This window comes from Papio anubis, chromosome 14 (assembly GCF_008728515.1).
Source record: "Papio anubis isolate 15944 chromosome 14, Panubis1.0, whole genome shotgun sequence".
NCBI classification, from domain to species: domain Eukaryota; kingdom Metazoa; phylum Chordata; class Mammalia; order Primates; family Cercopithecidae; genus Papio; species Papio anubis.
The window spans coordinates 74,109,800-74,212,153 of record NC_044989.1 but is presented as its reverse complement, the minus strand read 5'-3'; the positions used below and the strand labels follow the sequence as shown (position 1 = coordinate 74,212,153).

Below are 102,354 nucleotides of genomic sequence, written 5' to 3'. Positions count from 1 at the left end.
GGTGTGCAGAGTTAAGCAGCTCATAGGCAGGGCAGCAAGCACTGGCTTGAGTGTCAGGACACCTGGGCTATTCCAGCTCTGCTGCTAACTAGCTGTGTCTGCTTGGGAAAAACGTGTCTCACACACTCCCATCCGTACAAACACACCCTTAGTCCTTATTTATTTACTTACCTACACAATGATCTAGCACCATTAAAATCATCATTCTAAACTGAGAAAAGGCAGACAACAGTAGACACCCCACCGGCAAGGTCCTGCCCAAGTACTGGGGAGATTTGTGGAGCTGCAAAAACCAGTTTGAGGCCGGGCTCCGTGGCTCACGCCTGTAATCTCAGCACTTTGGGAGGCCGAGGCGGGTGGATCGCTTAAGGTCAGGAGTATGAGACCAGCCTGACCAATGTGATGAAACCCTGTCTCTACTAAAACTACAAAATTAGCTGGGTGTTGTGGCGCACGCCTGTAATCCCAGCTACTCTGGAGGCTGAGGTGGGAGAATCCCTTGAACCCGAGAGGAGGAGATTGCAGTGAGCCTAGATCGCACCACTGCACTCCAGCCTGGGTGAGAAAGCGAGACTCCATCTCAAAAAAACAAAACAAAACAAAACAAAAAGCCAACAACAACAACCGCCACAAAAAAACCCAGTTTGAGCAGAGAGAAAGTCTCTGCTTTGAAGGAGAAAAAAAGCCAAAGATGAAGCTCACTGCTCCTGGCACTGGAACTGAAGGGAACACGCAGGTCATCTGAGGTCAAGTTCAGGGCATGCAGCCAGCCACCAGGCGGGAAGGAAGCAGAGTGAATGCCTGCCTGGTCTCCCAGCCCTCCACCTTCTGAGCAGAAGTCCCACACTGGCCCCCTTTGCTGGGTCTCCCAAGGGAACCTCAGAGACTCCTTCCAGACCCGGGCATTTGGGCTCTGGCCTCAAAGACACAGCCTACGTAGAAATGCTGAAAGAAACAGGTAAGAGAACAGTGTGAGTGACGGAGGCTTGGCTGGCCTGGCTTGTCTTTGCCAAGCACTCTATTTAAAACATTTGAGCATTTCTTGCCTGCTATTGCCCTCTACTCCAGCCTTGCGGTCTTCATGCCCAACCCCACCCCTCCACAGGCTCTTTTCTTAGCTCCCTGCCTTTGCTTATGGTGTTTACTCCAAATCACCCAGTCTTGCTCTAAAAATCCTACTTCACTTAATGCCCAGATCGAATGCATGTAATCCAAGAAGCTCCTTAGCTGGAAACAGCACTCATTTCGGTTCGCAGTGGTATCACACTTAGGGGCATGCGGTCTGATCCCATCAGGACCTCAACACACCCCACCCTTCACCATCCCATCCTGTGTATCCCTTCCTTTGCCCATGCTGCTCCCCTGCTTGGACCGTCCTTCCCGCCCTACCTGCCCAAATGGTCCTCACCTCACCCTTCAAGGCTCAGCTCAGCTGTACTCTGTGAAGCGCTCTCCAGCTCTTTCTGTCTGTCCACTCACATGCACCTGCCACTTCGATTTACTGAGTGGCTACTCTACCTAGAAGTTTGTCTACAAGAGTTCTAATTCTTGGTACCACTTGAAAAGTAGTTGCAAAATTAGTTTCATTTTGAGATTTAAGGAAAACAGAAGCTCAGAGAGGCAAAGGAACTTGTCCAAGTCGCACTGCTGGTGAGTGGCCCAGCCAGGATTTGAACCCAGATTTGCGTGATGTCTAATCCCAAGTCCTCCATGTACTCCATGCTACTTATTCATTCGTAAGGCAGATATTTTAAGCAGGAGACTGTCAGGACCTTAAAGATTGTCTTGCTTGCTTTCGAAGCAGGAACCTAAAGTATAGAGATGTTCAGTGACTTGCCCAAGGTGATACAGTTTCTCTCAGCCCCCTTCTCTGATTCCTCCCATGTGCTGGCTCTGGTGGCCAGGGAACTACCTATCACTGCAGAGGCTGTCCAGTACCAGGTAACATTTGTCTGGGGTCCCCAGTCATAAGCCATGGGGCACATACCTGCACTGCAAGCAGGGCCCCAAATTAGTCAAGAGAGAATGTTGCAACAAGCTCAGAGCCACAGGATGTATTAGCACAATTGTATACAATGAAAAAATCCTAAACAGTGGCTTCAAAGTTTATAGCTTTCTGACCAGGCATGGTGGTGGCGCACGCCTGTAATCCCAGCTACTTGGGAGGCTGAGGCAGTAGAATTACTTGAACCCAGGAGGCGTAGGTTGCAGTGAGCCAAGATTGCACCATTGCACTCCAGCCTAAGTGACAGAGCAAGATTCTGTCTCAAAACAAAACAAAAGAAAAAAAGTAGTTTACAGCTTTCTCTAGAAGTCTGAGGAGTGAGTCCAGGGCTAATGTTGCAGTTCTACGAAGTCAGGGCCTGAGGCTTCTTCTGTGTTTTGTAATTCACTCTTTATGAGGCACTTCGTGATCCAAAGTGACCCCCAGGATCATGGGGAAGGGGGTGGCTCTGAGGGCAGAATCAAAGGACTCATCATCATCTTTTTCTACCATCCTTTGTAAGGAACTCACAGTCATAATGTAGTCCAGAGTCAGAGAGGCTGCTCAGAGCCCACCTGCAGCTGGCCTGGGACTTAGCTAGTATGTAGCTAAGTATGTTAGCAAGTATGTTGCTGGCAGCATGGAGGGGTAAGGGCATGGAAGGTGTTTAATTGCTTAGTGCCAGGGGTCTTTCTCAGGCTCAGACTGCTTCCCTTTTTCTTCTTTCTTCCTGCTTTCCATTTGTGCAGTATCTATTGAATTACTCACTCCCATGTGCCAGGCACTGGAGATACGAAGTGGGATAAGACATAAGCCATGCTCTAATAAAGAGACAAAGAAAGAGATGATTTTAGGCCGGGCGTGGTGGCTCACGCCGGTATTCCTAGCACTTTGGGAGGCTGAAGCGAGTGGATCACCTGAAGTCAGGAGTTTGAGACTAGCCTGGCCAACATGGCGAAACCCTGTCTCTACTAAAAATACAAAAATTAGCTGGGCATGGTGGTGGGCACCTGTAATCCCAGCTGCTCTAGAGGCTGAGGTAGGAGAATCACTTGAACCCAGGGGGCAGAGGTTGCAGTGAGCCAAGATCACACCACTTCACCACTCCAGCCTGGGCTATAGAGCAAGATGCTGTCTCAAAAAAAAAAAAAAAAAAAAAAGATGATTTTAATGCTACGTGTAAGAGCAACAGTAAGATAAATGCAAAAGGCATCTGACAGGAGCTCGAAGGGAGGCACCTGACACAGCCAGGGTAGAGTCAGCAGAAGCTTCCTGGAGATGACAATTGTGGATGCCAAGGGGCTTAGAGGTGAAGGGTGCTCCAGGGAGAGCACACAGCATGAGCAAAAGCAATGAGAGTGCGGGGAGTGTGGGGCAACCATGAGTTGAATGTAAACACAAACAGAGGAGGGTTTGGAAGGATGTGTGCCTGCTCGGGGCCCCCCCATAGGCACATTCTGGAGGCACCTGGTGGTATTCGAGGCCCTCTGGCTGCTCTGAGTAGGGATTTGGGAGAGCCATAGCAAGAGGCAGAGAGCCTGGGTGGGAGCGCTGGGTTGGAGTGGAGGTGAGAGAGCAGGTAGATCTGAGAAATGTTAGCAGGAAATTGGTAGCACCAGACATTTGCCTGGCTGTTGGAGATAAGTGACAGGGAGAAGTCAGAGGATCTCAGTTTTCTAGCTGGGTGGCTGGAAGGATGATGGGGTCACTGCTGATATAGAGAATACAGGATCTACTGCCATACCATCCTGAATGCGCCTGATCTCTTCTGATCTTGGAAGCTAAGCAGGGTCGGGCCTAGTTAGTATTGGATAGGAGAATAATACAGGGTATTCTCCCAGCAACCTTTCTTGCCTTGGGGAATACTCCCAGCTTCACAGTAGGATATAACCTTTCCTATGTTGCCTTTTGCATAGCTGATCTTAAAGACATGCACATGAGCCCTTTTCTTTCTTTCCTTCCTTCCTTCCCCCCCTTTTTTTTTTTTTTGACGGAGTTTTGCTCTTATTGCCCAGGCTGGAGTGCAGTAGCACGATCTCAGTTCACTGCGACCTCCACCTCCCAGGTTCAAGCGATTCTCCTGCCTCAGCCTCCCAAGTAGCTGGGATTACAGGTGCCTGCCACCACGCCCAGCTAATTCTTTTTGTGTTTTTAGCAGAGATGAGGTTTCACCATGTTGGTCAGGCTGGTCTCAAACTCCTGACCTCAAATGATCCACCTGCCTTGGCCTCCCAAAGTGCCAAGAGATTACAGGCATGAGCTACCATGCACAGCCGGGCCCTTTTCATTGGAAAGATTTTAATTCAAGTGCCCTCAGGAGATGAAGTTCCCTTCACTCTGGTGTAGTGAATGAAATATAGGAACACAGTTTGTACCGTGGAGTCTCCAGGCCAAAGCTGAAGTTTCAGCTTAGGTAACAAATGTTACCTAAGCCCAGTGGTTCCTAGTGGAAGCTTTGGTTCTAGAAAACCCACCTGTAGTAAACATCTGCCCTTCTTTATGGAGAACTAGTAAATCACTCCCTTTCCTGTGTCCAAGGACTTATTCACCTTGTTTGGGGATAGACCCCACCTCTCACAATGAAGATGTGATATCAGATACTGTATTTCTCAGACTCCCTTGCAGCTACTTGGCATGTCAAGGGCATGTGGCCTAGGCTCTGCAAGTCAGATGTACCTGCCAGAGTCTCGGGTCCATGAAGAGCATTCTGTGACAGCAGCAGTAATGACAGGGAAATCACATTCTCATAACAGCCATGGTGGACCCTCCTGGGGACTTGCAAGTGATGTACCCTAAAACCTAAGCTTCCTTAGGTTCACAGTAACTTCCTGCTATTTGCGATTAAGGACTGTGACTAGTTCTTTGGTGGCATATCAATCCAACAGAGTACATGGCTAAGGCAAAAGCAGAGTCTAGGAGAACACAGACATTGTTCAGAGGACAGTCAGTGAAACCATTTAGCAAGAACAGAGGGTTCTTTCACAGGGGCAGGTAAAGATAAGGTTGGAGGGCTCCAAAAGCCCACTTAAGGAGCCTGGTCATCACCTTCTAAGAGGTATCAATATTGCTTTAATGATTTTTGTTTTGGAATAATTTTGTATTCACAGAAAAATTGCAAAGACAACATAGAGTTTCCATGTATCCCTCATCCAGATTCCCCTAATGCTAACATCTCACATGACATGGTACATTTGTGAAAACTGACAAGTTACTATCAGTTAAACTCCAGACTTGATTTGGATTTCACTAGTATTTTCCACTAACGAACTTGGTCTATTCCAGGATACAATTCAGGATACCACTATGCATTTGGATACCAACTTTTTTTTTTTTTTTTTGAGATGGAGTTTCACTTTTGTTGCCCAGGCTGGAGTGCAATGGCGCCATCTTGGCTCACCACAACCTCTGCCTCCTGAGTTCAAACGATTCTCCTGCCTCAGCCTCCCAAGCAGCTGGGATTACAGTCATGTGCCACCACACCCAGCTAATTTTGTATTTTTAGTAGAGACAGGGTTTCTCCATGTTGGTCAGGCTGGTCTCGAACTCCGGACCTCGTGATCTGCCCACCTCGGCCCCGCAAAGTGCTGGGATTACAGGTGTGAACCACCACATCCAGCCACCGACATTTTTAAAGAAGAGTATTAACATGATTAAAGGTTTTTAGGCTGGGTGTGGTGGCTCACAACTGCAGTCCCAGCACTTTGGGAGGCTGAGGTACGTTGATCACTTGAGGTTAGGAGTTTGAGACCAGCCTAGCCAACATGGTGGTGTCTACTAAAAATACACACACACACACACAAAATTAGCCAGGTATGGTAGTGTGCACCTGCAGTCCCAGCTACTTGGGAGGCTGAGGCAGGAGAATCGCTTGAACCCAGGAGGTAGAGGTTGCAGTGAGCCAAGATTGTGCCACTGCACTCCAGCCTGGGCAACAGAGCAACGCTGTCTCAAAAAATAAAAATAAATTTTTAAAAAATAAAGGTGTTTTAAGAAAATCATCTGATAGCAACAAAAAGGGTGAGCTGGGAAGTGGAGTAGAAGGCATCTGTAAAGACATTCCAGAACCTTCACCAAGCTTCCACATACCTTCTAATGTCTGTGCCTGAAGGGCATTTTATGAAGGTGCAGTTGCTGAAAAGAGAAAATCTATCCCCCCAGAAGCATCTCTGTGCCTGTTCAGGGACCCAGGGGCCAAAGGCACAGTGAGGATGCACCTGGTGGCCTCCACCTAGCAGTGCTGGCAAACTAGGTTTTCCTGCCTAGGCTACAAAAGTTGACTGATAAATCCAGATAGGCAGCCAAGGAAATGCATGCTTGCCTCCTTTTTCGAAAGTCTAGTCTTAGCTCCCTTAGGTAATGGTTTGGTGTTATGCAGAGAACAGACTCTGGAGTCAGGATGGACCTAGGTGTGAGTCTCAGTGCTGTCAGTTACTATGGGACTCTAGTTGAGTTATTGAACTTTGAGCTTCAGTTTCCTCACTGGTAAAAACTGGCACCTTAAACCTCCTTCACAGGATTATTGAGAGGATTAAATAACATTTAGAAAGTGCTCAGTAGGGTAGCTGGCACACAGTAGGCATCTGATAATCATCAACTCCTTTGACAAGTTAAGAGTAGAGTCCGGGCCCCAAATTTCTTACATATTCTCAGTACACCAAAGGGACTTCCTCAATTGATGATCATAATATAGAGCTCACAAATAACCCAGGAACCTGAGAAAGGGCAGAGCGTGTCTCCAGTCAATAATTTCTTTATTTAAGAAGTCTATGTTGGGCACTTATGAAACAGCAATAAAGAAATAAAGGCCAGGCATTGTACTAAATGACCAAGACATGGTCTGTGTCAAGAAGGTCAAGGCCAAGGACATTAAAGAGCTGTCTCCAGACAACTTTCATTCAGGTATGACCCATTTGACAGAAGTTTAATAAACAGGGTGCCCAAGGGCACAAAGACTGGCCGTGGTGTGGGGTGAGGGAAGGGCTCCACAGAGAGAGGAATGGTGGGCTTGGGACCGGCAGGATGAGCAGTTCTTCCAGTGTAAAAGCTTGGGGTGGAGGGTGGGGGAGAGAGAGAGAGAGAAACATTTTGTCATGTGGGAAAACACAACGTCTGAAGCTATGGGTGGTCTTGTGGGGTTTATGGTAGGAGTGATGGGAGATAGGATTATAAAAACATGGCAGCTCTCTAGTGGCAGGGGTGGGGCAGGTGACCTGACTTGAAGTTGTGCTTCTGCATAGCAACCACTATTCTTTTTTGTACATCATTTAGTTGATGTGGCTTGGGGAAGAAATGATTACTGGTAGTAGTAACTGGGGGGCAGGGGAGGGGCCATTCCTGCCACTCCTAGGCATAGCCACTGCTACAGAGGGGACCACATGACTGCTATGGAAGAGGAGGAGAGGTGGGATGAATGTTGGGGAGGCAACCACAATTTCCACTACACCTTCAACTAGAGAAACAGAAATGGGTGCAGAGAAGATTTGAAAGATCTTAGAGATGAATAGGGAGAATTTGTTGAGAATGAATATAAGTGGAGGGTCAAAGATAACACCAAGGCTTTTAATGTGGCCAATGGGGTGAACGGAGAAGCAGGGGAAATGGCTTTGCTGGCTGGGGTGCGGTAGGGTTGGTGGTGGGCATGAGGGTGGGGAGGAGAACTGTTTTGTACCCATTGAGCGTAAGGGATCCGTGTTGTGAAATCCATAGTTTGATACAGCTCTAGCTTTAAAAGACATCCTCCTGTTTGGGATTTGCTTCAGAATAATGAAAGTGGGGGTAGGCTGTAGGTGAAACCAGACTGGTTCTGAGTAGATAACTCAAGTTGGTGAGAAAGTCAAAGTTGGCTCATACGAAGAAGGTAAAAAGCTGCCCTGCGACTCAACAGGCTGGGAGGACATTACACAGCTAAAGCCAGTCACAAAAGTTACCATGAAACAGTATTTCTCCCACGGGCACATTGTAGCTGTAAAGTGTCATAACGACCCCTTTCCTTGTGTGACTACTGCCTTCTGACTCATAGAGAAACCTTGTTCTTTAAAATAATGAACTATTAGAAACTTTGCTGTGTGAAATATTAAATGTTATCAGTAAAAATAAAACATTCCTTTTTTTTTTTTTTCTTTTTGGCCAGAAGATTCTAAGTCACTTTGACACAGAGAAGTTGTCTTGGTTTCCAATCCAGGTTCAGAGTTTCACGTAAGGAGCTTCTGAACACAAATTCTATGTTTGTCTTAACTTCGTACTTTCTAGGGAAACAAACCTGGCTTCACTGCACAGTTCAGAACAGACTCCTTTACACATGGTGGACTCCTTTTACACAGTTCTGCTTTGCTTTGCACCTATCCAAACAATACTTCATTCAACTTTACCTAAACTCTAGTTTTCCTTAAAGTCCTGTAACAGTATCTTTTCCTGTTTGGTGAGATGTCCCACAGTTCCTCTGGTATGTGGTCTTCCTTGTTGCAATTTGACCTTCTCAAACTCAAGGTTTGTTTCTGGTGATCTTAGGCTGAGTGGGCTAGAATGTGGGGATGGGGGTACAGGGGTGCTTGATACCATTCCCTCTTCCATATGATTCACATTTTCCATAAAATTTCCAAGTTCATAAGACGTCTTCACCCCATGAGAATAGTAGGAACCATGATAGTGTTTGAGATCGGTAGAAGGCAGAATAATAGCCTCCCTCCCACCCCACAGCTTGGATTTCCCAGAGGAGGCCAGTGTAATCACGTGGGTCCTTAAAAGCAGGGAAGGGTTCCTGGCTGTGGTTAGAGATGCAACATTACTGGCTTTGAAGATGAAGGGGCCACAAGCCAATGAATGTGAGCAGCTTCTAGAAGACAGACAAGGTAAAGAAACAGAATCTCCTCTAGAACCTGCAGAAAGAAAAGCAGCCCTGTTGATAACTCGATTTTGTCCCAGTGAGACCCATGTCAGAGTTCTGACCTCCAGAGCTGTAAGATAATAAATGTGTGCTGCTTTAAGCGATTACATTTGTGGTACTTTGATAATGGCAGTGATAGAAAACAAATCCAAGATCACGCAGAGGGAGTGGACGAAGACAGAAATGAGCCAAGGGTGCCTTGGGGACACCAACACTTTCGAGGAAAAGAGAGAAAGATGTCAGCCCAGGAGGCAGAAGGGGAGGCATCAAATGTAGGGAAGCCAGGGGAGACCCACAAAGGAGAGAGTGGTTTGGAGAATGTAAACTGCTGTTTAAGTGAGGGCTGAAGAAGGTTAAATAGTATTAAAATTTTAAAGTGCATGTTATTTCGTTGCATCACTTCTTCTGTGATTCTGGTATTTGCATATAACAAACAGCCTCTTTTACTTGAAACTATCACCTTCTCTCTCACGTTGAAAGCCTGAGAGTTTGAAAACTTTCACAACCTTGATCCTTGTTATAAACCCATCAAGGTAATATTCAGGTTCCAGAACAGCAGGTTTTACCACATTGTAAACCAGAAAGAAATGCAGCTATTTTTTGTGTGTTAATCCAAATTTTTTGATGCTGGGAGTCGGCCTAAACCAAGAATAACAGCCATCCAGACTGGCCTGACAGTGTAGAGTAGGGACCATTTTAGTGCGACCTCCACTCTCTAGCATTCCCTTTAAAAACCCAAGGTGCCCAAGGTTTCAGCCTGCCTTCCTGCGGTTCTAATCCGCATACTTACAGGCTCCACCCAGACCTACTTGCCCCTCCCCCGCAATTTAAGTTTCAAAATTACTGCTGTTCATTAATATGTTTACTCTCTACAGATGATCTTAGCTACAAATTTGGAAAATGACGAATTATATCACCTAAGTTAGACTGTTGATGGCCCGCATGATCCTAGAAGACATTTACTTTTTTTTTTTTTTTGAGACAGTCTCGCTCTGTCACCCAGGCTAGAGTGCAGTGGTGCAATCTCGGCTCACTGCACCCTCTGCCTCACAGTTCAAGTGATTCTCCTGCCTCAGGCTCCCGAGTAGCTGGGACTACAGGCCTGCACCACCATGCTCAGCTGATTTCTGATTTTTAGTAGAGATGGGGTGTCACCTTGTTGGCCAGGCTGGTCTCGAATTCTTGGCCTCAAGTGATCCGCCCGCCTCAGCCTCCCTAAGTGCTTGGATTACAGGCTTGAGCCACTGTGCGCAGCCAACGTTTAGTTTCTAAAAGGCAATGTTTATCAGTAGAGATGCTGAATTTGTAGACTTTCATACTTTAAAACTAGGTGAAGAGTGTGGTGGCTTACACCTATAATCCCAGTGCTTTGGAAGGCCAAAGCGGGAGAATCACTTGACACCAGAAGTTGGAGACCAGCCTGGGCAACATAGTGAGACAGTCTCTACTAAAAATAAAATAATTAGTGGGCGTGGTGATGTGCACCTGTAGTCTCAACTACTCAGGAGGCTGAAGTAGGAGGATGGCTTGAGCCCAGGAGTTCGAGGCCGCAGTGAGCTGTGATTGCCACCACTGCACTCCAGCCTGGGCAACACAGTGAGACTGTGAGGGGTGAAAAAAAGGAATGAAGTACGTGCTACCACTTGGAAGAACCTTAAAAACATTATGCTCAGTTAAAAAAAAGAACTTACAGAACACAATATATTATGATTCTATTCTTATGAAATTGCAGAATAGGCAAATCTACAGAGACAGAAGTAGACTGGTTGTTGCCTAGGGCTGGGAGTTGGAGGCAGGGGAACTTGGGGGAGATGGGGTATGGGCTTTCTTTTTGGGGTGATGAAAATATTCTGGAATTGTGGTATTGGTCATACAGCCCTGTGACTATTATACTAAAAAACCATTGAATTATATACTTTTTTATTTTTATTATTTTTTTTTGAGATGGAGTTTTGCTCTTGTTGCCCAGGCTGGAGTGCAGTGGTGCGATCTTGGCTCACTGCAACCTCTGCCTCCCGGGTTCAAGCGATCCTTCTGCTTTGCCTCCTGAGTAGCTGGGATTACAGGCACGCACCACCACACGCAGCTAATTTTTTGTATTTTTAGTAGAGATGGGGTTTCACCATGTCGGCCGGGCTGGTCTCAAACTCCTGACCTCAGTTGATCCACCTGCCTTGGCCTCCCAAAGTGCTGGGATTACAGGCGTGAGCCACCACGCCTGGCCTGTACACTTTATTTTTCAGAGATAGGGTCTTGCTCTGTCACCTACAAGTGCAGTGGCAGGATCATAGCTCACTGCAGCCTCCAACTCCTGGGTTCACGTGATCCTCCCACCTCAGCCTCCCAAGTAGCTAGGACTATAGGCTTACTCCACCACACCTGGCTTATTTTTTAAATATTTACTTTTTTGGAGAGCTGGTCTCTCGTTATGTTACCCGGGCTGGTCTTGAACTCCTGACCTCAAGCAATTCTTACTTTGGCCTCCCAAATCTCTGGGATTACTGGTGTGAGCCACTGTGTGTGGCCTGAATTGTACAGTTTAAATGAGTGAATTGTATGGTATGTGAATTATATATCAATAAAGCTATTAAAATGTTTTAAATAAGTAGGATAAGGAAATTGTTGTACTTCTATATTAAAACACAACTTTTTTTTTTTTTTTTTTTTTTGAGATGTAGTTTCGTTCTTGTCACCCAGACTGGAGTGCAGTGGTGTGATCTTGGCCCACTGCAACATCCACCTCCTGGGTTCAAGTGATTCTGCTGCCTCAGCCTCTCAAGTAGCTGGGATTACAGACATGCACCACCATGCCCGGATAATTTTTGTATTTTTGGTAGAGACGGGGTTTCGCCATGTTTGCCAGGCTGGTCTTGAACTCCTGACCTCAGGTGATCCACCCACCTTGGTCTCCCAAAGTGTTGGGATTATAGCCGTGAGGCACCTTGCCTGGCCTACGTATTTGTTAGAAACCAATCTCACATTAATTTCCCCTAGGCATAAAGGTCAGAAACACAGCTTTCTGTCTTCTGGGACACTCTTACGTCCCCAGATCATTCATCTTCCTGTGTACCTGCAGAACTGTCAAGGGTTCAGTGCAGGAGGTCCGCTCCTGTGAATCACGGACCTGCAGGCTTCTGGCAATGGAGCACTTGAATCCTATAGAGCCATGTCTTTTTCTTCCCTTAAGAATAAATTCTATTTGAAGGTTAAAGAGCACAACAAAAAATTATTTTCTTTTTTTTTCCTGCACGGAGAGATCCACTCCATTAACGTTATGTGAAACTCAGTGGGTAAGGTATTTAGACAAAGCTAGAGTGCCGGGCTGGCCAATCTTAAATGTCAGATGCTTAACTTTTGGGTTCTTGCTTTTTCTCCCTTGCTTTTAGCCAGGTTCTTTAGCTCTAGGACAAGGGATTAAGTTCCCCACACCTGTCCCCCATATCAAGAGTGGCAGATGGTAAGAGATAAAGAAGCTTCCTAGAGTTCAAGCTCCATTTCCTGCTCTTGGGGCTCACATTTAAGATCCCACCCACTCTTGAGCCACTTTTCCCTTCTTGATGCATGGCAGGTAGGGCTTGGGGGAGAGTTCTGGGAGCAATTTGAAAATTGCTAGTTGATATGGTTAGGCTTTGTGTCCCCAACCAAATCTCATCTTGAATTGTAATCCCCAGGTGTCAAGGGAGAGACCCGGTGGGAGGTGACTGTATCACCGGGGCAGTCTCCCCCATGCTGTTCTCATGACAGTGAGTTCTCATGACATCTAATGGTTTTATAAGGCAGTTTTCCCTGCTCTTTTTGCACTCGCTCATTCACCTGCCACCATGTAAGATGTGCCTGTTTCCCCTCTGCCATGACTGTAAATTTCCTGAGGCCTCCCCCACCATGTGAAACTGTGAATCAATTAAACCTCTTTCCTTTAGAAATTACCCAGCCTCAGGTAGTTATCTTTATAGCAGTGTGAAAACGGACTAATACACTAGTCTAGAGGTGAATTCAGAGCAAGCACCAAGAAACACATGCTGAAATAAATGAGCAACTGAATTAGAAAAACAAGCAAAACTTAAACTTTATTTTCAAAATGCTTCAGATACAAAAGAAAACAATGGTAAAGTCTAACAATAATTAACAAACCAGCCCTCGAGCGGCAGAGTGCTCCAGGGATGAGAGGGGCTGGGAATGGAAAGGTGGTTGAGAGACACAACATTTTTCTAGCTTCAGAAAGTCAGGGAGCCCAGATCACAGCCTGAACATCATGGTATCAGTTACAGATTCTTTATAAAGGTGTTTACCTGTGGGAAGGAGAAAATCAAAAGTTTAATTTCACATTTTTAACAGAATTTTCAATAGTCTACCCCCAATGCATATGCGGTCAAGCCCATGAGGTTTTTGTGAGGAAAGGAAAATAGGCATGGAGAAGAAATGTGAGAAGCCCAGGGTCGTATAGCATCAAGGGGCAGAGCTGGGAATAGAATCCAGTAGTCTTGTTTCCCTAGTTTTAGGATGCCTTAGAGAGGAAAGTCAGCTGGCAAGCACATGTTACAAGTCAATTATTTAACAATTATTAGTCCAGCATACTTTAGAGAATAGGGATATATTTGTAATTTGCACAAGATCCCATAGGCCTTGGAGTGTGAAATGCAACGTGAGATGCAAAGCACAAGACCCATGATATTGAACTTTGAAGCAAAAGCCAGAAAGATAAAAGTACAACAAAGGAAGCCACTAGAAAGCAGAAGTTAAAGTCCTTCCCACCTCTCTCATGAGGTCTTCTTGTTTGGTTACTTCCTCAGAAAAATCATCATTGACATCCAACACCAGCACTGGAATGTTCATCAGAGCCTCAAAGTGGAGCCTATAAGAAGCGTGAACGTTTGGGGGACAGAAAAAAAGAAAAGTAATTTGAGTCAAGTTTCACATACTTGCCAAGTCTTTCTTACTCAGAGAACAGATCTAAATTCAACATGACTTTTCAATGAAACTGCGTGTAAACTGCATTTAAAAAAACAAATTCAATAAAGTTGGCTGGAAACAGAAAGGTTGAGGTTTCTCTTCATTCTTGAGAGTGATACTAACGGTCAGAGCACCAAACATTTTAAGTGGACAACAAACCAAGCCAAAGGGAGGACAGGCAGAAACTAGGAATGTCAACTTAGTAATACTGACAATTTCTCTAACATTTTCAGCCCTTCATGCTGAGCCAACTATCACCATCGATCACAATGTTCAATCTAGGGAAATGTTAAGAAACAAAGAAAAAGCTGGAGAAATAGAATCTAATAAAAAGGCCCTTGGAATGTAAAGATTACACTCAATATTAAACTTCTTCTGGGCGTCTCACTCTGTCGCCGAGGCTGGAGTGCAGTGGTGCGATCTTGGCTCACTGCAACCCTTCCTCCCAGGTTCAAGCAATTCTCCTGCCTCAGCCTCCCGAGTAGCTGGGATTACAGGCACCCGACACCACACCTGGCTAATTTTTGTATTTTTAGTAGAGATGGGGTTTCACCATGTTGGCCAGGCTGGTCTTGAACTCCTGACCTCAGGTGATCCACCGCCTCAGTCTCCCAAAGTGCTGGGATTACAGGCGTAAGCCACGGCATCCAGCAATATTAAACTTCTGAGTTGGAAAATGCTTGACATTTCCAACCATTTCCAGTATATTCTGAACCTTCCTATAGGGGGCTGCATGCTGAACTTGTTTTTAATAACTGGCTGTTGGGAGCCAGGTCTGTCTGATACATTCTTTTCTCCACTTACTTCGTGGTCTTGTGAAGAAGCCAGGCTTCGTGTTGGCCATGCAGCTGCTCTAGATAGGCCAGCTCAATTCCTTTCTCTTCCTCCCTGGCCCTCCGGTACAGTCTCTTCAAACAAACCTAAAAGACAGTCCCCAGGCCCTGATGAGCTCATTTGCTGTTTTGGCTGCTACAATGCAGTCTTAGGGGGCTCTGAGGCCCATCCATAATGTCTATCTTGGGCATTACAAGCCATACCTTTACTTCTGCTGTCTTGTTTTCTTATGCAATCAGAGGATCTACATCATTCTTTTCCCATCTCCATCTTAAACTTGCCCTTCCTCTGGAGTATCCTAAATTGGTTAATGGCAAACATCATCCATCCAGTCATCCAAGCCATGGACCTGGAATTTTCCTTGTTCTTCCTTCTCCCTACTATATCTGGAAAGTCACTCAATTCTCTTTCATCTCACTAGATGGTTCTCTCCTTGCCTCTCTTCTCACCTCTGCCCTTGTCGGGTCCTCATTACCTCTCACCTGGATTAAGGCAGAAGCCTTCTGATTTTGCCTCCCAGAGGCAGGGAAGTATATGGACAGAGTACAGGCCTTAAGGTCAGAAAGTCCAGGAGTAAATTCCTGCCTTCATCAGGTACCAGCAGTGCAATCTTTGTGGGCTTCTATTTCCTCACTGTCTACCCATCCACAGGTAACTAAGGTAAGTCGTATTGAGCTCCTGGCAAAAGCTGTTCCTTTTTTCCAGTTTATACCCTTCACTCCACCCTTTGGTAGTACAGCAATATAATGACATGACTTTCCTTGCTGAAAATACTTCACAGGCTCTTTACCACCTACAGCCATAGTCCCAGGGTTCAAAGCAGTATGTATGAGTAGCACTGCATTTATAAAATGTTAGTTCATTTGAAATAGCTTTCATATCATACCAAACATTCACTCAGGAATAGAATGTAAAATCTGCACAGGTCAAAGATAAAACAAAGAAGTAGAAAAACAAGTGAGGCTTGAGACTAACTCTCCTCCCCCACTGCTCTGCAGAGTGTGCATACTTCTATTTTGCATTCATCTGGTAGTGAAGTTTGATGCACACTGGTTCCGAAAATGACATCTTCCTTACCTGTCACACAGAGCTACCCCTCCTACTTCTCAACTGCCTTAGCTCTTCCCCTGGACTCACTGCTTTAGCCAGATTTGACCTCTTTCCTGGGGAACAGGCCAGGTTCTTTTACATCTCAAAATTTTTGCTCCAAGTGTTTGTTTTGACTGAATTATTTTTGGGCTTCTCTCTGCTTGACAAACATTTCATTATTCAATATCATCTGTCCTGGAAGAATAGATGGATTAACCCACTGATTTAGAACTTCCCTCTTATTTTATTTTTTTGAGACAGAGTCTCGTTCTGTTGCCAGGCTGGAGTGCAGTGGCGCGATCTCAGCTTATTGCAACCTCCGCCTCCTAGGTTCAAGCGATTCTCTTGCCTCAGCCTCTTGAGTAGCTGGGACTACAGGTGGGCGCCACCACGCCCAACTAATTTTTTGTATTTTTAGTAGAGATGAGGTTTCACCATGTTGGCCAGGATGGTCTCGATCTCTTGACCTCGTGATCTGCCTGCCTTGGCCTCCCAAAGTGCTGCGATTACAGGCGTGAGCCACCGTGCCCGGGCCAGGACTTCCCTCTTTCAATAACTTAAGAAATGAAAACTTAATTTCCAAATGTAGTACACAATAATCCCAAAGACTTGGGAGTCTTTGCTGTTTCTCTCTTACCTTTTCTCTAAGGAAATAAAATTATAGAAACAAATTTCGGCCGGGCGCGGTGGCTCAAGCCTGTAATTCCAGCACTTTGGGAGGCCGAGACGGGCGGATCATAAGGTCAGGAGATCGAGACCATCCTGGCTAACATGGTGAACCCCGGCCTCTACTAAAATACAAAAACTAGTCATGAGGTAGTGGGCTACCGTAGTCTCCAGCTACTCGGGAGGCTGGGAGGCAGGAGAATGGCGCAAACCTGGGAGGTGGGAGCTTGCAGTGAGCTGAGATCCCGCCACTGCACTCCAGCCTGGGTTTACAGAGCCGAGACTCCGCCTCAAAAAAACAAATTTCATTAATGATCAAAAGGTATATGCATTTGCAATTATATACTGCCAGACTGCCTCCTTAGAGGTTAACCAATTTATTTATTTATTTTTGAGGCGGAGTCTTGCTCTGTCGCCCAGGCTGGAGTGCAGTGTCCGGATCTCAGCTCACTGCAAGCTCCGCCTCCCGGGTTTACGCCATTCTCCTGCCTCAGCCTCCTGAGTAGCTGGAACTACAGGCGCTCGCCACTTCGCCCGGCTAGTTTTTTGTATTTTTTGTAGAGACGGGGTTTCACTGAGTTAGCCAGGATGGTCTCGATCTCCTGACCTCGTGATCCGCCCGTCTCGGCCTCCCAAAGTGCTGGGATTACAGGCTTGAGCCACCGCGCCCGGCCGCTGTAGGATTTCTAAGCATAGCAAAGCTATCTAATTTTCCTTTCTGAGAAAAAAAATGTCTGATTCATGAAAACAATTTTATTTTTAAATATGGCTTTATGCTTCCAAGTACACACAGAAAGGCAGAACAATTCTTTTTAGGAAAGCTAATTATTCATTCACTGCTTGCAGACAAACACTGACACTAACATTGATCTATTAAAATAGGCTAACATATCTCTATTTACTATTAATTTCCTTAACAGAGCAAATGGATTTCCCTTAGAAGTCTAAGTCTTAACTGGTGGCAGTATTGAGGGGGAAAAAAAAAAAAAGTCGAAGCAAACTCCTACTATGAGCATTTAGCATAACTCTTGCTTTACTGATACGGTTATAACAAATTCTATTTTTAAAAATCCCGTGCAAATAGTGCTTTAATCTGGCCCCTCTTCATCTCAGTCCTCATGAGGAAGACACACCTGCATGTGCACAGGAAAGATAGTGTAGCTACAAGTGGCAGAGGAGAGACCCTGTACTGGTCTTCTTAACCTGCCCCACCCAGGAAGAAGAACTGCTGTTCTGATTGCTTGGAGTCAGAGACAGGAAATGGAAAGTGACTGCTAGTGGGTCTTTTCACTATGCCTCTCAAGCCCAAACCCAGGTGCCATTTGTCCCCATGCACCTCCTGCATGCTATCCCCATGCTGTGCCGGTCCCAGGCAGGGCCTGGCTTTTTGATGTACACTGATCAGCTGCACTCTCTTCTTGATTCCATGGGGCTGGGTAGGAACACTGAGGCCTAGCCATTTCTCTTCTGAGTTTTAAAATTGTTAACTTGCTTTTTTTTTTTTTAATTTTTAGAGGTGGGGTCTCCCTATGTTGACCATGCTGCTCTTGAGCTCCTGGCCTCAAGCAATCCTCCCATCTCAGCCTCCCAAAAGTGCTGGGATTACAGGCATGAGTGAGTCACCATGCCCAGCCTGACTTGCTTTTTTTTTTTTTTTTTTAAAGTTTTGTTTATTTATTTGGGACAAGGTCTTGCTTTGTGGCCTAGGCTGAAATGCAGTGGTGCAATCATGACTCACTGCAGCCTCAATCTCCCAGGCTCAAGTAATATCCCACCTCAGCCTGCTGAGTAGCTGGGAATACAGACACACCACCATGCTTGGCTAATTTTTAAATTTTTCGTAGAGGGCAGGGGGCTCTCACTATGTTACTCAGGTGGGTCTTAAACTCCTGGGCTCAAGCAGTCCTCACACCCTGGTCTCCCAGAGTGCTGGCATTGCAGGCGTGAGCCACTGCACCTGCCTGGTCCGGTCTGGCCTAGCTTGCTTGCTTTTAAGAAGTTAGGGGGCCGGGCGCGGTGGCTCACGCCTGTAATCCCAGTACTTTGGGAGGCCGAGGCGGATGGATTACGAGGTCAGGAGATCGAGACCATCCTGGCTAACATGGTGAAACCCCGTCTCTACTACAAATACACAAAATTAGTTGGGCGTGGTGGCGGGCGCCTGTAGTCCTAGCTACTTGGGAGGCTGAGGCAGGAGAATGGCGTGAACCCAGGAAGGGGAGCTTGCAGTGAGCCGAGATCGTGCCACCGCACTCCAGCCTGGGCGACAGAGCAAGACTCCATCTCAGAAAAAAAGAAGATAGGGAAGAATAGGTAGAAAGGAGCAGAAGGACCTACGAAGTCCATTTGACATGCTCGAAACTCAGTATTTACTAGGGCTCTGAACTAGAAGATTGGGCACCTGCACAGTTTTTTACATAGTGACATGTCAACTTGTATTCTGTTCTTCCCTTGGGCACAGTTACCTCTGAACTTCACAGAAGAGGTCAAGTGTGACTTCAGGGAAGAAATATAGGCATTCCTGCATCTCTAGAACTAATGCCATCAAAACAGCATTAAAATCCCCATCTAATCTCGAAATGGATAAGTTATTTTTCTTTTCTGCCATTAAGTTGCAATAATTCTTCAACTCTTCTCATTCTACTCCAGCTGAAATATTTCAATTAGCCTCTCCAAAAAGGCAGATCTGCCCCCAAGTGATGACGACGATGATGATGAGCATCATCATCATCATTACAAAGTGCTGGGATTACAGGCACGATCATCATCATCATCATCATCATCACCTTTTGCTATGGTTTGAGTGTATCCCCCAGAATTCATGTGTTGGAAATTTGGTCCTTAGTGTGGTAGTGTTGACAGGTGGGGCCTTTAAGAGGTGATTAGGTTGTTAAGACAGATTAATGCCACTCTCTTGGGACTGGGTTAATTCTCGCCAGAGTGCGTTCTCACTCTCGTGGGACTGGACCAGCTGCCATAAGAGCAGGATGTTATAAAGCAAGGCTGCTCCTCCCGTCTTGCCCCTTTTGCACATGCCTGTTCCCTTCCACCTCATCACGTGATGAGGTAGCAGGAGGTCCTCACTGGAAGTTAAGGCTGCACAATTTGGACTTCCCAGTCTCCATAACTGTGAGCCAAAATAAGCCTCTTTATAAATTAACCAGTTTCAGGCATTCTATTACAAGGTCATTCAGAGTGCACAAAGAAGAAAAGCAATTAAGACTTTCTTGTTCTCCCTGCTGGGTCCAACTTCCACTCCCCAGAAACAAGAGCCTCTTCAGCTGGCCCAAGTAGCCCCACTTTACTCCCAGGAATGAGTCACTCCACTTCCTCTCTCACTCCTCCCCAGTGCTGGCTTCAAGGCACTGAGCTGATTGTGCTGAAGTTCTGTTCTCTTGGAAAAGGTTAAGTCTGCATTCTCACTTCTCCTAATGCTCAGCTCCTCAACCTCCTGCTTCTTTCAGTCCAGCCATCCCAAGACTCCCATAGGAAACCTGTCACCTCTTCAAATTCCAACCAGGATCTTTACTCAGTCCAACCTCACAGCACTCTCACTCCTCTTTGGCCCAGGCCACAAACCTTCCTGGGGCTCAGGACTTCTCTCTCAACGTGAACCCTACACTTTGACACTTCAAACTGCCCTCTCTGAGAGGGGACTCGTTTCCCCATAATCGCTGACACTAATCTCTACCCCTAAAGTATAATCCCCTTCTACTCCGGTTCTCAGGCAATGAAGACTACTGAAAGAAGTCACATAAACATGACCCACCTGGCCAACTTGCAATCAATGCATCTAACTTTAGTGTGCTTCTTTCCATGGAAGGTTATTAGCCCTCTGGCCTCACTGAATCTTTAGTTCAGTTTTATTTTATTTTAGAAACAAGTTCTTACTCTGTCACCTGGGCAGAGTATAGTGGCACAATCACAGCTCACTGTAGCCTTGAGCTCCTGGACTTAGGTGACCCTCCTGTCTCACTTCCCCAATAGCTAAAACCACAGGCACACATAACCACACTCGGCTAATTTTTAAACTTTTTTGTGGAGATGGACTCACATTATATTGCCTAGGCTGGTCTTGAACTCCTGGTCTTAAGTGATCCTCCCATGCCAGCCTCCCAAAATACTGGGATGGTAAGCGTGAGCCACTGCACCCAGCCCAGTTTCATTTTAAACTTCAACCCTTATTTCTGTAGAATAAGAGATTCTGTAGAATCTCTTATTCCCTCCTATGATCTAGCTTTTGCCTCAAAATGTCCAAAAACTCTCAACACAAAGATCCCCAATATCTGGTCCCAGTCACATTCAAGGGCCTCTTTTTTCCTGGTTGCCACCTTCTTAAGGCAAGACCCTTCTTTCCAGTCCTCTCCTCGTTGGCTGGTGTAAGGCTCTGTGATGGGAGCTCTCCCACTCATCCTCTGGTTCTGCTCAGTCTGTTCTCAGGCTCCTTTCTGCCCACAAGTCTCAGTTCCATCTCTAAAAAGCACAGCCTCTAGCTTGGAGACAGCTTTCCTTCCTTCTAACAGTATGTGGTCTATCTGGCATTTGACTATATATTGGATGTATGTCTCAAAAGCTGAGAGCGATATATCTCTGAAAAAAAAAAAAACCTCTCACCTTGACTCAGAATCCCACTCCAGAAGAGCCCTTAGAGATCATCTAGATCGAGCCAGTGGATTTTACAGGCAAGGATCTCTCCAGTGGAATGGTCTCCAGGGGCTGCCCAAGGTCACTCCAGTCACCAGAAGCCACAGCTCACTTCAGCCTCCAGAGACTCTGGTGCTCCTGCCATGACATCATCCTACTGCATGCAGGATGGCACCAGCCTGAGAGTCACAGAATGGAACTACTATAGTCCATCTTGCCTTCCCAATGGCATCAGAGTTCAAAAAAGGGCCATAAATTAGGGCAGTATCATGATGAGGTGAGAAAATTCTCCTTCTCTTCCTCCTCACATCTTACTCAGGAAACTATCAAGACTACACACTCTGATGACCCAGTCAGAGTGAAGGAAGAGCTGAGGCAAGTGGCTACAGGTCAGAGCGTCCCACCTGCAAACCCTAAGTGATAAAGATGATGCTCGATTTGCTCTGTTGTTGCTACATCAACAGCGATCCTTTTATGCATAGTCAATGGCTTTAGCACTCTGCTACACAAAGCCAGTGGGGAACAGGGTGCTCAACGCTGGGACAGGAGGGTGTCCCCCACTGCTCTCCGTGCTGCAGGTAATGTCTACGCTCTAATTTCTCCAACCAGAAAATCAGGGGCTTGGAGAATGTTACTTCTTAGGTTTCATATGGCCCTAAAGTCTAAGGTTTTAGGTTCGGTGTTACCTGGGGAGAAGCCTGGAGGTAGATGAAGCCATGTAATGTGAGCCGGCTGGCAAACTCCCACAGGAGAAAAGAATGCCAGTCCTGATAGATATGCCACTCGATGTCACTGAGGGAACCATTTTCAAAAAGATTCTTTGCAAAGATATACCTGGTTGGAAGTGGGATGGGAATGGGGAGGGGAGGAGAATGGGAAATGGAATGAAAGGCACCAGAGAGAGAGAGAAGCAGAAAAATCAATAACCAACTTGTTCCATGTCTGTTCAAACCACTTAACCTTTCGAGCTCCTCATCAATCCTTAAGAAATCTGAATTCTTAACCCATATCTCCCTCCCTGCTCAATAACTAAGATGGGAAATAGGATCTAGACTTTGGAGGCTGAAATCACACCTTTCCAGATGGACTGATTCACTGGAAGAAAAGGGACAGAAGATAGTATCATTGGTCCCTAACAATTTTCTCTGCTAGAAATCAGTCAGAACATACAGCAAATATATGTAAACTTGAATTTTTGAGATTTCCTTATTATTATTACTATAGCAAGGCCCAAAACAAATAAACAAGTGAATCCAGTGTAAATCCACCCACTCAATTTCATACAAGGACTGAGGACTTCTGACTCTCCAGGGTACTGAGCCATCCTTTTGTCTAGCTGAGACATGCAGAACAAATAGTTTTTATGTGGTGTCCTCTATGGAGCAGAAAATGCATTTCCCACTAATTTCAGTATTACCAAGAAAGCAGACTCTCCTGCAAAGTGCATATGAGCTCTTGCTTGCTTGCTTCCTCTGCTGCCGAGCTTCTAGTTCAGGTAAAAGAAAGCTAAAGCTAATAATCAAACCAGCTTTGCCCCCTGCTTATTTCTACAACCAAAAGAGCATCTGGTAAACAGGAAATCAGAGCTAAATACAAACCATGGCTTCAGATAAACCAGGGATCAATTCTGCTTTCAAACCTCAGGCATTTTAATACAAAACACAATTTGCATCCTAAACAAGGTACTCCAGTTTTCAAGGTAATGCTCAGCAAATGGCCACTTCAGCAACTGGCCACCTCGGAGAAAATAAAATTCAGAACCCTTGTATATGATGGCTCAGGAAAGTGCAGACTGCAAGGCTGTGAGTGTCACCATTAAGGGAATACCTCAGAATAACATTCCAGGGTCTGATCCTGGCTGAAACATTCACTAGCTATGTAACCTCAGGCAAGTCACCTAAATCCTCTCAGCCCGTTATTATGATGTCTTGTAATAATCCTCATAAAGTGCTTAGAATAGTGACTGGCACATGGTATTCTAGATATCTTAGTTATTATTATAACTGCTTTTTGTTAGGCTATGAAGAAGCTAACTTAGAAACTCCAAAAGCAAACTTTCCCAGTCTGGAATGGTTTAGCCATAGTCTAGTTGATGAGAACAAAGAAAAGGGTAACATTTTAAACTCAAAATATTTTTGAGTTCTTCACAGATAACTAGAAGATGAAATTAAGATCCTATAAAGTGGCCATGCACTGTGGCTCACACCTGTAATCCCAGCACTTTTGGAGGCTGAGGCGGGCGGATCACCTGAGGCCAGGAGTTTGAGACCAGCCTGGCCAACATGGTGAAACCCCGTCTCTACTAAAAACACAAAAATTAGCCAGTCATGATGGCGTGTCCCTGTAATCCCAGCTACTCAGGAGACTGAGGCACGAGAATTGCTTGAACCCAAGAAACGGAGGTTGTAGTGAGCCGAGATTATACCACTGCATTCCAGCATGGGTGACAGAGCGAGACTCTGTCTTAAAACAAAACAAAAAGGATCCTAAAAAGAGAAATTAAAGATTTGCTAATAAGCCCTATGAAAGGGGTTCTTGGCTTTCTTGAGAAAGAGCACTTCCTTTATTTCTTCAAAGCTCTTGGTGGTGATGCGGTGAGGGGTAGAAGGGTGTGGTGCTGAGTGGGAGGGAAGTACTGCAGACTGAATGCAGGGGCTGTAGGACAGAACAGGGCATAAGGATCTAGGAGTCAGGGTCTCTGCTCCAAAATCATATGCTAATGTTTCCTTTAACTCAAACAGAAAAGACTAAGATTTCCTCCTCCCTATAATCAACTCTCCCAGATAACCTGTGTTCCTCCTTTGGAACAAATACCACACACGTGAGCATGTGTTCAGTCCCTGTTAGGCAGGGACTGGGTCTGCCTTATTCACTGTTGCAGCCCCAGGGCCAGCCTTGGTGCTTCAACACGGGAGGCATCCAATAAATCCAATAAATCTGTGCGAGTGAAGAAAGCCTAAATTACCCTTAGGATTGGAACTTGTAATTAGTTTTCCTTTCTGTCTCAAAAATGCCCTCAGTGAAGATAGCACCTGGAATGTTGTATGCCCACAGTGTAATCAATTCTTACCTCTTCCTTTACAAGCAAAGGTTAAGATCCATGTAGCTTCTTAATGCATTTCTAATTAACAAAGTGTTTCTACTTCTCTATTTTCCTCTGAGGGTCTCACAAGCCTACTTCATGAAGGGACTAGAAATAAAGACTATGTTTCCAAGCAACCCATGTGGTTATATGTAATTCAACTTCTGAGTCCGAGAGGCATGGCTTGGGAGAAAAGAGAGGAAAACAGGCACGTGGCATACCCAACAGCTGAAAAAGAAGTAAAACCTATAGCCCAGCCATATGTAATTCACATATTTAGCTTTTATAAAAAGTAGGCTCTCTCGGGGTACGTAAAGAAGGAATGGATAGCCTATAGAGTTTGTTTTATATATCTTCCAAGATTTTAGGGTAAAGTCAGAAAAATCACTTGTCATTTACAAAAGTACCCTTATTTTTTTCTTCTAGGAGGCTTTCTGGAAGCACTAAGAAATAGAACTAGTTTGTCTAATTCGGAATTAAAAGAGTAACCAACTGAGCGTCTTCAGCAGTGACAATGAAAATGTACCACTTTCCATTTTGATAATTCAAAGAGCCTTAAGAAAGATCATTTTGCTTGAAAGCACCATTTCACACTGACACTTGTCATTCATAGGCTTCAGATAAGAAAAACCCCAGCAGTGTCCAGATCAAGCCATCCTGGCTTTGTCTCTAGGCGGCTTAACCTCAAGTCACAGCCTGGTCTCTGCGGCAGAGCCAGGCATCCTGGAGCCTGCACGGCCTAGCTCTTCTGGAGCAGATGGGCTCACTTCCCAGGGTGCTGCTAGCCTGCATTAAAAGTGACTTCACATCTCACTCCCTCAGGTGGTCAGGATGATGCCCATCCCTGATCTGACACAGGCACTGATGTCCACTAGACTCTGGCCAGCAAGAAGCCCTCTCACAGCAGAAGGGGTCAAAAAGGGCTAAATCTGAGACAGAAGCCAGTTTCACAAAATGTGCTATTTCTGCCTAAGCATCCTTTCTTGAAGAATAAAAAAAAAGGCTGAAAATATCTCTTATATCATTTTTAGGAACACAAATTTTAATTTTGTCTGCTTTTTTTTTAAAGGGGATAACCAACCACTGAATCATTTGATTTCTTAGAATATACACTGCTACTTCAGTGTCTATTCTGTGCCTTTTAGCATGTGATGGTTACATTAGGTGGCTACCAGCTCGCTCCATGCCAGAAAAAAAGGAAACATAAGATAATCAGTAGCAATGTAAGAAATTCAAAGCATTCAGTTGATGAAAAACACAATTTCCTTTCTTGACATAGATGACAATTTGGTACAAGTACAATTCTGGACAAATCTGTATAGTGTTGTCTTTAAAAAAGAAGACAATTTTTCAAAGTATAATTATCAGTGACCAGAGCAGTGCAGGATCTGTGCAAGATCAAACAGGCAGCACTGAGCATGGGGCTTGTGACTGGTGGAGGGCTTGGCATTTTACCTGTCACTGTACACAGACCTCTCAAAGATCTGTACTGGCTTCCTGGCCTGTAAGAGTTTCTCAGGGAAGGGCTCCAGCTGTACTTTCAGGCGGCTCAAAAAGGAAAATGTCTGGAATGTGTAGGACCATCGTGCTGGCTCCCGGTACATCATATCCAGCAAGTTTCCAAGACTTTGGGCAGTGCAGGCCTAGAGGGAGATGAAAAAAAAAAAAAAAGAGAATTTCCTAGAAAGCATATTTACTCCATGGAGTACACCCCTCCACATACACCCCTACCTCCCCAAACAGGTTTAATAATCAACGAAACAAGGAATTATAAAAGTTGTCTTCCACCAAAAAGGTAGAATCAGATCCCCAGTTTAGTCAAAATTTCATAATCATGGATGAGATTTTCCTACCTATTAAACAAGACTCTCGGCCGGGCGCGGTGGCTCAAGCCCGTAGTCCCAGCACTTTGGGAGGCCGAGACGGGCGGATCACAAGGTCAGGAGATCGAGACCATCTTGGCTAACACGGTGAAACCCCGTCTCTACTAAAAAATACAAAAAACTAGCCGGGCGAGGTGGCGGGCGCCTGTAGTCCCAGCTACTCAGGAGGCTGAGGCAGGAGAATGGCGTAAACCCGGGAGGCGGAGCTTGCAGTGAGCTAAGATCCGGCCACTGCACTCCAGCCTGGGCGACAGAGCCAGACTCCGTTTCAAAAAAAAACAAAAAACAAAAAAAAAACAAGACTCTCTAAAGGGAGATGACATGCCACTTCAATATAGCAAAAGCAGAGGAAGAACCATATACAGAATTAACAAGATCACTGATTGAGGGATTTGTGAAGTCTGTCTAGGGAGGAGTTAACAGTCAACAACCATCTAAAATTTAACGTTGAATCAAATCTTTCCACTATAACACTATGTTGCCTCTCTTTTGAGTTCCATCTGTAGCTATTTGTTTATAAAATGTCAAGGCAAACCAGAAAGCAACTGCTTATTTGAAAATCCAACCAATCAACCACCAAATAGAATTCTGTATCTTTCATAAAAGGACTACAATTTGTTTGTTAAAACAAATAAAAACAAAACCCTACTTAATTCTAGAGACTTTATGAAACATAATTAAAACATTTCACTTGCTCAGCATGTGCAAGTGGGCACAAGTGTGGGATGTTCAGCAGCCCCGGATTCTTTTTTTTTTTTTTTTTGAGACAGAGTCTCGCTCTGCCACCCAGGTTGGAGTGCAGTGGCGCAATCTCAGCTCACTGCAACCTCCCAGCTCACTGCAACCTCCCGGCTCACTGCAATCTCCGCCCCCCTCCCCATCCCAGCCGAGTTCAAGTGATTCTCCTACCTCAGCCTCCTGAGTGGCTGGGATCACAAGCGCCCGCCACCATGACAAGCTAATTTTTGTAGTTTTAGTAGAGACGGGGTTTCACCATGTTGGCCAGGCTGGTCTCGAACTCCTGACCTCAGGTGATCCACCCGTTTTGCCCTCCCAAAGTGCTGGAATTACAGGCATGAGCCACCATGCCCGGCCCCAGATTCTTTTCTGGATCTGCCATTGACTCAACAATGCAAAAGTGAGTTTTGTACAAAAGCACTTTGGAGCTATATTTTTCATTCAATCGCCATTAACTGAAGGCCTGTGTGGATGACACTCTACATGGACAGGGTACCGTAAGGGTAGAGAAAAGGAATTAACATTTATTTTAACCTTTACTGTGGTATGTTATCTCATTTAATCTTCAAAACGGCTTCATGAGGTAGGTACTGCTGTAATGCCCCTTTTCCAGAGGGGAAAATCCACTCAGAGGTGAAGTAACTTACTTGTGCAAGGTTTCATGGTGAATAAATGTTGAAGGGATTCAAACCTGGCTTCCTCTAACCTCGTCATTCCAACACCCTCCATCTAAAGGTGAACAAGACAGTTCTTGAACTCAAAGAGCTCACAATGCAAAAAGGAAGAGGGTGATGAGGATATACAAAGCTGGAATGTAAGGCAGAACATGTGATGAAGGGATGATTACTGATGGTGGAAGGAATCTCAGGGAGTTTCTGAAAGAAAGTGGCATTAAGCTGGGAAGTAACTGATGAGTAGAATTCTCACAGATGGAAATGGAGATTAAAAAGACTGCACTTCAGGTAGAGACAACAGTACAGGAGGAGAAAAAAGATTAAACAACAGTAAGTAGTCCAATTTGGCTAAAAAGCACTCTTAGATTCCGAAGAAGGGTCCTAGCCCTTTGAAAGGCTTCAGCAAGAGCAACACATATAGAGCAGAGTGCACCAGAAAAACATTTAACTTGGAAGTATTTTTGGGATTTCCCTCCTTCTGACCCCGCAAACCCACACATACTAGCCTCACACATGGCTCCTGACTAAGAGTTGGGGTAGAAGTAGGAGGACAAATTTGAGTCTCCTAGAGTCTCTGTGGTATCACTAGAGATGGTAGGGAGCAGCCATGGGTCTGCAGCACAATTCACACACTGTATGTAGAAACAGGAGAAAACAAAAGATACTGCCTTGCTGATAAAACAAGAATAGGCTGTCATAAAAAAGGAGGAATAAGAAAAGAACTTTCTGGCCGGGCGCGGTGGCTCAAGCCTGTAATCCCAGCACTTTGGGAGGCCGAGACGGGCGGATCACGAGGTCAGGAGATCGAGACCATCCTGGCTAACACGGTGAAACCCCGTCTCTACTAAAAAATACAAAAAACTAGCCGGGCGAGGTGGCGGGCGCCTGTAGTCCCAGCTACTCGGGAGGCTGAGGCAGGAGAATGGCGTGAACCCGGGAGGCGGAGCTTGCAGTGAGCTGAGATCTGGCCACTGCACTCCAGCCTGGGTGACAGAGCGACACTCTGTCTCAAAAAAAAAAAAAAAAAAAAGAAAGAAAAGAACTTTCTTAGAGTTGAAAAATGCAATTGCCAAAGTAAAACACCCAATGAAGATAATGAAGATGGTAACTAGCAGACTATATAATGCAGTAAACCTAATTAGTGAATTAGAAGATCCTTACAGAGTATCACTTTAAGGGCTAGGTATGGCGGCTCACACCTGTAATCCCAGCACTTTGGGGGGCCAAGGCAGGAGGACCGCTTGAGGCCAAGAGTTCAAGACCAACTTGGGCAACATAGTGAGACTGTCTGTACAAAAAAATTTTTAAATTACCTGGGCATAGTGGTGCATGCCCATAGTCCCAGCTATTCTGCAGGCTGAGGTGGAAGGATTTGCTTGAGCCCAGGAGTTCAATGCTGCAGTGAGCTATACACTTGATCTTAGCCAAAAGGCTGAGAAGCGATGGTGCAGTAAGCTATAATAGGGCCACTGCATTCCAGCCTGGGTGACAAAGTAAGACTCTTTAAAAAAAGAGAAAAGAGTATCAGCTTAAGAAATTCTCCCTAGGGGCCAGACATGGTGGCTCATGCCTGTAATCCCAGCACTTTGGGAGGCCAAAGCAGGCAAATCGCCTGATGTCAGGGGTTCGAGATCAGTCTGGCCAACATGGTGAAAGCCTGTCACTACTAAAAATACAAAATTAGCCGGGCATGGTGGCGCATGCCTGTAATCCCAGCTACTTGGGAGGCTGAGGCAGGAGAATCGCCTGAACCCGGGAGGTGGAGGTTGCAATGAGCCAAGATCGCACCATTGCACTCCAGCCTGGGCAACAGGAGCGAAAACTCCATTTAAAAAAAAAAACCAAAAAAACAAAAAACCCCGTGAATAACTGAGGCAGAACACAGTTGTCCAATAATGATTCCCCTCAAACAGCACTGAATCCATATAATCTTAAGGATGATTTCTATCATACCTTCAAGGAATAGATCATTCCCATGCTAGAAAAGAAGAAAAATTTCTCCATTTATTTTCATAACATTGATGGTAAAACCTGTCACAAACTACACATGGGCCAGGCATCACAGCTCACACCTGTGGTCCCAACACCTTGGGAATCTGAGGTGGAAAGATTGCTTGAGTCCCCAGGAGTTCGAGACCAGCCTGGGCAGCAAAGTGAGACCCTATCTCTACAAAAAAAAATTTTTTTAAGTAGACGGGGACAGTGGTATGCACCTATAGTCCCAACTACCCAAGAGACTGAGGTAGGAAGATACCTGAGTCCAGGACTTCAAGGCTGCAGTGAGCTATGATCATGCCACTGCACTCCAGCCTGGGTGACAGAGGGAGACCCTGCCTAAAAAGAACCCAAAAGGCAAAACAAACAAAAATCACCATACACACAAATAATAATACCAACCAACTGTATAAATAAATATACATGCAAAATTCCAAACAACACATTACCAAATTAATGGAATAGTACCTCATGACAAAAAAAAAAGTTCATTCTAGAAATGTGAGGATGGTACCATTATCAAATCTATGACTAATACTAAGAGATTAAAAAAGAAAAACCCCGGCCGGGCACGGTGGCTCAAGCCTGTAATCCCAGCACTTTGGGAGGCCGAGACGGGCGGATCATGAGGTCAGGAGATCGAGACCATCCTGGCTAACACGGTGAAACCCCGTCTCTACTAAAAAATGCAAAAAAAAAAAACCTAGCCGGGCGAGGTGGCGGGTGCCTGTAGTCCCAGCTACTCAGGAGGCTGAGGAAGGAGAATGGCGGGAACCTGGGAGGCGGAGCTTGCAGTGAGCTGAGATCTGGCCACTGCACTCCAGCCTGGGTGACAGAGCAAGACTCCGTCCCAAAAAAAAAAAAAAAAAAAAAGAAAAACCCCATGTTTATCTCACTAGATGCTAGAGGTTGCTGATGGAAATTCAACATTTCATCATGATAAAAACAGTTACTATTCTAGTAATAGAAGGGTATGTCTACCACACGGTCTATTGAAATGAATAATAAACACCAAACTTAACACTGATATATTAGAGGCAGTTTCATTAATGACAGAACAAGATAAGGAAACTACCCTCACTGCTATTAGTTTATATGGCTCTAGAAGTTCTACCCAATGAAAGAAAACAAGAAAATAGAAATGTGGTACAGATATTAGAAAACTCTTCCAAATGATTACTATTTAGAGACAACTATTATTTTCTAAAACTCCAAATAAAAAAATAATATGAGAAATTAAGTCATATAAGATAAATATAACGATCAACTGTTTTCCATTAAAACAGCAATAACCAGTTTCAGAAGATGACATGGAAAAAAGATCTCAGTCACAATAAAAACAAAATATATGTTCTGCTCAAGAATAAACAAGAATACTACTGGATAAGTAGACAACCATTTGTGAAAAAATTAAAGTCCTATAACTTGTAACGTCACATAAAACATAAAACCACAAAAGCAACAAAAAGAAATAAAGATATTTTCATACTCTTGGGCTACAATCTTAACATCAAAGGTGCTAACTATGAGGAAAAAAGGACAGGTTAGACTACATAAAAACCGAAATGTATAACATTGTAAAAATATATTATATACTAAGATAAAAGAAAAATGACATGGCCGGGCACAGTGGCTCACGTCTGTAATCTCAGCACTTTGGGAGGCCAAGTCAGGCGGATCACCTGAGGTCAGGGGTTCGAGACCAGCCTGGCCAACATGGTGAAACCCCGTTTCTACTAAATATACAATAATTAGTTGGGTGTGGTGGCAGGCACCTGTAATCGCAGCTACTCAGGAGGCAGGGAGAACTGCTTGTACTTGGGAGGTGGAGGTTGCAGTGAGCGGAGATCACACCACCACACTCCAGCCTGGGACACAGGGCAAGACCCCATCTCAAAAAAAAAAAAAAAAAAAAAAAAAGAAAAATGACAAACAAATATATGAGAATTAATATACTTAACATACAATGAGTTTTTATGAAGCCATTACACAAAGATGAAGATTTCAATAGAAAAAAACAAGGCAAGGGGTTTGGACAGGCAATTCATTGAAGAATAAAAAGATAAACAAAACATGGTAAAAAACAAACAGTAAAGCTACAATGATACTCATCATTGCAACACGTTTATAATAAGAAGAAATTAGAAAACTATTCAAAATAGAGGACTGGATAACTAAATAATATTCATATTATGCAGTACACTACAACCATTAAAATGACATCACTGTGAAAGGAAGATCTTGTCTATTAAGTGACATACAGGTGGCAATCACAATTTTTGTTTCAAAAAGCAAATGTATATATATTTTATACATTTATGCAAGTGCATGTAAATCTATACATTTTCTCTGTAGAAAAATGTCCATTTTACCTCTGAATAATGGGATTACAGGATGATTAGTTATCTATTGCTGCCTAACAAATTATGCCAAATTCAGTGGCTTAAACAAAAACGTTCATTATCTCAGTTTCTATGAGGTGAGAATTTGGGAAGGAGCTTAGCTGGGTGGCTGGGACTCAGGGTTTCTCATGAAGTTTCAGTCAAGCTGTTGGCTGAGGCTACAGTTGTCTGAAGGCTGGACTGTGGCTGAAGGATACAATTTCAAAAAGACTCACATACCTGTTCACAGGTGGCCTCAGTTCCTTCCGTGTGGGACCCTTGAAAAGGCTGCTTCCTGACACGGCAGCTGGCTTCCCCCAGAACAAGATGGAAGCTACCGTGTCTCTTATGACCTACCCTAGAAAGGTATTTCTTATTTTTGCTACTTTCTATTTACTGGAAACAAATCACAAAGTCCAGCCACGTTCAAGGCAAGAATTAACGCTCTACTTCTTGAAGGGAGGAATACCAAGTAATTGTGGACATGCAGTCATGTATCCCTTAACAACAGGAATATGTTCTGAGAAATGTGTCATTGGACAATTCTGTCACTGTGTGACCATCAGAGAATGTACTCACACAAACCTAGATGGGATAGCCTGTCACACACTTAGGCTTTAAGGTATACTCTACTGCTCCTAGGCTACAAAGCTGTGTCACATGCTACTGTATTGAATACTGCAGGCAATTATAATACAATGGTATTTTGATCTAAACATAGAAAAGATACAGTAAAAATATGTTGTTATAATCTTACAGGACCACCATTGTACACATTGACAGAAACATCATTATGTGGCCCACAACTTTATTTTGAAATATCAACAGGTGACCTGTGGCATACTCAGAAAAAGATGTAATTTATTCCTGCATAGGAAAGTTAATTTCACAAATACACACACAGGCACACATACAGACATATAAAGAAACAACTTAAGAAGCAAAAATCCTCAATAGGCATGATATGCCAGCCACAAAAGCTAACACAATTCTGGGTTGGAATAAAAAAAAAATGGCACCCAGAACAAGTTCCATGATACTCTGGTCCCACTTAGACTACATCCAGAATGTCCTGTTCACCTCCAAGTAGCAGTCTTAGTAAATTCAAAGTGGAAAGTGAACAAACTAGGACTCATCACTTAGGTAAAGTTACTTCAGAGTAAAGAATAGCCTGGAGGAAAATCGGAGGTGTTTGGCTTGAAAGAGAGAAGACTTGACCAGGCATGGTAACTCATGCCTATAATCCCAGCACTTTGGGGGCCAAGGTGGGTGGATCGCTTGAGCCCAGGAGTTTGAGACCAGCCTGGCCAACATGGCGAAACCCTGTCTCTACTAAAGATACAAAAATTATCCCAGCATGGTGGCATGCACCCATTAGTCCCAGCTCTCAGGAGGCTGAGGCATGAGAATCGCTTGAACCCAGGAGGTGGAGGTTACAGTGGGCTGAGATCACACCATTGCACCCCAGCCTGGGTGACAGAATGAGACTGTCAAAAAAAAAAAAAAAAAGGAAAGAGACTTGAGGGGGAGAAGGAACAGGAAAATCATCACCTTCAACTATATATAGGGTTGTTACGGGGAAAAGTTAAAAGACTTAGGGAGTAGAACTTGAACCAATGAGTCAGAGTCACAGGGGTGCAATGTGGCTCATTAAAAGGCAGAATTGTTTAGCAATTAGAGTTAAGAACCGGAATGTGCCACTCAGTGAATATTCCAGGTGGCGGCAAGAGGAGTTCATGGTGCCTGAGGAGGCATGGTGCTTCTGCTCCCTCTGAGGGTCATGTCCAAACAGGTCCTTCCTTACTCACACTGATGTGGCTGGAAACCAACCCTACGGCCTCTGCCAAAGCCATAGTCTTCACACCACGGCCTAAGCCATGAGGTATAAGTGAAATGTACTTATACCTCATAGTACAGTGCCTGGCACATAGTACGTGCTCATAAATGTTAGCTGCTACCTCTCCAATTGACTCAAAGTGTGACTGGAACCTCTCTAACATCCCTTCCAATTTCTAAGACTTTATTTAAAAAGTTAAAATCACTATAATTAGCTATTAATCCTAGTGGTTAGCTTCAGTAATAATATAAATACTTAAGTGTAGGAATGACAAAATTCATCTTCAAAGTCATCCATGATGGTTGGACATGCTTTGGGAAACCACAAACAACAGAGGCAGTCACTTAGATAGACATATAAAAACCACAAAAATCAAAACTACACATATTCAAACAAGTCATATCCTCTCTGGTGTATGTGGTCTGCTTTCTGGAATGAAGTTATTTTAAAAAGGATACTCAAACTGGGCTACTTTACCCACTCAGAGTAAATTAAATTACGACAATTAGATTATTCACCCATGCCTGCCAACTACCCACCACAACTAAAAACTTACTTTTTGGGTGCCAGCAGCCTGGATATCCTGCCATGTTGCTACAGGTTCTGTAGCGACGTGCCATTCTGGGTAAGTTTTAGCGAGTAACTTCACAAACGTGGACTTTCCCACAGCTGCAATGCAAACAGCATGTATTGGGATGCTTCCCAAATCAGGGCTGAAGGAGAAGGCTGCTACTAAACTCCACCACAAACGCCCAACTCAAGGGAACAAGTATCAGTTTTCTGAATTTCAAACTCAGCAGCCATACCATTGTTAGACTGATAACAGATCAATCCATGCCAACCAGAGCCGCTATAATGAATACAGCCAATAGGGAGGAAAAATTCCTTCAAGACTTAATTTGCAATTTCCATGTCTCAACCTTCCAGAGGCAGAGCATTTAATAACAGTTGAAAATGTAAAAGTAGATGAAATCAGTTCTGTAAGTTCTATCACTTGAGTCACCATTCTATTTGTGCTGTGACAGTGTAAAATTTCTTAGTTTTTCAAGATAAAAAATAAAAATGATTATAATCTCATTCATTCAACAAATCTAAAAAATATTCATGGAGTGCTGACTATGTGCTCAGGACTGTCAGGCACTGTGGGTACAATGGCAAACAAAACACAGAATGGATTTTGCCCTCACAGAGCTTGTATGGGTGACAGATAGTAGACAAACACAAAATTAACTACTAACAAACTGTGTTAGGTGCTAGGAAAAAATGCAGGATGGCACTAATATAGCCCAGGAGGTCAAAGAAGACTCCTTCGAAAAAATGAAAAGATGACAATTCATGCAAAGGGAGTAGCATGCACAAAGACCTGAAAGAGAGAAAGAAGTTGACATACAATACAGAAGTTTGAGGCCCTAGAAGAAGCCATACAGTATGGCTACAGCATGAGTAAGTGATGGAGAAGTGTCTCAAAATGGGTGTCAGAGAGGGAGTCCGGGGCCAGGTCACACAGGGCTCTGTAGTCATGGTAAGAAGACTGAACCCTGGGATACAGGGTATCCCAGACCTCAGGGTATGAACACACCATCCACTCACTGACAGAAGTCCCTCCTCTGCCAAACCTCGGTGGCCACTAAATCCTTCTGCATTTGCTTCTAAATTTTTCATATTTGTCTTTTTCTCTCTATTCCCACCTCCATGCTCAAGACCAGCCTCTTATCATCTCTTGCCTTTCTGATGCTGGCCTTGCTCTCTTCAATCCATGCTCCGTACTGTGGCCAGACTGAACATGAAATAACACTGCTTACAATCTTTTGACAACTCCCTATTGGCTACAGCAAGGGCAAGCGACGGAGGAGTGGCTCAAGATGGACGTGGCCACATGGGCAGTCCAGGGCCAGGTCACATAGGGCCTTGTGGCCATGGTAAGAGGGCTGAATTCTATTCTAAGGGCAATGGGAAGTTAGTGACATCTGAGCTAAGACCTGAACAAGCTTCATGACAAACTCCAAACTCTTTAACATGGTCTGCAAGACACAACAACATCTGATCCCTGTGTATGCCTCTCTGGCCTCGGCTTTCCTTTAGGGAGCCTACACTCCTGCAGGACCAAACTCCAATCATGCCATGTTCTCTTGCAAATATGACTTTGCATATGCTTTCCCATTTCCTGAAGCGCCTCCTCTCCTCTCCTCACCTGACCAACGCCTACTCAATCCTCAAGGTTCTGTTTAGATGTACCTCCTGTGTGAGGCCTTCCTAGATCCTGATACCTCTGAGCTGGATTAGCTAGTCCTCCTTTGTGCTTGGCTTGGTATTCTGGGTGAGACTCCATCACTGCACCTGTCATTGTGTTTCTCCAGCTAGAGGATGGGGCTCCTCCAGGGTAGAAAACAAACTGCAACCTAATGACGTGGCCAAATGAATAAAATACACAGTATATTACTAATTTCAGTTCTCTCTGAAACCTATATTTGTGAAAAATAAAAAATGAATCTTAAGACTGTATCTGGGCCGGGCGCGGTGGCTCACGCCTGTAATCCCAGCACTTTGGGAGGCCGAGGCGGGCGGATCACAAGGTCAGGAGATCGAGATCACGGTGAAACCCCGTCTCTATTAAAAATACAAAAAATTAGCCGGGCGCGGTGGCGGGCGCCTGTAGTCCCAGCTACTCGGGAGGCTGAGGCAGGAGAAGGGCGTGAACCCGGGAGGCGGAGCTTGCAGTGAGCCGAGATTGCGCCACTGCACTCCAGCCTGGGGCACAGAGCGAGACTCTGTCTCCAAAAAAAAAAAAAGACTGTATCTGGACCTCAGTCTCCTCTATCAGAAGTAATCTATCTCAAGGGAAAGAAGGGGGGCATCCTTCCACTTATGGTTACTGATTGGGGTGCTGATGTCTCAGCACAAGAACCCACACATTTTAATAGATGACATTTACTATATGCCACCCCAACTCCTCTCTGAATAGGCAGGATAAGAACAAACAGCATGAATCTGTAGATTTGTACAGTCACGCTCATCTCTCAGTCCCCACCTCCACCTAACTTGTGTGTGCTTCTTCACATCTGTTCAATCCCTGCTCTTCCCACACTCCAATGAATAAATGCCCTCCCCTGCTCTTCCAGGCCTGTGTCTAAATCCTTTCCCCCAGCAAGCCTGAGGTCCCATTTCTTCATTACTTCTCTAGCTCTGAATTCCTACCACACTGGTTAGGTGCCAAGTGGTTGAATGTGTATATTATCAGATACCTGTCTGCCCTGAGTAAGCCCTTGCTTAAAATTTGGCCAGATGGTCAATATTTAGATTGTAGGTTGTTTAACAAGTCTAAAATATGGTCCCTGCTATTTAATAGCTAAAAAGTTATTTTAATGAATATGAAAAGATAAACGTAGCTGATTTGTTAGATGGCTGGGATTGAGTAATTGTTAGAATTACATATATACATACATACACATATATATATATATATAAATTTTTTTTTGTTTTTGAGACGGAGTCTAGCTCCATCACCCAGGCTGGAGTGCAGTGATGTGATCTCAGCTCACTGCAAGCTCCGCCTCCCAGGTTCACGCCATTCTCCTGTCTCAGCCTCCCAAGTAGCTGGGACTACAGGCGCCCGCTACCACGCCTGGCTAATTTTTTGGTATTTTTAGTAGAGACGGGGTTTCACCGTGTTAGCCAGGATGGTCTCAATCTCCTGACCTCGTGATCCACCCACCTCGGCCTCCCAAAGTGCTGGGATTACAGGCGTGAGCCCCCGCACCTGGCCAGAATTACTTATATTTTTTAAAAGTTAAAAACAATTACCTTAAAAAAACTGTTGCAGATGGAAAGGAAGGGCTCTGAGGTCAGACACTATTATTTCATCTAAGAGCAGTCAGGACTCCAAGAAATTGACTCATGCAATTTAAACACATAAATTCTGGAATGCCAACAAATTAGATGTAACAGGAAATACACAGTTCCAATGACTGGAACAATAACATCTAATACCCAGGGTACTCTGTAACCCATTCTCCATTCCAAGGCTTCTGGAAAGCCAGTTTAGTAATCAGAAGGCAGCTTCAGCATACAATGACAGTAAATGGTGGTGAAAGGTCCTAAGAGCTGTGCCATCCATGTTTCTGGGGCTTGGAGAGCCTAAGTAATTCACTACAGGGCAGTATTTCTTAAACTAATTCCACTGGAACTGAGCTGTGCCAGGTACCACCCACAGATGTGGAATAATTACTTTAAAAAATAATTCAAAGTTATATGTTTTTATTAAAGCCAGACACAGTATAACTTTCTCAGTGCTGTGATACCTGTTCATAATATACATTTTTTTCCTTCCTGCTGGGGTGTTTTTTGTCTGTTTTGACAAATGTTTCAAGGTGTTCACAGGGGGTTCGTAAGAGTGGTGGTGTTTGGCTCTCCACTGCTTCAGAGGCCTCCTCCTAGTGATCAGAACACCCCTGTCTAGAGAAAGCCTACTTCTTCAGTCAATCTCTTATGATATCATTATCTCAGACTTACTGCAATTTAGTTAGATCCCAGCTTAGCTGCTACCTTTCCTTTTGAGATGGGGGTCTCTCTCTTATTACCCAGGCTGGAGTGCAGTGGTGCGATCTTGGCTCACAGCAACCTCTGCCTCCCGGGCTCAGGTGATCTTCTCACCTCAGCCTGCTGGGTAGCTGGTCCAGTATGTTTGACCTGCCCAATATACTGTTTGTTTGTTTGTTTATGAGACGGAGTCTAGCTGTCGCCCAGGCTGGAGTGCAGTGGCACAATCTTGGCTCACTGCAACCTCCGCTTCCTGGATTTAAGTGACTCTCCTACCTCAGCCTCTCGAGTAGCTGGGACTATAGGTGTGTGCCACCATGCCCAGCTAATTTTTGTATTTTTGGCAGAGACAGGGTTTCACCATGTTGCCCCGGCTGGTCTCAGACTCCTGAGTTCAAGCGATCCACCTGCCTTGGCCTCCCAAAGTGCTGGGATTACAGGCGTGAGCCACTGCGCCGGGCCACTGCTGTTATCTTTCTTTTCTTTTTTTTTTTTTTTGAGACAGAGTCTTGCTCTGTTGCCCAGGCTGGAGTGCAGTGGGGCTATCTCAGCTCACTGCAACCTCTGACTCCTGAGTTCAACTGATTCTCCAGCCTCTCAGCCTCCCGAGTAACTGGGACTACAGGCACATGCCACCACACCTGACTAATTTTTGTATTTTCAGTAGAGACAGGGTTTCGCCATGTTGGCCAGGGTGGTCTCGAACTCCTGACCTCAGGTGATCTGCCCACCTCAGCCTCCCAAAGTGCTGGGATGACAGGCGTCAGCCACATCGCCCGGCCTATCTTTCAATATACTCTTAGTATTATGAATTTTGGAAGGTATTGGATCTTACAAGCAGCATCAAACCTTCCCTTAGGACCTTGGCCACCGGTGTTCTCTGTTGTTATATTGCCAGGACTTTCAAAAAGGTGGAAGGTACTTTCTTAAGAGTATACTACTTCAACATGTTGATTTTCATTAGCTCCACGATTCTCATTCCACAAGCTGGGCCAGAGAGTTCTGTTGTTACCACTCATCTTTTCCTAAGGCATGGTTTTTTCCCCCCACAAAATTTTCTATAAACTGACAATGCCTACCATAGCTATGTAATGCTAAAATCTAGTAGTAAGATAGCATATGATGTAATACCCAAAATAACAGATCCCATTATTTTACGTCTAATACAGTTGTATTTCACAGTAGCCTATATTTATCACCTCTAGGCATTTTCATCTCCTGAACAAGATGAAAAACAGGAGAAAAAAAATCCAATTCTGAAATCTTTTACCAAAATCCAACAGTCAGAACATATAAAACTGTCTAATGTCTTTTTTAAAAAATCCTTCCAAAAAAAAATTAAACTCTTTATTTCAGATACTGTATTTGATGCTGCATTCATTCACTTACTCATTCATTTAATCAACAAATGTTTATGGAGTAGCTACCAAGTGGTAGGTACTATAACTGAAATGATGATCTAGGCTGAGAGCTTGCCCTCAAGTTATATTCCAACCCCAAGACTGAGTACTCAGGATCACACAGGCTCTAAGCTTAAAAGCATTCTAGGCAAAGTTAATAAAAATCAGTCAGCAGGCTTAAAAAAAACTTAATACATTTTACTTTGGTGCCTTTTTTTCATGAAAAACTGTTTACGAAAAAAAAAAAAAAAGGGCCAAAAAACTTCCTCACACCTTCCTATGATCCAAACTCATCTGTTTAGCACAAAAGACTCTTACTGATCTGGCATCCCCTCCTCCCTGCCTTGCCTACCAGGTGATTCAGCTTTCCACCGCCACCTTCTCTGCGAAGCCTCCTTGAACTCTCTCCAGCTCCACTTCATCTCTAGGCAGAGTTAATTACTGCCTGCTCTGGTTTACCAAAGGATTACACTGTAATTATTTGTTCACTCATCACTCCCTCCAGCTAGACTGGGAGCTCACTTTTAAAGACAGAGACTGAACCTTTGCATCCTAAGTATGAGAACAGTGATAGATGGATGAAAGGAGGTGAGTCACAGGCACAGAGAATCCACTACACAGTATTTGATATAAATAGGCTATTTTTTCCCAAGGATTCTTTGCCCAACCATTTATACTCAAAATAAGTAAAAGACACATATTAGTGATGTGAAGTCACTAATTTTGAATGCTGGAGGAAACATGTTATTAGGGAAGCCCTCTACTGCTTTATGTTTAAGTCTCTTGATTGAAAAGTGCAAAAGAGTTTCCTCTTCTCTGGTTGGGTCTTTGAACATCAAGTAAAAATGCTGAGATGACTCACTGACAGTGAGATTTCATACAGCAATCTTTTCTTCAATTTAGGCTTGTAATCGTAAGATAATCACAAGAAGATGATAATACACTGTAGGGATGAACAGTCTTAGAAGAGAGGCTAAGTGTTTTATGTTTTAGATTTTCAGGGGTTCTAGGTACCAAGCTTTTGACTTTCAATCACACATCTTATAATCTTACATCTTATAATCTTACATCTTCGTAAGTCATGCTAGATGCCATTAGTTGCTACTTCACTGATCAATTTTCCTTACATGCCACTGTCTGCACCTTCAGGATCAGAATAACAGGACTTAGAGCAGAAGGAATACAAGAAAACCCCCTCCAAACATACCTAATTTTGGTTAGGACAGGGGTTCACCTTCCCTGTTCAGGTTTCCTGAATGGGTGCTCTCAATCTGATTTGCTTGAGGATGTTACCTGTGATTACAGAAGATGCTCACTCTTGATTTAAAAAGCAGTTTAGTATATTCCCTGTGTGGGTACCAATGCCTAACTTCCACATGGATATCACAGCACAGGATTCAAGAATCTGGTCAGTACTGAGTACACTGGGTCAAGGCGGGCGTTAGGTGTCAGCAATACAAAGATGAACAGCACACTGAGTGGTCAGAGCCCAAGGAAGGTGGTGAATGTGCAAACAAGCTCAGCAGAACTCAAGTGCTGCAGCAGTTGTGGGTACAAAATGTTATGTCAGCCCACAGAGGAGGCAGTGACTAATTCTGTCTAGGGAGAGTCATCAGGGTGTGTGGGGTGATGAAGAGTAGTGGGAGATGAAAGGAAAAAAGAGTCAGATTAGGTTCCCCCATTCCACTTCGCATCACCCTTTTTTGGGGCAACTGCATTTACTTCCAAGGCTTCAACAACTACGCCCCACCAGTCAACAACTTCCACATCTGAAACCTCAGCACCCATCTCCAGACTCTCTTGACTTCAGGCATATATTCCAATCTGTCTCAGAACACCTCTATGTCTCACAGGAACCTCATACAAAACATATCACTCTACCCTCCCCAGACCGCCTCTTCCTTTATTCCCTTTATTCCTGATGAACCTCAGTGTCACCCTCCTCTACTCCTCCTCATCCCTCGCCTCCAAGTGGCCACCACATCCTGTCAATCCCACTTCCAAAGTCTCTCTCACACCATCACTTCTCTGTCTCTCCAGTTCTTCTATTCAGGCCTGCATCTTTCCTCCCTCCAATTACTCCAATAGCCACAAAACTAGTGCACAGACTCAACTCTGTTCCAATTCATCTATTCATTCATCCAACAAACTGGATGCAAGGCACTATGGGTACTGCAGCAAACAAAATATACAAAGAAAGTGCCTGTTTTATGGAGCTTTCTTTCTCATCCTACACAGTTTCCTTTTTAAAATTAATCTGGTCATGGCACACACTGGCTTCAAGTGTTCAACAGCCTCCCACTGCCAACAGGACAAACTAGCATGGTCCACAAGGCTCTTCGACATATGGCAAATCCCACCCTTCCAATCTCTTGTTCTGTCACGCTTTCACAGGTCCCTTCAACTCCAGGCACATCCAACTATTTCTCTTCCATTAAAACTGCATGTGTTAGTCAGGCATGATGGCACATGCCTGTAGTCTCAGCTACCTGGGAGGCTGAGGCAGGAGAATCACTTGAACCTGGGAGGCGGAGGTTGCAGCGAGATGAGATCACACCACTGCACTCCAGCCTGGGTGACAGAATGAGACTCTGTCTCAAAAACATAAACAAAAACAAAAAACTGCATATGTTTCTTCAGGCTTCACCACCTTGGCACATGTTGCTTTCTATGCTTGAAATACTTTTTCCTCTTCTTCCTCTTGGGAATTCCTACCCCAGAGATTCTGGCTTTCCATGCCCAATCACGGATCTTACCACACAGTATGAAAATTATGTCGGGTCAGAGGGGCGCGGTGGCTCACGCCTGTAATCCCAGCACTTTGGGAGGCCAAGGCTGGTGGATCACAAGGTCAGGAGATCAAGACCACCCTGGCTAACATGGTGAAACCCCATCTCTACTAAAACATACAAAAAATTAGCCGGGCGTGATGGTGGGCACCTGTAGTCCCAACTACTCAGGAGGCTGAGGCAGGAGAATGGCGTGAACCCAGGAGGCAGAGGTTGCAGTGAGCTGAGATTGTGCCACTGCACTCCAGCCTGGGTGACAGAGTGAGACTGTCTGAAAAAAAAAAAAAAAAAAAAGAAAAGAAAAGAAAATTATGTCAAGTCTGTTTCTCCCATTTGGTTGTGAGCTCCTTGAAGGACAGGAACTGTAACCTATTCACTGCTATGCTTAGCATGAGAGTGGAGTCTTAGTCCTCACTCAGTAAGCCTCTGTTGCATGAGAAAGCAAGAAAGAAGCAGAGAAATTTGAGAAAGTTAAGAAGCAAAGGTCAGACCTGTCCTAAGTTACTTTGTGATATATACCCTGTTCTCTCTCTGGGCTTTGAGGACAGAGCTTCCTTTAGGGGTGTGTTTCTCAAAGTACAGTACAAAACATATTTAAATAATAACATCATCAGGCAAATAGCAGGACTCTCCTTTCCCATTCCTTTCGATGTTTCCGATTTGGCTGGAGAAAAACACGCAGCCATGGTGACTGGTCTCACTTTAAATTCATGACCACTAACTCAAAGTGGGTCCTAAATGGTACCCAGCAATTTAACATTTCTCTTGCTTATTCACTAGAGTATTTCAAGTCGTGTCTCCACATTCACTCTTAGCTGATGACCTTTCTTCCTATTTCACGCTGAAAACAGACACAACCAGGCCGGGCGCAGTGGCTCACGCCTGTAATCCCAGCACTTTGGGAGGCCGAGGTGGGCAGATCACAAGGTCAGGAGATTGAGACCATCCTGGCTAACATGGTGAAACCCTGTCTCTACTAAAAAAAAAAAAAAATTAGCCGGGCGTGGTGGCAGGTGCCTGTAGTCCCAGCTACACAGGAGGCTGAGGCAGGAGAATGGCGTGAACCTGGGAGGCAGAGCTTGCAGTGAGCCGAGATGGCGCCACTACACTCCAGACTGGGAGAGAGCAAGACTCCGGCTCACAAAAAAAAAAAAAAAAAGACAGACACAACCAAAAGATCTTCCCAAGTTCCCACCACACCCACTCAAGTTGGTGCTCATGTATTTTGCTATCACTCCTGTTACTAGGGACGAATTGTGCTCCTAGCTAAGGCTAAATTCTTTCCCACTGGGCAATAGATCCCATTCTTTCTTGCTTAAAAATCACTCCAGCAATTCTATCCTCTGTCCCAATTTACCAGTTTTCCTCCTTTCTACTAGACCACTTCCGTCAACTTACAAACCTGCTCTAATTCTTCTTACGAAAAGAAAATTTAAAATGTTAAACTCTCATACCGTCTTCTAATTTCAGCTACCGCCCCATGACTTCCCTTTCTAAAAACTTCCAGTTATCTTAACCCACTCTCCTCACCTCCCATTCTCCTTGAACCTATACGGATTAGGCTTTCACTCCTAACACTCCTAAAACTGTTCGAGTTCACCAAAGACCTTCATTTACTTAAACAGTATAACACAGCTGATCATTCCCTCCCACTGAACACCTTCTTCACTTGGCTTCCAGGATATCATTCTGTTTTTTTCTGCTGTCTCAGTGGGCATTCCTTCTCTGTCTCTGCTTATTCCTTCCCACCTCCCCAGTCTCATAATATTTGCGTGCCCAGGGCTCAGTCCTTTCCATCAACACATAGTCTTCTAGCATTAAGTACCACCTACATTTACAGCTCCAGTCCAGGAAGACCCTAATTCTGAACTTACATATCCAACTACCTATCCAACACCTCTACTTGGATATTAATAGGCATGTAAAAACCTAACATGCTTAAAACCAAGGCTCACGCCTGTAATCCTAGCACTTTGGGAGGCCAAGGCAGGACGATCACTTGAGCCCAGGAGTTCAAGAACAGCCTGGGAAATACAGTGAGACTCCATCTCTACAAAAAATATAAAAAATCAGCCAGGCATAGTGGCAAACACCTGTGGTTGCAGCTACTCAAGAGGCTAAGGTGGGAGGATGGCTTGAGCCTGGGAGGCAGGCTGCAGTGAGATGCAATCGCATCACTGTATTCTAGCCTGGGCAACAGGGCGAAACCCCAAGGGAGAAGAGAGGGGAGAAAGAAGGAAAGGAGGAAATAAAGAAAATCAGGAGTCTATCTTTCAAGTACTCAAGTCAAAGTAACTGGAGTCATCATTGGCCCCTCTCTTTATCTTACACTCTGCATTCAACCTGTCACCAAATCCAATTGGCCCTACCTTAAAATATAACTAGAACCCAATCATTTCTCACCACTTCCACTGTTAAATTTTACTTAAAATGTAACTCAATTTTTGTTAACATATAACTAAGTATAACCAGAATCCAATCATGTCTCACCACTTTCACAAAGGTCCAACATACCATAATTATTGCAATACCACTTAACACCCTTTACTTTCAACATATCAGCCACAGTGATCTTTTTATAATCTAAGTAAAACTGTCGCTTGACTCCTCAAACCTTCCAATGGCTACCCATCTCAGTAAGATTAAAAACCCATGATAAGGCCTATAAAAATCTGGCCAACCCTTGGGCTTCTGCCCTCATTTCCCTACCGTCCTTGCTCACTCGAGTTCAGCCACAATAACTTCCCTCCTATTCCCCAAACACACTTTCCACCTCAGGGCCTTTCCAATTGCTTTTCACTGTGCTTAGAAGATTCTTCTCCCAGGTATCCACATGGTTTGCTCCCTCACCTTCTTCAGTTTTTTGCTCAGATGTCACCTCAGTGAGGCCTTGCTTATTTTATTTAAAATGACAACTTCGGCCAGGCACGGTGGCTTACGCCTATAATCCCAGCACTTTGGGAGGCCGAGGCAGGCGGATCATCTGAAGTCAGGAGTTCAAGACCAGCCTGGCCAACATGGTGAAACCCTGTCTCTAATAATAAAACAAAAATTAGCTGGGTGTGGTGGCAGGTGCCTCTAATCCCAGCTACTCGGGAGGCTAAGGCAGGAGAATCGCTTGAACCAGAGAGGCTGAGGTTGCAGTGAGTCGAGATCAAGCCACTGCACTCCAGCCTGGGCAACAAGAGTGACACTCCATCTCAAATAAAATAAAACCTTCCCTCAATTCTTCATCCCTGATTTTTCTCCATCATACTCATTACTCTCTAACATATTGTTCACCTTGCTTAATTCGTGTTGTTTATTGTCTATCTCTCCCTACTTGAGTTCCATGAGAGCAGAGATTTCTATTTCTTCTATTCACAGCTGTATTCTCCAGGCCAAGAACAGTGCTGGCATACGAAGTGGCTCAAAAGGTGATTTGTTGAATGAATAAAAAAAGAAATTTTCAGTTTGCTGCTAGAATGTCGTCAGTACTCAACACTTGCTAAGCCCCTTTTAGGGCTCAGTACCTTGGTAGGTAAAAGTATCAAGTCAGAATTTATTAATATTAAATTGAAATGCTTTGCCTTCATTTTGCTTTTTGACTACTTTTTATTCAAGATACTGGGTCTCATTCTTGTAACAAAATTATTTTTAATTTAATACATGTTTTTAAGTTAAAAAGTGAGGTTCTCCTAAGAAAAGCCTTAAGAAATTATCATGCAACTAGCACAGGCACAAAAACTGTGAATGTGGTATTTGAAGGACTTAAGTTTAGGAACTCTCTTAGAATAGGGTTGCCAGATAAAATACAGGACACAGTTAAATATGAACTTTCAATGAGTGATTTCGTTGTTGTTTTGGTGTAAGGATGCCCCAAATATTGCATTGGACACACACTAGAAATTATTCGTTATCTTAAATTCTATTTTAACTGGATATTATTTTTAATTTTTGCTAAATATGGCAACCCTATCTAGGAGAACAAATAAACTGCACCCGCTTGTCGCTTCAATTTCGATCTATTACAAACAGCTAATAAAATTCTTGTCCTAGCCACTAACTGCGTGGCTTTTATGCCCCAACAAATGTGTCCCCGTGGGCGGGTAATGAGGCCCGATACTCTAAAAATCAAGGAGGCAAAGATCCACAGTGCACTTTGCGAGGGGAAAGGCCCTCCTCGCAGCTCAGAGAGGCCGGCCGCATCAGACGCGGGCCATTCCGAGCCCAGCTCCTTTCCCAGCCTCTGTCACCTGCGTGGCGGAGGCCAAGGCTTGGCTTGGCAGTCGCTTTCCGGCCCTTACCAATGTTGCCTTCGATGGAGAGCCTTCGGGGCCCGCGCCCCGCGTGCAGGCCCCTGGAGAAGGGAACGCCCTCGAGTAGGCTCTGGGCCATGGAACTGAAGGGTGCTCGAAGACGACTTAGAAAGAGGCGGCCCGCGGCCATCCCACCCACGATTCGCACAGCGATCACTTACGCGGAGAGCACTTCCGCCCTAAGTACCGCTTGCTCACTCGCTCCAGCGCACCGCTGACGTAAGGAGATCGTCAGGCAGGAAGTGGGTGGGGTTGAACATGCGACGGGGTGCGCCCAAGAGACCGCTCTGCTCTCGCGATGTTTGTAAAGAAGCGTTGCGAGAAGGAAGGGTTTTACAAGGGTGCAGAATTTGCTAGTAACAGGAGTTGCGGTGTGAGTGGCTCCTCGGTTTTTGTTCATTGGATAAATAACATTTTAAGAGACATAACTCCACAGTCCAACCACCTCATTTTTGTATAACTTTAAAATAAATTTTATAACTGAAGACAAATTAAAAATAGAAACTAATTTTAAGGGGATTTTTTCCCCCCAGGTGCTTGTTGTCTGGTTTTTAAATACTGCAAGAAAATGGAAGTTTTAAAGTAGGAAAATGACTCAATCTGATGATTTACACAACTTTTTCCTATTCCCTGTAATTCCCTGCACAATGCTGGCATATTATTGACTAAATTAACAGATAATCAGTTACACCCCATCTCTTAGTTTGTGTCTTGAGTAAGTAAATAAATGTTCGGTCAATCGATTCGCATTATAGCCAAAAATCCCTTCAGGATAAGGTGGTGGTGGCTCAGGTATGTGACTGGAAATCGTTTAAACCTGGTAGGTTGGGTTCTGTGCACGTAAGCAATGGCGGGTAGAGACTTGCTGGTGTATAAAACCTGAGTCCTGCTGTCGGTGAAGTGTGCTCTACAGAAGGGCAGGGACCTAAGCTGCTGCCACAGGTGAGGCCGGACTGCCACACCCCGTCGTCATAACAACCTCAGAACTAATGATTTACGAAATGTTGTTAAATGGTGCTTCTAGTTCCAGTCGCTTGAATCACCAGAGTCAAAACCGGGAGTCAACAGGCCAAACCGGCCTTCAGGCAGAACTCAGGTGTGGTAGGTTCTAGAAGACAAGGATCTGATGGCAAAGGGGGCTGGAGAAGGACCGGGGCTGGGATACCTAAGCTGTTCCCATAGAAAGCACAGGACCTTTTTCTTATGTTGATGTATATATAGGATGGCTGAGGTCATGTTTATATATTAAGAACTTTTTTTTTTAATACACCGAATTTTGTTAGGATAACCAGGGTGGGGCGTTAATGGCTACTGGAGCGGCTAAAGTCCTACCCATTCCCATCTCCACTCCAGCAGCCACTTCTGTAAAAAAAAAAAATACTGCTTACATTTATTTTACTTATGTAAACTCAGACTTGGAAATATTCATCCTAAAAACCTTGAGAGGCTCTCTGCCTCTCCAGGATCTTGCTGCCTCAGGAGCATTGTGAAAGTTAAACGAGTAAATTGTCTGCAGGCAGGTATTAATCTCCTAAAAGTTACCAGGAAGGAAAATAGGGTCTGGAGACAGGGAACCTAAGGCCGATTCAGGTTGACTTCCTAGAACTAAATCAAAAGGAAAATCCCAGCTTTCCAGCCCAAGTAACAAAAGGACCAGAAGCTAATCCCTTTGCAACCCCGGCTTTTCTGGGTGGCAGATGAAAAATTGAAAGTACCTCTGATTGGTGTCCTCGGGCAATCAATCAGGCTGGTGGCAGGCCAACTGTTTAGTTGCATAGGGTAAAACTTCCTAACTTCACTTCAGCTTCTGATTGGTCCCCTCCTGCAACCAATCAGACTGATCGCTGGCCACTACTTCATTTACATGGGGTGTACACCAAGTAACCAATAGGAAACCTCTAGGAGATATTTAAACGCCAGAAGGCTGGTCACGGTGGCTCAAGCCTGTAATCCCAGCACTTTGGGAGGCTGAGACTGGCGGATCACGAGGTCAAGAGATCGAGACCATCGTGGCTAACCCGGTGAAACCCCCGTCTCTACTAAAAAAAAAAAAAAAAAAAAACTGGCCGGGCGCGGTGGCGGGCGCCTGTAGTCCCAGCTACTCGGGAGGCTGAGGCAGGAGAATGGCGTAAGCCGAGGCCCGAGGCTTGCAGTGAGCTGAAGTCCGGCCGTGCACTCCAGCCTGGGCTGACAAGCGAGACTCCGTCTCAAACAAACAAACAAAAAGAATTTTCTGAAGCGTTTATTTATTTATTTATTTATTTTTTAGAGCCAGAGTCACCGGCTCACATGCGCCCAGGCTGGAGTGCAGTGGCCAGATCTCAGCTCACTGCAAGCTCCACCTCCTGGGTTTCGCCATTCTCCTGCTCAGCCAGTAGCTGGGACTACGAAGCCGCCACCTGCAGCCGGCTAGTTTTTGTATTTTTAGTAGAGACGGGGTTTCACCGTGTTAGCCAGGATGGTCTCGATCTCCTGACCTCGTGATCTGCCCGTCTCGGCCTCCCAAAGTGCTGGGATTACAGGCTTGAGCCACCGCGCCCGGCCAACGCCAGAAAATTCTATAATTGCTGCTTGCTTGGACCCCTCCTACACTGGGGAGTGTTTTTTGGTTTGCAATAAATCTGTGCTTTGTTGCTTCATTCTTTCCTTGCTTTGTGCGTTTTGTCCAATTCTTTGTTCAAAATGCCAAGAACCTGGACACCCTCTACCAGTAACACAGCTCCTAAAAATTATTTTTAAAAATTTTATGGTGAAGTGGCCAGGCGGGGCGGCTCACGCCCCGTTGACACCACCATCATCAGTGAGAGAGAGTTCTGGTTGTCCCACATTCTTACCAACAGTTGATATTGTCAGCTTTTTTTCATTTTATCCATTTTGCTGTGTGTAATTATAACTTACTGTGGTTTTAATTTACATTTTCCTGCGGGTTAATGAAGTCAAACATCTTTTCGTGTGTTTATTGATCATTTCAGTATCCTCTGTTGAAGTCTTATGTCCATTTTTCTATTTGTTGTCTTTTGCTTGTCTTATTCTTCAAATATTCTGGATGAGTCCTTTGTGAATATTTTCTCTCTGTCGTTTGCGTCTTTTTTTTTTTTTTTTTTTTTGAGACAGAGTCTTGCTCAGGCTGGAGTGCAGCGGGGCGATCTTGGCTCACGGCAACCTCCATCTCCTAGGTTCAAGCGATTCTCATGCTTCAGCCTCCTGAGTAGCTGAGATTACAGGCACGCGCCATGCCTGACTAAGTTTTTGTATTTTTAGTAGCCACGGGGTTTTGCTATGTTGGCCAGGCTGCTCTTGAACTCCTGGCTTCAAGTTATCCACCCACCTCGGCCTCCCAAAGTGTTGGGATTACAGGTGTGAGCCACCGCACCCAGCCTCTAAAAGCATTCAAAATTTTTTTGATGTGGAGTGTAATGTAAGAAACTAAAATATTTTTTGCCTAAAATGCCTGTCAGTTATGTTAATTAATTAGTAATAATCTTTCTATCCCCCTTTACTTATTTATGCTTGTTTTGTTAAATGTTATTTTTTGGTTTTTGGTCCCAATTCCAAATTCCCAGAAGGGAGAATCTAATTTGTCCACCTGTGTTCAGGTGTCTAATCATGGTTCAATCAGCTGTGGCCAAGGAAGAGGGTTGGGGCCCCACTTTTGTGCATGAGGAAGTACAATTAAGGCGATCATCATGAGCAAAGAAGACACCCCAAAGAGGTGGTGATCAGTTCCTCTTGGAAGCAGTAAACAGGAAGTTTTCATTCCACTTGGGTGCTAGCCAGAGACTGAAACTGGTGGCATACCGGTGAGTAGAATTACCTCCCCATTACTTAGGAGAATGAGGCCACTTCCTGCCCCTGGGCGATTTTCAAATATCTGCTAGAGTTGATAAGTAGGAGTTGATGTTGCCCTGCAGGAACTCTAGTCTTTCAGCATCCACTCATTCATCCAATATTTGCTGAGCATCTACTGCATGCCAGACACTCTGCTTAGTCCTTGAAGTGCAGCTCTGAAGGAGTTACTATTTTTCCAGTGTTTGTAAATGCTACTGTATACATAAAATACTGACCAATATTATATAAAATGTCATGCAGCCATTCAAAAAGGGAGATAAACATATAAAAATGTGGCCCAAACTTTCTTCTGCAGCCTGGAATTTTAGTCAGCTATATCTCACCTACATTGAAGATTTTCTAATGTGCTGCATTGTGCTAAATCGATTTGGTTAAACTGGAAAGTACACTTTCAGAACGCGCTACCAACAAGGCTCTGAGTTAGAGTTGGCCAAAAGAGGACCTGGGGTGAGATTTGGAAGGCAGAGTGGGAGTGTCAGCCAGTGCTCTGTGGAAATCTTCTAGTCAGATGCTATGACAGACAGAGGTGCCCGGCAGATAGGTTTCACCTAGTCCTCCACTCATTTTTGACTCCTCTCAGATTATCCCACAGTTCCTTGCAGACTTTCACTTTCCCAGCTCCTTCAGGCTTTGGATAAATCTCATTCCTGTAATAAAGCCCTTATTCCCATAATACCCATAGTGGCTCTGCTCCCCTGAATGAACTGTACTGATACACCTAATCATAAAGGGAGACACATCAAAAGGTAGTTAAGAGTATGGGCTCTGGATTCCAGTGACCTGGGGGTGAGTATTAAGAGACAGAATCCACTTGCCACACCTGTCACACAGTTACCACCCAATAGACATTATATAACTCATAAAAAGTAATGACTGCCTTCGTGGGCCCTCAGTGTCTGGGACATTGTTTCTCTCTCTCTCTCTCTGATGGGGTCTTGCTTGTTAGAGGCTGGCTTGAATTGGGTTCAAGTGATCCTCCCACCCCAGCCTCCCAAGTAGCTGGGATTACTGGAGTGAACATCACACCTGACTTTTGTCGATCTTTAATAGACTTCCAGTTGGATTTCCACTTTCCTCAAGCCACTGTCCCTCTCTCTATCAGTGGATAACTCCACAACCACTGAAGAATTTAGGACAGCATTTTTAAAACTTGAAGTGGAGTAAGACTGGAGTAGGGGTGGAAGCATGGGGAAGGGAGGTTGGATGGGTGCCGGGGGTTGGTGAGAATGGTTTGGGCAGCCTGCCCTTCTCCACATGGAGGTCCGGATGTCCCTCCATCGTGCAGTGTCAGTGCCCTACATCTCCTCAGAGCGCTCCCACCTCCTCCTGTGCTTTATCTTCCAGCAGCCAGAGCCTGCAGCTCTTCTTTGGAGGAGACCTTTGCTGATACAGATGGAAAGCCTAGGGCTTCAGTCCTCCCAGGGAGCACCCTCACCAATCACTGGCAGGTGGGACTGTGAAAGCCTGGCTCCCTGGCCTCCACCAGGCTAGCCTTAGACTCCAGAGCTCCCAGTGGGCGGGGCCAGGCTGAAACTGCCCTCTCCAGGACTTTATCTGCAATTGCCCTCTTGCCAGGTTTCCTCCCCTTTCCTCTTCTGCACCCCCCCCCCCCCCCTACTCTGCTTACCAGCTCTCCTCAGAGCACTTCTTTAATAAGTCATTTGCAGGGAATCCTCATTTCCAGGTCTGCTTCTGGGAAACTGGTCCTCACAGAGAAATCCCCTAAGGGCTTATGAAAGCGGCTCCTCCGTCCCACCCCACCCCCAGAGATCGAATGGTGGGAGGGTGAAAGGAATGTCTGACATTGAGGTCTCTGCGCTTAACCACTGGACTCCACTGTCTCCAAATGGGTGTGTCTGGGAAGCTTCATGGACCAGGTGGGATCTGATAGGGGCACGAAGGCTGGGCCTTTGCTAGGTGGGGAGGTGAAAGGTGCACCAGCCCAATGTGAGGATCTTGTTCTAAGGTGAACTAGCTGGGTGACCTAGTAACCAGTAACCTAACTATAAAATGGGAAATGATACTAATACCTGCCTCATAAGGTTGTGGTGAGGATTAATTGAGGAAATCCATGCAAAAATTTTAACCTGGCCTATTGAAATCACTGAATAAATGTTAGCTATTATTATCATCCCTTATTTTATCATAGTACTTTTAGGCGCTTTTGTTTCACTTTGTGTCACTGTCTTGTATGCATGTGTCTATCTCTGCCTGTATGCAGTGAGACCCTAATGGGCAGGAATCATCTTTGTTGGAAATATAAATCCCTTGCCGCCTTACCCGGCAATTCCAGATGCCAAAAATTCAGTAAATACTTGTAAAATTAAACAAAATTGACCTAGAGCAGTGGGTAGGGAGGAAATTAATAAGGAGGGGAGGAGGAGGAGGAGGAACGGGAGAGGGAAGGAGAGAAAATGTCCTTCCTAAGGATGCTACTCCTTTCTTAATTAATTTTGGGGCAAAATACAACCTGGCTGGGCATGGTGGCTCACACCTGTAATCCCAGCACTTTGGGAGGCCGAGGTGGGCAGATCACCTGAGGTTAAGAGTTCAAGACCAGACTGGCCAACATGATGAAACCCCATGTCTACTAAAAATACAAAAATTAGCCAGGCGTAGTAGTGCATGCCTGTAATCCCAGCTACTCAGGAGGCTGAGGCAGGAGAATTGCTTGAACCCGGGAGGCAGAGGTTGCAGTGAGCCAAGATCGCACCACTATACTAGTCTGGGCAACACAGTGAGACTCTGTCTCAAAAAAAAAAAAAAAAAAAAAATACAGCCTAATCCTCAATAACAACCTCATAGAGATCTTAAGCCCACAGTGACCCTTCTTCACGTGAGTGACAGTAACATCGTGTGTGAACTCCTCATGTCACATCCCATAACCCTGTGTCATGACTCTGTGTTCATGTTCCCTAGTGAACTGCCCTGGAGTACAAGGACTCATATCACTGAAAGCCTGTGTTTCTACCCCCATCCCAAGAGTCATCTAGCCTTATTCTTAGTTATATTCAAGGAAAAGAAAACAAGATGATATAGTAGAAGGAGCACTAGCTTTGCAGTCAGATACTTGAATTTTAATCTTGAATCTGTGTGATCTTCGCAAGTCCTTGACTTCTCTGAGCCTCAATTTCCTCATCTGAAATATGGGGATAATGATAGCACCTACCTTACAGCATTATTTCATGGATTAAAAGTAATGTGTGAAAAGGCCTTAGCACTGTGTATGAGACATAGCCCAGGAAAAAAGAGCCCCACACAGAGAAGTAAGGCTTGTAGGTTTTAATGTTTCATTACTGGTGACAGAGTAGTCTCGAGGGGATCCTTGGAGAACCTGTTCTGACTTTAGAAGCACTTCCTGTGGACAATGGAGGGTCCTGCCTCATCATACTCAGGCTTGCTGATCCACATCTGCTGGAAGGTGGAGAGAGAGGCCAGGATAGAGCCCCCAATCCAGACTGAGTACTTCCGCTCTGGGGGAGCAATAATCTGCAAAGAACAAATGTGGTGAATCATGATCAGTCCCCAAGGGAATAAGCAGGGTGGTCCAAAAATCTATTTATCCCAGAAAAGGGGAACCCCATGGTCAGAAAAGAACAAGAGAAACGTTGTGATAGATTAGATTTTTGCTCAAAACCTTCACTTCCCCACTCTTCCCTTAATCCCTCCTTGGGAATACTGCACTGCTCCCTGTGACTCTGGGCTGGGCATTGTGTTAGCTTTGACCAATAGGATATTAGCAGACATAACACAAACAGGGGCTTGAAATATGCTTGTGTACTTGGGCATGTTCTCTTGTTCTGCCATCTTCATGAGAAGAGCTGCCCCTGGGGAGCTCTTTAAGCCTGGGCCCGTTAATGAGAAATATGGACTTGACCTGAGCTGGCTGGACCTGCAGTTAATTCAGAGCCACTTACTTAGCCAAGCCTGACCTTGATCAGCTAACTCCTAGCTGATGCATGAGCAATAAATGCTCACTGTTATGTGCCCTTGAGATTCCATAGTTGTTTGTTACTTGGCAATAGCTGACCAATACAAATATCTATAAGGGGAACCTTGTTCTGTTCTTGCCTGAAGTTTGGATGCATGGGCAGGTTGGGCTGGGCTTCCTCCATTCCTGAGTACAAACCAGTCTACCAAAACCCTGTTTTGAGCTATCTGTCATCACCCAATTATATCTCAGAAGTCCTCAAATTTATATCTACATTGTTCATGCTTTCCACTAGGAATCCTGGGCTTAGCTTTTAGAAATTTGTTGTCAGGTCAAACAACTTTGAACTCTACCTCAAAGGGGATCCAGAAGGACTATGATTCTTCAACTAATTTTCCAGTCTTTGAAGGGTCTAAGAATTCAGTGCTAGAGCAAACCAGATAATAAATTGTTTTTTTTTGTTGCCTTAGAATCTCTGTGCATATTCCCTAAATCGCAGAGATCATGGAATTGTAGAATAAGAAGGATCTTTAGAAGTTATTTTATTATCCGGGCAGACAAAAGTCACCTAAATCCTCCTTGAACAGATTATTTCAAGGACTGGGAATGCGCAGCCACTAACAAGGTAACAAATTTTGTTGCTGGACACTTCTCATGAGAAAACTCTGGCTTCTCTTAGGTTGGTGGTCCTAAATGAGCCCCACCCCCACCCCAAATCTATTCTTTCATGTCCTTGAGACTTGCCTCATCTCCCCCAGTTCCCCTATACAAGTCCTGCTGTCCAGTTTGGATAGGTGCTCAGATAAGCACAGACCCGCCTGGACATGTTTGCTTCTTCTACTTCCTCTGCTTAGAGTGTCCTTTCCCTTCCGCTTTTCTTATTTAGGTTGTCCTGGTATTGATCATGTTTACTAATTAGATCCTAAACTCCATGAAGGCTGGCACATACTGTTAAAGTCAGAGCAGTGGCTCATGAATTGAGAAATGCATCAGATCACTGGTGGTTGTTTATCAGTGTAGGTGATGGGGGCAATTCAGACTTATTGGACCACAATCTGGGAGTGAGGCCAGGCATGGTATCCTGACACACAGTCCTGGTAAAATGCCCCTGCCCCAGGCCTGGCACGATGCTTTGCATAGGACAGGCCTCAGTAATGCACCATTCCTGTGGTTCTGGCTGAGAAGAGCCCACAAGTTCTCACCAGTTTCCTGATGGTCTGCTCCATTTCTCTGTGATGAACACCATCTGTTAGGCAGGGGGAAGGCCCGGGGCAGCCTTCCTTCATGAAGGTTCTTAGAATATTGACTGAGAACACATTTCCTCACATCAGGCCTACTCCCCAGAGATCAGCTTTATTGTGAGACTTTGTAACTTTCAACCAATGTGTTATTTCTATTCCCAACTCTTTCTCTAAAACTGTTAGCAGCAAAGTTCCTAGAAGGAGCTAAAAATGTCTGGAGACCAGAGGCAGGTGAGAAGCTCCCATCCTGCAGATGCCCAGGAGGTGAGAGGCTCTACTGGGAGGCAGTATGGGGAAGGGCATGGCCAAGATGGGACAGTAGATCAGAGATGTTCAGAAATCAAGGAATGTCCCTGTTGAGTTGAAGCAGAGCTGGCCCTATGACAAAAACATCCACTCTTTGGAACTTTCAACCTCCTCCGGAGCAATAAAGTTTAAAGATACCATAGTGTGACCTCCTTCTTTTCTTTCCTTCTATTTCCGGTCTCCTGATTATTTATTTATTTATTTTTAGAGACAGGATCTATCTGAATTTATATTTAGAGACAGGCTAGAGTGCAGTGGCACAGTTAGAGCTCATGTGGCCTTCAACTCCTGGGCTCAAGTGATCCTCCCACCTTGGCTTTCCAAAATGCTGGGATTACAGGTATGAGCCATTACACCTGAATAATATTCTCATCATCCCAAATTCTTTCAGCCTCTTCTTATGTGACATTCCTGTGATTATGTTTGAGATCCATGCTAAGTGGGTCTTTAGCCCATCAATGCCCAAGGAACATAATTCCCCAGGATAAAATTGGCTCTAGTCCAGGATGATACTGAACCCAGGAGACCAGCAAGTTACCAGGCCTGGCAGCCTGCCTCCGAGGAAATTGCAAGTAGGCAAGATTTTATACAAAGAACAGGATAGAGGGAACTGAGGCAAGACCCACCTTGATCTTCATGGTGCTGGGGGCCAGGGCTGTGATCTCCTTCTGCATCCTGTCAGCAATGCCAGGGTACATGGTGGTGCCCCCAGAGAGGACATTGTTGGCATATAAGTCCTTACGGATGTCAATGTCACACTTCATGATGGAATTGTAGGTTGTCTCATGAATTCCAGCGGACTCCATGCCTAACGGAGATCACAGTGTCTAGTCAACAGGCATCACTTCATAAATATGCACACCTCCAGCTCCTCGAATGACCCTTCTTTGATTGTTGCAACTACCCTAGTTCAGAACCTTAGTATCTCCCAAAAGGATGATAAGATCAGACCCCCTCCCTTGTCATGGCCTTTCCTTTATTGTCCCCTGTTCTGACTGATCTTTTTTTTTTTTTTCTGAGACGGAGTCTCACTCTGTCACCAGGCTGGAGTGCAGTGGCGCAATCTCAGCTCACTGCAATCTCCGATCCCTGGTTCAAGCGATTCTCCTGTCTCAGCCTCCCAAGTAGCTGGAATTACAGGCACGCGCCACCATGCCTAGGTAATTTTTGTATCTTTAGTAAAGATGGGGTTTCACCATGTTGGCCAGGATAGTCTCCATCTCCTGACCTCGTGATCCACTCCTCTCGGCCTCCCAAAGTGCTGGGATTACAGGCTTGAGGCACCACGCCCAGCCTGATCTTTTACACTGTTGCCTGAGGCATATTTCTAAAGGAACACTTTTGTTATATCATCTTTCTTTTTTCATAACTTTTTGAGATATAATTCAGTCGTTTTCAGTATATCCGCAGAAGCAAACATCACCAAAATCCAATTTTAGAACATTTTAATGCCTTCAAAAGAGACCCCCATACCTAATAGTGGTCACTCCCCATTTTCCCCTCCATCCCTGCCCCCGCCCTAGGTAACAGCGAATCCACTTTCTGTCTTTAGAGATTTGCCTATTCTGGATGTTTCCTGTCAGTGGAATCATACACCATGTGGTCTTCTGTGTGTGGTTCCTTTCACTTAGTATAATGTTTTCAGGGTCACAGCATGGATCAATACTTCATTCCCTTTTATTGCCAAATAAGATTCCATTCCATGGGTATACTCATCATGTCACCTGACAGTCCCCCATTGCCTGCAGATTGACATCCAGCTACTGTAGCCTGGCATCACAGTCTCCTGGAGCAAAAGGTCCTGCATGCCAAACTAGCTCTTGCCATCTGCCTGGTCTCCTTGCCTCTAGTCTTTTTTTTTTTCTTTTGAGACAGACTCTCACTGTGTTGCCCAGGCTGGAGTGCAGTGACACAATCACGGCTCACTGCAGCCTTGATGTCTCTGGGGCTCAAGTGATTCTCCCACCTCAGCCTCCTGAGTAGCTGGGACCACAGGCATGCACCATCACGCTCTGCTAAATTTTGTATTTTTCATAGAGACGGGGTTTCGCCATGTTGCCCAGGCTGGTCTCAAACTTGCAGGCTCAAGTGATCTGCCTGCCTTGGCCTACCAAAGTGCTGGGATAACAGGTGAGTCACCGTGCCTAGCTGCCTCCAGTCTTTTTTTTTTTTTTTTTTTTTTTTGAGACAGAGTCCCAGGCTGGAGTGCAGTGGTGCGATCTTGGCTCACTGCAACCTCCATCCCCCAAGTTCAAGCAATTCTCCTGCCTTAGCCTCTCAAGTAGCTGGGACTGCAGGCACCTGGCTAATTTTTGTACTTTTAGTAGAGATGGGGTTTCACTGTCTTGGCTAGGCTGGTCTTGAACTCCTGACCTCGTGATCCATCCGCCTCAGCCTCTCAAAGTGCTGGGATTGCAGGTGTGAGCCACCGCGCCCGGTCAAGTCTCCGGACTTTTATCCATGCAATATGATTCCACACTGTAGATAGAGGAATCTTGCTAAACTACAACCTGACCTTGCTATATTGCTGCCTACAAACTTTCTGTGTTTTAACTTCATTCTTAGTTTCATGTTATATTTCCTGTTCTGCTTTTCCGGTATCTTGATTTCCTTTCCCTTTTATTTAAAATGAGATTTTCTCTATTTTTTTTTAATCCACTTTTCGCCCTTCCTAGGAAAATGTGAGGTATGCATATGTAATTAACAAAGTGTCCATGACTCCTGGCGTTTCTCTCTCCATACCTCACCCACCCCTCCACCCTCCCCGCCCTGAGATTGGCAGGGACTGTGGGCAGCACCTCACCGATAAAGGAAGGCTGGAAGAGGGTCTCAGGGCAGCGGAAGCGCTCATTGCCGATGGTGATAACTTGCCCATCTGGCAGCTCATAGCTCTTCTCCAGAGAGGAAGAGGAAGCTGCTGTGGCCATCTCATTCTCAAAATCCAGGGCCACATAGCACAGCTTCTCCTTGATGTCTCGCACAATTTCTCTCTCAGCTGGAAGGAGCAGAAATGACAGAAGGTGAATACTGACCCTGTTAGTTTGGTTGTCCCATTCTGATCTCCATGAAAACCTCCTTCTCACATCTACTTTATTCTTTTTTTTTTTTTTTTTTGAGACAGAGTCTCACTCTGTCACCCAGACTGAAGTGCAGTGGTGCTGTCTTGGCTCACTGCAACCTCTACCTCCTGAATTCAAGCAATTCTCCTGCCTCAGCCTCCCAGGTAGCTGGGATTACGGGCGTGTGCCACTATGCTCAGCTAATTTTTGTGTTTTTAGTAGAGACAGGATTTCACCATGCTGGCTAGGCTGGTCTAGAACATCTGACCTCAAGTGATCTGCCTGCCTTGGCCTCCCAAAGTACTGGGATTACAGGTGTGAGCCACCACGCCTGGCCTCACATCTACTTTAGATTCAGTCATAGGATGATGATAGACTTGCCCCGAAGAGGGTGAAGGGTCACTCCATTCAATCTTAATTCTTCTACTCCCCTTTCTAAAGAGGGAGTCTCAAGTCTTGATTCCCAAGCAGGACTTTGTATGAGATTTCTGACAAAGCCTTAGATCTTCCTGGGGGCTTTGCAGGACACATTTCTGGTCTAGACTCAGACTTAGAAGTTTGATCTTACAGAATCTAAAGAGGCTCCCACCTAAAAATGCCAGTTGCCCAGGTGGGCCACATGACACCTTCCCCTTAGAAATTCGGGCCTCACTTATTCAATTTGTCCTCAAACCAAAGGTGCCCCTAGGTCATGAAATGCATCAGCGGATCTTTACTACCATTCAGCCCTGTGAAAACTAGCCCTAGTCCTGGTGTGGACATGGACAGAGGCAGTTGGTCCCTGAGGAAGGAGGGACTGCTTCTATGACTATCTGGTCTTATCCAGAGGCCCAGCCCCAGCTTAAGGCCTCCAGGTCTATATCAGGAGAGTTTAAAGACACAGAGCCACAGAATTCTCATTGGTTCTGAGAGCTTCTGGTCCTAAACCAGTTTGGTTCTGAGCTCTAGTCAGAATCAGGAAAGGGGCTGGATACCTGTGGTCACAAAGGAATAGCCTCTCTCTGTGAGGATCTTCATGAGGTAGTCAGTGAGGTCACGGCCAGCCAGGTCCAGGCGCATGATGGCATGGGGCAGGGCATAGCCTTCATAGATGGGGACGTTGTGGGTGACGCCATCACCTGAATCCAGGACAATGCCTGTGGACAGAGAGGATCAGGCTTATAAAAATCTTATTCTTGTCTTTCATCAGTCTCTTTCTAGGACTGTTACCAATGAGATCTAATTACCATATTTTCCTTTACCAGTTAAGAATATTCACCCATCACAAGAATCATCAATCATATTTTTTATTTTTTATGGATATCACTTTTTTTTTTTCCTCAAATGAGATTGTAGGCCTCTGGAAGGCAAGTAAAATGTGTCCTTTTTTTTTGTATTCCTTGAAACACATCACTGGTAATGCATACTTGTCAATTTGTCATTAAGTCTGCACTGCATATTCTTTTTTTTTTTTCTGAGACAGAGTTTTGCTCTTGTTGTCCAGGCTGGAGTGCAATGGCACAGTCTCGGCTCACTGCAACCTCCATCTCCTGTGTTCAAGCGATTCCCCTGCCTCAGCCCCCTGAGTAGCTGGGATTACAGGTGCCTGCCACCACGCCTAGCTAATTTTTGTATTTTTAGTAGATGCAGGGTTTCACTATGTTGGCCATGCTGGTCTCAAACTCCTGACCTCAGGCAATCCACCTGCCTTGGCCTCCCAAAGTCCTGGGATTACAGGCGTGAGCCGCTGTGTCCAGCCTCATATTTCTTAATCTAACAGCCACGTCATAACTGATGAGAAAGCATTACAATATCATCACTATTATTTAATATTGTCCAGGATGTCCTAGCCAATTGCAGTGAAACAGAAAATAGAAATAAGAGGTATGACTACCAAAGGGAAACAAAATTGTCATTATTTGCAGATAATGTGGTTTTATATAGAAGACCCAACAGAATCAATTAAGAAACTATTAGACCCAGTTAGATGGTTCAGTAAGGGCCAGATGCAAAACAAATGTCTAGAAACCAGTAATTTACTCTGTATAAGGATCTGAATCACGGCATATTTTATACTAAAAATGAGAGGCAACCTAAAGCTCCAGCAATAGAGAAGTGGTAAAATAAATAAATAATGAAACCATCATACGATGACTACCACGTGGCCATTAAACATGATGTTTGCAACAAAACAAAGTGCAAGGTCAGGCACAGTGGTTCATGCCTGTAATCCCAGCACTTTTGGAGGCCGAGGCAGGCAGATCACTTCAGGTCAGGAGTTCAAGACCAGCCTGGCCAAAATGGTGAAACCCCGTCACTACTAAAAATACAAAAATTAGCTGGGTGCAGAGGCTCATGCATGTAATCCCAGCTATTCAGGAGGCTGAGGCAGGAGAATCACTTGAACCCGGGAGGTGGAGGTTGTGGTGCACCAAGATCACGTCACTGCATTCTAGTCTTGGCAACAGAGCAAAACTCCATCTCAAAACGAACATAAAAACAAAAATGCAAAGTGCAGGATGTGAAACTGTATATGCCATGCATTTCTCCATCATTGTCCTTATCATGTGCAGTGAAATTATCTTTTGCTTTTGTCTATCTCCCACTAAACTGTTAGCTCCATAATGACAAAGTCTGTCTTATTTGTCAGTGTATACCCATGGCCTGGTACCATGTGTGGCACATTGTAGGGAGTAATGGAAAATACATGATGGATGAATGAATGGATAAGTCAGTGAATAAATGATGAATGAATGTTTAAACAAATGTTTATGGAAGCTGTCAAGTCCCTATTAAAGACCATTTTATTTTGAGGTTTTCTGTTACCCTGAGCACACTTCTATACCAAGGCCACATATAGTCATGTCCACATAGTGACATTTTGGTTAACTTCAGACCACATACACAATGGTGGTGCCATAATATAATAAGGAAGCTGAAAAATTCTTATTGCCTAATGACATCATAGCTGACATCACGTCATAGGGCAACGCTTTACTCACGTGTTTGTAGTGATGTTGGTATAAACAAACCTACTGCGCTGCCAGCTGTATAAAAGTACAGCACATACATTATGATAATGATAATAAATGACAACATGGTGCTAGTACTGGCTTATGTATTTCTTATACTATCTTTTTTTTTTTTTCTTGAGATAGGGTCTCACTCTGTCACCCAGGCTGGAGTGCAGTGGCGAGATCTCAGCTCACTGTAGCCTCTGCTTCCTGGGCTCAAGCAGTTCTCCAGCTTCAGCCTCACAAGTAGCTGGGACTACAGGCGTGAGTTACCAATGCCTGGCTAACTTTTTGTATTTTTTGTAGAGATGGGGTCTAGCCATGTTGCCCAGGCTGGTCTTGAACTTCTGAGCTCAAAGAGATCCGCCCACCTCGGCCTCCCAAAGTGCTGGGATTACAGGCATGAGCCATTGCGCCCAGCCTCTTATACTATGTTTTTAATCATAGTGTAGTCCTTCTACTTATTAAAAAAAGGTTGACTGTAAAAAAGCCTTAGGCAGGTCCTTCCGGAGATATTCCAGAAGGAGGCATTGTTATCATAGGAGATGACCGCTCCATGCATGTTATTAACCCTGAAAACCTTCCAGTGGGGCAAGATGTGGAGATGAAATACAGTGGTATTGATGATCCTGAACCTGTGCAGGCCAAGGCTAATGTGTATATTTTAGTTTTTATCAAAAAAGCTCTGAAAGTAAAAAAAAATAAATAAATTTAATAGAAAAAAGCTTGTAGAATAAAGAATATAAATAAAGAAAATATTTTTGGCTGAGGGTGATGGTTCATGCCTGTAATCCCGGAACTTGGAAGGCTGAGGTGGGCAGATCACTTGAGGTCAGGAGTTCGAGACCAGCCTGGCCAACATGGTGAAACCCCATCTTTACTAAAAAAAAAGAAAATATAAAAATTAGCCAGGCATGGTGGCACACTCCTGTAGTCCCAGCTACTTGGGAGTTTGAGGCACGAGAATCACTTGCACCTAGGAGGCAGAGGTTGCAGTGAGCTGAGATTGTACCACTGCACTCCAGCCTGGGTGACAGAGCGAGACTTCATCTCAAAAAAAAAAAAAAAATCACAGAAAAAAGAAAATAGTTTTCTGTTACTGTTACTACAAAAAAGTAAAAATGGCTTTAAAAATTTTAAAGTTTATAAGGTAAAAAAATTACAGTAAGCTAAGGTTAGTTTATTATTAAAGAAATAATAATTTATTATTGTGCAGTGAATAATAAAAAATAATAATTTTTTATTATTTCTTTAATAAGAAATAACAGGCTGGAGGGCAGTGGCGTGATCTTGGCTCACTGCAACCTCTGCCTCCCAGGTTCAAGCGACTCTTCTGCCTCAGCCTCCCAAGTAGCTGGGATTACAGGCACCTGCCACCACGTCCAGCTAATTTTTGTACTTTTAGTAGAGATGGGGTTTCACCATGTTAGCCAGGCTGGTCCTGAACTCCTGACCTCATGTGATCTGCCCACCTTGGCCTCACAAAGTGCTGGGATTTCAGGCGTGAGCCACCATGCCTGGCCAAGAATAATATTTTTATAAATGTAGTACAGCCGATGTGTACAGTGTTTAGTCTACAGTAGTGCACAGTAATGTTTTAGGTCTTCATATTTTCTCACTACTCACTCACTAACCCACCCAGAGCAACTTCTAGTCTTGCAAGCTCCATTCATGGTAAGTGCCCTATACAGGTGTACCATTTTTTATCTTTGATACCATATTTTCACTGTAACTTTTCTATGTTTCAGTATGTTTAGCTACACAAATAAATAACCATTCTGTTACAGTTCCCTACAGTATTAATCATGGTTAAATGCTATGCAGGTCTGTAGCCTGGAAGCAACAGGCCATGCCATACAGCCTGGGCATGTAGTAGGCTATAGCATCTAGGTTTGTGCAAGTACACGCTCTAATGTTCCCACCGTGATGAAGTCACCTAATGACACACATTTCTTGGAACATATCCCTGTCATTAATCTATGTGTAACTGCACTTACATTTCCACCACCACAGGTTCTACTCTTTCTGCTTCATGAAGCAGAAACATTCCAGTACTGTTGGAATGTGTGTATGTGTAGAAGCTCCTGGAATGATTACTGTGAGGGAAACAGTTCTCACTGGATGTTTTTTCCAGCTATACCAGGTAGGCTCACATCTGGCATTCCACACAGGCATTCTCACCTGTTATCCCTAAGCAAGATTTTGCCTGGACTTCAGCCGTCCCTTTGATTCCTCTGAGCAGGAGCCTCTTCCAGACCCCAGCTTTTCCCTACCTCCCCTGAAGTCAGAAAAGGAATGGATTACAGGATTACTCACCTGTCGTGCGGCCAGAAGCATAGAGGGAGAGCACAGCTTGAATGGCGACGTACATGGCAGGGACATTGAAGGTTTCAAACATGATCTTAAAGAACAATGAAGAATAAAAGATTATCTGGCAAAAATCACAGCACTTCTTGGCCTGTAGAATGGTTTGTAATCTCATTAAGGGCAGGAACTATGCCAGTTTGGTAGTTCATTATTCCACACCCACACCCCCAGGGCCTGGCATGGACTATGGACATAGCAGGTCCTCAGAGAGTTCTGTTGCACTGATGTTTGAAGGGGAGAAGGTATCTGGCCAAGCATCTATGTTGCATTCTTGTGCCAGTGTTTAAGTCTTCCTGGCTTCTTACCTGGGTCATCTTCTCCCTGTTGGCCTTGGGATTTAGGGGAGCCTCTGTGAGCAGGGTGGGGTGCTCTTCAGGTGCTACACGCAGCTCATTGTAGAAGGAGTGGTGCCAGATCTAGTGGAGACAAAAGCCAGATGAACCTGGCAGACTCCCAGTGGCTGGAAAATTCTGACTGACACTTCCTTGCTGGGAGAGTGTGGCACCATGTTACACAGGACGGGATGGATCTGGAGAGGAGAATGGTCAGCCCTGGAAATTTCTGACTGACATTTAAAGGGTATATTCCTTCTCAACAGGGCCCCAGGTAGGACTCAGACCTGGAACCAGTATTTTCTATGTGTTCATTATTTCCATTTGACCTTCCCTCTTCTCCACTCTGCTACAGTCTCTCCCCTGCCTTTGTGCACTGAGTGATGCAAGGCACATTGTCACTCAAGTGTTCATTGCTTTCTGGCTTCTGGCTATATTTGGCTGATAGAAGATACCTGCAAGAGACTGGAAAGTAGGAGGGCAAAATAAGTCAGGGTTTATCTCCTGACAATAGCGTGGCCCTCCATGAGCACAGTTCCTGTTGGGCAGCCCCTCTTTCAGGGCTCAAGCTCTCTCTAAGCTCCAATGACACTGCCCCTTCATGTTTAGGGGTGTGAGAGCTCCCTCTATTGCTGGTTCTTGGGTGCCTCGACATCCCTTTGTAGTTGCCTTAACCCTACGCACATTTCTGTAGGACATTCATTTAACCAGCTGTAAAACCCCAGCTGAGTATACATGTCAATCAATTTCAAAACCCCAGCTGAGGCCGGGCGCGGTGGCTCAAGCCTGTAATCCCAGCACTTTGGGAGGCCGAGGCGGGTGGATCACGAGGTCAGGAGATCGAGACCATCCTGGCTAACATGGTGAAACCCCGTCTCTACTAAAAATACAAAAAACTAGCCAGGCGTGGTGGCGGGCGCCTGTAGTCCCAGCTACTCGGAGGCTGAGGCGGGAGAATGGCGTGAACCCGGGAGGCGGAGCTTGCAGTGAGCCCAGATCGCGCCACTGCACTCCAGCCTGGGCGACACAGCGAGACTCCGTCTCAAAAAAAAAAAAAAAAAAACCCCAGCTGAATGTACACTGTCTCCTGCTGAGAATCTGACAGAGGCACTTGGGCTCAATTTTCACTGTCTATTATTGGCCAGCCTGGTACTTTAAAGCAGGGTTTCTCAATCGCAGCACTATGACATTTTAGGTTGGATAATTCTTTGCTGTAGAGGGCCGACCAGTATCCCTGGTCTCCACCCACTGGATGCTAGCAGCAGTTTTCAAGTTGTGACAATCAAAAATGTCTGCAGACATTGCCAAATGTCCTTTGGGAAGCAAAATCATCCCGGTTAAGAACCACTGCTTAGCCTGGGCAACATAGTGGGGGCCTGTCTCTACAAAAAGATAAAAAATTAGCCAGGCATGGTAGCGCCTGCCTGTAGTCCCAGCTACTTAGGAGGCTGAGGCAGGAGGATCGCTTGAGCCCAGGAGGTCAAGGCTGCAGGGAGCTGTGATCATGGCACTGCACTCCAGCCTGGGTGACAGAGTGAAACCCTGTCTCAAAATTTAAAAAGAACCACTGTTTTAGAGGAAGTTAATTTCTTCCCGTGTCCAGTTTCTTCTTCAGTGATCAAGTACAACCAAAAAGGAGTCTTGCAGAAGGATTGGGCAAAGTGTAGCAGGGACGTGGGGCTTTGGTTTCCTCAGAGGTGAGGCACAGGGTCATTTGATGCCATTGGACCCATGTATTTATGGACCACCAGGTTTGTGCTAAGACGGTGGTAAGTGTGATGAGGGTAGATATGAATCAGACACGGCACCCAATTCTCGGTTGCAAAGTCCAGAGGGGAGAGAGATGGTTAAAAAAGACCAAAACAAACAAAAAGAAAAACACAAGCCACATTTTAAGTGAAGGAAGAGGTAGGAGTAATTCATTATCTGAGGGATTTAAATGGGCCTTGAGAGCAAAAGAAGGTCTCCAGAGGCTGCTGTGAAAGGCATCCGAGGCAGAGGGAATGGCACAGGCAGAGGCCCTGGACTGTGAGCGTTGCACAGGAGCCCAAAGGACAGCAACTGGTCTTAAGGAGGGGACCCCATGCTACTTAAAATGTGCTTCCTAGAGACCCTCTCCCGGAGTCACCTTGGATCATCTGATCCACTGAACCAGAATCCTTGGATGTTGGGCTCAAGCATCTGCACTTGATTTTAGTTTATTTTTTGGAGTTTTTATACCTTAAAAGTTAAAGATGTTGATAATTTTTAAAGTTAGAAAAATATTTTTAAGGTCGAGTGTGGTGGCTCATGCCTGTAATCCTAGCACTTTGGGGAGCTGAGGAAGGCAGATTGCTTGAGCCCAGGGGTTGGAGACAAGCCTGGGTAACAAAGTGAGACCCTGCCTCTACAAAAAATTTAAAAATCAACTGGATGTGGTGTGCACCTGTGTTCCCAGCTACACCAGAGACAGAGGCAAGAGGATTCCTTGAGCCCAGGAGGCCGAGACCACAGTGAGTTATGACTGCACCACTGCACTCCAGCCTGAGTGACAGAGGAAAATCCTACCTCAAAAAAAAAATTTTTTTTTTTTTTTTGTCGACCAAGCTGGAGTGTAGTGGCGCGGTCTCAGCTCACTGCAACCTCCACCTCCTGGGTTCACGCCATTTGCCTGCCTCAGCCTCCCGAGTAGCTGGGACCACAGGCGCCTGCCACTACACCCGGCTAACTTTTTGTATTTTTAGTAGAGACGGAGTTTCACCGTGTTAGCCAGGATGATTTCGATCTCCTGACCTCGTGATCTGCCCGCCTTGGCCCCGCAAAGTGCGAGGATTACAGGCTTGAGCCACCGCGCCCAGTCAAAAATTTTTTTTTACTGGAATAAAAATCTCTCCTATGTCCATCACCTAACAACCAACAGTTAACATTTTGACTTTTTTCTTTTTCCTAATCTTTTGTCTTTATGTATTTTTAAATTTATTACTATCGTTATTTATTTCATATCCTTTTATTATTATTAGACTATGTTAAAATTTGTTTTTATAACATAAATCATTTTACTTTTCATAATAAATATTTGTTTTTAATAAACTAAACAAACTTTTAAAAATGCTTATATAACATTTTATCATATACTATCATATATTTAATCACATTACTATTCATGGTGTCTTTGATTTTTGGTTATAAATAATCCTATGATAGTTATCTTTGGCATATTGCAATTATTTTTTGTATTCAGGATGTTTTCCAAAGAAGAAGATTCTAAAAGTGGAATTACTGGGCTAAAGAACATGGCAATTGGAAGACTTTCTGTTTTTTGTTATTAACAAATAGGCTAAACCACTCTTTACTTCAGAATAAAAAAGTGGCTGTTTTACCCCATCCTTACCTGAATTCAGTGCTCTCACTCTTAAAATATGAAATAATTTGATAGGTAAAAATCATACCTAGTTATTTTACTTTGATTTTTTTGTTTCAAATGAGTTTAAATTTTTTCACATTTGCAGCTTTTCATAATTTCTGTTCAGCTAATTAAGTGTTTGTTTTTTATTTGTCTGGGGTACACTTCATAGTTTTAATTGTCAATTTGCATTAACTGTTCATATTAATCCTTCATTGCACTTTTTTTTTTGCAGTTTGTTATTTGGCTTTTAAATTTGGTTATTTTTGAGATATTAAAAGTTATGATTCTTTAAGAAGTCAAATTTGTCATTCTTTTTCTCTATGACCACTCTTACCAGAAGTTTGATTAAATGTTCACATTAACTGTATTATATTTTTGGTAATTTAAATGTTTACGTTTAACTTTCATATTTAATTGACATGGTTTTGGTGAAATAGTGTGAGCTTAGGGCTATAAACCAAGATTCTCCAGTTCCCAAAATAACTAATCAGTTGTCCCAGAATAATCTGTTGAATAGTCCTTTCCTCCTCTCTTGTGTTGGAAGTTTCATTTATTATATATTTCCTCTTTACCTTTTTGCCGGTATCAAATTGTTTAACTTTACAATTTATATTGTATTTCATTATATTATGTCTTCCTTCATAATTTAAAAAATTCATTTTGTTTCATAATTTTTGCTTATTTATTTCTGCAAACATACTTTAGAATTATGCCGCATAATTTTTATTGGAATGCAATGAGCCTATAAATTAATTTGAGGACATTTGACACTTTTATCCAATATGGTTTTTAAGGCACATGAGATATATATATATAATGATTTGTAGATATATAATGAAATGATTATATATAATGAAATGATTTTATATTTCTTATATATATATATATTTTTTTAATTATATGTAGAGTTTCACTCTGTTGCCCGGGCTGGAGTACAGTGATGCGATCTTGGCTCACTGAAACCTCCACCTCCCGGGTTCAAGCGATTCTCCTGCCTCTGGAGTAGCTGGGTGACAGGCGCCCACTACCACACCTAGCTAATTATTGTATTTTTCGTAGAGACAGGATTTCACTATGTTGGTTGGCCAGGCTGGTCTCGAACTCCTGGCCTCAAGTGATCCGCCTGCCTCAGCCTCCCAAAGTGCTGGGATTACAGGCATGAGCCACTGTGCCCGGCCTTAAGGCACATAATTTATTTTTAAGGGTTTCTTTAAAGAGTTCACACATTGTCACTACTGTGAATAAAATAGTTTGTCTATTATGTTTTCTTTCTTCCTTCCTTCCTTTCCTTCTTGGTTTTCTTTTTTCTTTTTCTTTTTTTTTTTTTTTGAGACATGCTCTCAGTCTATCACCCAGGCTGGGGTGCAGTGGTGTGAACACAGCTCACTGCAGCCTCCACCACCTGGGCTCAAGTGATCCTTATGCCTCAGCCTCCTGAACAGCTGAGACCACAGTCATGTGTTACCATGCCTAGTGAACTTTTAAATTTTTATTTCATAGAGATAGGGTCTCACCATGTTGCCCAGGCTGGCCTCAAGCTATCCTCCTGCCTTGGCTTCCCAAAGTGTTGGGATTATAGGCATGAGCCACTGGCCTCTATTACGTGTGTGTGTTTTTTTATTTTTATTTATTTTTTGAGACGGAGTCTCACTCTGTTGCCCACGGTGGTGTGCAGTGATGCAATCTCGGCTCACTGCAACCTCTGCCTCCTGCATTCAAGCGATTCTCCTACCTCAGCCTCCCAAGTAGCTGGTATTACAGGCGCCCACCACCACGCCAGCTACTTTTTGTGTTTTTAGTAGAGACGGGGTTTCACCATGTTGGCCAGGTTGGTCTTGAACTCCTGACTTTGTGATCCACCTGCCTTGGCCTCCCAAAGTGCTGGGATTACAGGCGTAAGCCATCATGCCCAGCCTATTATGTTTTTAAAGTAGATAATGTTACATATCTATGAATCGTACGTGTCACTTATTGAGTACATAAGTATGTTCCATGCCTTGGGATTATACTAAGCATTTACCTAATTCAATCTCCAAAGCAACCTAAAGCACAAAGTGTTTTTTATCTTCACTTTACAAATGGGAAAACTAAGACTTATAGGGTGGGTTTTGCACCTGGATTTCCTGCCATTGCCTCTAATGTCTGTGCTCTTATCCTCTCCACTGTATAACGTGAAATCTGTTGCATTTTATATGCAGTACTTATCTCACATCGAGTGACTCAATCTAGGATTTAGAGAAAAGTATAAATGAATTACAGACTTCAAGTCAACATTCCTCATTTCCAGTTGCAGTCTGCTCAGTAAGCCCTGTATCACATTTCCGAAGACAGCCATTGCAGAAACAAGAACACTCAGCCAACTGTCAGCAGAGTTAATCGCAAGAATATTAGAAAGGCTCTATTAGCATTTTGCACACATAATTTTGTTGACCATGAGCTCCACCATTTAAAAATTCCGCCGCCCCCCCCGAACCATATTTTCTTAAACAAAAAGGCTTCTAGAAACCCTGAGAGAGTTCTACTTAAAAACTTTCACTGGAGACTCATCATCATACTCTAGCATCAGTCCACCTATGTGAAGTCTTGACAGGGAAGATAAGAATGAGAGACTGCTGTTTGCCTCTCTTGAGCCAGCACCAGCATTTTAAAGAAGGGGTAGGCCGGGCGCGGTGGCTCAAGCCTGTAATCCCAGCACTTTGGGAGGCCGAGGCGGGCGGATCACGAGGTCAGGAGATCGAGACCATCCTGGCTAACATGGTGAAACCCCGTCTCTACTAAAAATACAAAAAAACTAGCCGGGCGTGGTGGCGGGCGCCTGTAGTCCCAGCTACTCGGAGGCTGAGGCAGGAGAATGGCCTGAACCTGGGAGGCGGAGCTTGCAGTGAGCCGAGAACGCGCCACTGCACTCCAGCCTGGGTGACACAGCGCGAGACTCCGTCTCAAAAAAAAAAAAAAAAAAAAAGAAGGGGTGAGCACTGGCCTGAGTATATATTGCAGGAAAAGATGATCGTGGGGATTAGGCGGGGACAGGTCCTGTTAGGAACCCCCTGTTGGTTAATGAAGAGCTACTGAAGATTTCTGAGGAGGTGAGTAACATGAGCTGACCTGTGTTTAGAAAGATCAGCTTTGCAGCAGTGTAGAGAATGAATTCGGTGAATGAGGGCAAGAGACCAAGAAATCAGCCAAGAAGTCATTGCAATAGTCCAGGGAGAGATGTTGGCAGCCTAGGTTGGAGAAATGGTTGTGGGGCTGAAAAGAAAGGAAAGACAGAAGTGAGAAGCATTTTAGATTGAGAATTGACAGAGCACAGTGGCCTATGGATATGAGGGTCATGATGATGGGTGATCATTAAAGCAGGCTCATTAAGGGGGAGTCTACAGATACCTTCTCCATGTCATCCCAGTTGGTGATGATGCCGTGTTCAATGGGGTATTTGAGAGTCAGGATTCCTCGCTTGCTCTGAGCTTCATCCCCCACATAGCTGTCTTTCTGGCCCATTCCCACCATCACACCCTGCAATGCAAAGAGAAGAAAAGAGAAATGAATTGACTGACGGCTCCACACAGAGGGATTCAGGCACTGGAAGGTCTCTGAAGAAGGATAAGGATGGGAAAAACAGCTTTCTTCCCCTGGAAACAGGACAGCAGGAGACAGGATGGAGCAGATACCAGTGAGTGTGGAGGTGTCAGGAAGAGAAGGTGGAGGATTTCTTGTGGGTTGGCCTTTCTTCTTTCTCTTCAGACAATGTTGTTTTCTGAGACAAAACAAGCCCCACCCATACACTTCTTCCCCTCATCCTACTACACACAGGCACACACACACACAAATACACACACACACAAATTTGTATGTACCCTCCTCAAATCCCCTGTGCCTGCACTTTTAGATCTCCAAATCTTTGCTATTCTCTCCACCTGCTGAAATCCTTCTTATTCTCAGGTATTCCTTTTTCTGTGACACTTTTCCCTTCCTGTGAAATATTTTACCTCTATCACAGCCCATGATCTCTGACTAGTTAAGTGTATTTCTTCACAAAGTGTAAATTTCTTAAAGGCAGGAGGCTTGTTCAATTAATTTTTCCAAACCTAGCAACCCCCCAAATGTAAGCCAGACATAATAGTGTCATTGTGTGCCTGATGTATATTGGTTTTGGCCCTGGATATTTCTACTTAAAGGGTCCTGCTCTCTCAGTTAATCAGAAAAGAACTCCCTACACCTGGCATGCATGCACGCATGTGCATGCAGACACACACACACACACACACATACACACTCCCTTCCCCTAACCCCCAGCTCAGCAGGGTCTCACAGTGCAGCGCTTACTCCTAGTGGCTCAAAGCCTGGTATCCAGATGAGCACACACCTGGTGTCGAGGGCGGCCCACGATGGAGGGGAAGACAGCCCGGGGGGCATCATCTCCTGCGAAGCCTGCCTTGCATAGGCCAGAGCCATTGTCACACACGAGTGCGGTGGTCTCCTCTTCACACATGGTGTGAGTGGCCGAGTGAGCTGGGGACTGGAGCACCTTGCGGTTTGTGGGAGAAGAGAACTAGTCAGCCACTTGTCAAATCAGTTTGGAGACAGTTTCTTGGCTTTGGGGGCTGACCCTACCTGCAACCAGTTCCAGGAGGGACAGGCATGGGCTTGGCCTCCCACTCTCTGGCAGTTGAGCCTCTTCCCTTTACCCTGAATTGTGAATTGTGTCCCCCTAAAGATTCATGTTTAAGTCCTAACCCCCAGTACCCAGAAGATGACTGTATTTGGAGATAGGGTCTTTAAAGAGATAATTAAGTTAAAATGAGATTAATGCAATATGGCTGTCATCCAATATGAATACTCCAATAGGATGGGTGTCTTTATAAGAAGAGGAAATTAGGATCCAGATGCATGCAGAGGGTAGGCCACGGGAGGATGCAGTGAGAAGGTGACCACATACAAGCCAAAGAAAGAGGCTAGAAGTTCTGGAAGGACACCTAGCAAACCGATTATAGTGATTACCTCTGGGAGTAGAACTGGGAGAGGAAGTGCTGTGTTATATCTATAATATTTTAATTTTTTTACAAGGAGGCTGCATTTGTATATAGTTTATGTAATTAAAAATCACTAGCATAACATATCACTAAGGAAAAAATAGGCAGTGGTTATAGGTGAAATGTACACTCCTAAGGGTAGAAGCACCTTGACAAGGAAGGGGCACTCTGGGAGGAGAGAGGAAAAGAAGGAACTCCACGATGGGACTCACTGTATGCTGCCTTGACAGATGGGGACAACAGAGGATTCCCTCCCCCATGCCGAGATCCGAATTAGGATGGATGCAAACTAATGAAGAAATTAACTTTCCCAACATCTGCTGCATGCATTCTTTCTTTTTTTCTGCCGCCCTTCCTTCCTGTGTCTCTTTCCTTCTCTTTCTTTCTTTTGAGTTACAAACAGCAGCTGACAAATTCCTGGCATTTGGTGATGAAGGAGAAGCAACAGAGCCTCGGAGGATGGTGAGAGATTGCCTCCTAGCCTGGGAGGACCCAGTGGGGCGGGGCAGAAGTGGGGAAGGCCCCAGCTGAGGGGCTGAGGAGGCAGACTTCCAGAAGTCCAGAGAAAAGAGAAGTGCCAGGCACAGAAAGAGAAGGCGGGCTGAAGTTTTATCCGGAATGTGTGACCGCAGGTGCCTATGACATGGAGCGGGGAGAGGGGAACTTCTGAAACCTGTGATCCTGGTCCCAGATGGCCTCATGCAGAAGCTGGACAGAGAAGACTGTGACTGAAGCAGAGCGGAGACAGCACCACAGGCCTGAGAATGCGAGGTCTGAAGGCTAGGTAGACACTGAGCAGAGGCTTGTTAACATTTTCAAGAGTAAAACGAAGTCCTTCCCAGTTATATTCAAAGCAAGGCTCACACTAGGGGAGAGGCCTGCTGTGACTTCTTAAATCCAGCTTTGCCTCTGTCTCTGCTGATCCTTATGTCTCCCATGGTGCCAGTGATGAGTCCTCATTCTCTAAACCAGCCCACAAGGTCCAGAATAGGATATCCCTCCTGACAAAGCCATGTACTAAGCAGTAATACAATTTGGTATATTTGCAGCTGCCTCAGTCAGTGTCAATGAGGAGGCAGCGATATGTCGCAGGGCTCTACTCTCGACCGTTTCTCATGTGACATTTTTATAAATGAATGAAAATATAAAGCACAGGTTGATCAAGTTTTCAGATAAAACAGCTGGGAGAGAGTAATATTAAATACACTGGGTGAAAGAATAAAAATCCAAGAAGATCTCAAAAGGCAGAGAAAATGAGCTGAATCAAAAGAGTTTTTTTTTTTTGAGATGGGGTCTTGCTCTGTCACCCAAGCTGCAGTGCAGTGGCAAGAACACGGCTCACTGCAGACTCGACCTACCAGGCCCAAGCGATCCTCCCACCTCAGCATCCCCAGTAGCTGGGATCACAGGCATGCCCTGCTATGCCTAGCTGATTTAACATTTTTTTTCTGTAGAGACGAGGTCTCCCTCTGTTGCCCAGGCTGGTCTTGAACTCCTGGGCTCAAGTGATTCTCCTGCCTCAGCCTCCCAAAGTGCTGAGATTACAGGTGAGCCACCACACAAAGCCAAGGTTAAATTTAATGAAATGAATATGAATTCCTATATTGTGAGTTTCAATAACCAAACTCTGAAAGGTCTTGTGGCCAGGCACATTGGCTCACGCCTGTAATCCCAGCACTTTGAGGCAGGCGGATCACGAGGTCAGGAGATTGAGACCATCCTGGCTAACACGGTGAAACCCTATCTCTACTAAAAATACAAAAAAAAAAAAGGAAAAAATATTAGCCGGGCGTGGTGGAAGGCACCTGTAGTCCCAGCTACTTGGGAGGCTGAGGCAGGAGAATGGCGTGAACCCGGGAGGCAGAGCTTGAAGTTAGCTGAGATCATGCCACTGCACTCCAACCTGGGCTACAGAGTGAGACTCTGTCTCAAAAAAAATAAAAAGAAAAAGAAAGAAAGAAAAAAAGAAAGCTCTTGTTTAGCATCTGTGAGCAGGACTTGGCATCTTGTTGATCGTTAGCAGTGTGCTATGGCAGGGATAAAAGCTACCTCTGCCCTTAGCTGGGGTACTGTGTGTGGTTCTTGGGGCCACCCTTGCTGGCAAAGGTGTGGAGAAGTGGCTTCACAGTCACTGCTTGTGAGTGTCAAATTGTACTACTTTTCTGAAAGGGAATTTGAAAATACTTATTAAAAGCCTTAAAGATGTACACACCTTTTGACTCCCCAAAAGCACTTCTACGAATCTATCTTTGTGAAACAGTCATGGGTGAATGAAAAGATTTGGCCTGTTTTGACACCTTTGTTTAAAATGATCAAAATTAGGAACAATCTCAATATCAAAAAAAAAGTTACTGAATAATAAATAATTTGGCTTGTAAACTAATTACTGGAAGCCTCCATACAATGGAGAAACTAAAATATTTAATGCAATAGAAAAGGTGCAAGTTGCTTTGGTAGGTGAAACAGCAGTATGTTCAGTGTTCCCATTTTTGGTATAAATGGATATTTAATTTTAAAAAACATGGGGTTTTCCACATATATTATCTATTTAATCCTCAAAACAGCCCCGAGAGAAGATACCTTTAATTCCATCTCATAGATTTGGAAGCCAAATCTCAGAGAAGGTAAAGAACTTAGCCAGAGATCTCTTCACTGAGAAGAGGCTGGGAGAGGCAGGCCTGGCACCCACCGAGGACACTTCCCAAGCCTGAGATGTGCCTTCCTCACTACTTTGGGGAGCTGTCATAACTTCTCCATGTTTGGTGTTTTTGCTTCAGCCTGTCTGTCCAGAGCTGTTGGCAGCAAGCACCCTAAAACAAAAGGGTCTGTGTTCTTTTCTCTCTATGAAATGGAGTCCCTCCTGTGCCAGGGCCACGCCTAGATTTACTCTTTACAGCCCCAGCACCTAAGTGGGTGTTTAACACATAGGCGGTGCTATGGTTGGAATGTTTGTGCCCTTCAAAATTCATGTTGAAATTTCGTTACCAATTTTAGCAGCAGGGTTCTGCCCTCTTGAATGGACTAATGTCCTTCTCAGGAATGGGTTTTTTGTAAAAGGGCGAATTTGGTCCCTTCTCGCTCTCTCTTGCCCTCCTGCCACGTGAGGGCACAGCACAAGGCGCCATCTTGGAAGCAGACTCTGGGCTCTCACCAGACAGACACTGAATCTGCTGGTGCGTTGATCTTGGACGTCCCAGCCTCCAGAACTTTGAGAAATAAATTTCCATTGTTTATAAATAACCCAGTCTTATATATTCCGTGGTAGCAACAAACATGGATTAAGACAGTAGGTGTTCAATAAATATTGAATGACAATGTCGCCATCTGAGTGGCCCCCTCCCAGACCTGGTGTGCTCTGCCACCTGAGTCCCCACAGTCCAGCCTCATGATGGTTCAGTCACAAGGGCCTGACTTAGAATCACATGGGCAGTTTTCTCTCCAAGCTGGCCAGTGAACAGCAGTGCTGCCCTGCTCTAGCAGGTGGTCCACCTTGAGGGGAAAGCAACCTCCAAAGCGAGGAAGTAGCAAAAGAGGCAAAGCTGTGCTCCGACACTGTCTCCCTCTAGGGTCCCTCAGCGTCCGTCTCTCCTGTGTGACTTATGGTTCAAGCCCGTCTGGGTTTTCAGTGAGCCCTTTTGTCTCCCTCCCCAAACTCACTCCAGCGTTTCCCACACACAGAAAGAGGCAGAGCCTGGAATTTTGTTTCCAGTGCAGAGCAGCGGCTGAGACAAGCCACAAGGCGGCTTGAAGCTGTCAACAACGCTGTTCTGCAGCACTTCAGGTGGTTTGGAGTTTACTATTTTGAAGGCAAAATCCAATGTGAAGCGAGGGTGGGGAAGGCAGAGGGAAGGCAGGGGGGAGGGCTGGTAGAGTCGAGCCTCTGAAGGGCCCGTGCTGCTCTGAGAAGAAGGTGTTCACCTTGGAGCCAGACTCTTGTACTGTCTCTGCCAGGAGAAATTCTAAACTTTCCTCAGCTGCTTTCTGGTAATTTGTGGCTAGACTCGAGCATGTCAGCTGAACCAGAGCCAAAGTCACTGTGGTTTCCTGGGGTCACAACCGCTTCATGCTTGGCGGGGAGCAGAGAGTTGCTCTGGTTCCTTCAGCACAAATGACATCTGGGCTTCATTGAAGCTCTCACTGACTCAAGAACGAAGCTTTTATTCCCTTTGCCCCGAAGGTGGCCAGAAACCAAAGACATAATGAGTGCAAGTCATTTGCTCACTCACCCGTCTGTCTCCCTGGCCACCCCAAACACGACGTGAGGGGCAGAGCTGTTAAAATCCACCCACCCCAGTACCTAGAAGGAGACAAGTTTGGCTCTAGAAATCTTCTCACTGCTCCTTCCTTTACCCTCTTCTCCCTCCTGGTTCCCCCTTCCCACAGCCCAGTCCCTTTGTCCTTCCCTGGGCCTTAGTTTCCTCCGCTAGAACATGGAAATGATAGTATCTATCTCACAAGATGACGGAATGGAAATGAAGGTGCCGTAGACATTGTAAATGTAGGCAAATTCCAGCCTGTTTCTATATGGCCTGTATCTCAGGATGGTTTTTCCTTTCTGTTTTTTTAAATACTGGGCCTCACTCTGTCACCTAGGCATTGAGTCCAGTGGCACCATCAAGCTCACTGCAGGCTTGAACTCCTGAGCTCAAGGATCCTTTCTCCTCGTCCTAGGAGCTGGGATGACAGGCATGTGGCTGGCATGGTCACTACATTCTGCTAATTTCAATTTTTTTTTTTTTTTTTTTTTTAGAAACAGGGTCTTGCTATGTTGCCCAGGCTGGTCTCAAACTCTTGGCCTCAAGTCGTCCTCCTGCCTTGGCATCCCAAAGTGTTGGGATTACAGGTGCAAACACTGCACCTGGCCCTACATTTTCAAATGGTTGAGGAAAAAACAAAAGAAAAAAATATTTCATGACCCATGGAAATTAGGACATTCAAGTCTCAAGGTCTAATAAATAAAGTCTTACTGAAACACAGCCACACCCATTCACTTACATATTATCTATGGCTGCTTTTGTTACAATGGTAGAATTGAGTACTTGTGACAGAGACCTTCAGGCTCTGAAAGCCTAAAATATTTACTTTCTGGGCCTCATCAATCCCTGTCATCAAATGCTGCAAAGAATAATAATTCTTATTAATCTCTCTTACTCTTCTCCATCAAAACTTGCTCCCAGGATGAAGCCTGTCATATTGAAAGGAATTGAATGATCCGCTTCACACATCAATGACTATTGAAAGTTGAATTTATGTCCGTTCTCAAAGACATTTTCATTTTGACAGAAAGTGTTAGGCCTAAAAGGAGGGCCTCTGTGATGATGAGATTTCAAACAATAGCTGGGGACAGGTTTTTGGGTGAGGGCTTCAAGTGACATGTAAGCAGCTGCCTCTCTGCCTTTTATTATTTGCCTATGCGTATATACAAACCATCAGAAACGCTGGCAGAGAGAAATCATCTATGAAAAACACTGCCATGGTGGAAAATTCTAACAGCACCTCTAATTAACTTCGTGGTATCTTCACGAGGTTCATATATATACATGAGTTCAATTAAAAACAACTCTGTTGAGTAATATTTTGGATCCTCCAGAATCTGTCTCGGGTGCCTTCTCTTTTGGCTCTTACCTGGCCTTCCATTCACTCCCCTGGTTCTGCTCCTGTCCAGACCCCTCTCTTGAGCTCTAGGCCTGCAGAGCCTGCTGTGCATCTCCCCCACCAACCCCCCCACCCCGGCACCCCAACTCCACACCTCCAGGACTGCTCTCCTCATCACCAGCCTCCGCCTGGAGCTGCCCTCACAGACTCACACCACCCACCCTGAGCCCACGCCCAATGCCCTGGTGCCGCCCTCTTCCCTCTCAACCTATCACCAGCCCTTCTTTCTTCTACCTCCACGGCACCCATGCCACCAGCTCAGGACCACCGCATGCTGCAGTTGTGCTCTTGCCCTGTTCCAGTCCACTCTCCTCACAGCTGCCAAAGCAGCCCCTTCAACAGATACCCTCCAGATTAAAACCCTTCCATGGCTCCCCATAGCCTGATCCTTTAGAGTCTAAAGCTCTTGTAATCCAGCCCTGTTGACCCCTCTGAATTTAGTTTTACCTGATTCTTGCCTTGCCATCTAAATTCAGTGGAGTTGAGCCGCTTGAGTCCCAAAAACCATGCTCACTCTTTACCAGGACTACCTTACTTCAGGACCAAGCTGAGGCACCTCTTCCTCCAGGAAGTCTTCCCTGATAACTCCTGGGCGGAGTGATGGGCTCCTCCTGGGCTTTACCCCTTTCATGTACTTGTTTGCTCCATGGTTCTCATCTGTTTATCTGTCTCTTCCAGTAACTGCAGAAGCCTCTCCACTGTCCCTAAGGAGCAGGGACAGTGCCTGGCCCATAATAAGTGCTCAGTAAATGTTGGCAGAATGAACAAGGGGAAAGCGGAAAGATATCTTGCCCCAAGTTCATGATGTCACACGGCCCATCCCCTTTCTCAGGCCTGGCATGTAGGATCTTACTGTTCATTGCAGTTTCTCCAGCACCCATCCATCTCTGTCACAGGAAGCTCTGCCTCTTTTCAGCCCAAGAGTTAGTATGAGAGTCCAAACCCACATTCAGGTAATCAAAGTGAGCACTTAGAGCCTCCCTGTACAAAGTGTGGTCCCAGACCAGCAGCCTCAGCATCGCCTGGGAGCTTGTTAGGAATCCCAAGTATCAGGCCACATCTCGGCCTACTGGAATCAGAATCTGGGGTGGGGCATAGGGCAATCTATGTTTTAACAAGCCCTCCAGGTGATTCTGAAAGTTTGAGAACTCAGGGCGGGGCCCTGACAGCCTTGAGCTGAGTGCCATATATATGCATTCTCTCATTTAATCCTCACACCATCGCCAAGTAGATACTGTTATTCTTGCCCCCATTTTCCAGGTGAGGAAGCTGAGGTCGCTCAGTAACTTGGTTAGCCTGGCAGTCTGCCTTCAAGGCCTGCACCGCCACACCCAGCCTGCCTCATCTGTGAAGAGATGCTAGTGAGTTCTGATGCCAAACGTGGAAGTGGCCCCTTAATCTCATCTTCCTCTTAATTCTTTGTGCACGTGTGTCTGTGTGTGTTGGGTGGGTTGGGGAGTAATGACATCTGCAAATGGGTCACAGTTGGGTGTGAGTCTTTTGAATGAGTGGCTGAATGTCTCTAGGCCTCAATGTCCTCATCAGAGGAGGAGAATGAACTAGATGGGCCCCAAGGTCCTTCTACCCCAGAACCTCATGATGCCACAGGGCAAGTGGAATTTTCCCCATCCCCCAATGATCCTAGAGCCTTCAAGGACTGCAAAAACCCTCCATTCTCCTCAGCCAAGCACAAATCAGAGGACAGAGAGAGACCCAGGGGATCTGAAGAAAATACCCTCCCATTCCCAGCACAGACATTTCATGGACTAAACAACTCACGGACACCAGGACCACTGTTGGCTTTAACTCAAGTATTCTGAAAAGAAGCTGCTTTTCTGCAAAGTATATGATCCCCTAAAACAGCCTCCCAGACATTCTAACCCAAGACAAAGGACATCAGGATGTGGACCTTCACCGACCCCGGGGAGCAGGGCTAGTGCAGACTGCAGGCATTATATCCCACCAGCCCCTTCTGAGGCAGGGAGCGGTTCCAAGCTGCCCCTGCCCCAGGATGTCCCATGGCCAGCGATGCCTTTTCCCGGCAGGCTGCAGTATGTTCACAGGTGCCGCTTCCCACCAAGTGCCCTGGCATGTGATCTGGGCCAGCGCCACAGAAGTCAGGCCAATCTGGAGGCACCTCCCGCACCCAGGAGGCCAGGCAGCCCCGGAAAGGAAGAGGTGGCAAAAGCCGTACAGTACTCACCGAGGGTACGAGAGGTTCTTCTCCCAGTGACTGAGGGCTGGTGTGTCTTTGGCATGAATACCAGAGCAATATAAAACCCCAGAGGCGGATCTTCTTTAAACAAAGTCCCTAAAAAGGCCAGCTGACGGTGTGTTAGCAATATTACCATATAAGGTGGTTTTTTCAATAAATCGCCTTGGGGGTAGGGAAGGGGGTGGGTAGAGTGAATTATCATTTGAAAAATGTATGCAAAAGGACTCAGTGGCAACAGCCCCGGTGCTGGTAGATTTGTTCCTTTTATGCTGCACTTGCATAAACAAAACTCACAGCAGGCCTTATAAGTTGCCCAGAGTGAGACCAGATGCAGCTGTGCTCCTGGAGTGAGAACCATACCAAGAATGGCAGTGAGCCTCCTCCATCCACACCTCCCTCCTCAGGCCCTGCTGCGTGCCGCCCCTGGGCCTGCCTGGGACACCCAGGCAGTGTCCCCAGAACGGGTGCAATTATGCCTTGTCTGGTACAAGCCTGGGACCAATGAAAGCTGGAGAGAAATGCCATCTGTACCCAGGAAAGAAATCCTGTGTGCCTTACTCACCTGCTGCACCTTGGCACAAGCTCCTAACCCTTGAGCTGAGTTCTCTGAGGGTCTCAGGACACCTTAAGCTTCATTCTCTCTTGGGTTCTTCATGGATTTCCTCTACCAGTCTCTAAATATCGAGAATTACAGACTGAGGGACCTGCTTCAGGGTTGAGGCACACCTAACAAGACTCCTGGCCTGTAGGATTTTCCACAGTCCTGTGATTCTTGAGCTGCTGCTTCTTTTTTTTTTCTTTTATTTTTTTGAGACAGAGTCTCGCCCTGTCTCCCAGGCTGGAGTGCAATGGCACAATCTTGGCTCACTGCAACCTCCGCCTCCCGGGTTCAAACGATTCTCCTGCCTCAGCCTCCTGAGTGGCTGGGACTACAGGCACCTGCCACCACACCCAGCTAATTTTTGTATTTTTAGTAGAGACAGGATTTCACCATGTTGGCCAGGCTGTAGGATTTTCCTACAGGCCAGGCTGGTCTCGAACTCCTGACCTTGTGATCTGACTGCCTTGGCCTACAGGTGTGAGCCACTGTACCTGGCCTTCTTCTTCTTCTTCTTTTTTTTTTTAATTAGACAGAGTCTTGCTCTTGAACTCCTGGATTCAAACAATCCCTCCTCCTTGGTCTCCCAAAGTGCTGGGATTACAGGCGTGAGCCACCATGGCTGGCTGGTTCTTGCTCTTCTTTGTGTAATTCATGTACTCTCCCTAGGTAGCTTGTTCATTTCCCACATTAATCAGCTACCAGCTCTGTGGTATGACTTCAACTCCACATTCTCATGGTCCCCTCCCTCACCCCGATCCAGACTAAAATGATCAATTGCCTATTGGACATCCCAATCCAGATGACTCTCCGGCTCTTCAAACTCATCCTGTCTAAAACTGAGCCCTTCTTCCCTACCCTCAAAACTGCTGTGCCTCCTGCATTGCCAACTTCCAAGTCCATCCCCTCAGCCCTTCAAGCTAGAAGCCAGTCAGTCTAGAACCCTCTGTCTCCCTCATGCTCCCACAACCACCTGGTCACCACAGCCTGGTGCTCCCCCCATCAGAAATGCCCCTCAGCTCTGTGTCCTCCCTCCATCCCTGCTGGCCTGTGCTGCCTCAGGCTCCAGTCCTACCTGGCCTGGAGTGGGGCACAGTTTCCTGACTGGCCTCCCTGACTCTGCTCCGTCATCAACACAGAGGTTCCCAAAGCATGAGGACCACCAGAGTGCAGTGGCAGCGTGACATGGGAATGTGCTCACAATGCAGGTCTCAGGCGCCACCTAGCCCTATTGCAACAGAAACTCGGGGAGTGGGCCTCAGCCACCTGTGTCTCTCAAACTTTCACCACCCAGTGCCCAGGATACCCCCGCTTCAATAGAAGAAGCGTGCATTGCATCCTTGCTCAGCGCATAGGGACTTCCAGGTGGTTTTGGGTGGCCTGGTGCAATGGCTTGGTGCAGATCTGGCTTCCTCATTAACTGAAAATTGAGGCAGGAGAAGGTGTGAATGAGGAGTGTCCTCTGCTGAGACAGCCCAGAGGAAAGATTAAAAAAGGCTTTCCATGAGGACCTGCAGTTGTTCCCTGTCGACAAGAAACACTGTTGTCATTGCGAGATTCACTTACTCATCGTTTGATCACTGGCCTACGTGTTTAGTGCCTAAGTCTAAATTCCAGACCCTGTGGGAAGCTTCCTGAGCCTTTCAAGTTCCTAGAAAAACCCTCACTGGGGATTCTAGAGGGAAGAGGCTCCCTTTCCGGAGCTGTGCTGCATACAAGGTGGCAGTGGATGAGGTGTGAGCTGTTCCAGCATGGACAGAGTGCTCGCAGTCCCAACTGGCTGAGGCAGGTAGCTCAACACTAAGTGACAGGGTCATAAGCTCCCACTCTGATTCTCTCTTCTTGTGTGGGAATGAGGCCAGGGCAGGAACAGGGTGCCAATCTCCCTTGACCTGATCATGGGTCTAGAGGGGGCATCCTTTTCCTTCTCAGAGTAAGAGTTGCTTCACAGAGTGAGCTTTCTTCTAATCACTCAGCACCATGGTCAGGGTGCAGGTGGGGACACCTTGCCCTTATGGATATTCACCTCTTAGTTGGCACAGTCAGCCGATAAACAATGAAAAGCCTATAACAAAGGCACTGGTTGTGATCTGGGCTCCAAACAGCCCAGAGACCAGAAAGCAGGGACTAACTGAATAAACTGAAGCTCTGAGGAAATGTTTAGGGAGAGATCAGAAGGTGGGGGAGGTTACACCAGGTACTCGATTTTTTATATTTAACATGTTTTTCTGGTTTCAAAAATTCAATGCAAAATTTCAAAAAATATAAAAATGTGTATTTTAGAGAGCAAATGCTCCCTATAATCCCGCTTAGACCTAAGCCAGAGAAGACCACTGTTAACGGCAATAGGATACCTATTTAAAAAATATTTTTTCCAGATTTTTTCTAACATTTTAATATTATTTTACAAAAATGGGATTATGTCATTGCATATGTTTTTACAACTGTTCTGAAACTTGTCATGTTCTCTTAATAATACTCTCGGATGTCTTTCAAAATCAGTTCATGTAATTTTTAAAACTCTAACATCGTTTTACATAGTAGGATATATACCATAAATTATTTGACAAATATCCTATTGATGGGCTCTTGGGTCATTTCCAGTGTTTTTACTCATGCCAACATTGCTAACATTACTAAAAGTTTGTAATGTGCCTTTGTGCACATGTGGGAATATTTTCATATGGTAAATTTGTTAAAGTGGAATTCTTTGATTAAGTAAGCACATGTGAAATATTGATGGAACCTGCCAAGTTGTCTTAAAAAAATTTGTACTAGTTTATACTCCTGCCGGGAGAATATGAGGCCACCTCCCTCTTCATGTTATTAGACAATTAGCATTAATATGGGTTTTTTTTTCAGTACATTACATTTGTTTATTACATTTAGAAACATGTCAGTTTTCATAAGACTGGCCACCTTAGAACTGTTTGTTTTTTTCCCTAACTACAAAAGTAATATATGCAATGGTTAAAAAAAAAGAGGAAAATATACGAACTAGGTGTTCAAATCTTGAGCTGTTTCCTTGAGTGGGCAATTGTACAAATGAGCCACTCTGCTCCTCTGGCTCTCCTTGTGTCCAGACGAACCATGTGGATCATTGGCAATTACTCATCTTTTAAATGTTTCCTAATCAGGAAGGAGAAACTTAGTATCTTCTTGTTTTAAAATTATTATTATTATTATTGAGACAGGGTCTTGCTGTGTTGCCCAGGCTGGAGTGCAGTGGTGCAATCACATCTTACTGGAGCCTTGACGTCCTGGGCTTAGGTGATTCTCCTGCCTCAGCCTCCATAGTAGCTGGGATTACAGGCGTGTACCACCCTGCCCAACTAATTTATTTTTACTTTTATTTTTTTTAGAGACAGGGTTTCACCATGTTGCCCAGGTTGGTCTCGAACTCCTGGCCTCAAATGATCCAATGGCCTCAGCCTCCCACAGTGTTGGAATTACAGCATGAGCCACCGCACCCAGCCTAAAATGAAAATGTAAAATTATATGGTAACTAATGAGAATGAACATGTTTGGCCTATATTAACTTTTCTTTTCTCTCTCTCTTTTTTTTTTCTTTTTTGAGACAGAGTCTCCCTCTGTCACCCAGGCTGGAGTGCGGTGGTGTGATCTTGGCTCACTGTAACCTCTCTGCCTCCTGGGTTCAAGCGATTCTCATGCCTCAGCCTCCCTAACAGCTGGGATTACAGGTGTGCATCACCTTGCCTGGCTAATTTTTGTCTTTTTTAGTAGAGACAGAGTTTCACCCTATTGGCCAGGCTGGTCTGGAACTCCTGATCTCAGGTGATCCACCCGCCTCAGCTCCCCTGAAGTGCTAGAATTACAGGCATAAGCCACTGTGTCCAGCCTAACTTTTTTTTTTTTTTTAAATTTGTCTTTCTCTGAAAATGGCTGGTTACTGTTTATTTATTTATTTATTTTTCCTATTGGATTGTTCACCTTTATCTTCTTGAGTTATGAGAGATCTTTGTATATTATATCAGTGATATTATTAGCCTTTTGCCTAACACAAGTGTTGCAAATATTTTCCCCCCAGTTTAAACATTTGCCTTTCGATTTTGTCTGGTAGTATTTACCTTACTAAAGTTTAATCAAATGTCTTTCCTGTTTAGTCTCTGTTTTATAACATCCTTAGGAAGGCTGAGCACTTCTTTTTATACATTTTAACTTTTAAAAAATTGTAATTGTGGAAAACACATATAATATAAAATTTACAATACTAACCATTTTAAAATGTGTGGTTCTGTACTTTTTTTTTTTTTTTTTTTTTGAGATGGTGTTTCACTCCTGCTGTCCAGGCTGGAGTGCAATGGCGTGATCTCGGCTCACTGCAACCTTTGCCTCCCGGGTTCAAGCGATTCTCCTGCCTCAGCCTCCTGAGTAGCTGGGATTACAGGCACCCGCCACCACGCCCAGCTAATTTTTGTATTTTAGTAGAGATGGGGTTTCACCGTGTTGGCCAGGCTGGTCTCAAATTCCTGACCCCAAGTGATCCACCTGCCTCTATCTCCCAAAATGCTGGGATTACAGGTGTGAACCACCGCGCCCGGTGGTCCTGTACTATTAAGTATATTCACATTGTTTTTTTTTTTTTTTTTTTTTTTTTTTTTTTTTTTTAGTAGAGACGGGGTTTCACCATGGTCTGGATCTCCTGACCTTGTGATCCGCCCGCCTCGGCCTCGGCCTCCCAAAGTGCTGGGATTACAGGCGTGAGCCACCGTTATACAACCAGTCTCCAGAACTTTTTTATCTTGCAAAACTGAAACTGTATCCATTAAACAACTCCTCACTTTGCCCTCCCCTAGCCCCTGGCAACCGCTCTTCTGCTTTCTGTCTCTGAATCTGACAACTCTGAGTACCTTGTAAGAGTGGAGTCACACAGTGTTTGCCCTCAAGGTTCATCCATGCTATAGTATGAGTCGAAATTTCCTTGCTTTGTATTTATGTAATTTTATTTTTCAGAGACAGGGTCTTACTTTGTCACCCAGCCTGGTGTGCAGTGGCGTGATCATAGCTCACTGCAGCCTCAAACTCCTTGGCTTGAGCAATGCTCCTGTCTCAACCTCCCAAACAGCTAGGACTATAGGCATGTTCCACCACACCCAGCTAATTTTTTAAAAATTTTAATTTTTGTAGAGACGGTGGGAGGGGGCATCTCAATATGTTGCCTAGGCTGGTCTTGAACTCCTGGCTTCAAGCGATCCTCCCACCTGTGTCTCCCAACGTGCAGGGATTACAGGCGTGAGCCAATGTGTGGCCTCCTTCCTTTTTAAAGCGGAATAATATTTCATTGTATCTGTATAACACATTCTGTTTATTCATTCATTTATTGAGTGACACTCGAAGTCCTTTCACTTCTTGGCTATTGTGAATAATGCCACTATGAACATGGATGTACAAATAGCTCTTTGAGACCCTGCTTTTACTTCTTCTGGGTATACACCCAGATACAGAATTGCTAGACCATCTGATAATTTTCTTTTTACTTTTTTGATGAAGTGCCAAATGGTTTTCTATAGGGACCACATAATTTTCCATTTCCACCAACAGTGGTGTACAATGATTCCAATTTCTCCACATCCTTGCCAACACTTTGTTATTTTTAGGGTTGTTTTTTATTTTTTTAAAGTAGCCATCCTAATGGGTGGCTATTTTAAAAACATTGTATGTGAGCATGTTTTAATTAAACAGACTTTTTTTTTTTTTTTTTTTTTGAGATAGAGTCTCGCTCTGTTGCCAGGCTAGAGTGCAATGGTGTGATCTCAGCTCACTGCAACCTCCACCTCCTGGGTTCAAGCGATTCTCCTGCCTCAGCCTCCTCAGTAGCTGGGACTGCAGACGCATGCCACCCTGCTAATTCTTGTGTTTTTAGTAGAGATAGGGTTTCACCATGTTGTCCAGGATGATCTCAATCTGTTGACCTCATGATCCACCTGCCTCAGCCTCCCGAAGTGCTGGGATTACGGGCGTGAGCCACTGCGCCCAGCTCAGACTATTTTTTTTTTTAGAGTAGTTTTAGGTTCACAGAAACATTGAACAGAAAGTATAGAGAGTTTCCATTATGCCCAACACCAACACACTCTCAGCTTCCTCCACTATCAAAGTCCTACACCAAAACGGTTCATTTGTTACAACCAATGAACCTTCATTGACACATCATTATCACCCAAAGTTCATAGTTTGCGTTAGGGTTTGCTCTTGGTGTTGTACATTCAATGGGTTTTGACAAATGTATAATGCCATGTATCCACCCTTATACTGTAGTGTCATACAGAGTAATTTCACTGACCATTATTCATCCTTTCCTCCCCACAACCACTGGCAACCATTGATCTTTTTACTGTCTCCATAGTTTTGCCTTTTCCAGAATGCCATATAATTGAAATCATACAGTATGTGGCCTTTTTAAGGTTGACTTCTTTTACTTAGCAGTAGGGATTTAAGTTTTCTCCATGTCTTTTTATGGTTTGATATTTTATTTCTTTTTAGTGCTGAATGATGTTTCATTGTTTGGATGTATTACAGTTTACATATCCACTCACCTACTCAAGGACAGCTTAGTTGCCTCCAAGTTTTGGCAGTTATGAATAAAGTTGCTCTAAACATCCTTTTGGGCTGGGTGCAGTGGCTCACACCTGTAATCCCAGCACTTTGGGAGGCTGAGGCAAGCAGATCACCTGAGATCAGGAGTTTGAGACCACCCTGGCCAACATGGCGAAAACCCATCTCTACTAAACATACAAGATTAACTAGGTGTGGTGACACATGCCTGTAGTCCTAGCTACTCAGGGGGCTGAGGCAAAAGAATCGCTTGAATCTGGGAGGCAGAAGTTGCCATGAGCCCAGATCGCACCAATGCACTCCAGCCTGGGTGACAAAGACAGACTCTGTCTCAAAAAAAAAAAAAAAAAAAAAATCTTTTGCAAGTTTCTGTGTTAGCATAACTTCTCAACTCATTTGGGTAAATACCAAGGAGTGCAATTGCAAGATCTTCTGGGAAGAATATGTTTAGTTTTGTAAGAAACTTCCAAATTGCCTTTCAAAGTAGCTGTACCATTTGGCATTCCCACCAGCAATGAGTGAGAGTTCCTGTTGCCCCACATCCTCATGGTTTTGATTTGCATTTGAGCATTTCAATATAACAACATTTTTTTTCCACTTGACAGTCATTGATTTTTAATTTCTTCAAGGGAAGAAAATAGCAAATATTTATTCAGAAACTTTTAAAAATAAACGTTTGTCATTTTACTTTTGTCAAAATAAAAATTATTTTCATATGATCTAAAAAGAATACTCATTCAAAAAACTTCAGGAATAAGACAAATAAAGTAGAAAAAAATTCCCACCATCATGATAACCACTTTGAACTTAAATCTTTCCAGACATTTTCAAGATATATACACATTTAGAAAAATTGTATCAGGGCCAGTGGCTCATGCCTGTAATCCCAGCACTTTGGGAGACTGAGGTGGGAGGATTGCTTGAGGCCAGGAGTTCAAGACCAGCCTAGGCAAAATAGTGAGACCCTGTCTCTACAAAAAAATAAAATAAAATAAAAATAAAAATTAGTTGGGTGTAGTGGTGTGGATCTGTAGTCCCAGTAACCTGGGAGGCTGAGGCAGGAGGAGCTTTTAAGCCCAGGAGTTCAAGCCTGCAGTGAGATATGATTGTGCCACTGCACTCCAGCCTGGGCCTCCCAAATCGCTGGGATTACAGGCATGAGCTACTGTGCCCAGCCTCTTATCTGCTTTTTATTTCAACTGTTCTAGTGTTAAGCTGTACTGGTGATAGCCTTCTCTCATTGGCCACTCCAGGCCATCTCCTTCAGGGACCCCTGACCACACAATTACTTGTTTAAAGTTCCTCCATTTACTTCTCATATCAATAAAGAAAAACGAAGACCTCTAGTTGATAATGTCAAATTCAATCTTTAGCTTTCTCTTCAATCCATGACTGACTAAAAGTTTTGTTTCTGAGGATGATTTTCATCTGGATAAAAAACAAACTTCTTGGTCATTAGAGAAATGCAAGTCAAAACCACAATGAGATACCATCTCATGCCAGTTAGAATGGTGATCATTAAAAAGTCAGGAAACAACAGATGCTGGCAAGGATGTGGAGAAATAGGAACACTTTTACACTGCTGGTGGGAGTGTAAATTAGTTCAACCATTGTGGAAGACAGTGTGGTGATTCCTCAAGGATCTAGAACCAGAAATACCATTTGACCCAGCCATCCCATTACTGGGTATATAACCAAAGGATTATAAATCATTCTACTATAAAGACACATGCACACGTATGTTTCTTGTGGCACTATTCACAATAGCAAAGACATGGAACCAACCCAAATGCCCATCAATGATCGACTGGGTAAAGAAAATATGCCACATATCCACTGTGGAATATTATGCAGCCATAAAAAAAAGAATGAGTTCATGTCCTTTGCAGGGACATGGATGAAGCTGGAAACCATCATCCTCAGCAAACTAACAGAGGAACAGAAAACCAAACACTGCATGTTCTCACTCATAAGTGGGAGTTGAACAATAAGAACACATGGACACAGGAAGGGGAACATTACACACCAAGGCGTGTTGGGAGGTGGGGGACAAGGGGAGGGAGAGCATTAGGACAAATACCTAATGCATGTGGAGCTTAAAACCTAGATGACAAGTTGATAGATACAGCAAACCACTATGGCATGTGTATACCTATGTAACAAACCTGCACGATCTGCACATGTTGTCCCAGAACTTGTAAGGTAAAAACAAACAAAAAACTTCCCAATAGCTATGGTTGTTCCTAAAATGAATCCCAAGGTAAACAAGAAGGCAGCAAATGCGGTGAATCCAGGCGGAAGAACTGAAAGAGGATCTCTCCAGACTGCACTTGTGTCAGTGTTTAGTGTGTTCCCTCCAAAGAAGAGCCGATTACAAAGCTGTGTGTACACAGTCAAAATAAAAATGAAAGCAGCATGGATACAAGCCAGAGGTGCTAAAAGAAGGAACAGAGTGAACGAAGTATGATTTTGGTAACCGTAATCGTTGTGAATGTGTGATGAAATTCACACTTCCTCCAGTTGTATGTAAGGACTGATTTCACAATACAGAGTCAATCAGGGCCACTGCAGAACATATTGCTGTAACCCCAAGGGCTGTGATGGGACCCTCTCTTTAATTCTTGGAGATTTTCAAACTTGATAACTGAGCCAAATGTATGCATTTTGGCAAGGAAGAATGTCTTCCTACTTTTAAAGAATTAGAGATTTCTCTTTTCTGTGCACACATTTCCATGTGCCACAAGTCCCAGTGTGTTCTTTAACTGTCATGCCTTCAAGTTGTGACATGTTAACATGGATTATGCCATTTTCACCGTGAAGCACTCAAAGCTGTTTATCTTAAGTAGGAGAATCAAGTATCTTGGTTTGAAACCCAACCTCGGTCTGGTCCCTGGTGCCCACTCCTCAGCCATGGCATACTTGGGGGCTAGAAGAGGCCAGGGCTCACCAGAACAGATTTTCTCCTCTTTGGCTGACTCCATCATGAACACCTCAGGCCAGAGTAAGCAGAAAGCAAATCTTGGTTTCCAGAGGCCGGAGTGCAGGACCCACGTGTCTCCTGCCGGCGTGCTTGCTGTGACTTGGCAATAAAGTATTGTACAATTAAGATATGTACATTTTTTTTTAGATATAGTGCTATTGCACAGTTAACAGACTACAGTGTAGTGTAAACATAACTTTTATATGCACTAGGAAGTCAAAACAAAAAAAATGGGTGCAACTTGCTTTACTGTGGTGGTCTGGACCCAGATATTCAGTATCTCCGAATGTTTAGCTTGTCTGAACACCGCTCTCCACTTTCCAAGTGTTCTGAGCCTTGGGTGGCTTGGGAGGTGCCCCAAGATCCGGGCTCCAGTAACCCCACTTCTCCTATTATCAGGCAGTCTCTCACTCCCACTCCCATACTTCCCGGCAAGCACTTGGGCATGTGTTTCCCAGCCTCCCTATCTTGGGAGATGGGAGAAGCTGGGGATGGTGGTGATGGGGAAAAGTGGGGCTGGAAGCCTCCCCACGGGATGGTTCTTTTAAAAGTCAAGCTCTACCGAACACTCAGGCCTGCCTACCCAGAAGGGTAGCTTTTATTTTTTTATTTTGGAGACGGAGTCTTTCTCTGTCACCCAGGTTGCAGGACAGTGGCCCAATCACGGCTCACTGCAGCCTTGACCTCCTTGGCTCAAGCGATCCTCCCACCTCAGCCTCCCGAGTAGTTGGGACTATAGGTGCAAACCACCATGCCTGGCTACTTTCCGTATTTTTTGTAGAGACTGGGTCTCACCATGCTGCCCAGGCAGGTCTCAAACTCCTGGGCTCAAGTGATCCTCCTGCTACAACCTCCTAAAGTGCTAAGATTACAGGTGTGAGCCACCATGCCTGGCCAAGGGTGTCTTTTAAATGGAAGTAGGGATTGGGCACAGGGGCAACTACTGGACTTAGGCCTTATTTCTATTATTGTTATTATATTATCCATAGTTGTCATGTATTGAGTTGTGTCTGCATCTGCAAATCGTACTGAGCTTAGCTATGTGTATGCATTCTTATTTAATCCTGTTTTTGTTTTTTTTTTTTTTTTTTTTGAGACAGTCTCACTCTGTCGCCCGGGATGGAGTGTAGTGGTGCAGTCTCGACTCACTGCAATCTCTGCCTCCCAGGCTCAAGCGATTCTCCTGTCTCATCCTCCGGAGTAGCTGGGATTACAGGTGCCAGCCGCCATGCCCAGCTAATTTATGTATGTTTTCAGTAGAGACAGAGTTTCACCATATTGGCCAGGCTGGGCTGGAACTCCTGACCTCAAGTGATCTGCCCACCTCGACCTCCCAAAGTGCTGGGATTACAGGCGTGAGCCACTGTGCCTGGCCTAATGCTGGTATTATTTACATTTTAAAACGTTGAAGACTGTGAGACCAGGGAGGTCAATTTACTTTTTGAAGTCACACAACCAGTAAGTGAGGAAGCCAGAAATCTCCCCAGTCAGTCTCACCCCTGCATCTGCCCTCATAAGCTTGGCATTATGCCTCCCCTAGCACTGAGGGAGAAAGCTCTACTTGCAACCCGGTGTTAGCTGAGAACTATTAAAATCATCACTTGCAGTGTTCTGAAGGCGAAGTTCTCATGGAACGTCACGCAAATAACTAAGAATCAGTTTTAGTTCCAAAATGTTACTGCGAATGTGGGTCCTCCTTTCCATACATTTGGTTTAAGACGGATTTTTGGGTAACCAAAAATAACCTTTAACAAGTCCAATGAAGAAGCTGTGAAAAACCAAGATAGGAAGAGGCCACTCAGGACTTCATCAAAGTTACAGTTTATCCTACATTTTTCATCGTATTTATTTATTTAGTTTTTTTGAGACGGAGTCTCCCTCTGTCGCCAGACTGGAGTGCAGTGGTGCGATCTTGGCTCACCGCAACCTCTGCCTCCTGGGTTCAAGCAATTCTCCCCCCTCAGCCTCCTGAGCAGCTGGGATTACAGGCACGTGCCACCACGCCAGGCTAATTTTTGTATTTTTAGTAGAGATGGGGTTTCACCATGTTGGCCAGGCTGGTCTTGATCTCCTGACCTCGTGATCAGCCCGCCTCAGCCTCCCAAAGTGTTGGGATAACAGGCATGAGCCACCGGGCCCAGCCTTTCACTGTCTTAAAAATACTTTACTTCAATACATTGTGGTAAGAATTGAATCTGGCTGATAGATCTCTGGCAACAAAGGCGGACTCTGGAAGCTTTCTGAGTTATTCTGGAAAGTGGGTTTGTGTGTGGCCCAATGCTGAGTAACACCTAGGAAGTTCACTTCCTCCAGCTCTTACAAAACGGGGTCAACTGCCCCAAGTTTTATAAATATGAGGCGAGTCTCTGACTAGAACCCAGTTATGGTCCTTCGCTGCCCAGGCAATTTTAAAACTTGACCCTAATCTAAAGCACCCACGTAGAACTTTCCGCCTCTAGAGTTGTCAATGCTTCTGAATCATGAGCTCCAATCCTCAGGTGTATTGATTGCTTTATTTATTTATTGTGTTCATTTTTATTTTATCACTCTATGGACTTGGCTTTGGCTAGACACAGAGTCCAGTTTATCTTGCCTTCAATAAGGACATCCTGTATCTCCTCTAACTCAAATGAAAAGTCTATTTGTTTATTGGCCATTCTACCCAAATTCCATGCCAGCTTTTTAACAAATGGTATAAATTGGGATTCTCAGATCAGCATTTGACATAAGGAACAGATGAGCTTTAAATAATAATTCCACAATAGGCTGCTACTGCCATAATTTTTGCCTTATGGTAGTAAGAATAATATCAAATCATTTGCAACTTTTATTGACCTATCCTCAGCTATGGGCCATGGACGAATTGACCGGGCACTGCCCTTCTGCTTCATGGGTCAGAGCTGTGGAACAACTTTCCTGAGGGCTGATCCAGGCTGAGCTCTGACACCATGTACTTTTCCACTCATAAAAACAAAAACAAAACAAAACAAAAAAAACCCGATGCCATCTTTGGATAAGCTGGTTGCATAGCCTCCCTTGCTATTAAGGGGAAAAAGAAAAAAAAAGAGGCTGGGCATAATGGTTCATGCCTATAATACCAGCACTTTGGGGAGGCCAAGGCGGGAGGATTGCTTGAGGCCAGGAGTTTGAGACCAGCTTGGGTAACATAGCAAGACTCTGTTTCTACAAAAAACTTAAAAGATTAGCCAGGCGTGGTGGTGTGCATCTCTAGACCCAGCTACTCGGGAGGCTGAGGCCGGAGGATCACTTAAGCCCAGGAGGTCGAGGCTACAGTGAGCTATAATAGGGCTACTGCACTCCAGCCTGGGTGACAGAGGAAGTCCTTCCTCAAAAACAAACAACTCTTCCCCCCAAAAAACACCAGAAAAACAAAAACCGCACTCACACAAAAGAAAAATAAATATTCTTTCTTACTCTGATGATATAGTTTAATTTTCTCGGACAGGGAATGGTTTGTATATACAGCAGAAGCTACTAGCCAATTATGGACAGAAAGAAAGGCTACAGATCAAAAACGTTTGATGCTAGTTGTTACCTAGGTAGGTATTCCAAGTTCGTAAGTAAGGAGACAACCACACTGTCTGAAATTCAATTCCCTAAACTTGCTTATACAGAAACTTTTGTGGTTACTGCAAGCTCCTTCTTCACTATAAAGTGGGAATCCATTTAGTATGTGGACCTATGGGCTCTGTTCTTCCATCTTGGTGAGCCGTGTTAAAACAAAACAAAAATGTGTTAAAAGTTGAGAGCCTCATATCTTACTCAGCCACCAATAAAGAATGGCAGCTGCACCCCAGGCACTTGCCAAAGATTACAATTCTGAGCTCACTGCCACTAAATATTTATTAAAATGTTAGTGCAGGGAACAACCCAGAGTTGTTTAAAATGCATGCAGTCCACCTGAGCTCCCAGATACGACGAAATCCATCCGTAGGCTAGGTCCAGTTAGCAGACAACCCAGTGTCTCAGCTGGACTATGTTGCCTTCCCCACACCCACCACAGTTTCAGTAGAATTACATTCACCATATCTTGTGCCTTAGTGAGACTCCATCATTTCTATGGGAAAACAGAACCCCTCTACCGGATGTTGGGTTTGTTATGCAAATTATTTATTATGTCATCCATCCTACGGCCCATCCATGGTGGAAATGTAAGTAATCATGGTTTACATGTTTTGCTTTATTGCTGAATTCACTTTGTTGCATACTTGATTTCTAGATTCCTTTTCCCCACTTTCAATTTATTTTCTCTTTCTAGTATTTTACACATCCTGGGAATCTGTCTGAAATTCTTTCTACAAAGTTTCTAGAGTCCTGTGGGACTTGGCATTTAGTAGGCGTATAGTAAATATTTGTTGAATAAAAGTGGAAGATACAGAAATTAAAATGAAAACATTCATTTCTCCCTCACTTGGGTTCTCTAAACACTTCAGGATAAAGTTGGTGCTCATGATTCTGCGTACACTCATTGATCATGAATTGCTCGTGCGCTGCGAGAGTAGGGCTCCTTTATCTTACTTCGTTATCTGCTCCTTGAGGACAGACAGCATAACATCTACTTTTGTGTACTTTGGACCGTGCTCTGCACACAGCAGGTACTCTATACGCAAATTAAATGAATGACCCACAGCCTGGATGTGCGACCCACCTTTTTGGGAGAAGGTCACTACCCCATTGTCCAGCTGCTATTATCTAAAGCTAACAGCACTTGGTGTTCCCATTTATATTAGCTCATTCACTTTGGATCGTACTGCCCACAGTAGAGATGGTAGGTTCTAGTTTTTTTCTTCTAGGCACACATGGTGGACATCTGTTACCTCTGCCTCCCCAGCATCTACTTCCCCTTCTGCTATTAATGCCACCACCATTCTTCTTTGGAAATGAATGCTGCCCCACTCTCAGTGCATGTGGCTTAGATGGGTTATGGGTGCATGATCCAGGCCTGGCCAATTACAGCATTCCATCCTCCAGGCCAGAGTGATTGGTTCAAGGATGAAGTCATGACCAAAGCCATGACCCAATAACTCAATTCCAAATATTGTGTTGAAACTGTTGAACTAAGAAGTTCTTTTTCTTGGCCAGATGTGGTGGCTCATGCCTGTAATCCCAGCACTTTGGGAGGGTTAGGCGGGTGGATCACTTCAGGTCAGGAGTTCGAGACCAGCTTGGCCAACGTCGTGAAACCCCATCTATACTAAAAAAATATATATATAAAAATTAGCCAGTCATGGTGGTGTGCGCCTGTAATCCCAGCTGCCCAGCTGAGGCAGAAGAATCACTTGAACCCAGGAGGCAGAGGTTGTGGTGAGCTGAGATCTCGCCACTGCACTCCAGCCTGGGTGACACAGTGAGACTGTTTCAAAAAAAAAAAAAGGTGTTTTCTTGTTGAGCTTACCAAGGCAATAGGCTATATAACCCTCTAGCTGTCAAAGCTACCTCACTGAAAAAGCCAATTAAATGAACAAACATTAAGCATAGAAGAGCCTAGAGATGAATAAAAAATTAGCCTTGATGACAATGGACACTGGATCCAACTGTACCTGAACATCAGTTTTAATTGAGTTTTCTGTCAGTGCAATTAAAATAATTTTTGTTTTTTTTTTAAGATGGAGTCTCGCTCTGTTGTCCAGGCTGGAGTGTAGTGATGCAATCTCGGCTCACTGCAACCTCCGCCTCCGGGGTTCAAGTGATTCTCCTGCCTCAGCCTCCTGAGTAGCTGGAATTACAGGCACCCACCACCATGCCCGGCTAAATTTTTTTGGTATTTTTAGTAGAGACAGGGTTTCACTATGTTAGACAGGCTGGTCTTGAACTCCTGATCTCTGGTGATCCACCCACCTCAGCCTCCCAAAGTGCTGGGATTACAAGCATGAGCCACTGCGCCTGGCTGCAATTAAAAGAATTTTAACTAACAGGGTTCTATTTTCATTATGTGGTTTCCTCATAGGCCAGCTGAAGTCTCAAAGGCCATAATCATAGGCCCTGTGCTTATAGAACAACACTGTGGCTGAGAACCAAAATATTTGTGTAAACTTATCCTGCATTTACCATGGTTCAATTAAAAATAATTTTAAATTCTTGGCCAGGCACAGTGGCTCACGCCTGTAATCCCAGCGTTTTGGAAGGCTGGGGTGGGAGAATTGCTTCAGGCCAGGAGCTTAAGACCAGCCTGCACAACAAAGTGAGACCCCGTCTCTACTAAAAATAAATAAATAAAAAATTTAAACCCTCCTACAACATGGGAAAGGTGAATACTAGGCTGCGTGAGAAAAGTTCTAGACACAGGTGTCTAAGTGTGGTGAGCAGGGTGTTAAGAGCTGTTCAATGTGGCACAGGGGCTTGTGCTGTAGGTGATATGGAAATATTTTGATGGAATTCTGCTTTGATATGATGCCATTCACTTTTTTGAAGGCAAAATGCGGTGAGGAGAGGAGGCTGCTGGGGATAGGGAAGCTAACCATAGGGAATTATGGAGGGGTATCTAAGAATAGTGTTACTTCCTTTAGTCTAGGTAATGTTTTCACTTCTGACACCCACCAATAACCCATTATGATTTGTCCAACACAAGAACATCCTACATTCTAACGCAAGCCCAGAAAAAAAGACAGAAATAACCCTGGGTCATTGTGGGAGTTCTTTTTTGAAGGAGGCTGAGGTTGGGAAAAGTAATCCTTCCCTAGGAATAGATCATAAAGGAGACCTGCTAAGTCCAGATGGGTACCCAGGACTTCTTCAGGCTGTCTAAGGCCAGCACTTCTCTCTTCTTTAGGTCAGTTCTTTCTCAGCTCTCCACTCACCACGTTTTGTCCAAAGAGCTCTGCTAGTTCTTGCGACAAGGTTTATGTTGAATGGGTTCCAGTGGTGAGGTCACCCTCATGGAAGGTTTCCATATATGACATGCCTCTGCTGCTACGCCCAAGAGCTTTCCCAAGCCCTTTTCACTGATGCTATCCAAGAATAAGGTCTGGCTGGATTCCCATATTGAAGGGGCAATGAAGTTTTAGTTTCTGAAAATAGAAGGTATTGTCCTTTTTGTCTAATTATTAAAGCAATACATGTTCTTTGTAGTACATTTGAAAAAATTCAAAAAAGGGTATGGGGAAAAATGAACAGTCATCCCATAATTCTGTCACCTATGATAACTAATATTAATATTTTAATGTACTTCTCATTCATAGTTTTTCTGAATACATGTATTTATGTATATTTTAGGAAGGTAGCATTGCAGTGTGGTTGAGTGTGGGTTTGGAAGTTTGACATTATTCATTTGGAGTTCTGTGACCTTGGGTGACCTAAAGTCTTTTTTTTTTTTTGAGACGGAGTCTCGCTCTGTCGCCCAGGCTGGAGTGTAGTGGGCCTTGATCTCGACCACTGCAAGCTCCACCTCCGGGTTCCGCATGCATTCTTCTGACTCAGCCTCACAGTGGCTGGGACTACTGGCCATGCAGCGGCCCGGCGCTAGTTTTTTTGTATTTTTGATAGAGGCGGAGTTTCACGTGTTAGCCAGGACGGTCTCGATCTCTCCTGACCTCGTGATCCACCAGCCTTGGCCTCCCAAAGTGCTGGGATTACAGGCGTGAGCCACCACGCCCGGCCTAACTTAAACTCTTTAAGTCTTACTTCCTTCAACAATAAAGTTAGCTGATTCTTAATTTAGTCCTCGGTCAGTATCAAATTATTTCAACTTACAGGTTTATAATAAGCATTATCTGGTAATAAAATTTCCCCCAACATTCTTTCTTCCAGTTTTTAAATGGTTATTTCACATATCCTAGATTAATTTTAGAATAATCTTTCAAGTTAAAAAATGATATTTTTTGTAGACTTGCATTTAAATTTTTGGATTAAAGAAGAAGTAGCATCTTTAAAACATTAAGTCTTCCTCTCACAGAATACTGATAGTGTTTCTGTCTTTCCATTTATTTTCTGCATGTTCCTCTGAAAAGCTTAGTGGTTTTCTTCATACAAGGCTTGCACATTTCCTGTTAACTTTGTTCCAAAGTATTTTATATTTTTAGTTGCTAGGTGCTGAATTAGATTTTTTTTCCCCCAATCACAAATGGCTATTACCTGTACTGGAAAGCTATTTTCAAAGTTTTAAAATGCATCTTTTAGTGAACAACCTTGTGCCTTTCTCTTATTAGGTCTGATTGTTTTTTCAGAGTTTATTATCTTCAGATTTCTAGGTAGATACTTAGTTTGTCGCCCAAACCTGTCTGCTTTCCAGTAGTATACTCTTTATCCTGCTTCATTGCATGGGTTAGATTATCCTTTCAGGACACTGTTCAATAATAGTAGTTAGAATGGATCTATCTTGTCCCTGACATCAGTCTTTGCTTATTAAGTATGATGCTGCATGTTATATCAGAAGATTTATCATGTTAACAAAGCTTCTTTCTTTCCTCTTTCTTTTTCTTTCTCCTTCTTCCCTCTTCCTTCCTTCCTTCCTTCCTCCCTCCCTCCCTCCCTCCCTCCCTCCCTCCCTCTCTCTGTCTTTCTTGTCAGGGCCTCTCTCACCCTCGACCAGGCTGGAGTGCTGGAGTGCAGTGGCGCGATCACAGCTCACTATAGCCTTGACCTCCCTGGGCTCAGGTGATCCTCCCACCTCAGCTTCCTGGGTAGCTAGGACCACAGGCATGCACCAATGCCTGGCTAATTTTTTGTAGAGACAGGGTTCCACTATGTTGCCCAGACTGGTCTTGAATCCCTGGGCTTAAGTGATCCGCTCACCTCAGCCTCCCAAAGTGCTGGGATCACAAGTGTATGCCACCGCGTCTGGCCTTTTCTTTCCTTATTAGGGGAGTTAAAAGAAAAAAAAAAAGTTGATTTTCATCTTAATTTTTTTTAATGAGAGACTCTTGTTTCTGTTTGTTTCCTTTGACCTACTCCTGTGATATATCAGTGGATTTCTTTTAATGAGGCCACCATTACATTCTAGGGACACAAAAATCACCAGACACCTCAGGCCTCTCAGAGTCAGGTGCCCTGGGCTGCCATCCGACTCATCACTTTCTAGCAGGGGAACCATGGGCAAGTTCTACACGAGAATGCATAATACATGCTGGCAGTTAGGATACTTTATTCCCTTACTAGATTGATGATTTTTTTAGAGCTCTATTTAGAATGTTTGCATCTATATTATTGAGATTGGTGTGAAGTGTGTATACACAATTAATGAGATTGTGCTAACAAAAATGAATTATGTTGGTTTTCTTATTTTCCTATGCTCTACAACAGTTAAAACAGCAATGAGGCATTGTACACTCATGTTCATAGCAGCACTGCACAACAGCCAACAGGTGAAAGCAACCCGTGTCCACTGACAGATGAATTAATAAACAAAATGTGGTATCCACATAAAATAGAACATCACTCAGCCCTAAAAAGGAAGAAAATCCTGTCACATTACAATACAGAGGAACTGGGAAGACATTACACTAAGTGAAATAAGCCAGTCAGAAAAAGACAAATACTGTATGATTCCACTTATACAAGGTATCTAAAGAGCTCGAATTCATGTAGACAGAAAGTAGAATGGTGGATGCCAGGAGCTGGGGGAGGGGGAAAGGGGAGCTGCTATTCAATGGGGATAGAGTTTTAGTTTTGCAAGGTGAAAAAGTTCGAGACCTGTTTCATAATGATAGGAATATACTTGACATTACTGAACTATACACTTAAAACTGCTTACATTGGTAAATTTTGTTATGTATTTTTTATCACAATTAAAAAATGGCATGAGAATTGTATCTGTTCCTTGAAAATTTGAAAGAACTCATAAAAGCATATGAAGATAATACTTGCACACTTTTCCCCATTTCTCTATTGATTATTGTCTTTGAAGTCTTCCACTTAAGATAATTTTGGTTTCATTCACGTGTATTAACACAATTTTTTTAAACCAAAAAATCATCTATTTCATTGAGTAGCAAATTCAATAACTTAGTTATACATAGGACTTTCTTACATCATGCATTTGTCATATCCCCTTGCTAATTTCTAATTTTATATACATTTTCCTTTTTCCCCTTTGGCTACTTTATTGCTTTTTCAAAGAAAGACATTATGAGGTCAGGCACGGTGGCTCATGCCTGTAATCCCAGCACTTTGGGAGGCCAAGGCAGGCGGATCACAAGGTCAAGAGAGCGAGACCATCCTGGCCAATACGGTGAAACCCTGTTTGAGACCAGCCTGACAAACACGGAGAAACCCCGTCTCTACTAAAAATACAAAATTAGCTGGGCACGGTGGCGCGTGCTTGTAGCCCCAGCTACTCAGGAGGCTTAGGTGGAAGAATCAGTTGAACCCAGGAGGCGGAGTTTGCAGGGAGCTGAGATTGCGCCACTGCACTCCAGCCTGGTGACAGAGCGAGACTCCATCTCATAAAAAAAAAAAAAAAAAAAAAGACATTATTATCTACCTATTCTCCTATTTTAAAATTACTTAATTTCTGTTTTTTTTTTTTTTTTTTTTTTTTTTTGATACGGAGTTTTGCTCTTGTTGCCCAGGCTCGAGTGCAATGGTGCAATCTCGGCTCACCGCAACCTCCGCCTCCTGGGCTCAAATGATTCTCCTGCCTCAGCCTCCTGAGTAGCTGAGATTACAGGCATGCGCCACCACGGCCGGCTAATTTTGTATTTTTAGTAGAGACGGGGTATCTCCATGTTTGTGAGGCTGGTCTTGAACTCCTGACCTCAGGTGATCCACCTGCCTTGGCCTCCCAAAGTGCTGGGATTACAGGTGTGAGCCACCACACCCAGCCAATTTCTGCTTTAATATTTATTTCTTTCCCCCTGGTTTCCTGGTATATTTTATTATCCTTTTTCTAATTTGAGTCCAATGCTTAATTCATATCTTTTGATTCTTTCTTCTTAAATAATGAAAGCATTTAGAGTTCTAAATTTCCTTCTCTGTATAATTTGTAGAAATTACAGAAATTTTAATTTGTGATACTGTATTATCATTCATCTCTAAATAAAAGATGAATGATTATATATGTAGTTTTTCTCATTTGCCTTCCTTCTAGAGGTAACCTTCTATGATTGTTATTTATTTTTTTAGATGGAGTTTCGCTCTTGTTGCCCAGGCTGGAGTGCAATGGCGCGATCTCGGCTCACCACAACCTCTGCTTCCCAGGTTCAAGCAATTCTCATGCCTTA

General features: G+C 44.5%; 2 protein-coding genes and 1 long non-coding RNA gene across 10 annotated transcripts; 1 reads left to right on the top strand and 2 right to left on the bottom strand.

The window, feature by feature from the left end:
* Nucleotides 1-12,908: 12,908 nt before the first annotated feature.
* On the bottom strand, nt 12,909-47,041 carry DGUOK (deoxyguanosine kinase). 8 transcript variants are annotated; one of them, XM_017947640.3, is made up of 7 exons: nt 46,652-47,038; nt 34,197-34,309; nt 25,606-25,775; nt 21,737-21,884; nt 14,622-14,737; nt 13,620-13,719; nt 12,909-13,156 (listed from the first exon to the last, which is right to left on the bottom strand). In XM_017947640.3, exons 1-7 carry the CDS (start codon nt 46,791-46,793, stop codon nt 13,130-13,132), a joined length of 816 nt encoding a protein of 271 aa, XP_017803129.1. In that variant the 5' UTR covers nt 46,794-47,038; the 3' UTR covers nt 12,909-13,129. The 8 variants fall into 8 exon arrangements, with proteins under 8 accessions (XP_017803129.1, XP_003908875.1, XP_017803131.1 ...); XM_003908826.5 differs by having other exon boundaries at nt 25,588-25,775; nt 46,652-47,032; XM_017947642.3 differs by having other exon boundaries at nt 25,588-25,775; nt 46,825-47,021.
* A 570-nt stretch (nt 47,042-47,611) lies between these two features.
* Nucleotides 47,612-52,058, top strand: LOC116270300. Its single transcript, XR_004178312.1, has 3 exons — nt 47,612-47,759; nt 50,260-50,463; nt 51,857-52,058. It is a non-coding gene; the product is annotated as an uncharacterized LOC116270300 (long non-coding RNA).
* A 1,721-nt stretch (nt 52,059-53,779) lies between these two features.
* On the bottom strand, nt 53,780-82,753 carry ACTG2 (actin gamma 2, smooth muscle). Its single transcript, XM_003908824.4, has 11 exons — nt 82,700-82,753; nt 81,589-81,700; nt 81,015-81,122; nt 72,490-72,651; nt 71,511-71,639; nt 64,715-64,825; nt 64,359-64,443; nt 60,024-60,185; nt 58,794-58,985; nt 56,617-56,798; nt 53,780-54,001 (listed from the first exon to the last, which is right to left on the bottom strand). The coding sequence occupies exons 4-11, from the start codon at nt 72,613-72,615 to the stop codon at nt 53,858-53,860; spliced, it is 1,131 nt and encodes a 376-aa protein (XP_003908873.1). The 5' UTR covers nt 72,616-72,651; nt 81,015-81,122; nt 81,589-81,700; nt 82,700-82,753; the 3' UTR covers nt 53,780-53,857.
* Between the last annotated feature and the right edge of the window lie 19,601 nt (nt 82,754-102,354).

Excerpts from the sequence above, each read along its gene's own strand:
- DGUOK (XM_003908826.5), bottom strand. The coding sequence starts at position 46,793 with ATGGCCGCGGGCCGCCTCTTTCTAAGTCGTCTTCGAGCACCCTTCAGT. Across the intron at positions 25,776-34,196 it reads AGGCTGCTGGCACCCAAAAA|GCCTGCACTGCCCAAAGTCT; the intron begins GTAAGTTTTTAG and ends ATCTCCCTCTAG. Across the intron at positions 21,885-25,587 it reads AGGTCTGTGTACAGTGACAG|GTATATCTTTGCAAAGAATC; the intron begins GTAAAATGCCAA and ends ACTTCCAACCAG.
- ACTG2 (XM_003908824.4), bottom strand. The coding sequence starts at position 72,615 with ATGTGTGAAGAGGAGACCACCGCACTCGTGTGTGACAATGGCTCTGGC. Across the intron at positions 64,826-71,510 it reads ACTGGGATGACATGGAGAAG|ATCTGGCACCACTCCTTCTA; the intron begins GTATCTGTAGAC and ends TGTCTCCACTAG. Across the intron at positions 60,186-64,358 it reads TGCTTCTGGCCGCACGACAG|GCATTGTCCTGGATTCAGGT; the intron begins GTGAGTAATCCT and ends CTCTGTCCACAG.